At 43.4% G+C, this 105,387-nt stretch overlaps 3 protein-coding genes across 3 annotated transcripts; 1 reads left to right on the top strand and 2 right to left on the bottom strand.

Annotated features, from left to right (window-relative positions):
• Positions 1-3,830: 3,830 nt before the first annotated feature.
• susd5 (sushi domain containing 5) lies at positions 3,831-38,822 on the bottom strand. Its single transcript, XM_036516160.1, has 5 exons — positions 38,735-38,822; positions 29,138-29,315; positions 17,549-17,667; positions 12,591-12,779; positions 3,831-5,494 (listed from the first exon to the last, which is right to left on the bottom strand). The coding sequence occupies exons 1-5, from the start codon at positions 38,820-38,822 to the stop codon at positions 3,831-3,833; spliced, it is 2,238 nt and encodes a 745-aa protein (XP_036372053.1).
• A 9,044-nt stretch (positions 38,823-47,866) lies between these two features.
• fbxl2 (F-box and leucine-rich repeat protein 2) lies at positions 47,867-91,130 on the top strand. The gene is made up of 15 exons (XM_036515619.1): positions 47,867-48,172; positions 64,577-64,638; positions 80,407-80,461; positions 82,679-82,753; positions 83,084-83,178; positions 83,486-83,554; positions 84,069-84,164; positions 85,497-85,623; positions 87,820-87,894; positions 88,262-88,392; positions 88,748-88,808; positions 89,138-89,182; positions 89,462-89,518; positions 89,988-90,200; positions 91,008-91,130. Exons 1-15 carry the CDS (start codon positions 48,143-48,145, stop codon positions 91,113-91,115), a joined length of 1,299 nt encoding a protein of 432 aa, XP_036371512.1. The 5' UTR covers positions 47,867-48,142; the 3' UTR covers positions 91,116-91,130.
• Positions 91,131-95,536: 4,406 nt separating this feature from the next.
• Positions 95,537-103,972, bottom strand: LOC118769145 (neoverrucotoxin subunit alpha-like). Its single transcript, XM_036516168.1, has 5 exons — positions 103,910-103,972; positions 102,113-102,232; positions 100,058-101,705; positions 99,308-99,514; positions 95,537-95,597 (listed from the first exon to the last, which is right to left on the bottom strand). Exons 2-5 carry the CDS (start codon positions 102,210-102,212, stop codon positions 95,537-95,539), a joined length of 2,016 nt encoding a protein of 671 aa, XP_036372061.1. The 5' UTR covers positions 102,213-102,232; positions 103,910-103,972.
• Positions 103,973-105,387: the final 1,415 nt, after the last annotated feature.

Raw genomic sequence — 105,387 nt, forward strand, 5'->3', positions numbered from 1 at the left:
GAGAAATACCCAAAACCGATCCCTCAGAGCGGCTGTCTGGGGCCTTGGGTCAGTGCCACTCAGCACAGCACTGTGTCTTTCCAGTTGGGGTGGGCTTATTCACCATGTAACCACCCCCCCCCCCACCAACCCCCCCCCCCCCCACCGCTTACCCTCCCAGTCAGTGCCTCACAGGGGCGGAGACTGGCAGACCCAGGTCAGAGACATCAGAGCACAGGCCGAGATCAGAGGTCGGGGGGTTTCAGTGTAAATTCCCATTGTCAGCAATGTGGGTCACGGGTCACTCCAGGAATTCTGAGAGAAGGGTGCTATGACTGCAGTGACGATACGTCAGGTAGGGCCACGTCCCTCAGGGGAAGAAAAAAGGGGATTCCAGAATGACCTGTAATGAAGGATCCCCAAGCCCTGGACGTTTGAGAAATGCCAGTCTTTCAAAGGAGAATCTGTCCGCTATTTTCGTAACTTACTGTGTGGCGCTGCAAATACTTTTAGGTTCTAAGACATGTTTGCATACTATTATGTAAGAGCCCCATGCATTTAGGTTTCAAAAAATTGTGAATTGATGGGCATCAGATCAGGGCAAGCATTGTGCAGATTCACTGATCTTTATATTATCTGGATGGATTGACTGGAAACTGTACAACTAGGAAAATATATGCATTATTCCAACATATAAATCTACACACAACAGTCTCCCATTAAATATTGTGTCTGTGCTAGTGAAACTTCGGGCTTGCTAGTGTTCACTTCAATCATGTCAGACAAGTCTTATCACAGCACCTTCAGGCTGAAGGTTGGATTCCCTCTCATAAAAACACAAATGGACAAATTCAGCTCATCATACCAAATCCAAACAGTGCCCAGTTTGCCCAAATTAGTGACTTTTGCAGAATTTTTGAGAGGAAAGCCTCTCAATGTTTATATAAGCTGCTAGATAAGATCTGTTGTACCTACCACAAAACCCACAATAAACAGTTTATGCAGATTAATGAACAGATTTTCTTCTCATCCAATCATACTTTCCACAACACCATATGAGTCAATTTATGTAAAATATTTAATTATTCAGACTCATAAAACACATTTGCATAGAAAACTATAATTTCAGAGTGTTTCTTCTTTTGCTTTTGCCAAAGGGACATGGTCTCACCATTGAGTCCTTTCTGCCTGGTCCTTTCTCTCTTTTGGTGCTATGCAGACGAGGACCACATGTTTTAACTCAACATACACAGGGAACGTCTTGCACGGCATCCATATCAGTTCACATACATCATGAGGTCACGCCGACCATAGTTTTACACAAATATTTTGATTTGATGAAACAGGCACCACCACACAGTGCGTAATTAGACAGAAGGAAAACTTAACTCTACAGCTAGAGAAGATTGTTTAATTTATACAGCCGTGGTACTGTAGCAAGCTATTTACCACCTGTCTGTCGCTGGAGGGTGAGGTGATCAGCAGTACGATTAACACAGTAACACAGTACAGTAACAAACATTTTCATGCAGTGGACTAAACCAGCACAGTCAAACCACAGCAACCCCCCCCCCCCCCCCGCCCCCCCAAATCCCCCCTTACCAACTTACCTTCATTTCCTCTCATTAGCAGATGTACACTACATGCAGCACAGAGGAGTAAATTAATTTAGTTTTTAATATGGTCCATTTGCCACAGCAATGGATCCGGGCCCACACACTCATCAAAAAGTGACTCACCTCCATTAACAACGCTTCAGCTTGGCTCGATGAGTCAGCAGAAATCAGAGGCTCCTTTTGAGAAAAGCTGCTTGCTCCTGGATATGTCGGATATAATATCGTAGGGAGAACGTAGATGTGTCTCTGGCCCTGAAGTAAGCTTTAAAATAACTCTGTGGACTTGGAAGCAATCTGTGCATAAGGCAGTGAGATATTTTCATTCTCCATATATGTTTCATCAATTTCAGTTTTAATAAAACAGCTAGTTTTCAGGCAGGTCTCTTATTTACAGTAAAACATTTATTATATTTTTTAACAAAAGGTGCTCTCCTCTTTTCTATGGTTAGGCTTTTGTAGATGATCCCTCTTTGAAATGTGCATTCTGCCTAAAGCACACAAGACCACATGAGACTGGAGGGTTCACGTAAACAGGCCCTCACAACATACATTCTTAAAGCTAAAAAAAACTGTAGACTATTTCTGTAGACTTTTGACTCCTTGTTGGCTAACAAGGTTGTAAGAACAAGACAAATACACATTTATGAATCTATGCAAAGCCACTCATTAGTAGTTTTTAAATATTCATACAATGTTTTTGATACAGTGAACTTTAAGACTCTTTTTTAGCTTTTTGAAATGTTCAGTGTGTTCAGAAAAAGAAAGACATATTCTGGCCTGTTGAATCAATGCACTTTGACGGACTCCCTTTGGGGTCTATTCAACCTAACTGCAAAGAGGCAACTCACACTTAACACCTAAAGTTTGTGTTACACTTGCCATAACTTAGTGTCTATTACAAACTAAAAAAATGGGTGTAATTCCTTAATTCCTTCAAAACTGTGGAATTTTGGCATTTTTATTTGTGGCTAGATTGAATAGACCCTTTTAGCATTAGAAATCTCAATCAAAATGCTCATTTGGGATGATGTTCAAGTTACAATGTGATCTGTCTTATTTGTAAAGAAATGAATATATTTTTCAATTCATAATCTCTTCATTTCCATTCTCTTCCTCTCTGTGTAAGTACCTGGGAGTCTGTGCTTAGCGTGGGTTCAGTTCAGCCTGGTATCACTTGCGCACTTGTTTGAAACACTGTCTTCTGTGCGGTCCACAGACCTCAGTAGAAATGTTCAAACGCCTTTTCCCATGTCTCACCCGCGTGTGACCGCCAGTCCTCCACACATAGGCGAGAATATCCCTTCTGCCCTGGCTCCGACTTCCAGCTGAGTCGGCATTTAGTATATCACCTTTAATTTATCACTCTGGCAGTCTCTGTCAACATCTCCACCAAACAAAAACAATTTCATTTGAACAATGAAGATTAAAAAAGGAATCTGCTCTCTCACTGCCTGAATATATGCATTGCTCTCACATATTCTTACTGCCTGTGAAAGCTACAGTGGAGAGGGGTCAGGATTATTGCAGGCAAAAGTCATTACAGGTCGGTTTTTCGTGAAATGTGCTCTCACACACTGAATAATCAGCTTTGTCTCAGACAAGCGGGGCGTGTGCATCTCAGAACTCTATTCTGGTTAAATAAACTGCTGGTAACTGATTTTCGAGGGTTTATGGAGCCCTGTCTGAGGAAAATACATTTATACAAGAATACATTTTCATGCTGTACAATCAAAATGAGTTACCAATGTCTGCGCCCTCCACAGTAAGTATTGTGCTTGTACAGAAAGACTACCCTGCTTGGATTCTGTTTCACAGTAGCATTGATTATCAGTTGTAGTGCTAGACCTGTGATTGAAACTGAATTTGTTTTGTGTGTGGATGGGCTTAGAAACATCAGCAACAAGATTTTGTGTCAACAAAGCATCAAAGTAGCACACAACAACATAAAAAAAGAACAACAGAAAAAGAACTATCACAAGAAAACGGCAACACAAATTCATTTAGTCTCACAAATGAAAGAAAAGACAAAACAAATTCTCTATACCACAAAGTCCCCCATCCCTAGAGAAAAGAGTCAAACGCTTGGTTTCCTCTAGGGCTGATCTCCCTTTGGCGTTCACCCCCCCCCCCCCCCCCCCCCCCACCTTGCTCACCACGCCTCAAAAAACGAACAAACAAACTAACTAACCAACACGTGTGGTGTTAGGCGTCTCCAAAAAGTCACGGCGGAAGCGGTTAAACCTTCTGCTGCATCTCGATCTGCTGGGGATGTCTGCTCTGGCCCTTGCCATTCATCTTGTAGACGGAGCTTTTCTGCTGCCTCTTCTTGTAGCACCAGACAGCCACCGCGGCGGCCGTCACCAAGGCGCAGATGGCCACGATGATGATGGCGATCAGGGGTCCCCTGCCCGTCCCTGAGGGGCACGCGTCCCCCATGCAGGGCTCCTCCGTGGGCAGGAGCTTGGCCCCAGTCCCCTCGTGAGTCAGGTTGCTCTCCGTGCGCTCGTCGTACAGGCCGGGGACTCCCGCAAACTCGTCCGGCGAACCGGTGGCGCTCTCCTGAGGCTCCTGGTAGGGGGCGGTGACTTCCTCCTGCTCTGTGGGGCCTGGCAGGTGGTCGAGGAAGGGGTAGAGGCTCTCCGTGGTGCCCCAGAAGGCTGTGGGGGCCACCGTGGCCCCGCGATCCCGGATGCCGGAGTCGGGCAAGGCAGCAGCCACAGGGGTGGTGTCAGCCTCTTCTACCACTGAGGGTGTGGTGGTTATATCCAGCCCTGCATCCTCCACACTGCTGCTTACATTCTCTGGGGCGGAGGTGGGCGTCAGGACCATGGGTACATGTTTGATGCCGTAATCCACAGGCCGGGTAGGGGACGCCACAATCTGGGTGAAGTCGGTGGAAGGAGTTGAAGGAGAGGCGCCGGGCTGGCCAATCTCTACGTGGTTGGGGCTGTCCGTCGCTTGCCGAATATCCTCCTCTTCCTCTCCTTCTTCCTCCCCCTCTGCCTCTGTGGAGCCACCCCCAACCTTCTCACCGTCTTCCTCGTCCATCTCGGCCTCCTGGGTGATGGGGTACCCGTCCAGCCAGGACTCGTCACTGCTGGCCACCGACTCTCCGACTGCCTCCCTGGTGTCGTTCTGTGGTTCCTTGGAAGGGACACCCACAGGGAGGTCGTGTGGTTGCTGTAGGGTGGTGGTGCCCTCAGTGTCGACGACTGACGTCTTCACCTCGGTGTGGTCGCCGCCCCTGGCAGGGGTGTTAACGGTCCCTTTGCCGACTGGTTCCCTCGTGTCTTCCGCTCCCCACGTCTGTGAGGGGAACCAGAAAAGGTGCTTCTGGCTCAGCAGGGACACCGGGGCATCTGTGACGGTGGTGGGCTGTTGGCTTACTCTGTCTGTAGAGTCCTCCACCTCCTCCACCTGTCCCTCTGTCACCTCCCTGCTCACTTCCACTCTTCCCTCCTCCTGCTGCTCCTCCTCAGCCACAGGCACCTCTTCCTCAGGCTGGTAGCCTGGCTCCTGTTCAGTGCCCTCCTGGTCAACACCTTCATGGACCACGCTGTCCTGCTCGACGCCCTCGTGACTCATACCGTACTGCTCCATGTCCTCCTGGGCCAGGCCGTCCTGCTCCCTGCCCTCATAGTCCACACCATCGTGGGCCACTCCCTCCTGCTCCAAGCCCTCGTAGTCCACATGGACCACGCCCACATGGGTGACATCCTCCTGCTCCACACCCTCGTGGTCCACGCCATCGTGCTCGGCGCCTTCTGGTCCCTCAAGCGTTCTGTCGCCAAGATGGACCTCCTCGTGGTCTTCCTCATGCTCCTCCTCCGCATCCTCAAAGGACACGTGCGTCTCGTCAGGAAACTTGTCCTCGTAATCGATGTGGGCCTCTTTCTCATCTGTGAAGAACAAAAGTGTGTGTTGTTAAATAGTGGTTATAATAATTAAAATGTTCACTGCAGAGAAATCAGCTACACTACATTCGAAACAAGCAAAGAAATGTTTGTTAACATTTGCTGAAATATTGAAATAAACATTTGGAACTTGCATTATACATTTATCAATTTTTTTTTTCAGAAATCAAGAAAAGACAAAACAGTCAGAAGGCTACTACACCTTTCGGTGTTAATCATATGGGAAATGGCTTCCATTCTGGTGGCCCTAATACCATTGTAGTTGTACTTGTATTCACACATACACACTACCATGTACCTACACAGTAATTACTGTGTAAATACATGTTATGGTAGTTACACAAGCGTAATTACACAGGCCACAAACAGCGTTAACTTTTATAAGTACTGTGTTATCATGTGCATGTGTCACTGACACAGCGGTCAATGTGGGTGGCTTACAGGAAAAGAACAGGAGATGGATAAAGTGCTGCTGGCGAGTGACACTCGCTGTAATGTACACACTCTGCAGCAACACACCCGGCTGAGGCGTTCGTTCTCACGGGAGCTGCCTCTCGAGCGTGCTCTTGTGCTAATAGCAGATTCCTCTACTGCAGCAGACACTGCTCCAACTGAACTAACTGAACTGTTGCTATGCCTGGCTGTCCGTTACTGCCCTGGTTACCATGCGCTTGTCCATCCCACACTGGACTCTGACGTGCTTCAGATTAAATTTGGAGGAATCGCTTTTTCCATGGAAGAGTAAGAGTAATGGCCACCGCAACTCCGGGTTTCTTTTTTAACTCTGAGGCTGTACAAAAATGTTGGTCGAGTCTCCATTTCAGAGAGTGAGCTTAGGACACACGCATGAATGCGTACCAATACCAAGATTTGTCCTGCACTCCTTCTGTGATGATCTGGATTTGTCAAAATTCCCTTCATATTATACAGATGAAGCACTGGAAAGGCACCATGGTTCAATACCTTACAATATAATAAGGTACCTTACAATAATGTTTTATCATTTACATCTATAATGAACAACTAGTTCATAATAAATAAGTATTCGTTACATAGTTACCTTAGCAGAGGGCTTGTCCAAGGTTACTTAACTGTCTCACATTTTACATATCATCAGCTTATCATCAGAATATCATAGAATATCATAGAATATTCATCAGAATATTTGCAACAAGAATTCAGGTTAAGCGCCTTCTCAAGGATATAATGGCAATGTCCCAGTTGGGAATCAAACCTGCAATCCCTATAGGCTCAGGTTATTGACCTCAAAGCACCTTATTACTGGTTGGTTGGCTGTTTGTTAATGTAACACTGCTTGGTCCTTACTTTAAATATCTTTATAAATGTGTAGTTATTCATGCATCTAATTTAAAGTTAGTCCTTTGTTTTTATCCAGTAAGACTCTAATAAAATGCATTACACACCCTTGAGATGTGCGTGTGCAGTGTTAGGACCCACAGCAGAGCAGAAGTCTGTGACACACAACAGAAGCTATGACAGAAACAGAGGGGTTTGGCCATTGATCACCGGAATCACAAGACAGGGCCTTGCCAGGCTGTTCCGGGATCAGTGCTGTTGGGGGGGGGGGTCAGCTCCCTTCCCGGTCATACTCAAAGCAAGGTGCACCGGGTGTTTTCCCGCCGAGACCCTCTGAAGTCCAGCGCGGCGTTTACACACGCAGGCTGAGCCCGGGGGCCGGTATTTGGCACAGAGGTGTCATGGCAGCCGTTTGTAGCCGCAGCATTTAAAGCTTTGGGTTTCTGCGGCTTTTCTCGGAGGACTTGACTATATTTCCGCTGGGCACTGGTGGGGAGGGCTTCTCTGGAGTAGTCATTAGAGAACTGGGCTCGCAAATTGAGAGGCTGAGGGTTGTAATCCAGGGTGGGACAGTGCTGCCTCAGTCTTGAAAGTGTTCAGCTGTGTAAACATATAGTGTGTAAAACATATGTAAATCATCCCCAAAATTAGGACATCTGCTGATCAAAAACTACACGTTTTTTGATGTGTTTTGATGGGGGGGGGGGGGGGGGGGGTGTCAGTTGCAGTAATAAGTCCCCCAGCTAATCAGATGGTAACACTAATAATTCAATAACTCAAGCATCAGCTGATACAGGATAGCATCCATCTCAGGAGTAACGCTGAGACCAGGGCTGGGTGGAAACAGAGATGGAGGAACAGAAATTAATTGTGGCATTTCTTGCAATGTGCTGGCCTTTTCATTCGACTTTCCCACTTTCTCATTAGACAGCTTTATTATATGTGATTCTACAGTATACTACTGCATAATTGTGTTACTCTACCAAATGTGAATTCTGTGTGTTGTCTACCCATTAGGGAAATGGACATTTCAACAATGTTTTCCTTGTCATCAATAAATTGCTTCGTTTTCGAAGTTAATGTTTTTGAATTCATTTTTTACCAGTATTTTTATCAGTATCACTCTGCATAAATAATTTGGTGTGAAGGCCATTTTGCATTCCATCATCAAGAATGACTCCCAATAAGCACTGCAAGTCAGTCTGAACCACATTCCCATATAAAAACAAAGGCCTTACATTTTTTAGACTGTCTGGGAAATAGAGAACCTTAGCATGTGTAGGACAGCAAGGAACACTAATCAAGGTCTTTTCAAGGCTGATCCATTTTTACGTCACATGATGGGCAGGTGGGCTTCATCAGCAAAGCTAATTGGTCACCTGTAGTCTCGTTTGACAGCCACGGCCAATAGAAGAAGGTCATGAGTGACAAGGTTTATATAACATAATAGGTATTCCCACAGGTGGGGTTTCTTGGTTTGACATAGGAGCCTTAAACCACTAAAGTGACAACGCTGGGACTCCCTTTGTGAGAAGTCCTTCTTTCTTCACGTCTGAATGGAAACCTTCACTTGCCAACCCGAGGCTTCGCCTTTTGAGTTTTGAGTTTCTTGTTCCTCTCAGCTCCAGGGGTTGGACTTTTTCACCCGGCAAGCCGGAGAGACAGCGGCACGAGATGGCCGCGCAGGCCGGGGCAGAACACAGCCGCCTTTCACCGGCGGGGGAAAGGAGAGGAAACAGGACGCGGGCTGGAGCGGTTTTCCTGGCTGGCACGAAACCCTACACAAGCGCGCTCGCCTCACGGCTGTGACCTAATCCCTGCGTACATTACACTGCATCGACGTGCAAATCTCTTCTCTGCTCCATTTGGTGGATCAGCGACTAAATACAAAGAGTACAGTGAACGGAACATTCTGGATTCCCCCCCCCCCCCGGGAGTGAGGCTACTCATTCTCAGTGCAGTCATGTTATCCAGATACCAGCAAGAATCAAATCTGAAATACCCTTCCTGAGTGCACTTACAGGTAAGTTTAAATGAGTACACCCCATTAACTTTCTGTAATTCTTGTGTTCTTTGCCCCCGCCAAAATATGAGTGGCTTTGAGAAAAATCACACATCTCCCAATTCATTACACTATTATCATTTAGCTGAAGCTCTTATCTGGGGCAACTTACATAGGTTACATTTGTTACATGTTATGCATTTATATAGCTGGTTATTCACTGAGACAATTCTGAGTTAAGTACCTTGCCCAAGGGTACAGCAGTAGTGCCCCAGTGGGGAACCGAACCAGCAACTTTTTGGTTACAAGCCCTGCTCCGTACTGCTGTGCTACACTGCCACCCCTATGAATTCATTCATGTCATACTCCTCATAGTCATTGCATGCAGTTTTATTGGAATGGGAAAATAAATTCCCCCAACGGACTCAACACCTTGGACGTGTGCAAAAGTTTAAATCAACAGTTTGAGGTCCTGTAATTCTGATCCTGGACCACTGATCACCCCATCATTTCAACATGGAGATATTTTTGTTTGGATCGGTGGATCTGAGGTTGTATTTACTAAAGCAAGCAGTGAGAAACAGTGAACTTCTGATTTCTCTGGCGTGGAAATGGCATGCACATAGAGACCAATGTGTTTGTATAATCTATTGATTCAAAATGCCAGCTTCTATATTTTTCACACAGTAAATTTTTTATTTAAAAATCAAATATTGTTAAACTAACAGCATTTGCAGTGTTGTGTAATCTGAAGTTCAATAAAAATTTGGTACAGTTAACAAAACCTCCATGGATATTACTTTCGCTGCCCAGATAAAGACAGTTGCTTGGATACTGTGTGCAGTTCAAGGCAGAGGTTTTCCCTTTACAAAAGTAGACTTCACAGGGCATCCACACATATCTATGTAACAAATTCAGGCTTTATAAGTCTTTTCAAGGTGTCATACCCTCATATTCAAAGACCTATAAACCATACAGTATTTTACATTGCAAGGTCCAGCAGACCATCAATAAAGCAACATATAAATTTACATTATTTAAATAAGATCGAAAAACCCAAAAAGGTCAAGTAATTTAGCTGTTTAAAACATGCTTTACTTATCTATCCCAGAAATATCAACCATCATATCTTTTCATCAAGAACCGTTCATTCATATCCATTTAACCTTTCTGAAGTCTGATTCAAATAAAAGTTTAAACAATACATAAACCATACATAAAACACTGGAAAAACTTTCCATCTTACTATTTGTGTGAGATGCTGTTAAGTCCACACAGGTACATTGTGTTAATATACATTCATCAAATGTATACAATTTATACACAGCTCACACACTTTACTCTGGAACAGTCAAACAATGTGGATTCTTCCTCTCCTTCATCCTCATAATTTATGAGCACCAACAGAAGCAATGTAGTCTCACAGCTTACTCATTTTGCCAGTCACAGCTTACTGATTTTACTGATGTAGGCCAGCACCAGTAATCTGTCTGTTCAACAAGGACAACAAAAATAATGAAAACTAACTGAGCCAGCTCAGTTCCAGCTATATGGTGGAAAAGGGATATAATGAACCAGCCAGGCTCCAGCTCTGCAGTGGAAAATTGGTAAAATGAGCCGGCCTGGGTCTAGCTCTACATTTGAAAAGGAAAAAAAATGAACCAGCCTGATACTAGCTTCACAGTTAAAAAAAAAGGGTGTAACAAACCAGAGTGGTTTCAGCTCTACAGTGGAAAAGGCATATAATGAGCCAGCCAGGTTCCAGCTCTGCCGTGGAAATGGGGTAAAATGAGCCAGCCAGGTTCCAGCTCTACAGTGGAAAAGGCTAATAACGAGCCAGCCTGGTTCCAGCTCTACAGTGGAAAAGGCTAATAACGAGCCAGCCAGGTTCCAGCTCTACAGTGGAAAAGGCTAATAACGAGCCAGCCTGGTTCCAGCTCTACAGTGGAAAAGGCTAATAACGAGCCAGCCAGGTTCCAGCTCTGCAGTGGAGATGGGTCTTTTCCCCCTGTCTCTCTTAACAGTATCCCAGACTGCAGGCCTTGGAGGAGACGGGCAGCGCTGCCAATAATAACTTCTCAGGGCCCTGACACATCTCCCTCAGCAAACACGCTGATGTTGACGGGGAAATCCTGAGGTGCCTGGCGGCCGGCACAATCTCCTCTCCCGGAGGTGGTTCTCTGGCATCCTATTGGTGGTACATCCTGCTCCTCCTCACACTATCTCCCAGCAGTAATTACTGTTGTTAATGAGGAACGGATGTGATGCTTCTGGTTGGCCATCCCTGACCTGGGATTTTCATGACATAAAAGGAAAATATTCTACCCTTTACTCCTCTTTTTACACACATACACAGACAGGCAGATAGACGGACAGACACACACACACACACACACACACACACACAGATACACACACACATATAAGTCCTCAGGCTCAGTAAATGTGCTCAGGTATGTGGTATGTTCTCAGTATGTTCCAACAAACAATGTCCCTTGGTTCCATTCTGTAAGTAAACTTTAGGGAAAGATATAAATATAGAACTTACAAATACTGGGCAGGTGATCATACATACTATAGCATTCAGATGTGTTGATGTAATACGTTGCTGCTGTCAGAAACAATCCAAGGCGCTACTTTTTTCCCTCTAGAGTGGATCCATGATCAGAACAAGATTGACTCCATAATTCAGACCCAGCTCAATATGCAAAAAAGCAGACCTAGGATCAGGACATAGGCACCCAGAGATGAGCAGTGCCAGTCCTGCAGGACTGGAGTCATACAGGTATTAGAGCTACCTTTCAATTAACCAGTGATGCCACTGTTCCAATGTTGTAACTGAAACCAGGTGGGATCATTATACTTCCACTTTAGAGCACAGGCTAGAGGGTAGAGTTTCCACTGGAACCGGGCTGGCTGGATTAGCTCAGGTTGTGGGTGGTTTTCCAAAATCTTTTCTGTCGTGGCAACACTCGTCAGCTCAGCCTACTCACACCACCGGTTTTGGCCTGCTTACTCCTGAGTTGTGGGTGGAGTGGGAAAGCTGAAGTAACTACACTGCATCCATTAAAAACTCAGGAAGGGAGACAGGAGTACACCAGAGGTAGACTGGAGCAATATTGAGTGGGGAAGTTTCATCTGTGGACAGCAAACATAGTCCAGACAGTTGCTGACGCCAACATTCAGTGCGATGTCATGTGATACAGTTCAGATAATGGAATGGGAAAAGACTGATGCTGATGTGCTGGGGTCAGCTAGCTGTGGCTCCAGCTTGTGCTAGCCGGGTTCCAGTACTATAGTGTGTGGTTGTTATACCTAGAACTGAACGTGAGGGGGCCACATGCAAAAATAAAAATGACTGTGATGTGGATTGGATTCTGTTATGTAGTGACTGATGTATGGTAGTATACTTGGCTTCCCTTGTCTAGTCAGGTCGCACCAGTTAACTTGTGGTAGGGCTTGAATGGTGTTATGCTCACACTCACTGGTCTGGGAGTGCTGTTAGCCGCTGTCACTGCAGCTCATTCAACTTAGGCGGGAAGTCGCTCTGCTAACCGCATGTAATGTAACATAGTGTATTGACCTGAATGAAACAATTAAGGGCTGAGGCTGGTGGAAAATATGTGGAACGGGGGGGCGCTGGCCCCAAGACTGGAGCTGCCTCCAACCCCTCAATCTACAAAGAAGCTCCTAAGGCTCCTTCACGCCAGTTTGCCCACCCCCCGCCCCCCGCCCCCCCCCCCCGCCCCTCCCACCTCTCACCTTTGACGCAGAGCTGGACGAGGCCGTACCACTCGCCACAGCTGTCGCACAACAGGCTGAAGGCGGTCTGGCCGTTGGGCATGACGTAGCCCGGTATACAGGTGTACAACAGCTCGTCCCCCATCTCAAACCCCGTGTGCCCCTGCAGGGTGGTGTGCGGGAAGGAGGGCGGGTCCCCACATGGGTCACCTGTCCAAATTGAAAATTAATAAAAAAAAAAAAAAAATTAGGCCACCTCTTCATTCATTATAGAAAACCACAGAATGAAACAGACTGCAAGTTCTACATTCCCTCTATTCTCCATACATTACATTACATTACATTCATTTAGCAGACGTTCTTATCCAGAGCAACTTACAACACAAGAGAACAGAAGGGTATCCATTCAAATTAAATGAGGAACAGTGTCAGAACAGGCTAACAACACCTGTGAGTGTGAGCGCACAAGTTAACTTGTGCAACCTACCCAGATACCTAAATAGCACACCATAAATATTCACAATGACTCAGAGCATCAGAACACTTTCATGTACAGTATATGCATTAATATATAATTTTTAATATTATTGAATATTACTTCAGTAAATAAAATATCTGTGAGAGTCTTTCTGGAGCACCAAATCAAACTTTGAGTCCAGCTGAGACAGGGAGCCTGATTGGTTGTCATCTGGCAACAAAAAAGTCAATGGAAACATCATCTGAAAATATATCAAGCTTCACACGCCTGTGCTATTTTGTTTCGTACCATTGAAAATTCTGAACATCTCACATGGAGTCAAATTCCAACAAAGCAACTGCAATTTTAAGCCCAAACGGGGCCGTTTATTTTTACAACTGTGGTTAAACTGTGTTCAAAGCAATTTGCATGACAGCACCAAAGGTAAAACATGACAGAAATGTTGCCCCCTGTCCAATTACAGCGTCATATAGGGAAATCACATCTTTGAAAAGCCCCAAAGAAGGCCTGCTATTCCATAGCCATGGAAAATTTCCAAGCCTGGTCTCTGAATGCAGTATGTGGAGAATGTAGGTAGATTAAATTTGCTCAGATATTTGAGCTTGACATTTGTTGGGGGGGGGAGGGGCTGCTGCAGTGGGCTCAATGGGCCTGTCTGCTTAGCTGTGGTTTACCACACAAGGGTACTGCTTTAATTAACAGGGGGCTTCCTGATCTGTGCCTGTTCTCTGAGCCACATCTCGCCTACATTTGAGACAAATACTAAACATACGAGATTCCTTCAATCTAACAGTTATTTATTTGTGTCTGTCTGTCTGTAAGTTTGAGGAAACAGTTTCAGCAGGTGTTTTATTTCATTGATTCTCACACAGCACCCCGACGAGCTGGGCGCTCCCTGAAATTTGTTCTGCAACATGCCCCAGTGGTTACATGTAATTCCCCTAAAGAATCAGCGGCTAATCCATACATAATCATAGTTTATCGATCAAATTATTTTCTTCTCTTTGGTAGATGGGATCATTTTTAATGATACACAAACAAATGCATACAGGGAAGCAATGCTATCTTGACTAGATGCCGTGCTAGTCAAGTGTGTCATGTACTAGACTACAAAGGACATATTCTGATATCCTTAAACTGAACTCACTGCATTGTAGATCTCTCACATATTTATTTACAGTCAAAATTCAGTAATGCCCTTTTGTCACTCAGATAAAATATACACATTTATGAATTATTACGTATCAATAACTGAGTATGTCAGTAAATGAACTAAACAGAAATATAACAAAATTAAACTATTATATACAGTAAAAATAATAACAAAAAGATTGACAAAAAATGCAGGTGAAAACCTCATCCAATCAATCCTATTAATCCAAGCCGAGACATAAATGTTGATATGATTTTTGACATCTTTGTTTTGGAGAAAGTAACGGTCTCACACATACACACATACATTAAACAGACTTGAAATGGAATAAAATGGCTGCAGTTTTAAACATAAACAGGAAAATGACCAAAGCAAACACCCAGCTGGCTCTGGATTATCCTGTCCTTGATTTACTCAATAAACACTGCAGACACACTGCACAACTTAAAGGGCTGCGTTGACTAAATGTTTGCTTTGGGCCGTGCTGAACATGATTCCTGTAAGCAGCTTGATAGATGTTGTGGATGACTGAGGACATGAGGGCATTAAGGAATTTGATTAATTCCTTCTTTGGGTTTGGTACAAATGTGTCTGTATTTGCCGGAAAGGTCATAGAGAGGGTTTGTTACTAAGATGTGTTTAACACTACAAATGAATATGCTGCAGGGAACCTGTTTCCTTATGAATAGGGGCGGCATTGTAGCACAGAGGTAAGGTGCAGCGCTTGTGACCAAAAGGTTTCTGGTTTGATTTTCTGCTGGGGCACTGCTGCTGTACCCTTGGGCAAAGGTACTTAACCCACAACTGCCTCAGGAAATATCCACCTGTATAAATGGGTAACATAAAAATTGTAACATATGTAAGTTGCTCTGAATAAGATTGTTTGCTAAATGACAATAATGTACTGAATATGTGCACAGACAGGAAGATTTAGTCAGTATAAAAGGCATGGAACCTGCCTTTTTGATAGTAAGCTGGCTTTGGTTGGGATTGGTTCCTCAGTGGGCTGCGATTATCTGTCCCAGACACAGCTCTGAAGGAGAGATCAAGATAAACTGCGATCCCATCTCACTGCTGACATCTGACTTGAAGCGAGATCTGGAGATGCTTCTCTGGGTATCCCTCCGGCAGAGGCAGCTCGAACACAGCCCCTCTTTAAAGCAGCCACATCCGCATACCCCAGTGGCTACTTCACCTCTCAGTTATGTCCTTACGCTTCCCTCCAGAAACGAGGGTTTATTTTAAGGGCTGAACTGGTAACGGAAGAATGAGGCTTAATGGAGCCCAAAATGGATGGACCTATTATGCGCTATTGAAGGCTCACAGATTTTAACCAGTTGTGGTTTTTTTTTTTTTTTTTTTTTTACAGTGGAATGAAAACTCTTAAGAGTAGTCTGTATGGGTCAGTGAGGAACATGGCAGGTCCACCCATTCTGGGGTTCATAAAGCCTCACTCGGCCATCACTACGCAGAGCCAGTGTGCAGGTGACTTTCCAGCAGTTATGTCACTTCTTCAGAATTAAAGTAACAACGGTGGGCCTCTTATGGCTAAAAAAAAACCTTTGTAACTGCTCTCTTAGAAGCGTTGTCTTCTCTTTTCTATGCACAAGTGTTTCCGTTTCACTCCATTTACTGTGCTCAACCCTCAGCAGCTGCTCCCTACAAATCCTCACTCTGTGCACAGACATTTAGAGGCCCGTCCATTTTGGTGAGCGATATGACTATTGCTCCTATGCATAGCAGCAGGGTAAAGGCTAACACTCTGCAGCAGGGTAAAGGCTAACATTCTGCAGCAGGGTAAAGGCTAACACTCTGCAGCAGGGTAAAGGCTAACACTCTGCAGCAGGGTAAAGGCTAACACTCTGCAGTGGGGCCTGGCAACAACATAAGATGGAGCATTCTTAACAATTCCAACATGTCAGTCTCAGGCTCCAGTGTGTTAAATTGGATCTGGGCCCAGTCCTGATATCCTGACATCTTGCGGGAGGGGGGGGGGGTTCTGGAAAGTAAGAACGCTGGCTTGTTCTTGTTTTTTTTTTTTTATTTTTTTTTTTTTTTAAAGAGAGCCCCCTCAGGCCAATCTTGGGTAGCTTCCAATCTTTTTTAAGACGGAATTTTTTTTTTTTTGTCCCTGTTAAGCAAATCATCTAATATCAAATGAAATTACACTTGATATTAATCACTGGGATAAAAGTGCCGACAAGCCCCGAAAAATGCCGCGGCCTTCCCGGGACCACGGGACAGGAACCGGCAGAGCGCGCGCGGGGCCGAGACATCCGAATGTTTGTTTACCACCACCCTCTGCCAGCGGATGGCTTTTAAAGGCAGGCCTTTGAGAGCCAGTCGCCCGATGACCACTCCAAGTTATGTAAGCTATTTATCATTTATTTGCGCAGGATACGGTTTTAATCAAGATTAAAAGCTGTCGGTGAGGTGTGGGACACTGTGCCATTCAGAGCCCACCGGATTACATAAAGACGACAGTCTTTGTAAATATCTCCAGCAGGGGATGGATATTGTAGCTGTTATTGATGATGAATAACCCCACTCAGAGTCTGGATGGTAAGGTAGCTGTCATTTTTGCCTGTTGGAAAATTCACGTTTGCTCCACCATAAATTAAGTCCCTTCTCTTTAGTGTTTTTTTTTTTTGCTGACATTCTGGTGAATGTTTCAGTGTTTTTCAGAATGACTACAGACTTTCAGAATGACTACAAATAAAAGCCTATTTGGACTGAGTGACATTTCAGTTTTGTCAGCCAAATTACAGAATTGCAATGTGTGGAAATAAACAGACTTTGTGTGCTTGACGTGCAGGTGTTTTGGTTAATTGACTCCACCAGCATTTGCTGTATTTTCTCTGGGAAAAACGCCTACATTTGTTTTGTTTTCAACTCTAAAGTGGCAAAATGCTTTTTGCATTAGTGTATATGAAGTGGGGCATATTTTTGTAAATGATTTTTAGCATTGTTTTTTGTTAAGATGAACACTGTGGTCACTGTGAACACTGAGCCTTGCAGTGCTCAATGTAATTGCAAATATGGTACATACCAGAAATAAAAAAAAGAGTTCATTTTCATCAGTATTAGGGGGCATTCTGAATTAACCTGCACACAAATGGAGCCCTTTGAAGTCAAGGCTGAATATAAGGCTGAGTTACCTTTTCTTTGTAACCCACACAACATTATTAGTTCCATTTATGCTCCTCTACAAGTGACACTAATCTTGTCAGGCAATAGACTTCCAGGGCCAGATTAAATCTAAGCGCAGTTCACTTTGTCCTCTGAGTGGCGTTCTCTTTGAGCTGTCTGGCACCTAGAGACGCACGGACCGGAGCTGGAAACACTGACCTTTGTCTTTGACACAGAACGCGTCCAGCTGGCCGGCGAGCGCGGTGGCGTTTTCCACCTTCACGTCCACCACCTTCACGGCCTGCACACCGCCGCCCACACTACCGCACACTGTGGTCCTGCAGGGGAGGATAGCACCACGTCACACATCTCTCCACAGCACGCTCACCTCACACGCATCCTATGACATGTCACAACCTTTGTGTGTTCATAAACGCTGTATTCCTGAATTTGCTAAACCGGCACAGTAATAATGATTCTAAAATATCAGACAAATCTTTATATTAAGGTAAGAATCCATTCTTCTCATTCGAAGGATTGAATGATAAATTCCAGGTAACTGAATACAAAAGAAACACACACACCTCACATTTTTTCAGGTACCTGACAGAAAGAAGTATAACAGAAAGAACAAAATATCTGCATGATGCATGCAACCAAAAGCACTTTATTTTGGCTGTGTACAGAGAGCAACAGTTGACATATGGTACACATTTATTTTTCATACCTACACAACATCTTTTGTAAGTAGTCAAAATAAGAGCAAACAAAGAATATGCAAAAACAAAAAAAAAGCACCAAGGGTTTGGGATGAGGTGGGGAGAAGTGGTAGAGGGTGGGATGTGTAAAACGGCTTCTGTCAAACTCATGATTTTGAAACGTTAATAGCTGCCTTTGCTGTTATTGCAAAGCTTGTGTTATGTGGGTTTCCTGTCTTGAACAAATCACTCTCAAAGACCATCTCCCTGAAGTACAGATGTGGAACATCAAAATAGCGCCCCTACTCACGGCGCATGTATGTGGCCCGCATCACACCACAGAGATCAGGATAAGATCCGGTCACGCGGGATCCCAGCCGTGTGCCGTGCCCCGTTACATGCGCCCGTGACTCCGCTCTCCCTCCCTTTATGACCGCGCCCCACGTGAGCTCAGCCCGCACTCCCCTACAAGGCCAGGTCTCCCCGGACAGGGGCGATTAAAGCTCTCCTCTGGCGCTCTCTCTCTCTCACGCAACCGCAGAGATGACATCACCGTCCCTGGCCCGCTATTATGACAACACGAGCCCCACTGCACACGCAGGACAAGGCGCACGTAATGAGGGCAGGGACCGGAGAGCTCCGTTTTATGTGAGGGGTTAAATTACCGAGGGGCGTTTAGGAGCTCACACATGCCGAAGTCAGACCGCTTATCAATGATCAGGCTATTTGGGCTTTTCGTATCCTCAATGATATCCTGCCGTGACAAAGGAGCAAGGGAATAGAGCCCTCACACACAGAACGGCTATTAAAATCTCCTGCCAGGCCTTTTTTTCCCCCCCAGAGTCCCCAGGAGTGTTCCCGGTCTCCAAGGCTCAGTGCATTACCTAATGTTTCTGCATAAAGCAGTAACTGTGTCACCTCGCTTCCAAAAACAGCCACCCTTTATTTCTCCATACCGGTACATGTTTGATAACGTGAAGATTATAGATGGTGTCACTGGAGTCCAGTCCACGCTGCTGTGATAACAGACGGACTGGAGTCACTCTCTGTGGTCAGTCATTAGAGAGAGCCTGTACGTTTAAGCCAATTTCCTTTGCTCGTCTAAACGTCCTGATGCTGGCATTACATCATTGTACTGAGCTACACTCTCCCCTCATCGTCTTCCTCATCATCCACAAAAGTCCCTCATGATGTTAAAACATACAATAAAAATATACATTTTGATACTCCTAATATCAATAGTACAAACACTAATGATAAATGCTGCAGCATGTGTAATTTTAGAAATTGTACAGCATATATTGTACTTCATGATTTTTATACATTCCACAGTAAATGCAGAAAACGACATGCATGGAAGTATTAATAATGCATACTTTAACATACGCTTACACATATTTTTTGTTTAATTTTGCAGCAAAACCATTTTTAGAAAGGTCGTACACACTGTCCCAGACCAATAAAAACATGAGTCAGCAGTCCTGTCTGTTCAAATGATTACACTGCGCCTCATAAAATCGACAGCACTGAAGAAAGAGCTCTGACCTGCAACTCAGCATAAACGCATTTAAACCACTAGTGGAATTTTTGAGCCTCCCAGACTATGACGATTCCAAATGTGTATTGTGAATGATGTTTGTGTGCAAGTGCTGCATGTTCTTCCATTGGCATAAAATGTCAGTAGCCTAAAAAGGTCATTTCTCAGACAGGACAGACAGGCAAGGTATATAAACGGAATTGGTACAGCATTGGTAGCTGTGAAATGTAGGCTCCACCTGAATCGGTTTAGCACGTAAATAACTTAAATTACATAATTATTGGTATGCAGATGATATGTAATGTCTAACAAGGCAACACTATCTCAATAAAACAATCTACCAGAGTGAACACACTGGAATGTATGCCTACGCATCCACATAGTGGTACAAAGACATTGCTGTGGAATAGGGGTTTGTGGTTTATGTAATAAAACAGGTTTTCTACAAAACTCAAGCCCTACCCCTCACCCTAACCCTAACCCCAACCTTTACTCTAACTTACTCTGCACCTCACTGTAAGACCAACCTTTAACCTCACCCAGACTCAAGTTTTATGTAATCACCCAAGAAAAAGGAACAATGTAGTCTCAGTATGCTACTGTGTACCACAATGCAGTCTATATGTGGTCATAGAGAAAATTACTTTTTTCGCTTACCTTTTAAACCACAGTGCAATTTTATATGTAAAAATCCAAAATGAATGGGAGCTCTGGTCTTAATGTCTGTGAAACAATATCTCAATGACTGAGATTAATGCTTCCGTAACACAGTTAGCAAATACATAAAGGAAGACAGCAAAGTAATAGGAAGTAAGCATTGTACAAGACATGGTGATTCTAGGGGTAGAGGTCATTCCAATCTCTGATATGAAGTGGCTTGATATACCTGAGGTACAATCCCTCAGAAAGGACCAGAAAATCACAGGCTCATTACCCAAAATTCATCTGCTTCAGCACTGCCTGCCAAGCCATGAGGTCGGGGGTATCATTTCTAAAGTCGCTGGTCCAGCTGGGGATTGAACCCACAACTGTTCCAGTGTCAAGGAGACAGCTAACCACAAGGAAAAAGGGAAAACAAATAATTCATTTTTAATCACCTTCACGGGATACTTCCTGCGCTCATGTTCCAGATCAAGTTAGAACAGTTAAATGGTGATAATTTATCAGCCTCTGTAAGATCAAGTTAAAACAGTTAAATGGTGATAATTTACCAACCTCTGTAAATCACAAATTTCTTACGAAGCATCTAAATCTTTACAAGATTTAAATCATATAGACTGAGACTTCTCTATTATTTATTTGATCAAAGTCCTCCTCTGAGGAAATCTGTATGGCTTCCACTGTTTTTTTTAAAATAATTTTTTAATGGATGTTAACCAGTTATACAACTAAACATGCTTTTATCAAGTAACCTCTTCAAGGGTGCAATAGGGGGGCAACAGTGTAGCATAGTGGTTAAGGAGCAAGACTTGCAACCAGAAGGTTGCCAGTTCAATCCCCGCTGGGGCACTGCTGTTGTACCCTTGGGCAAGGTACTTAACCCACAATTTCCTCAGTAAATATCCAGACAGATAACATTGTAAAGAACTGTAACCTATGTAAGTCACTTTGGATAAAAGCATCTGCTAAATGAATAAATGTAAATATCAATAGCAGTGCCCTATGAGTATTTAAACCTGAAACCTTTTGGTTACAGGTTCAAGTCCTTAACAATTATGGCAAACTGCTGCCTAAAATCTTCAGCTATTAACATTGGTCTGACCTTTTTAAGAGATCTGCCACTGCACAGCCACATAATAATACAACACCCACATTTTATTTATCCTACTCTTTTAATAACATGCCACACAGCATATCAATTATTGATTAAATACGTGGCGAATTTCATTTATGCAAAGCAACTTCCATGTCTTGCATTTTACATTTTATCCACTTATACAGCCGGATATTTCCCAAAGCAATTCATGTTAAGTACCTTGCTCAAGGTCACAGTAGCACTCCACCTGCTTCTTGCACTGAAGCCTGCATCCTTACAGTCACTTGTTTGGAACATTTATTTAGGCACAACAGCATACAGTCGCAGTAGGAGTATGTTAAGAGCTTGCCGCAAAATGTGACGTTAACAGATGGAAATTTCACAAATTCTTAGTCATCATTGAAAACGTCTTCACGCTGGCCTGAGAATGATGGTCTACATGAGCAAATGCGTTCCTCTGCTTTTGAATCACTGGCTTATGAGCAGTTGTCACTCTTGACAAAGACTCAGTGGCCATAAAGGCAGATGACTCATTGGTCACCCCAACTTCAGGTCATTGTGATGTGACTATGACATGAAAAATGTAGGTTGTCTGTGCTCTGCTCCAATAAAATGCTTTTTTTCAAATGACAGGAGATCACTGGAGCAACACAGGGGAGCCAATTGCAACAATTCCACCTGTTTTAAAGCAAGACAGTCTGTATTAATCATTTTCATGACATTGTTACAGAAAATAATCTGATTTATCTGAAAATGATCCCAGCAATATCTTATGATTGCCTATCTGTCAAGCAAAATTTGTTTCAGCATTGAAATCACTCTCACATCCCATTGAACAGCACTAACTATAGTCTTTATTAATTTAGCCTGCAAAAACAGTGCAATTCCCCAAATGACCTCACTGAAAACTTACTACAGAAGAACATAACTGTCCTGTACAACAAAAGACAAGGGTTCCTGCAGACACCCAAAGAGGTAATGAGAGTACCTTTCCCGTGTTACATGCCCATACTGATGCACCTGCACTTTCACAATGTGCTGTTACACTGCTTTATGTAACTGGTTCAGAAAAAAAAGGTAACTCAAAACTCTGGCCTCTCCAAGAGGCACCGTCGTTTCCACACTATTTTGCTTGCTACCACGAGAACCAGCAGTTGACTGATGGCTATGAAGGTTGCGTTGTGCAGTGGTGCTAACCCTCAGTTGTGTAACGGGGCATTGTGACGACATACCTTTGTGCTGCAGAGCCAGGAAAGAAAACACATACATCACAATTATAAGGTAAGGTTCCATTTACTGATACCATCAAACACAAACAAGGCCAGGCTTATAAATCAGTTTCTTCCCTGATATACTGTAAACATGTCCTCAGAAACTGTGTGAGCAGGGTTCTCTTTGCTTACAATACTGTAACTACCGCTCTCTCAAACCTGCCTTGAATCAGCACTAGAGCTGCTAAACGTCATTTAGCACATCATTTAAATACCATGTTATTTTCTCACTGAAATACAGACTACTAACAAAGCTGCTCTCATTTGTACAGTACTAATAATCCTATGAACAACAGAACTACCTTCAAGAAAACATTTTGCTCGACGCATACTTACATAACTTTGTTGCACTGTCATGACGTTCATGACATTTTTGTTTGACACACTTATTTGTCCTGACGTGTGAGGACAAATACGAATGTGTAAAAGAAACACTCAAATGTTTGATCAGTAAACCCAGCTCGCACTGCAGTGAGAGATTATTATTGAGGCAATCTGAAGGCATCTGAAGCAGGCTAGTGTGCAGTGTTTGAGCTCTTTATCTAGTGTAACATTAACCTTTGTTTGACATCATTTGACAGGTATGTACAATCCTTTGTAAAAGACATGTGTGATATGATTAATGTGTTTGTGAAAGCTACACATGTATGTATATTGTATGCATGTATACTTAGTTCTGGTCATTTTACCCATTACATAATTCAGTGATACCAATCCATATTTACCAGAATTCATTAAAATCAACCAGCTGTTTGATTAACTGAACAACAATTTCAGCTTAGTCATGACAGGTGCCGCAAAATCAGGACAGACAACATTGATTACGTCTTTCTTTTACCACAAACACATTTCTGACACATTTCAGCACATTTCTCTCTTCTAGGATTTAATATAAATATCTAAGTGATGTCAAACCCAGCTCAATATTCAATGAACACAATCAATCAAACCCTCATTAATTAAAAGCGGTTAGAACGAAAGCCAAGATACACAGACTGCCTCAGAGAGGAGGATGAGGAAATGCTGGTGTCGTGCTTAGAGCCATAGACTCCGGTCGTGTTTCTTATGGATTCAATTTCATGGTAGATTATCAGCGTTGCAGCTGGCCGGGACTGTGTGGAGGGTAAGGCATGAAACAGATATGTGGCTTTGTTGAAAAAAAAAAAAAATACTGGGCCTGACATCAGAGTGTTTGTTACTCTGTTCCAAGGGAACATCCTATCTGATCAGCTGACTTCATACAGGAATCTGTGGGACTTTCCCCTTATCCTACAGAGAGCATTTTTTCAGTTTTTTGCCCATAAGCTTGTACTTCTGGCTGTCATGTTACTGCTGTCCTTGTGCATGTGATATGAATCTGATGAATTGTTGCCATATTAGCCTTGCAAGTTGCTCTGGATAACAGCATCCACTAAGTGAAAGAATGAATAATAAATGGACTGCTCCACAGTGCTTATGTGTTTGAGCGCCGGACGGAGGGGAAAGAGTGACCCTCATTGCCCAGCTCCGTCTCTGTGTTCCTTGGAGATCTCCCCTGGGTCCCGGGTCTCGCTCCTGCTCTCTCACCATGACGGCGGGCCAAGTACAAAGTGTGCCCGGCGTCGGGGATGGGGGGGGGGGGGGGGGGGGGGGGGGTGGTGGGGGCAACACGCCAAATCCTGGTGACGGCGGGAACCTCCGCAGCGTTGCGGCTTCACATCGCTCACCTACTGCACGTTTGCGGTCCGCCAGACACAGCAACAGCTGCAGCCGACACCCCGGCCTGCCAGCTCTCCTCTCCCCCAGCACCAAATGCCAGAGTGATGCGTCTATGTGTTTTATTTTAGAAAAAAAATATGTGTTCATTTCAAGGCAATAAAACCAACGGACATTATTCTAAAATTAGGCATCTGGAATGTCAAAGGTTTCTTTTGGTATTACACACATTGGTGGAGGTCTCATCGAGAGAGGGATATTATGGGAACATTACTGTACTAAAAAAAAAAACCCAAAGTATCCTGCTGGAGCAGTAAAGAAATGCTATTTCCATAGCATAAAATCTGATCATAAATGTGTGAGGTGAAGAATATTTTAAAAACTCCTGACAGAAACACTTACTCAACAGAGGAGGGCATGGCAGGAGGAAAAGCAGCATTCTGCCCACAGAAGGCAGAGGCTTCCTTTTTTTATTTCAGAACCAGAAAACAGGATTCTTTTGTCTCGTGCGTGTTCTGCACACTGATTCTCCTCTCCCGCTGCAGGGAACTTGCCTGGCCAGTCACAGCCCGCAGGAGAAAAATCTCACTCCTCTGACAAATTCCCCTTGATTTGCTCAGGTCTCTTAGGCCTTGAGATGTACCATTTGGGAGGGGGGGAGGGATTTCAGGAACAGCCCTGTATTGGACCAGACCAATATATTCTAACAATTATTACAAAGGTGTGAAACACATAGACAAAGTATGTACTGAAACAGAGCACATTGTGAGTTTGCTATTCGCAGTCTAGTATCTGCAAATGTGACTTGGATTTATCACTGTTCATGGTCACCGCCACCATTACCTGCATATTCCCTCTTTCAGGTTCCAGGATTTTGGATTTCAGGGCTTTTATTAATAATTCACCCAATGGCACAAGCTAAAATTCCGCCAATTCACACACCATTAAACCTGCTGCACCATCACTGCAACCGAGGATGGTGACCCACGCATCTCTCCATTGTTCCTGATGGTGACATTATCATCATTTCAAGTTCTATTTCTGTAGACATCAATATTATGACAGGAACATCTAGACTACTTATAAACCTATGTACTTTTCAGGCACCTAGGAGGCCTTTATATTTTGGTCTTTTCCTCACAATACCATCATCCAGTCCTGTGATCTGGGAAAAGTAAAACTAGCACTAGTATCCTGTGTCCGCCTCACTCCTTTGCCCCTAGTGTCAGATTGGAGAACTGTGGTTCAGGTGGGTTCAGAGTGGGGCTGGGTCTTATTCTGGCACTTGCTGTACTTTGTGAAGTGGGTGTGAAGTGGCAGGGGGTGTGGGGGGGTGGTAGCGTGTGTATGGGGGGGGGGGGGGGGGGTGATAGCGTTGGGGGGGTGCGTAATGTTTCTGTCCTCACCCCTGCGTGTCTCACTCCCTACGGCTGAGGGTGAGTCACGAGGATGGCAGAGCCGGGTGCGTGCTGCGTCACCTGGGGCGTGGGAGTGGGTGTGGGGTGTGGTGTGGTGCATGGGGGTCAGGAGTGCTGGGCGGGGTTGGAGGGATTGCAGCGTTGATTAGTAACTGACCAATAATGGTCAGAGGTGTGAAGATCCATTCAATTGACCAGCAACAACTTCCAAATATTCAACACATGTTCAAGTTCTTTTTTCATATCGTAGTTTTAACACTGCTGCCATCTTGGGTGCGTGGATAGTCTGATTCAGTTCTGACTCTAACAGAGGAAAACTCTGTTTTTTTTGTCACAAAGACTCAAAAACGCTTTCCACCGGGAGGGGGGCATGTGACACAATTCAAGCCCATTTGTGAAGTTGACTACTTGGCTATTTTTTGTATATTACTAGTGCAGCTAGTTCACTTGTTAATCATTCAAGTAAGGGTTCTGTCTTACTCACTTCAGATTAACAAGTTTTTGTGACTGTCTTAATTAAGAGTCCACATTTTGAATGTGTAGATAAATCTATGGGTCTTTAGACTTAATTTAGTTTTATGAGTTTTATTAGTGCTATTTTTTTATCTTTTGCGGCTCCCAGTGTCTGCAAATCTCTGCAAAACTGCTTTCATTCACCATTCACCTTTGGGATCCTCTGGTTTACAGTCTGTCCTAAACCCTACAATATTTTGCTGTAGTGATTCTGGTAAATTCGCCACTATAAATTTGTATACAATTAACGAGTGTTTGCAAATGTAGCGTCTCTAAACTTAATGCAGTTTTCAAGTGATGAACAGCACTTATGAACTCATTGGCAGTGTATGTATGTTTGAAACATCCGTCCCCTCCTTTCAAAGGGGAAAATTCCCCCCTTCAGCTCAACCCCAGAAAATGTGATTAGAAATCTGAGACTTTTGGTCTGTGTCTATACAGTGTAGTATAGTACAGTCATGTATAGCTACACCCATATACATCTGTATATGATCAAATACAGATGGGACACAGGGAACAATTGTAATTTGCGATAATGAGTGAGGTCGTGGAGAGGATGTACAGAACACATTGAAGATATGTAAAATTCCACCACACAATGGATCTATATTGCATTGAGGCTTGATTCAGGCTGATGTCAGAAGAAAACCATCCTTCTTTTATACAGAGCCAAATATGGCAACTTCTATTATACTTATAACAGAGAGATGCAATAAAATGCTACAGTTTATGTTTTAGAATGATAAACTGTACAATACAAATGTACAGTACCAAACAAAGGGGTCTACACTAGAGTTCATGAAGCATGATGTCAAGAACGCCTTTTTTATTTTTCTAATATGTACATGATACATATCATCCCATGTTTGTATCAGAGTGCTGAGTATGATGGAAAATAAATGGAGCTGAAGGACCCACTGTGATATATCTACATTGAAAAGTGGTGATAGATGGATGATACATCGTGAAACTTGGTGCCTGGGTGCGAAAGGTGTTGCCGGTTACCGCGAAAACGTGTGCGCTCCCACCCTCCAGATGGCCCTGGATGCAGTCGATCAGGGGTGTGGGGGTCCTTGTGTTTTAAGAGGTGGTAAACAGTGGGTGAAGATTCATACCTGCATCAGTACACATTAATCAAGCAGCACTTCTTCATGAAAGTGGGCAGGTAGTATGTGGGTACTACTACAGATAAGCTAACAGTCTGAAGTTATTTTGACATTATTAGAAGTATTTAAAATTTATGTTTATAATTTTATTTAGTTTATTCACTCTGGGCCAGCTGAACTAACCTTAGCAGGGGTTTGAACTTCAGGTTGAGACCATCACGCCTCTGAATATTAAAACTGAAATTGTCATTTTTGATTATGGATGTATGAGTGGATCTCCAGCTTCACACACAAACCTCCACTCACACAAAGGGCACACAATGTATTAGACCAGTCATTCACCCTTACATTGCCTCCAGGATACTCCAGGATATTTTGAGTTTTGCCATTTGGAAACTAATTTAGGTTTATTAAAATGAAAAACTAAAACAAGTTTGCAAATCAATAACAAGATCCAGAACAGAATTATCTAGTGTTTTAAGAATGTATTTCATCATATGAAGGAATGGCTGAGAAGAAACAGACTATGAAGAAACTCAGACTATGGCAGTGGTGTGGAGTAGCGGACAGACAACTGGACTCCCAGCCAGAAGATGATATGTTCACATCTCCTGCTGTGACATTGAAGCCCATGCTCAAAACTCATTCAGCATTATACTTGAGCGTTGTATGGAACAGGCAAACAAGCAGAATCTTCCTTGATACACAGAGATACAAAGGATGCCAAGTAATGTACAACTAGGTGATGATTTGCACCTATGGCTACCCCTCCAAACGTCTGGCACCTACGTGTATTTCACAATAGTCTGCATTTGGTCTGAACATTGGAAGAACACAGCACTGAAGCCGAGACTTACAAGTGCCACATTGCAATTCCACTGATCACAGAGGTGCAAATGAAACTATTTGCCAGCATTGCACCCCTGCTCACAATGCATGGCTCTCCAGAAAATGTACTTTAATTCTGTCTTTTATGTGCCAGCGGGACACACACTGACACACACACACACACACACACACACACACATAATTACAGGAAACTTTTTAAAACTGCTGTGTCAACATGCAAAAGAAAACTAAGCAAAATGAAGATTGACAGGTTCAATGTGTTCAGGTGTGAAATCATAAAATGTAGACAGCGACCTTTCAAATATAATGTTCACTGTCACAAGGTAACAAACTACTGCTGTTTCCCTTGGAAATTATATTGCTGCTTGTTGTTTCCAATGCCCAGCACCCTTTAAACTCTTCCCCACAAATCCGTGTTTTTACATTCAGATTCAGAGCTTCAGTTTCTACACACTTATGTTTCCAATAATCCACAGTAATATGGTATGCCTTTTTGTTAATGATGGTGGTACTCCAAAGACTCTGAACTTTGAACCAAGAAGCCAACACCAGTTGCATGCAATTGATATGAAATGGAAGCTTTGGAGATGGTCATCTCCCAGTCAGTAGGGGGAGGTGACTGTGACCTGCCTGGATTGTTCTCTGAGGTGTTGAATCAAAGTATTAAAAATGGACACTAGTGAAGACTTGTAATGAGTGACCTCATCCAACTAAATGACATTGATCCTCACTGCCTCTCAATGGGTCCAACTATTCAATATGTCTATGAAATACCCAAAGACATGTGCATAAGGGCACCAGCTGTGGGGGAAAGCAGTGAGGATGAATACAGAGCAAATACCTCATTTGGCAGCCAATGACTTGAGATTGTGCACAAGCGCTCACAAACCTCCACATACCCAACAGCTGGATGCATTTCACCCATGACGGTTTCTGTTACAGGGACAGACAGAGGGAGCCCTTACCCGATGCTGGAGCCAGCCAGCCACCCACGGGCGCAGGCTGAGAAGGAACATTCAGTCACCGCGTGTCTCAGTTCGTCCGCGGAAGCCAGACGGGCACCCTGCGATTCGCACGCTCCCTGCACCGACCCCTCACTGGCCACATTTGTCACGTTAGCGGTCTCCAACAGGAAGACGCGACCTAGGGGACAGGAAGCATGTGAGGAGGACAGGCAGAAACAAAACTTCATTGACAACACCCTGAAGGCTCTCACCTCAGTATACTTCCTCTCAAAACCAAAAATGCTTTGTGGGTCTTTTTGCTAAACGAATATGTGCTTTGCTTGACATGGCACTGTTGATTCTCTCTTGTAATGTAGACAGAGGTACCACAACAATCATAACAACAACTCAGAGAATCCTCCATATATATCCTGTTTCTAGTGCTGCCCTGATGCATTTTAAGTCCAATTCTCTGACAGAAATTACAACCCTTTTGAAAACCTGCAATCCACTGCTTGCCAGAATTACTCGCTTTCAAACTGTTTTATAATTTATAATTTATGGTTTTTAACTTAGGGGGGAGGCTGCCTGTCTGCCTGTCAGTCCCTATGTCAGGGCCCCACGCGCTGGCTCTGAAGTGTCATGTAACTCCACGGACTGCATGTGCTGCTTATGATGTATGTGGCACTGAGGAATAGGGAATAAGTCAACCCTGTCACTCACTCTCAGTTACCAGTCTCACTAAAACAAATGGTTCCCTGGAGTTAAATTTACAAGTCAGCGAGGCTTTCGAGAATCCCCCATGTGAATTCCCCAAGACACAACTCTCACCCTCACACCGGCACCGTCTCCGCCAAACACAACTCACACTCAACCATGGCAGGGTGTTGTAGAATTATTTTGACATTGTATTGTAATAGACTCCTGGCAAAACCTCAAAAATGGGGTGCCTCCTTCTCTCATGTAGATAAGTTCTGATTGTAATGTAATGTAACGTCATAATTGCTCTCAGCCATACAGTATCAGATGATGATCTTGAATGCTGTTTTGTTTGTTCAGGCTTGGATTGGAGAGAATTATTTGAGTGGGTTCATTCACGCAATGGCTATAAAGCAGGAAACTCAGGGCCCTGCAGGCTGAATATGGCCTCTTTCTGTGGCCAAGACAAACTGTTGAGTTCAATCTCAATTTTTTTTGAGATTGAAGTACTCAGGTAACTGTCATTAGCAAGCAGTTCTCCTCTTCCCAGTGGCTAGCTAACGGCAGATTTGAAAGAACCAAAAGGAAAACGGACCAGGAAGAGTGTTACAGGAACAGTGATATCTGTGGGTCAATGACAAAAGCTTGTCTATCTACATTTACATTTACATTTATTCATTTGGCAGGTGCTTTTATCCAAAGCAACTTGCAAGTGAGGTAGAAATGTATTATCTAATGTTCATTGCCTTTTTAAAAGAACACACTATAAGAAGACACTATAAAGAGAACACAAAAGAAAAATATGAGGGTTTGCATTAACAGAAAGGGATACAGAAAGTGAATGATCTGAAAACAAGCTGTTACAATACAACATGACTCCAGTGGCTGCAAATAAGGGTGATGCTGCCTTAAAGATGAGTTGCGTTGTTATTGAAATAAACTACAAAATGAAAACGCCTTTCTTCTGAGGAAGTTTTTTTTTTTCTGAAGAACAGCATCTTATAAATCTTATAAATCAGGACAAAAAGCGTTGTCAGGACAAAATGTATTTGCCACTACCGGTCTTTTCACAAAATATCCTTGTGAGGAGACATGAATAGAGTCAGCCTCCAATCTCAAAGAACAGCTCTCCAAAAAAAAGTGAACTATTTTGTTGCTTGTCTCTCATGCAGGGAAGCACAGACATTGCCAGCATAGGTCAGGCACACATTTTAAAGCAGTCTGGGATTTTACACTACTGCATCAAAGGACGTATCTGAACAAATGGAGGGAATCCAAGTCCATTTTCACTGATGTGAAAAAAGCTTCAAGAGGAGAACTAGTCCTGCGTCGCTGACAGCATCTCTGTGCTGTACACCGGTATGTGTTGTGAAGGAAAGCACCGGAGATGGATCATGTAATGGAGGTGGTTGCATATGGAGATTTTACAAAGAATTGTGCATTCTGAAAGGGAGCCCAGTTGTTTAAGCCACACAAAGAAGCATATTAGAGCAAAGAAGATTTTAAAAACATAAAAGGCTGGGAATTTTTCTATGTGATCTGGCGTTGTTATACGATGGAACAGTGTATCTCAGCACGCCGAAAAGCAGTACAGCAGATTCATTTCACAAACAAATGGTAACTCTGATGTTTGGCTCTATGGAAGCCTTTTAGCAGAGATCCCCAGTGTGAAGGTGCTGCAACTGTTTCAAGGGAAAAAAATTCCCTTGTTCTGTGTTTTCACAGAACAGTTTCCAACTCGCTAATAATTTCCCAACTACTTGATTGGCTACAAATTTGAGTCTTTCTGATGTCATCACACTGTTCCATTTTCCACCTCTCCCCAGCTCCTTTGGCGCCGATGTGGACATTTCTCCTTTGAATATTCAGTGTTATTACATTATTTATTTGGTTAGCAGAGTCCTTAATCCAAGGAGACTTACATATTGTGTATTTTGTATGTTATTAATTTAGTATTGGATAATAAAGATTTGCAATTATTTACAATATTCACTAACAATTCAGGTTAAAGAAGCTCTTATTTTCAGGTAAAAGAAGCTCTTGTTCCTTACCATGCATATTTGGCACACAAATCAAGTGCATTAAAGTCATCTCAAAAGCAGAGACACTGTAATGGTATCTGAAGTTTTACTCACAAAGTGTCAGCATGCAAAATTGCCTTACTCTATTTCCCAGCAGGCAAAGTAAGGTAGTTCAAGCCTTTTTTTTTCTCTTCTTGATTGCAAAATGCATTCTGGGGTTTGTGTGAGTTTCAGCTACTACTCAGTTGGTCACAAAACCTCTGAAGAATTTCAAATTAGCTCAGGGCTGGCACCAACTTCCTTATATTTTTTTTTCCAAAACATGTAAACAGTTTTTGTTTGCATATTATATCTGTACAAAGAAACACTTTCAGCTTCCAAAATGCCAACTCACACTCACACTACGTTTACAAGAAACACTTGCAAAAATACGTCTTATTTCAACAACAACAAAAAAAATTACCACCACTCTCCTACATTACAAGAATATTCAGATGGAACAGCAATGCAGTGCCAAGGGCAAAATGTGTCAGTGTCGGCAGTGCAGAGCTGAGCCGTTTTCTCTCAGCTGCCATGGCTCCGACCTTCAGGGCGCCGGCGCCTGTATTTGGGAGCTCGGTCCTGTGTGCAAACGACTGCTGTCTTTGATCAAGGTCAACAATTCCTCCCTAAGATTACAGCTTAGTGACTGGCGTCTATACTCTGGACTACGGATTGCCTCGGCCCAGACATCACTCCAAAACCTGACAAGGTCATCTTTAGAATAAGATGATGGGTCTCTCGCCGGAAAAAATAAAAATCAGCTCACATCTACGGATATGTAAGTTCACTGTCTAGATAGCCGGCAAGCTACACAATTTGAAAATCTGTGGTGATTTGTGGAAAGTTTATTTATAATGGCTAACATGGGCCATGTGATTAAATAGGTGAGTTTATTCATACAGGAAGGATGTCTAATTAATTAATTGGTAAATAATCCAGTTTGGTCAGAGAGACAAATGATGAACTCCAGTTTGACCCTTGGTACAAATCATTTTGAGTCCCTTGCAGAATGTAGGAATCCTTTTCACCCAAAACACTCGTTAATGACAGTTAATATTTTCCACAGGTTTCACTGCTATACTACCTGGACCATATGACTAACAAAAGATAAGGAAATATGTAATTTTTAAAATTTTGTGAAAGTTTTATTTTTTCCCCATCAGTGTTGATGAGAGTGAAGCTAAGAACCCTGTGTCTATATCTGATGTCTTTGATAACAACTGTTCTGTCCAACTGCATGCAGATCTCATTGGAGTGAGTCATTATTTATACAGAACAGAAATTCATGTCTGAGTTTCACGCAGTGCTTGGGGGAGACAACAGAGGGTTTTGATTTCTTGAATATTTGATCTTGGTGGAAGTAGCATATTCAAATGTCAAACGAATCGAATGCAAGTGCCCTAGGCATCCTAAGCACTGAATAATTGAAGACTGTTTTTAGGCTCATCTTGTCGCAACAACAAGAGAAAATCAGAACTGGTGCCTGCATACCACGGTGGGGCACGATGAAATGTGTAGTTAGATGGGAAGTCATCAGCATTTCATCTCATTTTCTGGCCAAATCAGAAATTTGATTTTTATATTGGATTTAGGGTGTGTGTGTGTGCATGTGTGCCTGTCTGTATGAACACAAATTGGCTGTTGTGTTGAACAAATATTCACTGTACACCTATTTTACACAGAGGACATTTATCTGGCTATGTTCATAGCTTCCAAATTACTCCTTACATCTGAATCCACACAATGCTAAAGATCTAAATGCTGGCTCCCATTTAAGGTAAAAATGAACCAAATATCACACCAAAAACAACCGTCTGACGCTACAACTGTGGAAATAGTGTAGACCATCTCCTGTCCTACGATCAGCATTTCATGAGTCTTTCATGAGTCTTGCTTTAGTGAGACACACACATCTGTTTCTTAAGGGAAGACAGCCTCTGTCCATTCATGTGTTCCCACAAAGCGTCCCCCTAATGTTTCACCCATTGAAAGGACAGTTCAACAAAGCCCCCGGTGATTGTGGGATACGTCCACCAAAGGTCCACCATCGCCAAGCTTTTGGCCGCAAGTTCCTCTCAAGAGTACAGCGGGCTTGGAAGGGAAAACATGAGGCACTAATTGCATTTTTCAGCGCCGCCATTCCTCCAAGCGCAGGACTCCACCCTGCATCACCTCAACTGAACCGGCTCCACCCGGTTTTCGAACCGAGCTGTATAAACTAACGAGAACGCAGCAGCAGCTTTCTCAAGCAGCAACTTTTAACTTTTTTTTGTTGTTTTTTAACGGTTTTTGTTGTTCCTTTGTTTTATTTTTTGGCACAAGTGAGCTCCAGTGTACCAGGAGAAGTCCAAACTTGGGACAAAGGAGCCACACTCAAAAGGCAGCCATGAAATCAGTAGGGAGGCAGTGTTTTGTAATGTTTAAGGAGCTGGTTCAGTTCCCTGGTGGAGCAGTACTGTTGTACCCTCGAGCAAGGTTTTAAACCTGAACTGCTTCAGTAAATATCTAGCCATAGAGGTGTAAGCTAATTATATAGTGCATTGGATAAGGGTGACTCCTAAAACATACACAGTAATACAGTACTGCTGCAGCTTTAATATCCCCTAGTTACCTGAGAAATGTTCTATATTATATTATATACATACGTTTATATATATATATATATATATATATATATATGTTATATATATATATATATATATATATATATATATGTTATATATATATATATATATATATGTGTTACATATATGTTATATATATATATATATATATATATATATATATATATATATATATGTACATATAGGTACTATAGGTTACAAATGAAATATACACACAAATATTCCAAATATTTGGATTTGCTTTGCACTGAATTGTTTTATATGATAGAATGAATCTCAGTTATTTCAAATATTTTGCATCATATCACAGAGAGACTTCATATCCCACAATTATTCAAAATCGGTTATGTCTGGCACTTCAATTTACAGCTCACCTCTAGAATAGGCCTCAAAAGACATTTTGGCCTCAGGGCATTTAGAAACACATCAAAACATATTCTTGCTGAGAATGATGATCCCAGGGCTCTTCTTAAAGTCACAGACTGTAAAGAACTGTTTCTGTTGCTTCTACGCCTCTCAGTCACCTGCCTGTAACCAGCAGACCCCAACCTGATGCTGTCACACTCCCTACCAGAGGATTTGACCAAAGATGTTTTGTGGCTACTCATCTGTTGTGGTAATAATTTGGGACCCTGGATTTGAGGATTGTGGGTTCAGATCCACAAATGGATGCCAGAAAAAATATCTCACTCCACATACCTATATAAAAGACTACAAGGAAAAAATATAAATGGGCTACAGAACCTGTATGGTGTAGCCCGAGCCTCAGGGTGTCCACTAATAAAAAAATAAACATAAAATGGACTTAATGAGCATTACAAAAATCTTTTCCTCTGTCACCACATTGTGTCACGAACGCGTCTGCATCAGTGAACAATCAGTGGACTTTATGGCGACTGTAAACCGAAATGCCAGGGGTTACATGAGGTCAGTGAACTGCCAGGCTGCCCGTCCCCGGCTCTGCAGTACAGCATGGTCCTCGATTCCCTGTTGCCACGACAACACCCTTTGCTCAGTCCGGTGTGGCATTAGGCTTAGACCCTAAAGGGAGCAGACCTGACTTCCAGGTGGAGCACAGCATTTGTGGCCTTGAGAAAGATGCAGAACCTGAACCACACCAGTAAATATTTAACTGTACTTGTGGATGCTACATAGTGTCCCTGGAGAAAGGACTTTGCCAGGCAATGCAGCCGGTTGTTGCTTCTTGCTCTCAGGGTTCTTTTGTTCACATAGTCTCTCCACGTTTGTAGTGAGTTCTCGACACTGAAAGGAAACCTGTCATCATTAGCCTCGTGTTCACATACGAGATCTTTGGATACTGAAGTTTACGCCAAGGTGTGAATTCTCACCCGGTACTGTTCACGAGTACCAAACAGCATCGCCGCTCCATTCTAATGTAGTCGGCGTAATGCCTGACGCAGTTTCCATTTGGTGCGAGAGTAAACGCAAGGTGCCAGGACCACAGTTACTTGTTAATCACTCATAAAATCCAATGTACCGTCAAAATGAGTCCTAATAACGGACACAGTGGGTAAGATTAATGCGCACATACAACATGACCACAAGATCACTGTAGACCAGGGCAGTATCTGCTCTTAACCACTGGGGTGGCAGTGTAGCATAGTGGTAAGGAGCAGGACTTGTAACCAAAAGGTTGCTGGTTTAATTCCCTGCTGGGGTACTGCTGCTGTACTGTTAGGCAAGGTACTTAACCCAGAGTTGCCTCACTAAATATCCACCTGTATACATGGATAAAATCTAAAAACTGAAACCTATGTAAGTTGGATAGGACCCTCTGCTAAATACTGGTAATGTAACTAATGTCCATGAATAATCAATTGCTCAAAGAATCCTTTATAGGTGATTGATCTTGTTAAGGGAGAGCAGACCTTGCCCGCAATCCAAATGGAAAATCACCTTTTGAATCAAAGCTGCCTTACATATTTAAATCTACATCTAACCACTCTGTGATGTATGCACATGCCACAGAGAACAATCACCAAGCCGTTCAAATCCTTTGCACATATGTAGACACACCCTCAATTAAGTTTAACTCTATTCATGTTTTTAAAAAGATCGGGCTACTGATTTTAATTAATCTCTGTTGTAACAGTCAGCCAATAGCAATGACCACATGTTTGACCCATCATTTTAACCTTGGTGTCCTCTGTGGTTGAAAGGTTCAGCATTTCACAGAGCAACCCTGTGGTGTATTCCTGGTGAATCGTCTTGTCTGTGACTATAATCAGTGTAACCTAAAAGCAAACACCCCACTGTGATAATGTTTATTTTATCACTGCTGGGGAAATCACTGTGATGCTACTTCATCTTGGCAGTTACATTACATTATTGACATTTAGCAGACGCTCTTAGCCAGAATGACTTACATAGGATACACTTTTTTACACGTTATCCATTTATACAGGTGGATATTTACTGAAGCATTTGTGGGTTAAGTACCTTGCCCAAGGGTACAACAGCAGTGCCCTAGTGGGGAGTCAAACTGGCAACCTTTTGGCTACAAGTCCTTCTCCTTACCACTATGCTACACAGCCACACCAAAACCACCATGTCACATTCAGTAATTTAACCCCTGGTCTTCCAGTTCAGGTTTGCCTCACTGAAAATGTGCATTGGCCTGAACTCCTAAATTTCGGAGACAGGTAAAGGGGTGTGATCACCCATCATCTTCAACTCTCCTCTCAGGCAAAGTGTGGAAAAGGGCCACAGTTCTTGGGAGGGCCTCTCTTCCAAAGGCTGTTCATATGCAAGCAATTATTCCATCATTATACTAAGTGTATAGTACTTTCATGGTCACCTAGTACTGACTTTGATCCTTAATACCAGAGGCAAGTGAACAGTTTGGTGGTAAAAAGAACATCATTCTCACAAGCGGAAACAGATTGATGTCCTGCTCAGCAAACCAGAAGTTGTTTCTCTCTCTCTCTCTCTCTTGCGCACACACACACACACACACACACACACACACACACACACACACACACTGTTCCTGTCCAGACTACAAACAGGTATGGTATCTATTAAGCGTGATTCTCTCTCATCCAGCTGTGTTCTGTATACAGTCCAGACACACAACGCTCAGAAGGAAGTGCGCAATTTGTCACGGATTGATTCTATTCTGACTATAATCACTTCCTCATCCATCATCATAAGTGAACCGCATGCGATGATTGAACTTTGACATTTATGCAGCGTATCACATGTTTTAATTTATCAGAGAGGTATGAAAAGGCAAGCAGCTTTATACTAGATTACTTCGATTAAACAACATCTGTTGGAGGTGATTTATTCAATATTTTGGTACAAATTATTAAATATTGCGGTTCAATTTGTGGTACACATTGCACATTGGTGGAATGCATTAAGTTTTGAAACAGCAGCGGAAAGAGACTTTGAGATTTTCAGAACAATTAACATCAGCCGACAAAATGCATAGCGTTCACTGCAGTCATCGCTTAGCCTTCGTCGTGTCTTTTTTACACTGAAGTAGTTTGTGGTCGTCCGTATGACTGTCTGGATATAAACTTGTCTTAAGTACTGTTTCTTACATTGCTTAGCACGCCAGTATTATGGTTTAGGAAACCCCTCGTATTAACACATAAACTGCATTTTAGTTTTTTATTTTTATAAATTGGGAGAGTGAAAAAGCAATGAAAAATAAATCTACCGGCAAATGAAAAACGTCATTTCGTCGCTCTAAATGCGTCAACATGTGGTGACAAAAGAGAATTTGGCAAAGCTTGCCTTAAGTAATATAATGCGAGTGTAAAAGTACCCTATACTACATCCCGCAAGCTATGCGCCTCCATCTACACTGTCCGTTTGTTTGAATAAAAAAGAGCATTCATAAGCGCGCAAAACATTTTTCCAACACTGACCGTTAGCATCAAACATCAATCAAACAACTGCCATGGTTCATTATATTCCACCTTTCACTAATTTATAGGCAAACATATTAGATGCATGCAACTTTACTGCTTTTAAATAAGAGCGCTTCCCGTCGATATCTACTGTGTTTCAAACATCATTCACATATTATATCACCACAATTTCACCCCCGCTGCCAATAGTTTCAGAGGGAGATGCCGAAGCCAGATGTTTACAGCTGTCAGAGTTAGTTGCAGGTGGAAGTTCAGACTGTTTCTGTCAACCACGCGCCCGCTGCTGTTTAAGTTACAATAGGATGTCACCGCTCATGTTGAAGAACTTACCATCTGCGTAAACGGACGTGATGGTTAACCAAGCCAAGCATCCAAACAGCTGAAAGAACATAATATTTCGGTAGCAATTCCGTGCCATGGTGCGTTACTCTCTCTCTCTTTTTCTTGTAAGGAAACGTCCCAAAACAAAAGCTGGAAGTTTGTCTCGCTTTCACCTTTAGCTACACAGCAAGGGAAGAAAGTCCGATATTTCCCTCTCGCCAGAATATTGCTGCTAACACCTGGAACAGAAAGGCCAGACTGACTATTTGGTGACTTGAATGATTAAAAAAAGAAAGGGGGAACAATTCAGACCAGCGGGGTGGCGGAGAGGTTATATCTATCCAAATAGTGCATTGCCGTGCAAATGGAGAGCCTCTGCGAAAATTCGCATCACCCTGTCAGTAAATACGTAATGGGTCAGATTTGAACCAGAGACAGCGCAGAAGTGAGAGAACCGCCTGAGAACGGCGGAGCGCTGGGCAGAGGAGAGAGGAACACCAACAGCTACTGCCTCAGATACCAACAGACCAATTCTGTACTTATTTAAATAAATACACAGGAGCAAGGCTGTTGGTGAATACAGGTTTGGAGGGGTATACACATAAGAAACATTTTGTAAGTAAATCGAATAGGTTTTCTTCTCCAAGCCACAAAGGCGCCCCTTGTTTTCATTTTGCACTCCTGAGGAAAACCGTTATTTCCCCAGACCGTGAAATCACAAAATGACGGTATTACTTCAACGGATGAGTAGGTGGAAACTTTGCTGAAGAACTCGCCATTATGAACCACAGTCGTTAGCCTACCATTTCTCATCCCATTCTGTCGACAATATAGAAAGGTTCAGTTTTAGCAACAATAACAATATCATTCGCAATTGCTATAATTAGAATGTTCAGAAACATCATTTGAAGTTCATTTCTTGTCTCCCTCCTGGCCTGTCTCCTGTTTCTCTCTTGTCACATGTCAAACTAAACGTTTTCCTGTGGCTCATCATAACACCTGTATATCCTTTGACTCATGCATATATCCACATTTAGACATATATTTGCAGGTTTCTTAGATACCAACTATAGACTACATTGTGAACCAAGAGAGGAGGATGGCTCCTTGCTTGATTCACACAGCATGGCTTGGCTCACACGGCATGCACATAAAATGGGCGGAGAACTGAGAGTGCAACCAGAAGGTTGCAGGTTTGAATTCTGAATGTGACTCTGCTGTCAAACCTTTGAGCAGGATATCTGAATGGCTTAACCCGAATTGCTCCCTGGAATTGTCCAAGTGTATTACTGAATCTAAAAAACATATGTTGTCAATGTACAAAACACCAAGCTACTCACACGTACAAAACATACACAATACCAACTAAAACATTGTCTACTATTTATGTAATTGATTAAAATACAATTTGTAAAAAATGGGCCATGTCAGCTCACAGAAGCCACACATACTACTCCTATGCTGTCTAATGTTTATGACATTCTTTCATGTAACTAGGCCCAATGTTCTCTCCTCATACCACACAAGGACAATGTGGTCTTTCAAGCTTTACGTGTCACATGAAAGTGTCAAATGACCAATCGGCTGAGCGGAAAGAACCCGTGATGTGACAACAGTGAGAACGCTGGAGACTTTTTATTTATTTCTATTTGTGTTTGAACAATTAATAGAGCTTTGCCCACTCTCTTCCCTTACGTAGTAGGTGTTTTTCCTAGTCTATGAAATGAAGTGTTATCCTTCTTATTTTAGTTTTGATGTTGTCAGTATAATAATGATCAAGAAAGATGATTTTTCTCCTGCCCTGGTCCTTGAGGCTGGACATTATTTTATCATTGTTGTTTATTTTAACAAAACAAAAAGCAAGCAAAAGCAAGATAATTAAAATATGCAAATACATTACAGAGTATTAAGCATCTGTTTATAGAGAGCAGCTGGATGTATCAGGAGAGTCCATTTTTATCCTCCATTGGACTAACTGCCTCACTGAAATACCAGCAGTTCAAGTGAGTTGGGTTTATTTTTCATATTTGATAAAAAAAAATAAATAAAAACTGCTATGATGATAAGTCACCCTGAAGGCTAAATTGATAACATGAATAATTGATTGGTAGTTTATTGATAATTGATCATTGATAATTCAACAATTGATAACAGACTCTCCACTGAATGGAACAGGGACACCATTTCAGGGCATGTGGGGATAGACGGGCTGTTTTTTTTTTTTTTTACTGCAATTAAAGAAGCTCAGAGTCTGGACAGTTTGTTCTGCTGTCAGAATGGAGCCCCTTCTCCCCAACATCATCCACTTCAGCACCTCTGTCAGAGAACACTGTCCTTAGTCCGAATAAGGAACAAGCGTTGTCAGTGATTTCAAATTTGCTCGTCAATCAAGGTGGGACAGCCATTGTCCCGGCTCCAACTGCCTGCCAGTGATAACCTTTCCCATGTCTGTGGACTTGGCAGAGACCTGATTTACACTGACTGTAAAAATGCACACAGCCCCCACCATTAATGCAGTCATTCAGCTTCCACAGTTTGCTATCATGTTTCGCCAAAAGAGTGCAACTCCTGTAATCGGGACCAGCTGAGTGTGAGATGCATATGTCCATAAAGGTCATACTGCCATTTTACATTGCATTTTCCATATACTTGGCAAACACCATTACTTGGGTTAAGGGTACAGATATTAGCATCTAACATATCATCTATTTACACAGTAGGATGACTATGGATGCAAGTTACGGCACCAGCTGCTACACTGACACTTGAACCTGCACCCTTGTGGTTACTAGCCTTGTTTCTTTACCACTTGGGCATCCTGCCACTACTTTAATGCCTGTTTACATGAATACCTTGGTGGGGGCAGTCCCAGATTCTTCAGATTGGACCCCCCAAACATACTGTACCATGAAAGATCAAAATTTTGCTTGAATTAGTTTAAATTGTTAGCATTTGACCAAAGATTGATTTGGTGACATGGTTTAATCACTTTGAAGTTCAAAGCTTGTAGTAAGCTGTTGGATAACGTATGAAACCACTTGATTGGTGTCTCTAACAGTCGAAAAGAATTTGATTTGAAGAAAGGCATATTTAACATTTATTCATTTCATATTTTGAAGTCAAAGGACAAGATGATGCAGCAAACAAATTTTGGAGGTTTGCAGCACCCACAGTCTTCACTGCTTCAGGGACTACGGCCGCACGATATCGGCCCTTGTCCCCAAAGAGCCGCCACAACAGTTAAGTTAAAATAGAATTCACTCCGAAAATTTTGGGCCACTAACAGCGACAGCTGAAAATTGAGACTTCCCCCTCAGGTTCCCTGGGCACAGAAATGGCCTTTTTTGTGTCAGCTGCAGCTGCAGGTAATAATGGCCACAGAGCTCCCCGGGGAGTTGCCCTGGCAGGGTGACTCATCTTTGCAATTGTGGAAAAACCTCCTGAATCTCCCTGGGCGATCGCACTTAGTCATCTCTCTCCGTTGTCTGCGGGAGCCGCTCTCATCCTGGAGATTCACGGTTGAGGTGAGAAAGAGAGAGGAGGCACCGTAGACTGCCAGAGAGGGGGGGGGGGGGGGGGAGATTGTGATTCACACCGGCAGAATCTTGGAGAGGGAAGTGAGAATTGTGCTTCAGGAACCCACAAGGGCACAGTCACAGCTCCGACAGCAAGGTGTGTAATTTGTTAGGGCCATATTGTTTCCGCGCGGGACAGGTCGTCTTATTACTCAAATGATCTCAGGTTCGGAGAGAGAGATACCGCTCTCATTTGAATGCATGTTGCCATGGATTTCGACGGGTGAAATCCCAAGATCAACAAGACTATGAGAATAATATTTTCCTCTAAACTGTATTGAAAATGACCAATAAATCAATCAATCAATCAACCAATCAATAATGAATTGATTATGTTCTAATTTGTGTAGCATTCTTTCTGGTGAAATCACTGCAAAGAAGTTGCCGAAGTGGGTGACAGAAAAAGATGCAAGCCTGCTGCAAAACTGTTACTAAAGATAGAAACAAAAATATTATCGAAAAATAAACTGAAAATGTTTATTTCCAACATAACGTTCTCTTCAACCAGTCTCTGTCTGTGTTGTGTCTAATTTTGGTTCTGAGTAATTAGCGAAACAGCAAATTCATTTTTTCCAGACTGCATGTCACCAAGCTGAGTTTTCCAGCCCCATTCGCCCTGGAGTGAGAATGATGCTTCAGACCCTGGCTAATCTGAACTCAGTTTGACAAATCTGACACATTCCTTTTCAGAGCCCTGCACCTTGTGTCATGCGTTTACAATGATGAGACTTAGCTTTTACAGAACCGGCACATAGAGGGCATTCAAGTACAAGTCATAATAATTAAATGAGGGGCGTTTTATTTGTTGGTGACATTTTTTTTTTCTGTGAGTTCTTAGAATATCTCTATGAGACAAATATTATTGCTTTTCTTGCTTCTGAAATGGCAACAGCCTCACTGTGAATACAAATGGGCTCACTGCTGGAGGTACCTTGGGGGGGAGGAGGGGGGGGGGGGGTTGTAGACACAAACATACCCAAGGGAAGTTGCTGAACCCACAGAACAGGGAAGCAAGGGGGCTAGCACGTCCCGCAGTGACGCTCTCTGTACGTAGGACGGGTTATTGCTGAAATTCTGACACTGAGCTGAAATTGCTGGGTGTGCTCTATGCTCCTGGCCGGGTGAGGAACACAACGTGCTCTGGTGGCCGGTGGAACTGACAGCACAGAAGCACGACAGTTTAGTCCCCGCACTAAGGACCAGGCAGTGATGGGTTTGAATCCCATCCAGACACTCCTGTGACAGTCTGGAACATGGTTACTTTCATCTGAGTTGCCCTCTACCCTTGCCAAAAAATTCAACACATAATTTCAGGAAAGACTGTGCATGCAAAATGTATGGTGGAAAAGTTCTCTTGCAAGTGACATTCCTCCAAATTAGGCTAGGTGGGTTATTTCTTCCTATTTGTTCCCAGTTAAAGCAGGGAATGGGGGAGGGCTGGAGGTGACCTTTTCTAACTTTATACACAAAGCAAATTCACCTCTTTACTTAATCATGTTAAAAAAATCATGTTTACCACTTCACCGCCAATAATAGCATATTCGTCATTTTATCATAGATTGACAGTCGGTTATGTTTAGAGTTTAATTACTTGTACTTTGATAACAGATTCTTAATTACTTTGCATATCTAGAGCAAAGTGACGCTGCAGGACAATTGCTCCTCATTTGAGGGCTGCTGGATGTGAGAATCATTACGATTATCATTGTCGTGATTGTACACCTATAGGATATGTCGTTGAAAATCGGTTCCCCCTAACATTACGCATGTATATGCCATTATGAGTTTGATACTTTTAACTTTTTTATTCCTTTAAAATTAATATTACAGTGATTAAAGAAGGAAACATAGTAAAAGTGCTTGGTTAAACACTCCAAACATGCAGAAATAAGATGGCATTTTCCATGGTTGATTTTATTTCTGTCGTTTAAGTTAACCAGGGCAACTCATACAGTATGTGTACTTGGACTTGTACTTGAATGTGAACAACAAACAAACAGCATAATATCAAATTTAATACGCAATTAAGTATTACGTGTGTGTAATAACAAAAATACAATATTGTTTGTGCTGTTAAGAAGAAAGCTATTAAAATAGTTCATGCTGAAAATAAGCGCTGAATAAATAATTTTTTTACAGAGTGTAAATTGGAAAAAGTATATGTAGTCCGTTGTGTATGAAGCAGCAGGGGTTGGATGATGGATGATATAAATGTATTTATTTTAATATCTTTCATAAATATAACCTATCCTGGGACAAGCTCATCTCCCTGCCCCCATCCACCCCCCACCCCCTACAGTCTGGCTACTATAGGACAAAGACACACACATAGGGAGATACAGTCAAACACATACAGACTGTATGTGACTGTATGCATACACACCTGCATACATGCCCATATGCAGTCATGCACATGTGGGCAGACAACCACCCACCTACACAAACACAGAGAGGCATGTAGGTGCGCACACACACACACATACACACACACACACACACACACACACACACACACACACACACACACACCTAGTTTCACACCACACAAAAGCAGTTTGTATCATTAGCAATGCCTTTGACAATGCTGCACTGCACTGCCTTACAGCTGCCTGCGGCCCTGGTATTTCCCACACGGTCTGCTCGGACTGGCCCAGCTGGTGGGGTCACTGGCACAGGCACAGTCTGTCTGGATACCGTGAGCTTACAATAATATTTTCTCTCACTCAACATGGCTGTGGAGGAGGTAGATGGTGAGACCGGATACAATGCAACACCCCTATATGGAGCCCTGCTGGAACGGTTCTGCGTTTGCCTCAACTCCGAATAGCACAGTCAGGAAAATGGCTGCTTTTTTCCCCCTGGATAATTTACTGTATGCATAATAATGGCCATTTATGTGAGCCTGAAAACGAACAACAAACGCTGTGTCACTGATGAAAAAAGGAATATTATTTCCATGCACATTCCAACTATATGCTCATTTTATGCATATTTATAAACATGTTTTGCTGTTTTGCTGCTATACTTGACTTTTACAGCTTTAGGCAGACCAATAATCATTGCATTCTAAAAAAGCAAACGTAACAGTAGCCACCAAAAAGATGTTACAGACAGACATTTTTCTGTCATTCAGCAAGGTCAACAATAGAATCAAATATCATTAGATCATCACACAGCAACAAAAAGACACTCCGTCCTGGTATTGGACAAGCACAAGTCATTAAATCATGACTACATGTAACGACCCAAAGTAAGCAATACCAGCAGGTACTGAGACATGTAGTGGACATCAGGACAAAGAGATGGCCTCTACTTCTCAAACCAATATAGCATCAGCATTGTATCTGAGCACAGAGGTTCATCACACGCTATTGAAGAACATGAACTGTTTGTTATAGTTGACTGTATTGCAACCACATTTGATTCAGCCTGAAACCGTGTGATAAGTAGAACTAGTTTCAGCACTTCTCACCTCTGAAATGACTTGCACATAACGGCTGATATCTTAAGTTTTAAATTAGCTACTTATGATGTATCTTTTTCTGTCATGTAATACTACTTGCCCCTACCTTTGAGCTTCCATACAACTAAACATGTTAATCCTCTTATACTGAGCACTGTGAATCACAGGTGTAGATTTGGTGTGACTATATCGTATGAAGTGACTCAGTGGTGGCATCTGCCTTGATATAGGCCTACACACAAGGCTAATATTGTATTGTCATTTGCAATGCCAATATTGATTTGGGGTGTTTTTGTTATTGGCAGAGGTATCCCTTGCATGTTGTCAGTTACAATTTTAACAAGAACACTTTCTTATGTACCTTTTCGGCTTGTTTCTCCTTCAACACCGGACCATCCTGGTTAAAAAAAGTTGGCAGAAGTGGCAGCATCTTTATGGCATCTGAACCTGAACCCTCTGAGCTAATTCTTTATTCACAACACCATACTGCTGCCCCACAGATCATACAGTGGCTTACACCTGATAAAATACCAGTAATAGAAGTTAGTATGTCTCATAACTCATCAACAATACTGCACACTATGGGGTATAAAAGGTAAAAACAGGATCTGTGTTATAATAGAATAGAATAGAATAGAAAGCCTTTATTGTCATTATACAAAGTACAATGAGATTTAAAGCTTCTCTATACAGTGCACACATAACTTAAACATAGGGAAATATACAATAAGACTAAGTAAAATATAAAACTCTAGTAGAATATAAAACTATAAAAGTATAAAATATAAAACTACAAACAACTGTACATAAACTCTGCAAAGGTTGTGCTAAAGTGACTGAGTGGCTAGATATGCAGTTTGGAAGGAGACAACTAAAACAGATTGTGCAAAAGGGCAGTTAACAGGTAGTTATGGTATAATAGTGCAAATCTGCTATAACGGATGCCCCTAGTGCTGGTTTACTGTGGAAAGTGTAAATGCAATGTAAATGTAAATGAAAGTAAAGGGATCTTTGTGTGAGATTTTTTACATCACTGCTTTTTCTCTTCCCATGACAAGTTAAATGAGTCACACTTAATTGACGTTTTTGTTTGATTTGTGGCTTAAATAATACAAGGTTACCACATTAGAACGCATGACGAAAGCAATCAAGGGACACAAACAATCCTGACAAACCGATTGCCTAGACCTTGAAGAGAGCATGCACAATCCTTAGAAGTTCTTACCGGAGGTCAGTACAAAATGATCCGATAATATCAGTGCGCCCTCTACCGATCAAAGTGTTAAACGTGGAGAGACTTAAGAGGCGTAAATTCGGAAGATTTTTTTTTTAGCAGAGATAATTTAACATTTTAAGATATACCAGTCTTCCAAACTTCCAGTTTCGAGTTTCTGCATGTGGTGAATAAATCCCTTGAATAAATCCCGTGAATAAATTCGCACCTGGGGTTCGTGGTCTGCGATGATCAAAACATCGTAGTGCTGTGCAAATAAATGCCACTTTGAGAGATTGTTACTTTTGTAAACACTGCTGGAACGATGAGTTGCATACACGATACTATATAGGCTCAATGCTCAAGTACCCCCCATGTAGCTGAAAGCGGAAGTTGGGCAGGAGTAGTGTATCTCAAACCAATATAACATCTCTGGTTTTAGGGAGGGGGCCCTTTCTTGTTCGTCCTTACAGCTTCCAAGACAGGCTGCAACGCATCCGCTAAATTTGTCACGAAACAGGGACCCGCAGGTGAGGTGTATTCTGTCGGGCGATACTGCATTTTTGCGTCGCGACTGAAGACTCACAATCAAAACAAAGCGGCCACGCGTACTTTTCCCGCAGAAATGACGTCACCATACCCCCTCCCCTTTTCTACTACACAGTACATGCTCGCAGACTCACACTCTCAAAATTACTTGGAAAGGCAGCACGCACAGCTGCGAACTGTGTGAGCAACAATGTATGATTTTGAGATCTGCTTTAGCGCTTGCCAGACACACTCCCTGGTCCCCAACACAATAAGCAGAAGCAGAAAATAGTCGCCCGGATGTCCCAATACTTGTCTTGTGATGGAAGTGTAGCAGGAGAAAGCGGAAGTGATGTCAGAGAGGCTGGCTGTCTCCTCCATGTTATTATTGTTATTTTGACTGTGTGATGGTACGGAGGAGAGCTCCATCGGGTTCTCCCGCAACATTTTCGCCTGCCTGGGGTCACCCGTTACGGCCGGGACAGCGACGCGAGCAGAACGCACGGGAAGGGGGTTCTCGACGTGCGTGCAAGGATTTCGTGCAGCACAGTTAATAGCAACGATACGACGCCGCCACCCGCAGCCAATGCCAGTTCTAGACTTGTGCTACTTCTGCTAACCCAACGCCTGTCGCTGAAATGAACGGCATCACCAAGGGCAGATTTGAGGTAAGCTCCTGTGATTTAGCTGGCTTCTGTAACTGCTGCGAATAACGTTGACAGTGCATGTGGAAACTGCGTGCGTGGGTGCGTGTGTTATTGTGTGTGCCTCTGTGAGTGTGTTTATGTGTGTGTGTGTCTATCTGTCCGTCTCTCTCTCGCTCTGTGTGTGTGTGTGGAACCGTCTGCTGTTCTAATTTTATATGCTGTGACAGTGCCTTTTGTTCGCCAAGGGTAATACGAAGTCATGTTATCATATTATAACCAGCTACAATAACGGCAGCAGCTGACAGTGACAGCATTTTGCCACAACGTTCTTTGACCAGGAGCTGGGAATTTGCAAAGGTTGGATGACTTGCTTGCTAGCTGGCTACATGTTACATCACAGCTACATCAAATTTCCGAGTTCATATATGTTTTTGAGGGCTGTTGATCAGCTGACTTAATGGTGGATTCTGAGAAACAGGGGTAGCTATCGATAGGTTTCCACAAGCCAACGATAACTCAATAGCCGTTTAGATACTGATGGCTCTATTTACACGGGGCTTGTCACTATCACGTGACAGGAATGGGTCTTGGTGGGGTCCAGTTTCCCTTGAACTGAAGATGGGTTTGTCGATATGTGAGTGCAGACTCACTGGTCAGGATTTACGCCGTCCGCATAACAAGCGCAGTCCGAGTAAATAAAACCAACTGTATTCTTCTTCGAATGGACCGTCTATACGCCCAGGTGTTGTGGCAACCAAGAGGTTAAACTGGTTTATTTCGCAATGCCAAGAAACCGTACAAAGCTAAACAGACCACTAGTAGTCTGACAGTCGTAGAGAATTATCTACTGATTGTTCAGATCAACGGATTAGCCTGCAAAAAACAAGAACATTCATTCAGAATGAACAACCACTTTGAAGCAAAACCATTTCTCCCTCCCCTAAAATGAAGGTATTCCATGATGGTAGATAGGAAAGTGAAATGATGGCCAATTAACTTACTGGTTTTAAAATGCACATCCCCATTCAAAATTTACATCCACTTGTATCAGGTAGAATGACCCATAAAAAGGTTCTCTCTTACCTATGACATATCAACATACAATTTACAGTGTGTTTCTCAGGCAACAGCATTGAGCATGTACTGTATGTTGTTATTAGAGTTACTGTAGCATGAGGCGATTGTCATAGAATTAACTATTTTAGTAGGTAGTTATATAACAGAAAAATCACAATACTCAGAACAAGGTATCTCTGATTAATGGGTGTGGTAAAACACAGGCAGCAGTAATTACACTCATAGGTGCAGTTCGTGTATTCAGTCCATTGGTGGGGGGGGGGGGCTGATCACATTGTGAAAACACCAGAAAATAGATCTGATATGCTCCTCCAAAGAATGTTTAGCTTACAGTGTTTAGTCCACAGGAGCATTCGATATTACCCCCCCCCCCAGCCGACAAGAAGCTTGGCCTCTAAATGTTCTAAATGCTGGCAGAGTAATACCCATTATGTGACACAAAACTTTAGCACGTCAAATACTTTGGCAAAGCATTTTTAAATGCCAGGTCGTTCTGTTCTTCCCTGCAGTCAGCCAGCAGCTTACACATGCCCTTTTACACAGACCGAGAGTGTTATCGAGATCATGTTTAATACTAATAAGCCCAACAGTGCAGGGAAGGCCGGTCACTATTGACAGTTTCAGCCTACTGTTGCCCAAAAGCTTCTTTTGCGGGTTCTCTGCTGCTTGGTGGACATTGTAATGGAAAAGCAATGTTCTGAACTCTCTGCGGTTGCAGGGTCTAATGAGAACAGCATGTCTGGTCATGAAGTAAACACACGAGTTCAGATGCATATAGGGAGCTATTACAGGACACCGTTGGTGAGGGAGTGGACAGGGGCCTATATGAATGTGGGATACAACAATGGTGAATGACAGTGCAGATTTTGAGCCTGCCAGCAGTTTTTTTTTATTTTGGAGGGGGGGGGGGGTGCTGCAGGCTGTTCAAGGAATGTCTGGGGGGCGTGGCTGGTTGCTTCTGTCTGTTGCTGTGGCGAAGTGGAGTCCTCACACCTCCCATGAAATGATCCGACATGTGTGAACTAGTGCAGTAAATATACTGTATGGGTGATGATTCCTTTTCCATACAAATTAAAGGGAGGGTGGGGGCAGCATTTGTATGTGACTTATGTTATTTGTCCCGAGGGCCATCCCTTGAAAATAAAAATGGTGCAGACAACAATAATTTTTAATCTCAGCATAATTTGTGAGATATTGCTGAAGCTCCTGGTTTTGATGTCAGTTGCAAGGGTGGAAGCACTCAGCCCCCTCTTTTTTGACAGTTTCCATTGTGGAAAGGGTTTGTTTTTGGTGAGATATTTTGTGAACATGCAGTGGAATGGCTCCCCATGGAAACCAAGACTGTCCTGCTGCACCCTTGGGGAGGCGGTGGTGAAAATGTCAGACACTTAGTGATAGACCACTTTGCTGCTGCTGCATCACAGATACAGGAGGTAGAATGTGAATACTGCAAACCTCCTGACATTCCTGCAGGAGCCAATCAACACTGGTCATCCTGTTCCAGCAGTCCTGCTGTAGCCAATCAGCATCAAGCTGTGCCCTTTGGTTTTTGTTTCTATAGTCCTGCTGGAGCCAATCAGCACTCAGCAGCACTTTGTTTTGCTGGGAGATTTGGTGACTCCAGGGATTTGCCTGTATGTGTAGAGGGAGGTCTCAGACAGACCTTGAAGTTATTGACAGATCCAAGGCTGGTAGCTGCCAGGGCTGGTGACCATATGAACTGGTACTTGTCAAGCAGTTATATAGTCATGTTCATGAAGTGTTAGATGAATAATTGAGATCATTTCATTTTCAGATCCGAAATCACAGTCTGAATTGGCCTTTTATCAGCTGAGCTGCGTATGAATTAACAAAGAATTCAGCCCATTAAAAAGCTCCCTGTGGATGACAGTGATATGCTTTGGTGTCTGAATCTATTGTGACATTGTTTTCTGATTGTTTCATAGTCACTCCCTTTGGCTATTTTAATAGTTTTTCACAGGAAGCAAAGTCTTAGGGCGAAACCAAATGAATGAATTTACGGTTCCAGGATTACTGTGCCACAAACCAGAAGCTCCAAGCACGAGAAAGTTGTCTGTCTGTGGTCACAGTTTAACCCAGTCAATGGCATGGCCTAAGCTCAGAGCAGTGTAGGCATTCGCATGAACATTGGTGATCATACTCACCTTCATAGCATTGCTCAGATGCTGTGTGGAGGAATAGCAACGTACATCATCATATACACTGCTTACCCTCCACACAGTACATAAGCAAATAGGGAAAATGTTTCAGCCCACCTAGGTCTTCATCAGGGAAGTCACTAAACAAAAAACAACCCAAAATAGGATTTACACTCGATGTAGTGATTAGAGTAGAGGACTCTGGGCCTGTTTACAGTGTATGTGAATGCCAGGTGGGAATATGCAGAATCAAATATTGTTGGAAAAATGGAGCTACAAATATAAAATAGAGTACGGTAAGTATGATAAGTTTATAAGTTGTTATTACCTGACATTATATTACATTCATTTAGCAGACAGTCTTTCCCAGAATGGCTTCCAGCACGTTATAATTATTATTATAATTATTATTTGTTGGGCAAAAAAAAAAATATATCATCATATTAACAGTAGTGGTGGAGGGTGAGGAGATCTTTGTTAAAAATCAAAGTCATTGTTCTGTGTCACAGTGTGAGTTCTTTATTACATCATCCTAAGAAGGTAGCAGATGGGTCCTCTTTCATTCTTATACTCTAATTAACAACTTCCTCGTTGCTGTTTCAGACTTTGTTTCTCAGCAAAAAAGTCAAAGAATGAAATAAATAATTGAGTAATCAATCTTGCCTCCTCTGTGCAGTTTGGTGAAGCTCGGGGCTTTTGGGCAGGCCTTTAGACTTGATCTAACTGTGATTACTGTAGTGATTTGGAGTATTAAGTTTGCAGTTCCGCAATGCGCTTTTAATTGGGTCTTATCGTTAATACTCTGCATAATACTCCATTGTGTTGCTCACATAACTTGTGTGCAGCTCTGAAGTCTGTTTTTGGGCAAGGAGAGAAGCCTATCACTCACAAGGTGGAGAGATCAGGCTATAGGATGGGGGGGCTTTTGTGTTAAATTATAATCGAAATATGTTAACAAGCGCCTATGGGGCATCTGTATGAAATAACAGGGAAAGTGTTTGGTTTCATTGTGGCATTTGATTTAAAACCACTTTTATAACTTTAATGCCTCCATATAATTATAAGGTTTTTAATAATCCACGATGGAATTAGATAATTCCACACTAAACCAAACTATGTTTCATAAAAACTTCAAAAAATTTACCTGGAATGATAATTTATATATAACACCTGAAAATGCATTTAATTGTTGCACAAAAATACAATTAATTGTCTGCCATGAAATAGTTAAATATAAAATATCATTTTGAATAATTACATTGCTGCGCTCATGTTGTGATATTCATATTATTTCTCAAATCAATACGCAGTCTCCTGTCTCAAAATTAATGTATAGGTAATAATTAATACATGTTCACGTGTACTGTAAGCATATGTTTCAGCCCGGGGGGACCTACTTTGGACGTGACACACAACTTGATTTTCACCTTGTGTTATAAGGTTACTGTTTGCCCTGAGAAGCACAGATGCAGAAGATCTGACGCTTCTGTATGTTTTTTTAGATACTAAGCAAAGAATGGTCTCACTGGTCTGGGAGTGTTGTTAGCCTGATCTGACACCGTTGCTCATTTAACTCGAATGGATACAGTTATGTTCTGTTGTGCTGGGAGCCGCTCTGGATCAGAGCATCTGCTAAATGATTGTAATGTAATGTAATGAATGGAGCAGTGAGTATGTATGTAACGTTCTCCATTCATGCTGTTGTGTTGGTTAATGCCATATGTGTCTGCCTTTGCATGCAGTCCAATTCTTACAAGGGTTTGGATGTTCCAAACCTGCAAATAAGCCATTGGCTTGGTGCGTGCATGGTACATCCAGTGATTTCCCTGGGGTTCAACCATTGATTTTTCCATAAAATTTCAAGTTAATTTGAAGCTCCAAACGGACGTCCAAGTTTAGATGACAGTTGGAAGGTGAGCGTGAAACATTACTGTTGCCGTCTTTCTGTTCTGCCAGACACTCTCGTCCATAGAAGTGCTCATGATTCTTGTTAGAACCAGCCTGAGGTCCCCATGCAGCGGTATCCTTTTTATTTGGGAATTTTATAACGCAAACCGCAGCAGAACCCACAGCATCCAAATCATTTTTATAACTCAGTTTGCAGGTTTTTAGGGTGAAACAAATAGCTTTGAAGTACATCCAGAGACTGTCCTCGTCTGAAAATACAGACTTGGCGCTGGAGTTGTTTTACAGGAAATGAGTATTGTATAAATTGATGGGAACATTCTCACATTTGATATGGGAATAAAGTGTAACATCAAGTTCTATACCTGACACATAGCTGCTTCTGGAAGACCAGAGCCAATGAAAAGGCAGCCCACACCCTCTACCTATAGACTGCATTTCCTATCTGCACAGTTTCAAACATTGTCATCATTTGTCTGATTACATATTTAACATGAAAATGTGTTTTTCTGACTCCAGTCAGTCTATTGAAATACATTTTGTAGTGTCTTCATATACCAGGATTGGATTAACCTTCACTAGGAAAACAAAAACCTGTTACGTGTGATGGTGTACTAATTGTTAGACTCTCAAGTGTAATGTATTGGGGTTAATGTTCACGAACTAGTGCTCAGTTTCCCACAAGTAGTTAAATGCCCTGACTGACATGAAATAAAATTTAAAGTATTTTTATTGCCTAATTTTGCTGGGCAAGTGCAGACCTCCTGTTTTGTTAAAACAAAAAAAAAATGTTGTTGGGAACAGGGCTTACCATTGCAGTCTGGCAAACCGTAAATACAAAGGTGCCTGGAATCCTTGCGCTGCCAGTCTAATCTTTTCGTCAGTGAAAGTAAAAAAACTATGCTGTGATTCACCATGAAACCCTTTTTTTATCTGCTACAATCATATATTTGCCTTAGGTAACTCCTTGTGATCAAAATGAAGATGGGCCTTTATTTTTGAGCTAGGAAATCAGCAATCCTAGCTTGTGCATTTCACAAGTTTTAGTCATGTTTTTCACGGTCTTGATTTGTCAGCACCAAAACGGTTCTCTCGGACCTTATGCCATGATCAGACCGCAGAAATACAGTCACTGTCTTTCATGTGATTGTTTCACTAAGTGGGTGATGTTTTTTAACGGGGCTGGATAAAACTCATGTCACATTCCATTATAGCCAAAGGTGGCTGCCACACCGCCCCTGCTGTTGCCATGCAACTTAATGTGTTTGCGCCAGCTTGGTTTTATTTCTGTTGGTGTCGCTTTGCAGATTTCTATCTTACTTGGATGTAAATCCATTCTCTGCTCACAGACCAGCCCCACAGGCGCTGCCCTGAAGTTGCACGAGCTGTATAAATCTGAATTGGACACAGAGCGCCTCGGCCGTAACAGTTGCAAATGGATTGTCACGGGCGAACGTGGGAGTGGAATTCACATGATTGGTCCAGCTCCCTGGTAGGGGTCAGGACCCCAGCAGGTAGACCCGTCTCTTTCCCAGACCCTCCTCCCTGTAGAAGTTCCAGTCCCGTGTTCCGGCGGTTCCCGCTCACATAGCCTGCAGGCACGAGTCTGCAGTGTGTGATCTGCTGCTGCTGAATTATATATTTATATCTAACCAATGTGTGTCTGTGTGAGAGAGACACTCTGCAGCATACTTCCACTGCGAGAGTAGAGAATCTCTCTTTAAGGCTTTGCGCCTTCAAGGTTCTACCGTAGAATGCAGTGTTTTTTTTTTTTTTTTTTTTTTTAAGATAAAATACCAGTGCCCGGCCAGCGGCCTGTCTTCTCATCTGCTGAAACATAGCTGTTCACCTTATGAAACGAGTGATGCAAAAGAAAAAAATTGGTCCCCATTGTGTATGCGTGTGTCAGCAAGTGTCAGCATGGCGATAACTGATATTTGTGGGCTTATGACGTACTTTCTCATGTTACTATTCTTTGCCAGTTCATAATTTAACAGATATCATTGTGAAGCGAACAGTAATGGCTCTTTTCTCAAGAGACCGCCCCGTACGTCAGAGCGTTCTGTGGTGAACTCTGTTGTGGTGGTGGTGAGGGGGGATTCGTTTCTCTGCGTCTCCGTGAGGCAGCTGGAGAGACAGAGACGTGGAAGACACGTTCGGTCTCTCCCTGCTGACGGAGCACTGAAAGGGAACTTCCTGCTGTGTGTCACATGAGGGCTAATGAGCTGCCAGTCAGCAAGCCGCCACTGGTCACAGGTCCCACAGCTGACAGCTGTAAACTTTTAGCCTGCCAGTCTAGAAGAAGAGAAAGCCAAAAAAAAAAAAACATCAAGAGAGTGTGTTTCTGAAAATGGGACGGCACTAGATCTCCTAACCCCTGCTCTCCCAGCAAGCCCAGCTTGATTTTTTAAAATTCTCCATTTACTGACTTGATGCAGCAGGGGTTGCAAGGTCAAATCCAAGATGGGGCCATCCTGCAGGTTCACCCTTGATCTAGGTATTTATCCTGGATTGCTCCAGTAGGTATCTGTCTGTATAAATGGGTAATATGTGGGAGTTATCCTTATAATTCAGCAGTGCTTTAAAAAGGTATGTGTTGTTTCTCACCTTTTAATGTAGTGAGAATCCACACTGAAAAGCCGTTTTTTCAGGCACAATTGCTATGGCAATTGAAGTGTCATATAAACCTCAGAATGCATTTTGCAATGCATTCTGAAGAGCTTCAGACTACCTCGCTAGGCAGAGAGGCAGAGGGCAGGAATGGAAGAATTAGTGTCCACTTCAACTGAAATCTTACAAAACAATTTCCCTGTGAAAATAGCTGCTAAATGCTAATAATGTAATGTAATGCTCTCTTCACACTGGCTAAAATGTAGAAATGCAGTGACATGACGATTGGCTAGTAGACGCTTTTTGCGAGGAAATTGGGACACCAGTGGGAGAGTTCTCTGCTCCTGAGATGATGAAGTGTACTTCATTTGCATGCCACCTGAAGTGCAAGGTAAGGAATAACATAAAAAAAAATATTGTTTCAAGGTATAGTGCTCCTTTGAGGATGAGGGGTTTTATTGAGGTAGTAAATGATGTTCTGGCCTGGGCTGGGCGAGATCGTAGGCGGACATCGCCGGGTGTCTCCAGGCCCCCGAGCAGTGATGGAAAGCGGGCGTGGTGTGATCGAGATGGACAGGGCGATTTCCTCTGTCTGTGGGAGTGCCAGCCGCAGCGCCCCCCCCCAACCCCCCCTCGTCTGGCTGCTGATTCCAGCGCGGTCGAGCGCCTCCGTCGCCTCGCGGCATCTGCCCCGGCGTGCCCCTTCTCCCTGGTCCCGCCTCCTACGCTCTGATTGGCGGCCCGGTCCCGAGTGGCTCTCCGCGTCAGCCAGTCACGCTCTGCCGAGCAGTCATGGGCTGTATTTCACAGCCGTGTCAGCTAACCCCCCCCCCCCCCCTCCCGCGTCGAGCTGTCTGGCGGTCACGCCGCTGCGGCCGGCCGCTGTGAGAGCCGCGCCGGTGCTGCTGACGGGACCGCAGAGGCACAGGATGGGAAAACGGCTCGAGCACGACGCTCTCCTCACCAACGCTGGCGCCATCCCCTCAAGGTCACTGTGGTTTGCTTGTAATTTGAATGTGCATCATGATTCTGGCCTGACCTGGTCTGCAGCGACAGAGTCGTGGCCCGTTGGGAGGAAATTTGGTAAACTGGTCAGAGCTCAGCCCAATGCTGCAGCTGTCCCCCGCTGGCCTTGCTGTGGAATGCCCAGGTCCGTGTGCTGGCTTCCGCTGGCACCGCTGCAGTCTGGAATGCCCGGTGCCACACCCGTGCCTCCGCTCGCCTCACCCTGCTACGCGTGGCGCTGTGCCCTGTTTGCCAGGAAGCATGGCTGACGTGGGGGGGGTGGTGGTGAAGGGATTTCCCTCAGCTGAGCCCTGCGCACCTGCTGTCATCCAGGAGTTCCTCCCGGGTGAATCCCTAAATCCTTCATTTACCCAGGGCTGCAGGGCTACTGGACATCTGCACGCCACACGATTCACTCTGTACTGTACGCTGTACACGCTGCACTCTGCACTAAAAGAAGTGCTCTGCCCCCTGTGCCCTACACTCTGTATACCGCACTCTTTATACTACACACCGTATTTTGCATGCTGCAAACTGCCCTTTGCACCGTCGCAATGTAGATACTGCACTCTGCATTTCATATGCTACTCTTAGCTTGCTTAAGCCTTCCTGTTGCTTTCCATGGCCACTCCGGGATTATTTTCGGCTCAGTTGTGTGGCACGGTTAAGGAACTGCACGTATTCGCCAGAAGGTTACAGGTGCATATACCGGTTGGGGAGTTGTGGTTGTAGCCCTGCGCGTGGTGCTAAACCTGAAGTGCTCCGGCAGACGTGTCCAGCTGTGTAAATGGGTAGTGTGTGAAAAAGAAAATGTGAGCTATGCAGCTCCCCTGACGGATGGAGTCTCAGCAAAACAAATAAATAATGTAATGAATCTATGTGAGTCAGAGTGTTAGTCCTCTCTCGTGGCCTCCATTTGCCAGGGAGCTGGCATACCTTACAAGGCCGTGCTGAGCTTGGCTGTGGAAGTTTGTGCCTTAAACCCCCGACACTGTTGTTTCACTCCTCATAAATGGACATGCATCATCCTGTCTCAGGTCAGGGTGAAGTTGGGAGGGGGTGGTGGTATTGGAATTTACTAAAGGGTTGAGATGTGGAGGTATTCCAGCCGCTGACGCCACATGATCATTTTCTTTACACGGCGAACCAAAAATCCGGTTCTTTCGCACTTTAACCTGAATCTCGTGGAAGATGTCTTGCACTCAGCCCTCTCACTGCACTGTAATGTAATGAGCGCATTCTTCTGTAGTAGCGGTGCTCTCAGCATATATACTGTATGTTCTCACCCAACTTCATATGCAGACCTGTGGGAGTTTAATGGCATGCCACTCTACTCTCTTTGTCTTCGCCTTACATTATTTATTTGCTCTTTAGTCAACCCCACGTCCCCAGCTTTTGTTTGTACGTATTAAGAGTTTACTCATTTATAGAGCTGGATTCTTACGGAAGCACTACAGGTTAGGTATCTCGCTCAAGGATACAACAGCAACGCTCCATCAGTTAAACCTGTAACCGTTGGGCTAGAAACTGACCTCTTCACCCTCTCCTCCACTCTGTTGCATTGGATTTTCCTAAACCCCACCCGTTTATTTTTAGACTAACTGTAAGAGGCAGAGGCCTGAATTCAATCACTGTTTGTCTTCAGCTTTGACTGCTGGGTAGAGGTGAGCGTTTCTTCTTTCAGAAGAAATCTCTGAACTTGTCAAACTGTGTTTGTGAAGGAAAAAAGTAACACTGGCATTTTATTCTGAGGCAAATTTAAAATGGGATGTTCTTTGAACCTAGACCAAATTTTAAACCCTGCAGCTGGGATGGGACTGGAGTCTTCATCCTGTTTTTGAGTTGTTCTGATTTTGTTGTTTGATTGGTGGGGGTGATTAACTTGTTTGTTTAAGTATTAACATTCTCCAAATACTTGTACATTGAAAGATACTAACACGTGAAGTATGGTGTAACTATTCCGTACTGTCGCATGGACTGTGCTGTGGTTCTGGTATGAGAAAATATGGAAATAAGCAGCCTGGTCTTTGGACAGGTGTTCATTGACAGGTTTTTATCAAAGAGTGAGCAAGACAAAGTACGCTCTCAAAGGATAAAATAAATCGATATTCTTCAACTTCCCCTCACAAGTTCTCTGAATGAAAATAACAAAGTAAAATAAGAAAAAAAAACAACACAACAAACTAAACAAAGACCCCAGAAGGGCAAAAAAAATCTGATTTATCATCTAAGATTTGGTTTTTATTTTGACTTTGTCATCTCTGTTGGCTCCGTTTTCTGCTCACTTATGTTGTCACTCCCCGGACTCTCTCTCTCTCTCTTTCTGGTCGTAAATCAGGATTTTGTGTCCTAAAACAGCTGACGGGTGGCAACAGTTTTCCAAATGTCATAAACGAAGATCATCAAATTCAGACCGACATGAAACAGGGACTGCCTGTACAGAGAGACGGGGCGTGTTGGGTCAAATTAAAGTGACCTCTCAGGCTACCGACCTCAGGAAAACACTGCCTAGGAGGGGCAGAAAATCGACTCTCTGCAAGATTAGTAATTACACAGATAAGAAGCGTTCATTTTGAGATATTTAGTGCACTGCTTAGACCTACCCTCTGCTTGAGGTGTTTCACAGCGGTCCAGCCTGCTGACTCCTTCCCTGAGTCACTGAGAGAAGAGCTACAGACTGCAAAATAAGAACACCTTCACGCTGTATTTACATTTGTTCGTTTCACCTTGATTCTCAGTAATGAGACATGCTATGCTTATGATTCAGTGCCTGAACATTCCAAACCCTGCCATCTGATTCTGCTCTTAAGGATTATTGTTAAGCACTGTAGGCACTTTAGCATGATCTAAAGTAATGTTTGTCTTCTGGAACATTGTTTTGGCACCATGTGAACACAGTGAGTCTGTATATTGTCATTGTCGTATGGATAATTATTAGGCTGTGGGCTTTGGAGTTCCTCTGGTAAGTAGCATCTGCCAAATGAAGACTAATAACTAATATTTTTAGTACTGTGAGTAGAATATACAGATGATTGTACTATCTCAAAGAAAAGACAGAAATGAAGCCTCATGTAGCTGCTGATATTCAGAAAAGAATAGGCTAATGTTTCTTTCTGCAGTCTGTTGAAGAATGATTTTATGGCCATTAGCTTCTGCATCACAGTGACCACTGCTTGGAGTGAAATTCTTTCATGTGTATTATGGGTAAATTTAAGGGCCGTTTGATATCTCAGAAGTTCAGTGCACTTCAGGCCAAGTTGGATCAAATACTAAATCTACTGTGCTCTGTTTTTTTCTTAAATAGCAGTCTCAAAGTATATTCCACATACCTCTCTGTTCTCTCAGAGTGTTAACGCCAAGACTGAGACCGCTGATCATCTATCATCTTCATTTAATGGCTTTTACAAATAAAGAAAAACCCTCTCAGCGGCCATGGATTGGTGTGGGACTAATTGCTGCATTTTATCAGCTGTCTTGCGGGCGGCGGTGGCCCATACGTATCTGCTGCTGATCGCTCAGCAGATTCTGAACAGTTAAACTCGGTGCAGTGTTGCCGATGTCAGGGCTTTCTCTGCAGTGTGACAGCGAGTGCTTGGTGAAAAGAGTATAATGAGATGTATCATACATCCGCTGCGCAGGGTAGTGTGATGGCGTAATATGGAGGTATGTGGACATGTACAGTTGTGTCTGTTTGTATGCATAGTTATTTGTTTATGTAGGTGTGTGTGTGTGTGTGTGTGTGTGTGTGTGTAACAGGACTGAGTGGCAGGAAATGGCGTGTGAGTGTGTGTAACAGAAGGTAAAGTCACCCCTTAGTGCCCAACTAACAGTGCATTTAGTTCCCATAGATCGAGACCTTGGTCTTAAACTCGGTGAAATAATCTCCAGGGTGTGATGTGGACAACGAGAGCTGAGATTCAGAACAAGACTCTCCTCTGTTACATACGATATATACACCTCTCTACACACACCATGCATTTATTTTATGTGTATGCGTATCTAGTGTGTTATTGTGCCTGATGTGTCTCGTAAGGTTAAGGAAATCAGGCATGTTAAATGGTTTTCCCAGTTGAAGTTTTGAGGCAAGAAAGACAGCAACCAAGATAAGGACTGACTGTACATGTGCAATGCTAAAAGCACATTTCAATCTAACTTTCTTGCGCTCACCTTCGCCTTGCTTTCACCGTTGTGTGGAAGAGCCCCCAGGAGTCTCTGAAGGAAAGAAATCCATTATAAAGCTACCTTTCCCTTCAGCGCTTTGTTCTTGACTTTGAGACTGTTTGTTTTTTTGATGACAAGGTTGGTTGGGGGCGCACAGCAGCGTGTGAGCGCGGTGAAACTCCCCGAACGCTGCCCTGTGAGGACCTGTGGAGTTGTCAACCCCTGCTTTGAGCGGTCAATTTAATCCAGATATTCTAATCCACTGTAGTGGAAAATGGATCAATAAAGCAAATGACTGCGGTGCAGTAAACTGTGCTTAAAGGAAACGTGTCATCGAATGCAGTAAGTGGAGTGAAGAGTGAGCCTCTGGGGGCGCTTGCTGTCAAAGTTTGCGTGAGGAGCAGGTAGCAAGGGCGGTTGCGGAGGGAGGGATGAGATGCTGTTGCTGTCACGAGCATGGGGTAGGAGAAAGAGGAATAAAATGGCCCCACTCCTGTTTTGTCAGGGTATCACTGCCTTAGGCCCCTTTGTCATCCTCCTTTGGGGGGGGGTTTCCTCACGTGTGTCGCCCCAGACAACCAGCGCGGCAGTGCAAGGAATCGCATAAAATATGAATACGCCGTGGCTCTCTCTCCAGGAAGTCACTTTGCCCAGGAATTTAGATTCCATTACCGAGAGTGTGCAGGAGCTCTAGGATGAGTTTTTGTGGACTCTGTTACAAAGAGATCTGTGGACCTCCTTGCTGTGTGGAGTACTTTTGAAGCAATAAGGTGGTCAGTCTCATTAGAGATGGGCTTAAGCTCTGCCCAAAACCTGAACGTCTCATACATACAGACTCTCATAAAAAGAACAAACATAGCACCAGCACTGTTGCTTTGGACTTCACTGGTGCCTGTCCCAAAATTAAAGGTCTTCTCCTTTTAGACATTGATGAGCTCCCAAAGATGTTTGCTCATGAATATTCATTGGCAAATATTTCTTTAAGTCACATTGTGTTAGTGTCACTATTGGTGCAAAGCCAGAGTAAGTGTTTACTCACTGGTAAGTGATGCAGTTAAATCACATTTTTCAAACGGAGGATCTACATGAAGTTTCTGTTTGACGCACCCTTGCTTACATGGATTTTACACCATGGCACTTTTAATAATTGTCATCAAATTCCACCCTGTGAAACTGATAAAGTACGATGACCCTTTCTCTGTCTTTCTATTCAGATGAAACGTTCATTTCAGACTCCCTGTCTTTGTCTCTGTCTTTCTTTCTCTCTGTTTCTCTCTCTCTCTCTCTCTCTCACTCACACACACACACACACACACACACACACACACACATTAGGAAATAGTAGGGGAACATGCAGACATGTGGAAACACTCAAAGAAGAGGAGAAAAGAGATTGGTTCATCTGTCCATCACCTCATGACGATTGGCATTCATTCCCTTGCTTAGTTAGAAGCATTCTTCAGTTGTCAGAGTACCCCTGCGTGATATGTGCTGTGCTGGGCTGGCCATAGTGTGATAAATGGCTCTGACAGAGTTTGGTCTGCGTGGTCAGTGATGGTGTCGTTACTTAAATGAAGAGGGTAGGGTCAGGTTTGCCGATGTCGACGGCCATGCCTTTGTGGGAATTTCCTACTTGAAGCAGCTTTGACAAGAGAAGTCCTCCCACTACCTTGCCCATGCACTCTGTGAGTGTGGTACATCATCAAATGACCTTATTAAGAGCCGCTTCCATTCCACACAGCCAGAAAAAGTGTTTACATCACGTGAGGCTTGCCCTTACACCTAAGAAATGTTATAATAGGCCTAGCCTGTGTGTGTGTGTATGTTTGTGGGTGTGCATACGCGTGTGTGTGTGTGTCTTCAAGTCCCAGACTGCGTTTGCATCATTTAAAGTGAAATGTGCGTGTGAAATCTCTTTGAGGTATGAATGCCCTTGGCCTTCTGTCGTTGACATCTGGGTAATGAGTTGATGTAGCGCTGTACTGCAAGCTGTGAGGCTCTGGGCCTGGCCCCTGGTGCTGGCCCTGTCCTTGAGTCTGAGAGAGTGAGCTCCCAGCATGGCACACAGAGGCCCACCTGTGCTGTGCTGTTCACCATATGTGGGCAGCTGCAAGGATCCATGAGTCTGGAGAGGTGGACAGAGAACTGGACTCTGAACCGGAGGGGTCATGGGTTTGAATCCAATATGAAGGGTACTGCCGCTGTATGCTTGAACAGAGCACTTTAACTCGGCACTGTAAATGCCCCAAGTTATGGCACCTGCCAAGTAGGATTCTGTAAGAAAGTGCAGCTGTTCAGATGGGATGTGGCACATACGAGACGAAGCGCTGTGAACATCGTTGCAGCAGATAGCGCGCATGAATAAAGGATGTTGTGTAATGTGCAGTAATAATAAGAGTAAGGAGAGGATGGCTCGCAGCTCTGCTGGTGTTCGCGGGGGCGGGGGGCGGGAGGGGCGGCAGCGGGAGATTGACGCTTGGTGTCAAGTTGTTTGATCTCGCGGGTTTGAAGTGTCGCGCCTTCGCCCTGCCGCGCATTGTTTTACCTAATGAGAGAGGCCGGCTTCAAAGCGTCGCTTCCTTTTTTTTTTTTTTCTTTTCTCATCCTTTCCACTCCACTCGTAGCTTTCTGTCTTAGGTGATTGTTCCTGTGTCAGAATGTATCCCAGGTAATGGTGCTGCCGGGAGTGTAAAAGGCACATCTACTCCAGGATCAGGTCAGATTAAGCCTAGCTGTTTGTCATGGAGCTGAATGTTTCTATCCATAATCGCTGTGCCTCTGTATTCTGTCTGCTGGAAGAAAAGCCTCTCTGATTGGATGGTTCTGCTGTGGTGGGTGATGAGTGAGAGGGACTAGGGGTGTGTTTAATCTAACTGCACTGGTACTTTGTCTTCATCTTGAGGACCAAGCAGGTGAACATTGTTATTCTTGTAGAGCATATTTTCTTGTATTTCGCTAAATGCAAAACTGTTGATATGGAAATCTCAAAATACCCATTTGTAAAAGTTTGTTCCTCAAGGCTGAGGTCAAATCATTGTAGCGGTTAGATTAAATGCCCCCCTCCAGATTTTGTTATCAATGAAGATAACAAGCATTTAAATGTATGTGAAGTGAGTGTTGGAGATCAGGCTGGAAGGACTAATTCATCTGTCTCTTAGCCGCATAATGATAGGTCATGTTTCACAAGTAGTTTCCTTTCTCTTACAACATACTTGTATTGTTTTATCACATTTGAAATAATATATGGAACACAAATATACAGTAAATACAATATGCAGAGTCAACAAACCTGGACATGAATAACTAAATGGCTAAAGATATTGAAAAACCCTTAAGTGTAATGAACTTGTTTAATGGAAATTTGTATGGCAATGCCTTCAGGCAGCAGACTGCAGAATGGCAGTCACAATATTTTAATGTAGTAGCACCATCGCAATAGTGTACAAGGTGTCCATTTGCTGCCTGACGTGGTGTTAATCATTTGTTTCTCTTTCTGTGTGTTTGGCAGGTTTTCTCAAACAGCGATGAAGCGCCCATTAACAAAAAGCTTCCAAAAGAGCTGCTTCTGAGGTGAGTGCGAAGTCCTTGAGGAGTGAAAAGACGGGCGTCGGAGCGCTGTAAAGAGGTTATTAACAGCAAGGCCGCCTCGTCCTCCCCACCACGACGCCTCTAACTCCCACCGCACGCCTTTCAAAGCCGCCGTCCCTGGGATGCTTTGTCGCGTGTTTAGATATGAAACGAAGCGACTCCCAGCTTTTTATTTTTTTTTGTGGCACGCTTAGAAGCCGTCTGTTTGCGAAACGACGCCGCAGCTTTTGTTGAAAGGGGAAACAAAGCCGGATTTGACAGGATAACACCGTTTTTGGTTTGTTTGTGCGTTTGGCGGAGTTTTTGTGTCTTCTGCGCTCAAGCTCGGTTCGGTGACACTCGCCATCAAAGCGCTGTGAGTCTCGAGAGGTTGCTGAAAACGTAAATTGTTGAATTGTCGTTGAGGGTAGTCAGCAGAGGGGGTTTAATGGCACACTGCAATATACATCTGAGCCAAAGCTTGGTTAATGGTATGGAGAGTGATTGTAGGAGCACGGAAAAATGGCAGGGTGCCTCAGCAACTTTAATATCAGCTGCTCCCCCTGTCCATTCAAGGTCAGTTCAGAAGCGGCCCCTGCCATTTGCCACCTGTTCCCTGCACACATGGAGTTACACATGACCACAGGTTACTTCCTGGATGTGATATACGTCCTGTTTTGATGTTGTGCAACACGTTGGCTGCTTCCCCCACTAAAGGCAAATGGTGCTTTCAGAAAGGTGCCGTTGTGAGCCAAGGACTCGAGGAGAGCAAAAGTGACAGAAAGTCATGTGCTGAGCATTTGGACACGTGACACACACCCTAGGTCTCTTTCTCTCTCCCCCAGCTGATCTCAGACCTGTGGGAATTGGGCTGACTGTCCTGGCTGGCTTGTTTCTAATGGGTAGGGAACCAGGAATGTTGAAGTGTTGCTTCTTAAAGGGGGATCTTGGCCATTGAAACTTACCAGTATTCAATCTGAACTGCTTCTGTAAGTATCCAGCTATATGAATGGATATAATGGAAAATGTAAGGCAGACAAGAATCTGTTCAGCAAATGAGTAATAAAAATAATAATCTCTTTGTTAGGTGTTTTTAAGAGCAGGGGAAATACCTGACCTGTAACATGTTTTGCAGGAAAGTTGATTTTAATGTAGAGACTTGGAGCTTGAATTGTCCCAAAAGCTTAGCTGTCCAAGGTGGGTTCATCAGAGGCAAGGGATGACACCCCCCCCCCCCACCCCCACCCCTCCGTAGCCACCACTCCACCAATAAGAGCAATACCATTAACTATAAACTGTGTTCTCCATGAGCCAGGCATCCCAAATGTGAATAACAAGCGTGGAGATGTCAAACCTGTTCTGATGGCTAGGATGCTTTTTGTGCCTGTCCAGTAACTTATTATTTATGACAAGTTCACACCTTGGATGGATTGCTAGATAGTTTTAGCTACTGCAGCCAGCTGGTAGATTCCGTTCATGTGAGTGCAGGTCCATTTGGAAATCCCGTTTAAAAGTTTTATTTTCTGGTTGTCACTGGCTAGCCCACATTGTTGGACGATGCATAAGAACTGAATTGTTCATTTTAATTCTGATCCAGGATGAGTTGCTGAGGGAAGAATTGCCCACACCAGACAGACACGAGAGGTTTAAAGCTTAAGTTGATTGATTGGTCAGATTAATTAACAAATCTCTACAGCCATAACATTTATACTTATTGCACACCTTTAACGAGGACCACTTTCATTAACAAAGTTATTTATGTTTTTATTTTCTTAGCAGATTTCTTAGCGGTTTGTCCAGGGATGCTAATGTAACTTATCTTACTTTTATACAGTTGGATGTTTACTAATCAATCCATATTAAATGTCTTGCTAAAGAGTTCTGTAACCACAAAGATACTGCATGCTGCTGCCATGGATAGATAGGGTACTAGAGTCTTCCAAGGATCTCAGTGTCTCTGATGTAGTAACTCCACCACCCTCCTGGCTAATGCCAGACTGCCGTTTTACATTACCCCAACCTAGAACTGATGGAAAGGCGAGGATATAATTAGCCAGATAGTCTTAGCGGATTAATGCTTTGCCAGTCTGAGAGTGCCATATCGGGAGTTTGGCCTGGGTGACACCCCTGTTTTGCGGTGGCATGGAATCTGTTGTCACCTTAGCAAGTCTCTAAGGTCTGATCCATAGAAAAAAAAAGACTCCTCCAGCAGCACAGTGTCCCCAGCAGCTCCTTTAACCATTAGCTTTTGCTCAGTCCAGAGGTTTGTTCAGCTCCATCCCCCTTGGCTTGTGCTCGTGCTGCTGCCTGGCATGAATTAAGATGGAGGGTGGCACTATTCCAGAGGAGGTCCTTTGTTAGGGGAATATGATGAATGAGATCTTCGAGCCACCCTTCTGCATCATCTGGCAGGCTGTGTGAAAGTGAAGGGAGCTATTGAGATGGTAGCAGGAAGGACAGGCCCGCCTGCTCACTACCGCCTCGTGCCTGGGCTCTGTCTGGGGCCTGGCCCTGAGATCCATCATCCTCAGCCGTAAGAGAGACTAATGGAGTTAATCTGCAGAATGAAGAGCCTCCACATTAGCGGTGAAGGGCACGGGCCTCGCTTCATATGCGCTGAATTACTTTGCAGATTGGAGTGGGCGGAAGGGGCGGGAAGGTGGGCGGACTCTCTTTCAAGGAAGGTGTATAATCTTTGAGAAAATGCTGAAAAATACAGACAATATTAAATGCAAATAAAAACGAAAAAAAAAAGAAAAGCTGTCTAATTGCTGCCACAAACTTTTTTCGCTTTCAGTCGATTCCAGTTGCTCTAGTGTATTGAGGGATTGGTATATTGGGGAGATTGAAACTCTTGGCACAGGTAACGACGGTTATTAAAATGGTCCCCGGCTTGGAGGAGGGGCATGCAGTTGTGTTAAAGGATAACTGGAAATGCCTACAGGAGTGGGGCAGTTTGGTTTCAGTCACTTTGCATTTGATTACTGAGGCTTTGTTATTGTGCCGTTCATTTCACGACTGAGCTCTCAACAAAGAGGCAAAAAATTGAGGTTATCAGAGGTTTGGAAATGAAAGTGTCAGCTTCATAGCATCTGGGGAAAATGGCACTGCATGATCTCTTATAAAGGAGAACTGGTGCAGACAGGAGTACAGTGCTTTTATGTGTATATTCCCATACGGCATACTGGGAAAGGTTACTGCTGTTATATGAAATGGTTCGTTGGAGCCAGGTCTTTCTTGAGGGGAAAAAAAAAAGATTTTTATTAATCTCAATTTCAGCTACTTAGGAGAATAGGAGTAAAACAAAACTGAAGTACAGAAGAAAAAGAGGCTGTCAGCGAGTGCTTCTTCCTCTGTGACACGCAGGTAAAATGGTATGCAAATTCCCAGCATTCAGTGGGGCATTTTACAGGTGTCCATGGTTACTAGTTCCACCACCGATGTAATGTTGGGAATCTAAGGCTATCACTTAAATCATCCATTTGAACCGCACATTTTTTTTTGCCTCGGAGAGCACAGTTTTATTAGCTTTTTTTTTTAACTTAATGGCAGTCAGTGATTGACAGGACATTTTAGCTCCACCCCTTATGGCTTAAGCTGTTCTCACAGTGTTTGTGAATAATGTTTCACAGTGCGCTCTTTTGGCCAGTCATTTGGCATTACCTCGGTGAGCAGGGAAATGCCTCTGTTTAGCGCTACGTCATATGTTTTTCTTTTCTCCTGAGCTGTGAAGGACGGAGCAGGCTGGTCGCTCGGTTTAACACTGGATGAACTTTGTCCTGGATCTGGCGAACGGCTCCTGGCCGCCGCCGAGAAGGCCCGGCTGGATTTAGGTCAGGCGGGTTTATCTGTGTAGCCGTGAGCTGCCCCGGGCGCCCAGTCACCGCGTTTCACCCGAACAGCCGGCCTGAGCTGGCCCAGGGCAACCCACACACACACACACACTCACACTCACACACACACACACACACACACACACACTGCCTCTGAGGGTTCTCTCCTACTCTTATTCCTCCATCTAACCTCAGCATACTTTCATGTCTCCCTGGACCTGTCCTTGGGTGTACAGCATATGAGGGCACCTTTGATACCGTGTGGCTTTTTTTTCCAAGAGCCAGGAGTTAAAAAAAAAAAAAAAAAAAACAGCAGAAGCATCAGGATTTCCTCTTCCATCAATGCACTGCAGCAGGCATTTGCATGCAAGCCACCATATGGAGGGGAAAAAAAAAACAACAATGGTCATAACTTTTCCCACACTCCCCTCTGCTTCCTGTCTCACGTCAACACGTTATAAGATGGAGATACAGTAAGTGATGGGTGGGATCCTGCTGCCTGCAAAGCGAGACAAAGAATAACGGTAGCGCTGTCCAGAAAGTGCACAGGAAGGATTGTAAGAAATTCCCTTACGCTGTGTATTTGTTTGGCCGATGCTGTAAACCAGGACAGTGGACGCAGCTTGCACCTTTGGGCTGGGGACTCTCAGTGGAGCTGTTCAGGCTGGGTGCTGTGCTCCAGAGCAGGGCAGTGGGGTGACATCAACCCCCTCCCCCCGCACCCCCCGCACCCCCCCAGCTTAGAGGACTGGGGGACCCTCAAACCCACCCCACTCTCTGCCCTCTGGAGGGAGGCTCGCCTGCATAGTGTCAAGAGTTCAGTGGGTCACTCAGTGACGAGGGCTGTCGTGCCTGCCTCGGTGCTCTGCCTTCTGATTGAGTATTCCGTGTCGGCCGGCTTCTCATCAGAGCCACCGAGAGCAGGCGGGACAGGACCCCTGCCAGAGAGCAGGCCAAAAATACGCGCGAGACACTCCTTCCCGCTCCCGTCCCGTATGGAATTTTAATGCGAGTGTGTGAATTATTAAGTTGAAATGCGGCAGAGGCGGCAGCGGGTCACGCATATGCAGGTGTACCTCCGGGCCTACCCGTCCCATCAAGGAGATAAATCCGTAGCCTGTCCATGGCCTTATCTCAGGCAGCACCTCCCCTCCTTAATCTCTCTCTACCTCGCTCCCCCTCACTCTCTCTGTGTCCCCTTCACTCTCTGTCTGTCTCTCCCTCTCTCACTCTGTCTCTCTCTCCTCTCTTCCTCTCTTTCTCTCTCTTCCTCTCTTTCTGTTTCTCCGCCCAGCAGAGCAGGGATCTGGGGGTTATCCATTAAATGGTGTTGCGGTTGGCCTCTCCGTGGACGACCTTGAGGACTGTCCGGCCGCCATCCATTTAACATATCTCACCTAGCATCTTTAGTGCCTGTGCTGTGCCATTCTAATCTGCTGACCTCTGACCTCTTAAGTTTGAACCCAGCAGTATGGAGAGGACCTCTGCAGTGAAATGGGATGGCACTTCCCTCAAGGGCATGCCTCTGTGATTCGCAAGGAAGATTTAATGCTATGAAATTAGGGATATAGAGCCATTTGGTGCAGAAAATGTCTGACTTTGATATTTTGTAAGTGATTTTATTGTGTCGGGGCAATTTTTCTGTTGCCCCCACAATGAATTTCTTCAGTACTAATTCGGGGTGAGGGTGCAGCCCTTGGTTCTCTTGGCCTGGTTGTGCAGTGCTGAAAATGACACTAGAAGGTAGCCCCAAGCTATCAGGAGAACACAGAGGGTTTATTCTTAAAAGTGACAAGGTTTCTGTTCTAAAAATAAATCAAGTTTGGGGATTCTGGAATGCTCCAGGCTGTTTTTGGTGCAACCGCTGCCTGCAGTGTGCTGGGAAGTCAAGAACAGAATGTGACAATATGGCAAAACATGAGGCTCTTACAAGCCTACAGTATGTGTGTGTGTGTGTGTGTGTGTGTGTGTGTGTAAAAGTACATGCTACGTGAGAGTGAGTCAGTGTATTTTTGAACTTGTGTGCATTTGGCATAGGGTGAGCTCACTCCTGTGTAAGTACAGTAGATGATTCTGTTCTGACTGAAAAACTTGCAGTAGGTTCAACTGCACAAAATGTAAATCGACCTGGTTTAGTGCTGATTGAATATTACGGTGGCAGGGTGATGGAGTGCAACAACTTTACAGGTTTAATTCCCATGTGGGCACTGTAGAGTGAGGTGCTTAGCCTAAATTGCTTGAGTAAATGTCCAGGTGTATAAATGGAAGAGATGGATCAATGCAGGCTGTGAAAATTGCCCTGGAAAAGGGTGTCTGCTAGGGAAGTGTGAAATATGTTAGATATTTTATAAAGGGTGCTCGCTCCATTTCCCCTGTCTTCTTTTGGGTGTTTGGGTGAATGATGTCCGGAAAAAGGCACATGTGGTGACTATGAAGATCTGTGTGTGTGTGTTTGTGTGTGTTTGTGTGTGTGTGTGTGTGTGTGTGTGTGTGTCTATGTCTGTGGGTGTGTGTGTTAGTGTGTGTTTGGGGAAGGGGGGGCAGGGACAGGGGGGGCCCTATGCTGCCCCCTGTATTTCATTATTACGTGATTTGTTTTCTGAGAAAGGGAGCATTACACAGATGACCCTTTTGTCTTATTCATTATTACAGATGGGTGTTCACCGAAGCAGTTCAGGTAAAGTTCCAGCAGTGTCACTCCCAGGGGTCAGCCCCACAGCTCCCAGCTTATTAGCTATAGAAAGTGTTATGCAATTTCGTCACGAGCCTCATCAGCATATTAGCGTCTCTGGCTGTTTTTGTTGTTATTCCTAGAGAGATGCATTTTTGTCAAGTTAGGCCACAGGGCATTCGTTTCTAGGGCACAGGTATCCAGCAAAGTTGCAAGGCCCTGCCGATTCTGGATTAGTCCTCGGTTGTCAAGGTGATGGCTGGCAGGACGAGACGAGGACGGAACCGATGTCGAACGGTTCGTCTCGTCCATCAGATGCGGCGCTCCCGTCTCCCGGACAGCGGAGGGGGCCGCGTGCCAGAGTGACAACTGTTACAAAAACGAGACAATTTATTCTCCAAACGAAGACAGCAGTGATTAATTTACCGGCTGTTCTGTGTCTGGTGTCGAGCATCCTTCTACGCGGGGGGGGGTTGTGGAGCCAGAAGGAGAGGGAGGGGGGAGATTGGAACGACAGAGAGATGACAGAGAGGAGGGAGCGGGGAGACTTTTGATGGACTACCTGAGAACGTTCCCTGCAGTTGGGGGGGTTTTGGAACTCGGATGTGGCTGCAGAGTCTGAATTCATCCTTGTGAACATAGAGTCATGAGTTCTGCTTTATAACAATAAATACAGTATACCTGTAGGTGTCAATGTCAATATATGTTGCTAGCAATTATAGATTTAGAGGAAGAAGTTCTATTTGATGTGTGTTGATGTAAGCTATGGTAGGCAGAGATCAGGGACATTACACCAATGGGGTGAAGTATTATTAGGGGTAAAGGATTTGCAATGGTATGATGTAGCAATAAAAATATATAGAGGAGGAGGAGGAGAATAAGAAAGGAAGATAAAGTGTGAAATGGTCCAGGTGTAGGCCCTTGTGGTATGTCTGCATGAAACTGTATGAGAATTGTCTGTGTTTAAATGAGGATTGGTGGTACATAAGTAAATGTTTTCCGTTCAGTCCAGAGGATTTCTAATGGAAAGGCCGCAAAGCTTATGTTTTTAGTAAGAGAATGATCTGAATGAGTTGTGATAACCTCTTCCTTCCAACAGTTCTCTTTAAGCCTACACGGCAGGCCCACACAGTAATGGACTGTAATCACATCCTCTCCCATTAATGCCTAACTGAATGACTAAAGAATGACTCTCCGTGCTCTTATCAGAATGTAGTGTCCCGCACTAAGCCTGATAGCTTGTTAGTATGATAGGTAGCTAACGTTGCAAAATCACTGCAGTAGTTAGCACAGGAATTCTGATCTAGTACTGTTTTTTATATAAAGCAGATAATTGCCTTTAAATAAGAAGGGCCATGTTTCTCTTTTTATTTCTGTGACTGTGACTATTAAAATTGATGTAAGACAATATTTCACAACACCAATGGCTGTCATCCTGGTGGTCAGTCATGGCTTGATCCTGTAAAGTGCAGTGAAGGGAGAAAGACATAATTAGTGGTGGTCTCCTTTCTCTTTCTTTTTTTAAGAGGGCATGGAGGAAAGGCATTGATTGGCTGAATCACATCCCCTTCTTTTAACGAATGGACCTTGACTACAAGTGACTACAGATCTTTGATGCAAAGCCAGCAGTTTTGTTATGGATCTGAAGAATGATTATTTTTGAGCTGTGCCAAATAGATTATTTATAACACATGCCAAATTGTTGTGTATTCATGATGATATTAATTGATTGCCATTTCGGTTTTATACTTTTATGAACATGTTGAAACAAACTTAAAGAAAAGGGAATATTTTATTTGTTTTGCATCGGCTGAATTAAACGGCTTTGAATGATTGTGGCAGCAGTTGACCTTCAGGGTATGCAACATGTCTAGACACAGACAAGAAAAATGTTTATGATATTTTGGAGGCTTGTTTTGACACAGAGCGGTTTGGTAGCGCCCTACTCTAGCAGAAAACCCTGTTGTGCGGTCATGAAAATTCACTGTGATGTCGGGAGTCAGAGATGAGGGCATTCCAACACGCGAAAAATATATAATGTAAATCATTCAACTGAAACAAATGAGGGAGTCTGTATTTTAGCATGCGGTGAGTGTTTCTTGCAGACTGCTTTAGACTGCTGGGAGGTGAAGCAGTCTGGCAGTTCCTGATTAATCATGATTCCTTCTTCTCTCTGTTTTGATGGGGGTGGAATCATACAGTGTATCCTGCAGTTAACACTGAAAAAAAAAAAACTGCAGCACAAAGTTGTCTAAAAGTGTAACTGGGCAAGGTTTGTTTTTTTTATTTTATGCACATCAAGATGTTTCCCGTTTCTCCTTCAGGATATTTTCAGGAGGTGAGATGTGACAACGAGGCTTACTTGACAGTTTTGAGTAAAGACCAAACTAAAAAACACACAAACGGATGCAGCTTTCTGACTGATACTTTGACCTTTGTCACACGATGCCACGGCAGTTCAGTCCGTTACATGCGTCAGGTTGTTTTCACGTTGCATTAATAAAGAGCTGCAGCCGGCAACGTTTCCTTCCAGGTAAGCGTTGATGAAACTGGACCTGGAAACCAGTGGATGCACATGTGTCGTGTGATGGGGATTGTAATTAAGGCCGGGATCGAGTAGGGTAGATGCAGTTCATTCATTTTATTTACTGTCTCCTGAAGTAGATGCAGAGGAGAATCCCCCCCCACTCATTAGGATCTGAGCTCCTTCTAATCCTGTCTGATTCTTTTGCTGTCTCTTATTTCTTTTTTTTTGGGGGGGGGGGGGGGGGGGGGTGTCGTCGTTGTCGCCTTGCTTTCTGAATGATGCCTGCTTGTCCCAGCTTCTGAGTTTCCAGGAAAGGATCCCAGTGTCGTCCACTTACTGAAGATGAAAAACCAGCAGTATTTTGGTAGGAAGACTCATAGGAGAGGTTATTTAGGGACCTTCACTGGAAGAAGCTTAAACCCAGGGAAAGGGTTTGGCTGGACAGTGTAGTGTGTCTAGGCAAGAGTCTCTCAGTGCTCCTGAGCAGCTCAGTCACAGACCGAGCCCCATGGCCCTGGTTCACAATTGGCTGTGTCATTTGCCAGCAGTGACCTGGAACCCACAGGGGTAGAACAAACTGGCAGCCATGGAGAGGTGTGGGTGGGCCAGCCAGGATCACCTGGTCACTCTGGGTGTATTGAGGGAGTGGGCTCGCTAGGCTCTTATCTGGTGCAGAGGCTGTGGTGAGACAAGCCTAATGTGTAATTGGTGATTTGTACGAATTGGGTGACAAAGGAGAAAAAGCAAAACCTAGCCTCTAAAAGCCATTTCTTTTGTATTCTCATTATTTCCAACCAAAACATTTTCTATGAGTTGCATATTCTAGCCCCTGTTTGTATTGTTATTGAGAAATTTAACAACAATTTCACCCACCCGCTTAATGCAGGAAGGTAAAATAATGGGAATATTGAAATGAACCAACACTGTTTTTCAGAGAGATAATCAAGGTGTGCTGCAGTTGTTTGAGCCGTAAGTGAATTGCTTTGCGTTTGTCTGTTAATTTATAGAGCGACATGCCGAAGGTTGGGGGGGGGGGGGGGGGGGGGAGAAACAAAGGGTTCTTTGCAGTAATTTCATTATGGAGACTCTGTAAGCGGAGTGTGAGGCCGTTAAATAGGGCGTTAATCTCATTACCGCTCAGATTATTAAGGAATGACATCAGCGTGAAGACATCACCTGTGATTGGCCAGGAGCGGCATACCCAGCCCACTGCACCTTAATATAGTCATTGCACCCCCAGACAGTTGTATTTTTTTCCCCAGCAAGGTCCTGTCAGGATATCAGTCATGACGTCTCTGTGACACACCATTGTTTATGTTATTGGAATGTTCCTTTTGGCTGCAACTGGAGGAAGCTGCCCTAGAAACAGCAGTGTCCCTCATTCACACAGTGACTGACTTGCTGACTGACTGACTGACTCAGTAGTTCCCACAGTAACTGGTGCTCATTTCAGTCACACATTTCCTGGACACACCTGATTAAGATAATGGGAAACATGCATTCAAAGACATTTTGATCTGAAAACTTATGCTTAAATGCTTGAAATTTGTTTCTTAGACAAAAATAAAAAAAATAGTGAAGTTGATAAATTCCTTTCCTAAAAAATATTTTTAAAATATTTTTTGGCTACTTTGAAGAATCTAAAATATAAGATTTTGATTTCATTAACACTTTTTTGGTCAGTGCATAATTCCATTTAATTCATAGTTTTTATGTCTTTGCTATTATTCTAAAATGTGGAACATAGTAAAAATAAAGAATAAAAGTTGCATGCAAACCTTTGACTAGTACTCTGTGCCAGGTACACAGTGGGTTACAGGTGTAGACCCCTACTTCTTGGTTGGGATTTAGAGTGACTTGCTATTTACAGCTCCCTGGCCTGTGTTGATATGCATTGTGGGTAATCACTGGCAGCCCCATGTGAGATATGCAATATATGAAATTATTAAGCCACATCCCGTCTAAGATGCACAACATGAGTGATGTGCGTGAAACCACTTCCTGCGTGAGATATACGTTATTGGTGTTAACTATGCGTACTTCCTGTGTGTGATGAATATAGTACTTTTTGGTCTGTCATCAGGTGAAACTTTAAAGCTGATGCGTAGTGGGAAACTCTGTCATGCGAGTCCTGGTTACCAGAACACAGAGAGAGTGTAACAGTTACCAAGTAAAAGCGAGAGTTTTACAATCACCAGAGCAAATAGAGTTACTGTTGTCACAGGAGAGTGGTACTCTTACCAGGGCAATGCATTCATTTCACTCTTGTGTGATGTACTCTCCAGGAAAAGTTCTTTAATCAATCAACATATCTGATGTTGTCAGGTCCATCCCAGTCAGCACATTCAACTTTAGTGTCTTTTGGAGAGGTGGATTGATTTCCAAAGAAATCATGCAGTTTACTTTCAAGAGACATACATGTGATCATGTTGCTATTCCTAAACTGAGGTGTGAATTTGAAAAAACGAAAGCAAAACCTTGCGATGCTTTTCTAACTTTTACCTCTGTATGTTTTTCATTAGTGAGAAACCAATGACTAACCAAACTATTGAGAGAGATTAGGAGAGATTCTGCGGGTACCAGTGTGGGTAGCTGTATTTTCTCCCACACAGGGCACAAGATAAGAGCTTTTTTTCTTCAGGAAGTCAGCAAAGCAACTGTTTCTCAGTTGTGATAACGCAGTGAAGCTAAAATCTGGAGCCTTTCACTTGGCCACTTTGCCACGAAAGACCTGCCTGTTTGGTTCAGAGAAAAAAATGTCCCAGCATGCACTAAGACTGTGTCCTGCTGTATTTGTTTCCTCCATCTGTTTGTTTGTGCATGATGAGCCCAGGCAGTCCAGTGGCAGACAGATTCTCATGGGATTACTGGGGAAGATTATTAGTCTCAACACAGTCATTGCTTCCTGTGTTGTCTTCCTGGGAAGATGTCTGTGCTGCCACGTTAAAACATCTTATCCAAATTCATATGTTTGGGGGGGAAAAAAAGGGTTGCACTTGAAAATGGTTCTTGCCTTCAGTCACTCAAAGGGGATAATCCTAGTTCTGTATTGAGACAATTACTTTTTGCTCAGAATATTTTTTTGGCGCTTGGCTGTTCAGTGATCTCCAGCCCTGGTCATCAGGGCCACCTCCCACTTTGTTTTCCTTAGCAGCTGGAATGACCTTTTCCTGGAAGGGAGGGGCCAGCTGGTCCCAGCTGACAGCTCAACCAATCATCTGTTGAAGGGAGCTGTGGTGATCGAGCTCCCATTGGTCCTCAGGGTGTTATGACTGAAATCCACAAACAGGTGATATCTGATGTTGTGTGGAGAAACAACATGGGCTGGTTGCTCTCATTCCTACATTTACATTCTGGCATTTAGCAGATGCTCTTATCCAGAGCAACTTAAACCCAGAAAGAACAAGTACAAAGCACTGTTGGACAAGGGTGGTGACCACGGCTCTGCCTTATCTGAAGGCTCAAAGCCACCAGAGCTGCATGGAGCTTGGCAAGTGAGCTTGTGCCGGTGTCTGCGCTGTGAGGCTGCGCCGTTCTGCACTGTCACGACATCACGCTTACTGTCACACAGACGCTCGGAAACTCCAGTCTCCCCTCGGCTGTATGGGCGGAGACTTCACTTTTTTTTCTTTCCTGCACGATACTGACAACGTGAAGCTTGTTTTCTGGGAGGGGAAAAAGAGGTGATTTGTTTAATCTTTTCTCCTGTTCGGTTGACGGCCCACGACCTGTGAGCTGCCCCCCCCCCCCCAACCCTGACACTAATTCCTTAGTCATTATGTGTCTGCATCTCAGTGGAGGCTCATGGGCCTTCGAAATAAACGCATTAAAGTAATGTAATTACCCAAAGCCTCGTAATGGCTGGCTGGGTGGCTGAAGTATATTTAGGTAGAGGCTGTAAATCAGGACTGGAGTGGCACTTTCATTATGCTGCTGTTGTCGCTGCAGTTTTTTAAATGAGTTCCAACCCCTAACCACCCAACACGCCCCCAACCCCCCCTCCCCCACCCCTCCACCCCTAGCACATACAAGCCCCCTCCCTGCTTTAGCTCTCTCCACACCAGGCCACACTGTTGCCCACAACAACTGTTTCTCTGTGTTTTGAGTCGCACAGTTTTTGCATTACACTACATTACATTACATTACATTACATTACATTACATTACAATACATTACATTCATTTAGCAGACGCTCTTATCCAGAGCGACTTCCAGCACAAAAGAACAGAAGTGCATCCATTCAAGCTGAATGAGCAGCAGTGTCAGGCCAGGCTAACAACACTCCCAGACCAGTGAGTGTAAACGTCTGAACCCCTGTCTGATGTTCTTGACAGCAAGCTCTAGATGCCCCAGAGAGACCCTCAACCATTAAGTGGTTGTTGTAGCAGTTGGTTTATGTGGACCTTATGGATTGTGTGGTGTGATTAAGTGTACACATAGTGCCTTACACTTAACAGCTGTAGCTCCACATCGCACTAACATGCCAACACTTACAGCAATTTCTGATTTACCTTATATGTCAGTGTTCGCATTGTTTCAAATTGTTTTGATCCTTTGGATCAGCAACACCTTGCAGTTCTCCTTAGAATCATCAGTCAAATTCTTTGCTCCTGAGATTCCTTCCCTGCCTTGTAGGACTTCATGTTATACTTGGAGTCTCACTTTAGTCCCATGGTGCAAACAGGAAGCCGCTGTAGCAGCTGATGATGTAATTGACCTCTGACATAGACTTATGATTGTACTGTTCTGTTATGTTTGGGAGAGAGTCAGGCATACATACAGTCATGTGTCTTTGTCAACTTACTGTTCGTTGTGGTAGCTGTAGATTTGTTTACTGCCAGTACAAAATGAGTTACTGTGGTACAAGTCTAATTTACAACATTGGCGCCACGTAGTATACTAACGTGCACTGGTAGTGTACTGGAAAACTACTTTTGTGCTAACTAGAGTAGCAACTTGAATACCATGTATCTGCAGTATTTACAGAATGTGTTTCATGTCAGTAAAGCAGTTTGAACTGAACTTTGAGAGACAGAGACAGAGAGATACAGAGAGAGATAGAATTACAGGGAGAGACAGCAGGACGGCGAGAGTGTGTGTGTGTTTGAATGTGTGTGTGTCAGTTCCCAAGATGTCCCTGCCTTGCCCACATCATGCAGGGCCTGCTGGGAGGTCGTGCCGCCTAATAAGCATTTCCTTTCTTTTCCTCGCTCCCACTTCATTTCCACTGCGACAGAATTTCTAAGACATGTGGGAGGGGCGTCTCTCCCGGGATAGAAACACGTGCCCCCCCCACCCCACCCCACCCCCTCTCTGGAGATCCCCTGAGCCGCATCTCGCTGCTGTTTCCTGTCATATCCACTGGAGCCCCCGATTCTGTGAAAAAAGTGCAGTTTCATCTCTTCACAGACAGGCAGTGTTTGTGTTGAGCAAACGCTAGTGGGTGAGGCACAAGTATGAGAGGGCACTTTATACTGGCATAGCCGCTCCTGCGGAGTGCCAGTCATGATTAACTCTCTGCTGTGTCTGAAAATGGTGAATTGTGTTTTGTTTTCCTGTGGGAATCTGGTTACTCCCCTCTAAGCTACTCTTATGGGAATTTGGGTAGGGCAGATGGCCCCTCTGTGTGGCTGTTTTAGTAGTTTTAGTATCAAAGACGGTACATTTCTGTGTTTTGTTTTGGCTGTGGGAGACCAATTAAAAGACAGGTCTTGGTGTGATTCCAAAGCTCTAAAGTTTGCCTCAGATGGCATCTTATGCTAGTGCTGAGTACGAAGTGTGTGAGTGCTTAAAACTTCATTGCACTAGACCAAAAACTACGAATTTAAGTGAATTCACAATCAAACTCACGTACCCTATAGTGAATCATGTTTTGGTTTGCAGATTCTTCACGGGTCAGTGGTACACAACCCCATAAATGACCTTGTCCATAGTATTTTCAGGATGGAAATACTATCGCCTTGGCAAACCCAGCGGAGACTGTGCACCTTATATTAAATCAGTAGCCCATGTGGAGTACCTGTTCTTGTTGTTCTTTGTGTATTTTTTTTAAATTAGCATTTCATGGCTATTCACCAGGTTGTATGTCTCTGGTCCATCACCAGGCCAAACCAGAGAATTTTCCAAACCATGCAAGATCAAAGTTGACTTAAAGATGGTTGTGTTTTTGGCAAAAATTGAAACAATGCAGGCTGCTCAGTGAGTAAGCAATTACCATTGCTTCATCTGTTTACCTATCTATGCTTTGACAGTGCAAATGTAATCCCATCAAAACCAATTGAAATTGAAACTGAGATATAGAGAGAGTACAGAGGCTGGGGCTTGGGAGTGTTGGGAGAGGGAGGCTTCATGTGCACAAAAAAGGATTCAGCCATTTTGTGCTTTTGATGGCTTGGAGGTTTGAAAAAAATCATAGTGTTTTTGCTGTGGAGAGCAAATTGGATTCATTGGTTTGTATGAGTCAGTGGTTCAAACCGCATGGTAACTTAACCCATTCGGGGGTTCTTGAAGCCTGAGTGTCCCATGAGTAGAAGAAGACACAGAAAATGAACATACATAGGAGCTGCCTTTCACTCTTCATCTGAGACCCGCAGAACTGAACGGACAGTCCTGCAAAGTTCTCCTGTCATTGCTGTGTTATTGAATGCCTGTTGTGGGATTGCTACATGCAGAGAGAGAGGCCAGAGTTCTGTGATGCCACAGGGGCCATAACCTGACAGAATCCTTCTTTGTTTCCACAGGATATTCTCCTACCTGGATGTGGTCACGCTCTGCAGGTGTGCCCAGGTGTCTAAGGTAGGCTTTACCTCCTCCTCCACTGTTGCCATGGTCTAGATAACTCCAGCCCCTACACATTTTCGTTATTGGTTGCTTAATTATTTACTATCCAATGGGATTCCAGTTTCTTTCTCTTGGTTACTTAAAACCTGAGCAGTTTTAGCACAGTAAGATTGGATGCCTGTTCACAAACAGTCAGAGCAGAGGCCTGATCACCAAACATAGCCTGTTCACTAAACGCAGTTAGGCGTAGGTGTTGCAGTGTTGCCTTTATCTAAAAGGTGAGCTTTACCCAAACACCCTTACCAATCACCTGACTGCCCTTTTCACTCCCCATCACCCATCACCACCTTGCCTATGGTTTTGGTGAGAAAAACCTGTCTGTTTAATTTGTAAAACATGGCTGGTGCTTAATAGAGGACTTTCCTCACATGTTCCCCACTCATTCTCTGTTACCTCCCTTTTTCTTGTACCACCCTTCACACACACACACACACACACACACACACACACACACACACACACACACACACACACACACCTTTGAGTCCACCTATAATCCACAGCAGTTTGGTCCATGTCAGCCTTTTCAATGTGCACATCTTGAATGTAAGCTGCCATGTAGGCTTTGATAAAGACCATGTTGGAAGTGATGATGCAGTATTCTGAGTGTAAGGTACTGGCCAGTCACCCTGCTTCAGTACTGAGAGTAGGGCAAAAAGCTGTAACACAGTAACTGGCCACGTATGTCCGAATGCATGTATTTGTATGGTGTGGTATTGTATGTAATTGTAAGGTATAAAAGTATGTGTGGATTGATCATGTGTGTGCCTGGATGCGTATCTGTGTTCGTGTATATGCGCTCACGCGTGTTTGCGTGTATACAGTATGTTGACTCCCAACCCCCATTCACCTGTGCCTGAGGGGATATGACTCCTGCCTCTCTTGTTACCACTTTTTTTCCCATAAGAGCACAGACTGACAGGTCTGCAGGTGTTTGCAGGCTCATTGATTGAGTCATCAGCACTGTGCTCTTGATTAAACGCATTCAGTGCTTCTGATGAATAGTTCTGATGACTAACATCAGGAGGTCCTGTTCTCTTTGACCGGCGCATAGAATAAGGGCTGACTCTCTCCCTGTGAGTCATTTTGTGTTTCCGAGTCAATGAGTGAAGTGCCGCTGGGGGCTGGGGGCGGTCTGTGGGCCGGGTCATTGTCTCCATTTCGATTACTGCTTAAGGCTGCCCTTCAACATCTCAAGCATACGTACCGGGGTGTCTGATTGATGCCGAGCAGTTGGAATTCTGGGATTGATTTTGCCATTCTTTTTTTTTTTTATTTGTGTAATGTCTTCTTTTCTTAAAATGTTTTTTTTGTGGCAGATATGCGTGTATAGGGTATTTGGTCAGTGATTTCCAGTAGAAACATGCTGACATTACACTGGAGCATGAGAACATCTCCATATTCTAGATTTCATAAAGCATTTTGTAAATGGTTAATGGTTCATAAATCTTTTTTTTAAGTTCTCTCGGGTATACACCAGCACGTTACCAAGGTAACTGCAGATTGATCATTACCTGTAAAGGGGGTTCATTTTAACCTGTGTATGCCTGTGAAGGTAATGAATGGGAAAAGCCAGGCTTGAAGGGCAGTGTGTTGGCGGGATGGCCCAGGAGAGGGGGTCCGCTTCAGCCTGTCCTGACTGGCTCAGTCTGGCTCTGTCCTGCTCTCTTTCTGTGCCTCGATGGTGATGTGTTGCATTGTCTATAGTGACGTTCCGCTGTCCTGATGCTCCACTATTAACAGCCAGATCAGTTCAATGTGCCTATTTCCACCTGACATGACGGGCATGGTCACTTCGTTCAGTCTCCCTGCTTTACATCACACGGAGTGCCCAAAACACAGCAAAATGAGTTGAATGCACATGACCAAGGGTGTTGGTTTGTTTGTTTGTTTGTTTGTGTGTGTGTGTGTGTGTATGTATTGTTTTCTGTATGGTTTACATATCATCCATATATGCAGCTTGATGTTAACTGAAACAACCAAGCTAAGCACTTTGCTAAAAGGTACTATAGCATTGCCTCCCCCAGGAGTCAAACCTGCAACCTTTGGGTAAGAGGCCTGCCTTTTCAACCACTTTCCCACACAGACAGGTTCTGATTTGATGTTTAAGGAGCAGAGATGTGTGTCACTCACAGCCTGTCTTCCTCTGTCTTATTTGTTTGTGGTTCCTAGGCCTGGAATGTTCTGGCATTGGATGGAAGCAACTGGCAGAAAATCGACTTGTTCAACTTCCAGACAGATATTGAGGTGAGTGGTAAAGTGAGGACGGGGAAGAGGGGAGTTGGGTCAGGATGGGTGTGTTTCACGAGTCTCCTCAGATGGCAGTGTCTGTGAGAGTGTCCTGTGATGACAGTGTCTGTGAGTGTCTCTTGTCATGACATTGTCTGTGAGAGTCTCCTCTGGTGGTACCGTCTGTAAGGATATCCTGCGGTCGTAGTGTGTGAGAGATCCTCATGTGATAGTGTCTCCCACCTCCTCTCTGGCTCTCCCCTATCTCTCTCACTCCTTCTCGGTCACTCTGTGTGGAAGGGGAAAGATTGGTTCATATAACAGAGTGTCGCTCTCTCTGCTCTGCAGGGTCGTGTGGTGGAGAACATCTCTAAGCGCTGCGGCGGTTTCCTGCGCCAGCTCAGCCTTAGAGGCTGCCTGAGTGTGGGCGACGCCTCCATGAAGTAGGTCCTGCTCAGTTCGGTTCGGCTCAGCCGGCTCCGATCCGCTTCGTCTTATCTCTTTCCTGCCCTGCCAACTTCGTTCCTGCCCCATCAGCTTCCCCACCTGCCCTGCCCCCCTACCTTCCCCTCAAGCCCCGAACCTCCCCTTTCCCATTTAGGTCTCTTGTATTTTGACACACAGCGTGGAGTAAGACCTGTGTTTATTTTAAAGGCCATGATGTGGTATTTGGTAAGATTCTGCTTTTGTTAATTACTATGTGAATCCAACTGACGCGGTTTCCTTTTCTTTTTTTTTTTTACCCCTTAGGACTTTTGCACAGAACTGCAGGAACATCGAACACCTTAACCTGAATGGTTGCACAAGAATTACTGACAGGTGAGTACAGAGTGTGTGGATTTTCCATTCACCTCGACTTATGTGTGTAACAACAGAGATGTAACACTTGAAAAGAATCAATTGACAGGAGTGTTCAAGAAAAGCAAATATTCTCCTGTGTGACTGCTAGGGAATAGTTATCCTTCTCTGTGTAAACAGGGGCTTAAACCACTGATGGGGGAGTTCAACGTCATGAAACCTGTTGCACAGCCCTGAAATTCTGTCATTCGTTGACTTAATGAACCAAATTAATCTGTCCTCCATAGCAAAAAAGTATAATTGCTTCAGATCAGTGAGTTATTGATAGCCCGTGATTGCTCCTCCCATTTCAAGAAGTCTCACTCTCCCATCACTACCAAACACTAGCCTTCCTGCTCTCTCTTACCCAGTTTCAATTTTTCTCTACTGGCATGACAAACATACCCTTGTACTGGCAAAGCATATACTCACATAACAGGTGGAACAATGGCATTACAATACTCTTTTCTCTGTCTCTTTTCTCTCTCCCCCTCAGCACATGTGTAAGCCTCAGCAAATTCTGCTCCAAACTCAAACACCTGGATCTGACCTCTTGCGTGTCCATAACGAACCATTCGCTGAAGGCCCTAAGGTAAGACACATTTGCCTTCTGGACTGAAGAGTGTAGATCAAATTCTGTGTCAGAGTAACTTTATTATTTTAATGGCCTGCACATCTGTCAGAACTTGATGGAATATTACTTAACATGTATCTTCGGTTGTTTAGAAGAATGTTTCCTCTAACTGAGGTACAAGTGAAGGCGTTTGTGCGTTAGTTCCATCTATTTGAGTTCCGTAAACATATCGATAACACCGGGAGATACTCAACACGGAGGTAATCAAGAATAATTAGTCGTTCAGTGGGGCCAGGAACAATCGATTGGGCTACAAATGAAGCTCGAGACTGCTGCCTGGAATTTGTGCAAGGGGCAGATGTTAACAAACATAAATCGAATGAGCACCTTTTGCTTAATGTTCTCATTTGCACAAACACATCACCTGCAGTGCCTTTCTTTCGCAAAGAATTTACAGCAGGTTAAATGTAGGGATGAGAGCTCAGCCAGAGTGAAAACCAGCAGACAGCATGCCGGCGGAACCAGTGGAGAGAAACTCTTCCCAGAAAGAGAGCACATGTTAACATCTGCAGGCCCCCCAGACTACCAGCAGAGGGCGAGGTGCCGTTACAGTGTGGATCATGGCGGGGGGCAGGGCTTATCACAGCATTGCTCAGCAGCTTCCTTATCTTCAGAAACATGTTCGTTTGTGTTGCCTATTCAGGTTTTCCCCTCATGCTAATCATTTAACCCATGACGGTGATGTCATAATCAGAGAATTTTCTTCTTAATTGGAAAAACATGAAATAAGTGACTGTTATTTGTGCGCACGTAGATACAAAGAGACAAATCATAATGAGTCTGGTGCAGCCGGAGGCTAATGCTAACTGAATCCATTAGAAAAGAGAATTCTGACAGCCGGAGAAGTAAGGTTTGATCAACACTAAAAAATGTAGCAGCATGCGTGTGTTGAAAGATTTAACGTTCATGAAGAACTGCTTGAGTTATTGTAATGCCGATTAATGCGAAACAAATTTGCAATACAACCAGTTCACAACTTTCTGAAAGCAGGCAAATGCTTGCTTCACAACTGTTTTGCCAGTCGGTTGTGGAACCCCTCTTGTTATAAACCGGGGTAAATCAGAACTGGACAGCTGCGTAACCTGTACAAAGGAAAACAGCAGATATATTACCTTCAATTTAAGATTTACTGCTAAAAATGCGGATGGACAGAGGCAGATGTACAGAAAGACATCTAGAGGTAGTTGCTGCACCTTCCATGTTGAAAGTTCATCATGTCAAGCTGTTTGGAGCGTCTGCATGTGTCTGTAGAAATGCTGAGGTAAAAACCGTGAGATCTCCCGCCCACAGCGAGGGATGCAGAACCCTGGAAAACTTGAATATTTCGTGGTGTGACCAGATCACTCGGGACGGGATCGAGGCGCTGGTGCGAGGCTGTGGGGGCCTCAAGGCCCTGTTCCTGAGGGGCTGCACACAGGTGGGTGACACCCCTCACAGTGCCCCCTACGCCACAACATGTGTACTGCGATATTCATCGCCATAAAACACCGTACGACATACATAGGAGACCGAGGCTGCATGAAGTGGACACCATTTGTTGTCAGTGACTTACTTTTATGAACAATTTGTTGTTCTTCTTTAAGGAGAGCAAAGGCTTTTGAATCATTCAAGTGTCTGATTGACAGCACATGCCGTCCATTATAACTGCAACCCAACGTGGTCATTGATTTGACCCTTTGATTTTTTTTTTATGACACTCATTTTCATAGAAACAAAAAGCGTTTTGTTCTGTAGCAAAGGTTAGCTACAGTATATTACTGTACAATTATAGTATGTTTACAAAGCCAGGCACAGACATGTCTCCTCTGTTTCATCTTACTTCCTAAAGCACATTCCACTTGGTTATCCATTAGTTTGTTGATTATCTGTGTTTTGCTGGTGGTGTTTAAGGAACAGCTTGTCCAAAGTGTTAGAAAGAAGCGGCTTAGAATTACAATGTCTTGCTTAATGCTGCCCCCTTCAGGTTAAGTGCTAGTATGACATCATTTTTAACCTGACCCTCTTATTATGTACAGTGTTCTGGCTAAAGGGACTTTAGCTTCAGCTTCACGTGGTTTGCGATACACGACCCTTGTACACCTCAGATTGAAGTATATTTGGATGTGTACAGTACCTGCAGTACCCGCAGTGGATAGTCCATCCTTGCCTGCAATGGATAGTGTTAATTAAGCACTTCTGTACACACACCTACGGATGGGCAACATTACTTTACCCAGAGTCCCCACTCAATTACATCTTCCCTGTATAAGATCCATCTATTAAAATTGCAGTACAGGTTGTCTTAAATTACACATTAGTCAGCAAGATCGCCTTTGAAAATAAAAAAAGGTAATTCAGAGCTTCCTTAAGGTAACTTGGTTGAGTTAATAACCAATTGTAAAGATGGCTTGTATAAATGAATGGTGTGTACACAAGTGCTGGTGTATAAAAAAAAATAAAAATGTTGTAGCAGCCAAATTAAAACACGGGGATGGACATTCAGCTCCCTTGCGAGGGTAGAGTGCAAGATGGAGGAGTGCTGTGCTGACCCTGGACAGTTGGTGCAGACACTTGTAATTATCGGCTGACACATTGCCACAGAGCTCCTGCATACTGAGGCTGCAGAGCCTTTTTCTTTTACTTTAAATGAGCTCATTTCATTGACACCTGAGTGCAGGCGAAGCCCCAGTCATATTCTGGAATGCAGCAGTTCAGTAGAACCCTGCCTTCGCATGCCACCTTTTCTCGTTCTGCATGCTGGGGGAATCTGATTAATTCTTCAGCGTGTTTCAGCATTGCCTAACCAAGCTGAGTGAGGCCCCTTGACCCTGTGGATGGGGGTTAAACCCATCCCCCATCCCCCGATTCTCCTCTGAAACGACCCTGTGGCCAAGGCTAAAAGCACAGCTATTAACCTTATCAGCACTGGGAGCGTGTACTGCTGGCTGATATGGCTGTCACAGTAGTAGCTTGCAAAGGTAATTCATAGCGCCTTTATTGAGATGAAAGGGCCATTCGCGCTGAACATCCCTCATTCCGGTCATACCCAGGCAAGGCCAGCACACGCATTCATTTCCCATGATGCTGCCTCCTCATTCCCATCTGCAAAGCCTCTGGCATTTATGGAGGTGCAGTAAAATAGTGTTTTATCACACCACATAGAACATATAATGTGTGTAGGGATTCAGAGTGCAGTGGGATGTGCAAGGTATAAACATAGTTAATCAGCTCACATCTGAGGAGTTGACGTGTGAACAGTTGTGAGGAATGTGTAGATAGTCTAATAAAACACTGAAACACCACTGCAGTAATGGTAAATATACCACGTTGTGGTTTAATATTAAATAATATCAAACACAATTAGTAGATAATAATGATAGTAGTATATTGTTAGGCAAGTATTCCACTTTTTTCTACATGGGTTTTGTTCAAGCAGAAATTAGATTTAAGCTCAGAGGAGATTGTGCCAATCCGTGCAACATAGACATTACACCTCCTTTTTAATAAAGCCCTGGTCTAAGCGCACATCTCAAAGTATGTAAAAAATGCTAATAGGAATTATATATGATCTGCCGTTATGTTAAAATGGGAAAGCCTGTGGTGCATGCGTATGCCTTTGTGATGTTCCCTCCAGCTGGATGATGATGCACTGAAACACCTGCAGAGATACTGCCCAGAGCTCACGACAATCAACATGCAGTCGTGCACAGTAAGTGAGGGGGGCCTCGGAAGGGAGGGTTTGGGGAGGGGGGGGCGGTCCAGTTAACTGTGTAAAAACGGATTGGGTGAGAGAGGGTCTAACTGTGACCTCTGTGAAATGATCCCCTTATTTATTTATTTTTTTTATCATGAATAATTACATAAAGTTAACTGTTTTCAATCCCACCTCGTGCAGCGTGAACAATAACGTTGGTCTGCAGAATTGTCTTAAGAGAGCATAAGAGACGATTTTTGACATTGTGCTGTATGTCTGTTTTTCTTCAATGAAAACTGAGAAGGCTGGGGGTGGCTGTGCTGATTAGTGCCCTCTGGTGGTCAGAGCAGTGTAGTGACGTCCAGTCCCTCTGCCCCCACAGCAGGTGACGGATGATGGCCTGGTCAGTCTGTGTCGCGGCTGCCACAAGCTCCAGGTCCTCTGTATCTCAGGCTGCAGTAACATCACCGATGCCTCCCTCACTGCCCTGGGACTCAACTGCCCCCGGCTAAAGTGAGCTCCGCCCCTCCTCCTGCCCCTCCTCCTACCAGATCTGCCCCTCCCCCTGCCCTGTCCAGCTTCCCGATACTCTGCCCCTCCCACAACACCAAGCCTCTGGTTACTGGTCTCAGTTCGTTCACCTTGATGCCACGCCTTCACCTCGCAGTACGCAGTATGGCGGTGTTGCTGTATAGAAAGATGAGCCAACGGTGTGGTGTTTCTGTATGGAAACAGACAAATGGGGTGATGTTGCTTTTTGGAAACTGACTAATAGGGTGACATTGATCTGTGGAAATCGGCCTGTTGGCTGATTGTGCCCGGAGGGAAACGGGCCAATGGAATGATGCTGTTGCTGTTTCTTTTCCAGAATCCTGGAGGCGGCAAGATGTTCACATGTCACAGACGCAGGCTTCACAGTTCTGGCAAGAGTGAGTCCTTCTTTTGCGTTGTACTGATGAAAATTGTGATGTCTCTTTGTTATTTGGCTACTCATATGTATGTGTAGCTGCTTGCTTAGGTGAGCTGTGTTAAGCAGCCATGGGAGAGAGAGGCCTTAATGAACTCCAAAACTGCTGGATCTGTCATAACACCAAACCAAACACTGTTGATTGCTGTTTGTTGTGTATGTCTCTGCATTTATGTCTGTTAAAAAATGACTCATGAAATGAAATACTAACAGGCTGTGACATTTATTTATGCAATTCTGCTGGTATTTTGTCCTCTTGAAAATTCAACTTGTACCATATTTTTCTTTCAGAATTGTCATGAGCTTGAAAAAATGGATTTAGAAGAATGTATTTTGGTAGGTTTTTTTGCCAATATTTTTTTTTTGAAATGCCATTTTTTAAATTATTTATTGAAATGATGAAGGTATCAATATTAACTGTTTACCTTTTGTAAATTACCACTGCTAAATGATCACCGCTGATCTTTTCCTGGAGCCTTTCCTGAATTAAAAATTGGAAGAGGCTTTGTAACACCGATCACCCTTACTTTCCCCACCCCACCCCACCCTTACCCTACTCCTCCTCCTCTCTTCTCATGCTTTTGCTCCTCTCCCTCTGGAACCTTCCTCCTGCAGGTGACAGATAACACACTGGTGCAGCTCTCCATTCACTGTCCTCGGCTCCAGGCTCTGGTGAGTTTCTACCGCTCACCACTAGATGGTGCTGTTCTCTTGTGCATATAACTGCTGGCTCTTTGTGTTTTTCTAAAGAGTGTGCGTGTGGGGGTGGACCATACCACTCTCTAGACTTCTTGGGTCAGACTGCTTAAGCTAAGGGGAACTGGGCCTTGTTAATACTTGTACTGTAGAAATCCTGGGAAAAAATGAGTTTAATTTGAAGTTAGAAGTGGTATGAATGGGCCAGTGCCCCAGTGAGGCAGACAGTGTGTTATAGAAGGTGCTGTCTTTCTAAAGAATCATTTAACCCAGGTCTTGACCACAATCCCATGGCACCTATCAAAAGAGTAGGGATATCAACTCTGGTGCACATGTTAAATTCCCAAACTGGCTTTCTGGCCCCGTTACTCTGATTACTCTGTTCCTTGCATCCCCCCCACCCTCCCTTGATCGGTTAAATAAATCTCGCCACCCCCGCCCACAGAGCCTGTCCCACTGCGAGTTGATCACGGACGACGGGATCCGTCACCTTAGCAACAGCACCTGCGGCCACGAGCGCCTGCAGGTGGTGGAGCTGGACAACTGCCCGCTCATCACTGATGTCACGCTGGAGCACCTCAAGAGCTGCCACAACCTGGAGCGCATCGAGCTTTACGACTGCCAGCAGGTCACCCGCGCCGGCATCAAGAGGATCCGGGTCAGTCGCACTACACTTCCCACAATGCCTCTCACCGCTGCCGTCTGCTGAGCTGTATGATGAGGGAGCAAGTCTGCAATGACTTGTGTGTGTGTATGTGTGTACGGACATGTTGCTGTGTGTGTATATGGTGTTCTGTTTGGCTGTAAGACATGTTTTTATCAGTTGGGTGAGAAATACCATTGACTATTACACGGAGGAATGTACAAGTGTATTTTGGGAATGAATCCACTGTATCCCCTTCTGAAGACCACAAGGCCCAAAGCGTCAGGTTTTGGTGCACACACAGAGCTTGAAATTCATTCCTCATCCCAGGGTCGCCTGTATGGGCACGTGTGTGTATATGCATGCATGTCTGCGTGTAAATGTGTGTGTACATTACAAGTTTCGTTACATTTCAGTACATTCATCACTCATACCGCACTGCTTTTTTACAGTGCCTTTGTCATAAATACAATACGTAGTGCTTCCATATGTGCCACACATCTTAGATTTTTTAAGACAGAGGTAGAAAGGCAAAGTGGCAGTGTTTTAACTTATTGCACACTGCCACTTTGTCTTAACGTCTTAATGCTGCTGTGACATGTGAATTTCCCCGCTGTGGGATCAATAAAGTTCTGTCTCATCTTATCTTATTTTATCTATCTTTTTCTCTGTATATATTTTCGTATTGTAAGGGGCTGATGGTACGTTGAGTTCATGTATGTTGAGTGATGTAACCAGGGGGCTGCTGGTGTGTTATGTGGTTATGTGCATTATATGCTTCTCTCTGTCAGTCTGCTGACTGGTGTGTGTTCTCTCATTCAGGCTCACCTCCCAGAGATCAAAGTCCATGCCTACTTCGCCCCGGTGACACCCCCGCCCTCAGTGCATGGGGGGGGCCAGCGGCTCTGCCGGTGCTGCATCATCCTTTGACAGCGGAGGGGGCAGGGGGGGTGGGGGCAGCTCCGTGTACAAGTACTGGTAGTGTGAATCACCGTTACCAATGCTAGAGATAATCTCTGCAGCCGTCTGCCTGGACAAGGGGGTGGGGGTTGTGCCGAGGGTGGTGGTGGGGGGGGTGGGGGCAGGGCTGAAGGGGGAGGGGAAGGGAGGGGATGGATTTCAGAAAAAAGAGCTACGCCCCCATTCCTGCACTTTGTAACCAGGACAGTTCGGGGGGGGGGGGGGGGGGGGACGGGAGATTGTGTGTGGGCGTGGGGGGACGGGGGTGGGGTTGGTGTTGCTGTTGCTGACATTTGCGGCGGGCTGAGGGAGGGAGTCCGAGGAGGAGGAAACACGGGGGACACAGAACGGCGAAAGGACACAAGGACAACGCACGACTACGCAGGGGGGGGGGGGGGGGAACCAACCAACCAACCAACCAACCAACCAACCAACCAACCAACCAACGCTGCCATCTTGCCACTGGCCGCTTGCTCCTCGGTCAGACCTAGCTTTGTGTCCTTGTGCTTCTCTGTGCAACGTCACAAAGGTGTCACCTTCAGCCAATGGGAATGCAGCTGTGTCCACATTAGCAGGGGATTGGTGCACCTTCAGCCAATGGGAATGCAGCTGTGTCCGCATTAGCATGGGATTGGTGCACCTTCAGCCAATGGGAATGCAGCTGTGTCCGCATTAGCAGGGGATCGGTGGAACTGTTTTTCCCACAGCAGCGTTCAGCATGGCCGTCGCGGGCTCACTTGCCCTCTCTGACAACAAAGCAGAAAGCAAGAAACCTTTTAAATGTGAACCTTCAGAAAAAAAACAAACAGACACATGGAGGAAATCCCAGATAGATTTTTTTGTGCATCCAATAACTATCAGTTTGAGATTTTGTTTTTGTTTGTACAAGAATCTTTTGCCAGAGCAAAAAAAAAAGTTATTCTTGGAGTAATTGGAGTAAAGTTATACTTTAGTCATTTTTTTGTCAGTGCTAATTGTTATTGTCCAAGCTTTGCTTCTCCGGGGGTAATATGTACTGCTTTTTTTTTAAGAAATAAAAAAAAAAAACGTTAAGAAAATGGACCCTTAGGAATAAACTGGACTCTGGGCCCTTCCAGAGGGAAAGGACAGAACCTGATAAAATTTAAAGAAACAGAATCAATTTGCCTGCAACATAAGACTAATTAAACAACAAACAATAAAATAAAAGTATGCTCTAGAAATCTTCTCAAATTTGTAGCACACATTTTTTTAAATGAGGTCTTCATCTACACTGCACATGTATGCTGTCCTGGGAAGGTATATACACATGTGTCTATGTACGATACATTTCTACTGTAAAAATCTGCAGACATAATGGATCCATAGGCCTAAAGGTAAGACATGTCTGTATTTTTTACTGACTTACCCACTGACTCTCCCCTAAGTATGCAGACCACACTGCAATGCACCAAGCTCCGGATGTCCTTAATACAACAGGATAATGTAAGAGCTTGATATACATGTGGCTGTGTTCTGTCATTCTTTACAATATAGAGGGTTGGGCAACTCTAGTTAGTACCCGAAAAACAGGGTACATCCTCTGAGCTGGGATTGCATGGTATCTACCCCATACCAAACACACAAACACACTTGTACACACACACCAATTCATTGGGATCTAGAGGGTTGGGCAACTCTAGTTAGTACTCAGAAAACAGGGTACATCCTCCGAGCTGGGATTGTATATACCCCACACACATACACACACACAAACAACTAAACCCGCATGTACACACATGTACACGCATAGCAATGAGTACTCTCTCAAAAAGGTAAGCCAGCTGCTAGAGGGTAGCATCAGCATAGATACTTTCCAGGAATGGCCCACTTTGTTGTGCTCTAAGGTGGATCCAGGCGGATGGGACTCCCAAAGGTTGCTAATATCTGCCAGGTTTTCAAGACACAGAAATCCATATACATTACAATTCGGAATGATGTAAGTCAGCTGTAATAAGAGTATTCGTGGAGGTGAGGTGTATGTCTGTAACTGTTTTACCACTTTAACATTACCACAATTTTCCATTTGAACATTTGAATGGGGATTATTGATTTATTATGTTTGTTTTTTTAACAGGATTAAATTCAGGAATCCCTCTGTGTGTGCATCTTTTGTTGGCTGTAGACTGTGAGATGAAAGATTATATTAACCTGTCTGATCATGTGTATTTAGGGGGTCAAACCTCAAGAGGGTGCTGTTTCACAGCTGTTTTTGTGCTGATTACTCTTGTTAAACCTGCTTTTTCCCGAGGAGTTTTTTTCCCACACAGTCTCACTCATGGAAAGTGACCTCCAGCCCTTTGGATGAAAGCCTTTATTTAAGAGAAAAGGAACCGAATGATGTGTATTTTTGAGATTATCTAACTCAGATGGGATTGTGTTTTTCCTGTTAAACCTCCACAGTCGTTCAGTTGTTGTTTTGTTCTGTTGAGACTGAGCCCACTGAAAACTCATAAATTGCCACGTGAAGAGGATCTTGATAGCAAGCTCAGTTCCAAAGTCTGTTATACCATCAGTCTCAGTGCCATAAATTTTCAGCCATAACAAAGCATGCTGGGAAATACCAGCTCAGATCTCAGTATCCTGCCAAATTGACCCCAAGCACTACCTTTGGAGAGAGTGTGCATATTTTTATTTGTGCGGATAGCGCTTTATAGGACCATTGCCCCAAATCTGAATGAGAGCTTAGTACTATGTGAGAAACATGGAATCCTTAAATGTACATTTGCCTTGGATATGAAAGTAAGACTATTATTATGCCCATTTATAATAAAGTGGCAGAATTTCACCAGTGGCAGAAAGCCATTGGCCGATGCAGGTAAGTGAGGTAGGTAAAAGAATGTTGTTAACACATTGTAGATATATGTCAATATATGTTATATATGTTTGTATGTTACATATTAAAATGTTTATTATAGTTATGCTCATATTTAGTAATATGCATGAAATTGATATTGCAGCACATTTTATAAATGTGTAGGGAAAATACCAACATGGTTATACCATTACACACATAGGAATAGTTTACAGAAATGGAAATACTCCATAAAAATACAGAGAATATACTATATTTTAGAGAGTACTTTCTAGCTCAATCAATGTATTGAAAATATGTAAATTACTGCCATTTTAGTATAGTGCAATGCATTTCTGCTTTGCATTAATATATTTTAAATGTATTTGCAAGACATTCTTCGACTGAGCTACATATTGCTTTGCATGTTGCAATATATTTCATTTTTATATCGGATAAGGCATATTTGGATATGTACTAGGATACGTCTTTTGTGCTGAATGAATATTAAATATTAACATGCAGAATATTTGCTCTCTATAACTCTGCTTTAACAAATTCTTCTCTTTAATATATTGCACATCTGTTCATCCCTGAATTTATTTTGTGTTTTTCCCCAGTTTTTCTTGTTTTGTCTCCAGACTTTTCACCAAAAGGACTCCTGCAAAACAGTTACCGCAATAAAATCAACAGCTCAATAGGTATGGTAAGGATACAGACAGTAAAGTAAAACTGATGGTTTCATGTCAGCTTGTTATCCATACCATCCTTGCCATGGTTCTCTGCAGCATGCCTGACTTATAGGCAATATCAATGGAAATCAAGAATATATTATAATGTCCCTCACCACAGTTATGTAGGTATGCACACTGTTAAAAACAGAACCTCACTCACAGTAATCTCCATTTCTTTACATAACTTCCTTTCATGTATTGATGTCAGAACATACACACCCCCCCCCCCCCCCCCCAGATACATAGACAACTAATAAACTGTAACTCCCATATTTTCTTTCAGAGCATATGCAGGGGATAGCCTTGATCTATATGTCATTTATTTGTTTGTCAAATGTTGATGTCCAAATTTTTGCTGAATCCAGCTGCACTCCATCTCAGTTCATTCCTGTTTGCAGAAGGAACGAAGGAATGGAGACCATGCTGACCTACTTGATAGTAGAGTGTCTACTTGATGTCAACATTGTAAATGTAGTATTATATGTACTCTTCCTGTACATATGTGATGCTCAGGATAAGAGCATCTATGTAATGTCAATAATGTAAATGTAATGTTAAATGTACTTACCTTGTATGTCGCTCTGGTTAAAAATGTTCACTGAACAAACTTTCTCTGCCTGATTTTGCCATAAAAGGGCATAAGGGTCTTCAGTCAAGTGCCCCTGTCTGGTCTTCCTTCCCTATAAGGTTTTGCATGCATGTTGTATACGTGCTGTAGTGGCTTCCTGCTTCACTGAGTAAGACAGAGGGCCTCATGTTTTTATTTGTGTATGATAAACCACACACAGACATACTCATGGTATAATAAATATGGGCTGCATGAGCAAGGTCAACACATGTCTCTGTTAGAAGTCCTGGACCTGCTTTCCCTTAAGCCACCAGTCAAAGGGAGATAATGTGATATACCTGCAATAAAGACAGAGACAGTGAGACCGTGTTGATTGATAAATAAGACAGTGACCATCTTTTATACGTTTCTCTCAGTAATTTCTTCAGCTAAGTTTTACCATAAATGGGCATAAGGGTCTTCAGTCAAGTGACCCTGTCTGGTCTTCCTTCCCCATGAGATTCTGTACATATGTTGTTTACATGCCGTAGTGGTTTCCTGTTTTACTGAGTGAGACAGAGGGCCTCACATTTTCACATGTATGTGAGAAACCACAGACACGTACTCAGTGGCGTCATTTGGCCTGGGTGTCCGAGGCTACAGCCCCGAATGTTTTATGAATAGCCCCAGATTTACAAAAACAAGAATATAAAAAAATAGCCCCGGATCTATTCATCTGTCGTTCCGATCATGCATAAGCCCTCGAAAATAATATGATATCATTGATCAAAATCAATCAGATCAAGTATGTTTTGGGTCCTCTGTGTGCCATTCATCAGCAGATATTTGTGTGAGCAAGAGAGAGAGAATGAGAGAGAAAGCGCGACCGGTTAGCATATGACTGCTTCATCAATGTCAAGGCTCTTATTTTTTCTTAGGGTTTTACTCCTGCTGCTGAAAATAAAAATAATAACGAAGCTGAACGAGAACTCAGATTGCACTCACTTTGTTTATTTTGATTTCACGTTGTGAAAGCCAGCCTACGCACCTGACAGGAACCTTTTGGCAGAGCACAGTGTCTCACATCTTATATTCATTTTACGATCCACTCTTAACTTGAAAATGGTGCAATTATCAGGTGAAAATCCAAAAGATTTCTGGGCTGGGCTAAGCCCCCAATGTTTCAAGATCCTAACAACGCCTCACTTCCACAGTATAAAAGTAAAAGTAAGTTCCTGTGGAGAAGCTGACCAACATTTCTCACAATAAGCAGAACAGAAAGTGCAAACAAGAAAGTGTCATGAAACAACACAAATGGAATTATGCAATGACCAAAAAAGTGTTAAACGGTAGTTAAACTAGATAAACTATCTCATATTTTATTTCTTCAAAGCAGACAAAAAATATTTAAAAAATATTATTTAAAAAAAAAATTGAAAGAAATTCATACACAGGCATCAAAGTCACTATTTATGTTTGTGTAAGAAACAAATGCCAAGCATTTAAGCATAAGTCTTTCGATCAAAATGTCTGAATGCATGTTTACCATTATTTTAATCAGGTGTCCAAACTTTTGACTGGTACTGTATGTTAACCTACACAAAGGCTACACAAACCACCACTATACCTTTTCTTCTGCCATATGTATCTCATGTCTACATATACCGCCTACAGTTTTCTTTTAATGACTTCATTGAAACTGATCAGCGACACCTGTGCCTACACATATTTAAGCTTTAAGTTTTGTTACTAATTCATTTACATTTACCTTTACATTTGTTCGTTTGGCAGATGCTTTCATCCAAAGAAACTTACAAGTGAGGCAGAGTACAACACAAGCAAAAAAAAAAAAAAAATTAAAAACTGCATTACAAACTTAGTAGAGCACAAGGTAAAAAGTGCCATTCATAGCTCTACTAGTATCTTCTTAAATATAATGAAGAGATACTGGTCCAATACAGTCTGTCCTCTTTTTTTATCCAGAGAGTGCGTGATAGTCAGGTTACAACTGAGCTTGCTTATTAAATATTGGACCCATTATCTGTTTATAATGAAGTGACAGAATTTCACCACTCACTGAAGGGTGGCGGATATGAAATGGTTGCTACAGGTAAGTGAGTTGATTGAAAAGGGTGTTAATACATAAAATACATTAATAGATGTCATTAATATAAATGTAGTAATTACAGCTAAACTCATATTTATAAGGATGTAATGAGAATTGTACCAGATGTTTTAAACTTGCATGCATGGGCAAATACCATCCACCGTATGGTTGTACCATTAAACAGCAATAGCTGATTGAAATGGAAATATAGTGTATAGTTTGGCTGATTAATATGTATTCAATTTATCTTTTCATGTTTTATAGTATATTTATTCTGCATTACTCTGTTACTTTATTATACATTATCCATGTGTTCACACTTGAATTTATTAGTGAGTTTTCTTTTTCCCCAGTTTTTGTTATTTTCTCTCTGGCTGTTTCTCCAAAAGGACTCTTTTTAAGAGTCGCCTGGGCTGAAAGGAACAGCACAGGAAGCACCACAGAAAGTAGCAGTTGCAGTAGGTTATTTTAAAGTTAAAATTGATATACAAATAGCTACAACAGAAAGAATCATAACTAGGTAAATAAATGGAGCTACAACACAAACATTTAATAACAATCAAGAATGAAAAAGCTCAGTAAAGTCAGAGACTTATTTCCATTGCGGTCCTTCAGAAACAGATAAGACAGGTGAGACATAACAGTGACAGTAACAGTGAAAATCCTTCAACACAAGAATGTCATGATACATAGCATATTCCCAACAAAAATAATAAAAATGATTACGTTATGTCCTTTATCTGGTAAGACTGGACATCATCAACTTCTAACTGACAATTTGAGCACATTGTTGGGCTCAAGTGATTTTAGTGCAGCTGGTGATTTGTTCCAGACAGCAGTACCTGTGGATGACAGTAAATTTTTCCCAGCTGATGTTGTAAATCTGTAAATACTGACATCAGTGACGCTGGTCCTGGTCCTTTAATTATGACATTCTCTAACTAAGGGAAAAATAAGATGTGAAGTAATTTGGAGCAGAATTAAAAAATAATCTCAGTGTACAAATCTCAGCTTCAGCGTGACCATCCTATCTTTTACAATGAGCCATCAAAGATCTTTAAAATGCTGAGCAGATAAGTGGGTACGATGGGGCAGTTTAAGTGATGAGCGTGTTTTGAGCTCGTTACAATTGTTTTACCCACCTGGAGCTGCAGCTTTGTGAGTTGTTTTTCAGTTCAAGTTACAAATCAAGGTGACTTAAATCCATAAAACAAATATAAAAGAATGAAAACTAATGAATTTCAGAATAATAAACTTTGATGTTTCCTGCTTTTTTAAATGTTGCATGTTGAGTCCGTTGAAATTTCCAAAAATATGGACCGAAGAGCCTTTCCAAAAATATCAAAATATGGTTTTCATTATCATAGCCTCACAGTAAATTTAATCAAGTGGCCTTGTTTTGGATGTTGCTTTGGATGTTTTCATGTTCTTTGTTAGTTGCCATCATCACTGAGAAGATAAAAAATTCCACGTGCCGCTGCATTCATGATTGTTTCACTTTCTTCCTGAACTTTGTGGATTGATAACACTTTGTACTGAATCTCTTTGACCTGTGAAAAGAAGTCACCGATGCTCTTCATTGTTGTCTCCCACAGTTCCTCTTGCCGGCTCTCTTCTTCTTCATTGATGTTGATTCTTAACAAATCACAGCTGCTGCATCGGAAAAAGTGCTTAGCTCTGGCTTTGTGTATGTATTCCAGCACATTTTGTGGAAGCTGGATATTTTTGGAGACGGCTACAAATGCAACTAAGTTGATTTCTGGAAATCTCAAACCGATTGGTGAAGATACCTCCATGATAGCCGTAGAGAAGAAAGCACGACGCCTGCCGTCACTCTCAGTATCATCGAATGACTCGGTCACCACGCAAACGGCATCCAGATCGGCAGAGATCCCGACCCTTTCAGGAAACCCCATGATTTGCTCATCAATCATCCTGTTCTGTATCCCCCACTCTCCATACCCTGGTGCGTCGATGATGGTGAGGGAGTACGGGATACTGAACCCCTCCTCATGGTGGATTTTGTAAGCTGTCATCCACTGGGTCTGACCCTCACACTCAGAATGCTGGTAGTCTGCACCCGGGACTGTGAATCTGTAGTTATCTTCGAATGTCACCCCTAGGATGTGGTTCACCATGGCATTGATAAGAATGAGTTTGCACCCGCCTCTGGTCCCAAGCAAAAGAATGGTTATTTCCTCCTGATCCTTTGCTGGTTCACCCAGACTATAGATCCTTGAGTACCGATCCTTATCCAGTTTCTCCACTTGCATTGGAAGTTCATAGATGGTGGGTTTCTCTTCTCTGACTACCTTGCACAGTGCTTGATACCAAAACTTCTTTGCTGTGATGACGCTGACTTCAACGCTGGGAGTGCCCCTTCCAGCCTGTCCACAATCTGCTACCACTCTGATGGTGTATTTGCTGTTGGGTGCCAGGTGGTTGATATGGAAAGCAAACGGCTGGTTTTCCCCTCCACTGCAGACCATTTCAGTGACCCAGTTCTCTTCTCCGTGTAATTTGTGCTGGACAGCGTAACTGGTGACCTTGAGATTCTCTCCCACAATGTCTGGTCTCTCCCAGTTTACTGTTATAGCATAGGGTCCAGCTTCAGAAACACAAACTGCAGTGGGTGGGCCGGCTGGTAAGGTGGTCACTACATCACAGGGATCACTGGTGGCACCCACTCCAGGTTTGGTCACCCCTTTGTACCTGAACTGGTACTTGGTGTTTGTAGAAAGTCCCGAAACAGTGAAGGACTCTGTCAGATCCTCTGTGTACACTGATTCCCATGTTTCTTGAAGTGGGACAGGCGAATACTCCACGTTGTACCTCTCTGTGTCCTTATCAGAATGCGTGGGTTTTTTCAGCTTTAGGGTGACACTGTCATGTGAACAGCAAACTACCACAGGGGCATTGGGTTTGTGAGGAGGCTGGAAGTCCTTGTTGTCCAGCCTTCCCTCTATGTACAGGTAGATGGACACTCCGGGGTGGTCGGTGTTACTCTCAGATGCTATCAGGAATTTGGTTTTCCCGTCTTTGTTGGCGTCCACAAACTCCAGGAACCTCTTTGCAAGATTCCTCATGCGCTGGGAGACCGTTTCACGGCTGTACCACTGCTCAGGTGTGGTGCTATCCGTGAAATCTTTGCTGGTGCAGTCATTTTGCTGCAGATACTTTGACAGGGTTTCCAGGAATGGCTCGCTCCCATGCAGGGAGGTAAAAACAAAACAGAGCACATACTCCCCCAGCGGGTCTAATATCACCTCCTCCAGGTCGCTCTTTTTCGACATGACTGTGATAGCCTTCATCATCTTCAGGTAGGCCCTCACAACGTTCTGTTCCGTCTCCTTGTTTTCCAGCCACTGAGCGAGAGCGCAGTTGTTGAAAGGTGAGTACTCCTTCCTCGTCAGAATGTCTGCCAGCAAGGTCTCCTCTCCACCCCCACCACGGATCAGAGGCAGAACTTGTGCCAGATTCTTCTGGAAGGTGAGCTTGTAGACCTGGCACAAATCTTTGAAGTGCTGCACCTTCCTTTTGACCTCGCTGAACTTGGCCGCAACCTCGTTTCTCATCAGGTCATTGCACTGACGCTCGTAACGACCCAGCTGCTCCAAAACGCCCTGGGAGCGGTACACCAGCTCCACGCTGATCTCACGGAGTAGCTTAGCCGCTTGGTCATCCAGGAGCTTCAGCGGGTACAGCCATACTTTCACAGGGACTGCATGGATCTCCTGGGGCCCAAGGAGGTCAGGCAGCCTCGAATAAACCTTGACAGCCTCTTGAAAGTTGACCGGGTTCGAATCAAGCTTGAAATCTCCATAGAAAGTGCACCTGATCTCGTCGACTTTGGCCTTGTTCAGCTCAGATACTGCAGCCGAACCTTCGATTTCTCCCCCGACCAAGCCCCCCAGGACTTTTATAGCTCCCTGCATGCTCCCTTTGACTTTTTGCATGTCTTCATTTGATGAGATCTCACGGTCAAACACGAAGAAGGCCTGTGCTCCATACAGCACACCGGTAACCACGTGTGTAGCGGTGCCTTGGTCGAAGACGTCCTTGTAGGCGATATTCTGCCTTCCCAGCTGGCTCATAGTAAGCTGTTCAAACTTTGTGGTGGTGCGGTACTGGAGGGTGATGCGGGCCTGGCTTTTGGACGACTTGCTGTCGTTGAAATAGCTGGCCGAACCCTTAACGCTGATCATTCCACCCAGAAGGCTCACTTTCAGAGAGGCAGACACATCCAAAGATGAGGACTTCTCCTCGATCGAGTCAGAGGTGATGACTTGGAAGTTGGTGTTGCGCTGGGTGCGAACGTCAATCGACTCCTGAATTTTGCTCAGTTCCCATAATGTGACTCCTGCAATTACATTTAAGTTACATTTTTATGCAAAACAACTTACAAGTGAGGCAGAATACAACACAAACAAATGGGAGTCAACGATATTATAAGCGCAGCATGACCAAGGTTCAGTAGTTAGCCAGCCAAGGGACGAGGTAGCAGGCAAAGATACATTAGACCACTGTAAATGAAAATACTGAACATCTGATTTTAATTTGCACTGAGAGATGGAAGGGTGAAGCAATGTATTTTGGGGTTAAACCAAAACATGCTATCAAGTCCATAAGTTCTTATTTTTTTAAAACAAATGACAATGTTTCCAATATGGAGATCCACTTTAGTGTAAGTAGGTGTTTGTATGTGTATGTATATGATAATATGTTGTGTGATGGAAAAGCATCACAGTGGAGAAAATTTTCAGTGACCTGGAATGAGAGAGTCGCTACGGCAGTCATACAACATCCCCAGACGAAAGGGTCGCCCGAGGGTCGCCAGCTCCACCGTGTGAGTCTTGTCCGTGGACATAGTGCCGTATTATGGGGAGCCTGAAAAAGGCATAGCAGGGAGGACTCTTATAAAGTAAATACAGTAACATATAAGTATAAGTAAAATACAGGAACATAGAATCAACACTCTAGGAACAACATTTTTATTTTTCTTGATTAAAGAAAATAGTCATTTTTATCTCTGTGTTTCTCCTCCTATCCTGTGATCATTACAATCATTCAGTGAAAGAAACATGTTCAGGTAATTTTTTTCTCTTTAACAGATAGGTGTTTAAATTATTGGCAAACCCTAAAGATTCTCATAAATAAAATCAAACAAAATTCAACATACATTAAAGTGATCCAACAAATCATCTCAGTGTTAGGTAATTGTATTGTGACCCTCCATGGCTTCCTGTTTTACTACAGTATAGAAATGAGGTAACATGCATGTAAAACCCATTTGGCATTGTTAAAGTAATACTTTTAAAACCACTGGAAAAGGGGTAAATTTGCCTGGGATGGGTAGAGGATGGGAGTGCATCTCTTCCCCATGTACATCACATTATTTTACATTATTGGCATTTAGCAGATGCTCTTATTCAGATCCACTTACATCACTTACATTTTTTAGGTTATCCAATGTTATCCATTTATACAGCTGGATAATTAGGCAATTGTGGGTTAAGTACATTGCCCAAGGGTACAGGAAATGATTTGGGAGGTAAAGAAATATACAAGGGCCACTGATGGAAAATTAGAGGACTTTTTGGGGCTACCAAGTTTCTAAATGTACAATTAGATGCTATTTTCGTGCTAATGGGATATTTGTAAGGGAAGCCTTTTACTGAGAGCAACCAGTAAACGTTAGCATCTACAGTTTCCTATCTGGCATTGGCCCTTGCACTGAAAACAGTAGCTGTGGTCATGTGAGACAAATAAGAGCATAAGAACATCTTTCACAATGGCATGGTGAGCACAAATATAAGAACCTCACAGCTACTATAAAATGTGGTGGCAGATTTTTGATGTTATGAGGCTATTTTGCTTCCACCAAATAGCAGGACATTCTAGCTAAAAATCTGGTTGCCTCTGCCAGAGGGCTGAAACTTGCTTGCAAGTAAATCTTCCAGTAAGACAATGGCTCCAAGCACACACACCAAAGTCTACAAAGAAATGGTTAATTAACTGCAAAATCAACATATTTACAATGACTATCTCAGTCTCTGGACCCATTGAAAACCTGTGGTTTGAATTGAAAAGGGAAGTCCATAAATACACACTGAAGGATGTCAAGCATGTGGAAACATCCTGTCTACAGGAACGGTCTAAGATCCTTCCAATGTGTTCTGTAGTCTCATAAAAGGTTACATAAAAAGGCTCAGTGCTGTTATGCTTGCAAGGGGAGTACTATAAACATATATAAATATATAAACTATATCTATCTAATAGACTTTCATCCTGTTTCCTTATAATGGAGATGCAAATCATTATGACACTCAATACACTGTACATTGATTCTAGCCAACAGTATCCAGGACAGCAAATACAGACTTCTTTTGTTCTTACTTATGGGCATTGCATCATTTGCTAAGACTACATCTCTGTTTATCTCTATTTGACACATTGGCCACAATAATAATAATAAAACAGGATGTAGGAGCAATGTCCCTGTTTGAAGTCCTGGACCTGCTTTCCCTTAAACCACCATTCAAAATAAGAGAGCGTGACATATACCTGCAGTGAAGATTTAAGCTGCCCAGAAGGGAAGGAGATGGTTGTTGATCGATCAGTGGAGAGTGACCATCTGAGAGTGTTGACTGTTGTCAACAGTCTTTTATAGCTTTCTCTCAGTTCTTTCTTTATCTTTATTGTACCATAAAAGGAAATGAGGGTCTTCAGTCTCATGACCTTGCCTGGTCTTCGTTCCTCATAAGGTTCCACGTGAATGTTGCATGAGTGCTGTAGTGGCTAACGTGAACCTTGCTCACATGTTGTGGATTCCCGAGTCAGACAGGGGGGCTCATGTCTTCACATGTATGCACCACACTCGTGTACTCGTTTCCATGAAGTGAAAGTAAAAGAAAAGTAAACAGCCTTTTTCCACAGATAATTGTAATGAAACTGGACCTTTGCATTTACTAAATACCCAGGCAGTGTCAGCATTACAGCCCTTCAGAAAAGATTTTTTTCATTCATTTAGTAGGTTTTATGTGTACCAGTCTCGCAGGAGTTAAAAAAGGTATTCTTTGAGTAACTGGAGTAAAGTTCTAGTTTAGTCATTTTTTTAGTTATTTTTGTCAGTGCTAATTGTTAAGGTCCAAACTTTGACTCTAAGGATAAGATGTACCACCTTTGTGTGTGTGTGTGTGTGTGTGTGTGTGTGTATGTGTCTGTGTGTTTTAAATAAGAAATAACTTTTAGAACATGGACCCTCAAGAATGAACTAGATTCCTTCAGGGAGACAGGACAGAATGATAATCCGCAATGAAACAGAACCAATTTGCCCGCAGAAGACTGACAACAAACAATAAAATGAAAGTATGCTTTGGGAATCTCAAATTTGTAGCACACAAAGTTTTCATTTGTATTATTTTTTCATTTTAAGGACATCTGTATGTATATACACATGTATATGCATACCATACATTTCTACTATAAAAATCTATAAACATGATTGATCCACAGACCTGAATGCAGGACACATCTATATTTTGTTACTGAGTTACCCAGTCACTCAGCCTCAAGTTTGCAGACCATACTGCAATGCACCCTGATGTCCTTTGTACCACAGGATGCTGTAGGGTCTCTATTTACATGTGGCTGTGTTTGTTATTCTTTAGGAAATAATGGTTGGGGGACCTATTGCTGTCAATGCGTGTGGAGAGTCATTGTGTAAGTCATTAAAAAAAGAGAAAGTCTGAGAACAGCAAGAAAAGGGTTGTCATTACATACAAAAAGCTCTCCACATAGCTGTTATTAGTTAGCTTCATCTCATAGACCCCAACAAGCAGCCTCATAATAATGCAGATGCTTGGAATATTTGTACCTAAACATGTCTATGTCTGTTAAAATGCCATACATATACAACACCACTGACTTTAGGCTTTAATTTTAATGCTAGTAGCAGAACTGCAATACTGTCTAGAGTGTGCAATAGTCAGGCTTCAATTGAGCTCGCTTTTTAAATTTTGGATCCACTATTATGCCTATTT

This window comes from Megalops cyprinoides, chromosome 21 (assembly GCF_013368585.1).
Source record: "Megalops cyprinoides isolate fMegCyp1 chromosome 21, fMegCyp1.pri, whole genome shotgun sequence".
Lineage (NCBI taxonomy): Eukaryota > Metazoa > Chordata > Actinopteri > Elopiformes > Megalopidae > Megalops > Megalops cyprinoides.

Coding starts and splice junctions, on each gene's coding strand:
- susd5 (XM_036516160.1), bottom strand. CDS start 38,822: ATGGCACGGAATTGCTACCGAAATATTATGTTCTTTCAGCTGTTTGGA. Junction 29,316..38,734: donor CACGTCCGTTTACGCAGATG/GTAAGTTCTTCA, acceptor CCTGTCCCCTAG/GTCGCGTCTTCCTGTTGGAG. Junction 12,780..17,548: donor GTTCTGTGTCAAAGACAAAG/GTCAGTGTTTCC, acceptor CAATTTGGACAG/GTGACCCATGTGGGGACCCG.
- fbxl2 (XM_036515619.1), top strand. CDS start 48,143: ATGAACGGCATCACCAAGGGCAGATTTGAG. Junction 48,173..64,576: donor TCACCAAGGGCAGATTTGAG/GTAAGCTCCTGT, acceptor TGTGTTTGGCAG/GTTTTCTCAAACAGCGATGA. Junction 90,201..91,007: donor CCGGCATCAAGAGGATCCGG/GTCAGTCGCACT, acceptor TCTCTCATTCAG/GCTCACCTCCCAGAGATCAA.
- LOC118769145 (XM_036516168.1), bottom strand. CDS start 102,212: ATGTCCACGGACAAGACTCACACGGTGGAGCTGGCGACCCTCGGGCGA. Junction 99,515..100,057: donor AACACCAAGTACCAGTTCAG/GTACAAAGGGGT, acceptor GCTTGGGACCAG/AGGCGGGTGCAAACTCATTC. Junction 95,598..99,307: donor ACCATCATCGACGCACCAGG/GTATGGAGAGTG, acceptor TCTTTATTGCAG/GTATATCACATTATCTCCCT.